This window comes from Spea bombifrons, chromosome 12, assembly GCF_027358695.1.
Source record: "Spea bombifrons isolate aSpeBom1 chromosome 12, aSpeBom1.2.pri, whole genome shotgun sequence".
NCBI lineage: Eukaryota > Metazoa > Chordata > Amphibia > Anura > Pelobatidae > Spea > Spea bombifrons.
The window spans coordinates 15,574,688-15,703,225 of NC_071098.1; the positions used below are offsets into that span (position 1 = coordinate 15,574,688).

General features: G+C 41.4%; 3 protein-coding genes across 5 annotated transcripts; 1 reads left to right on the forward strand and 2 right to left on the reverse strand.

The window, feature by feature from the left end:
• Positions 1-14,198: 14,198 nt before the first annotated feature.
• On the reverse strand, positions 14,199-26,073 carry LOC128469686 (apolipoprotein A-I-like). The gene is made up of 6 exons (XM_053451493.1): positions 25,937-26,073; positions 25,002-25,155; positions 23,968-24,552; positions 20,189-20,241; positions 17,171-17,318; positions 14,199-15,148 (listed from the first exon to the last, which is right to left on the reverse strand). The coding sequence occupies exons 1-6, from the start codon at positions 25,977-25,979 to the stop codon at positions 14,563-14,565; spliced, it is 1,569 nt and encodes a 522-aa protein (XP_053307468.1). The 5' UTR covers positions 25,980-26,073; the 3' UTR covers positions 14,199-14,562.
• A 13,029-nt stretch (positions 26,074-39,102) lies between these two features.
• SIK3 (SIK family kinase 3) lies at positions 39,103-91,769 on the reverse strand. Its single transcript, XM_053452632.1, has 25 exons — positions 91,592-91,769; positions 69,103-69,219; positions 67,708-67,771; positions 60,551-60,712; positions 58,507-58,631; positions 58,216-58,339; positions 56,165-56,283; positions 55,706-55,816; positions 53,663-53,803; positions 53,448-53,525; positions 52,408-52,517; positions 52,124-52,280; positions 50,521-50,676; positions 50,078-50,148; positions 48,581-48,727; positions 46,319-46,478; positions 45,444-45,569; positions 44,837-44,937; positions 44,145-44,254; positions 43,738-44,062; positions 42,141-42,907; positions 41,269-41,417; positions 40,948-41,080; positions 40,519-40,670; positions 39,103-40,066 (listed from the first exon to the last, which is right to left on the reverse strand). The coding sequence occupies exons 1-24, from the start codon at positions 91,742-91,744 to the stop codon at positions 40,525-40,527; spliced, it is 3,852 nt and encodes a 1,283-aa protein (XP_053308607.1). The 5' UTR covers positions 91,745-91,769; the 3' UTR covers positions 39,103-40,066; positions 40,519-40,524.
• A 25,527-nt stretch (positions 91,770-117,296) lies between these two features.
• PAFAH1B2 (platelet activating factor acetylhydrolase 1b catalytic subunit 2) lies at positions 117,297-123,014 on the forward strand. 3 transcript variants are annotated; one of them, XM_053452645.1, is made up of 6 exons: positions 117,297-117,462; positions 118,125-118,223; positions 119,832-119,921; positions 120,826-120,942; positions 121,062-121,184; positions 121,317-123,014. In XM_053452645.1, exons 2-6 carry the CDS (start codon positions 118,143-118,145, stop codon positions 121,593-121,595), a joined length of 690 nt encoding a protein of 229 aa, XP_053308620.1. In that variant the 5' UTR covers positions 117,297-117,462; positions 118,125-118,142; the 3' UTR covers positions 121,596-123,014. The 3 variants fall into 3 exon arrangements, with proteins under 3 accessions (XP_053308620.1, XP_053308621.1, XP_053308622.1); XM_053452646.1 differs by having other exon boundaries at positions 117,299-117,455; XM_053452647.1 differs by having other exon boundaries at positions 117,322-117,390.
• The last annotated feature ends 5,524 nt before the right edge of the window (positions 123,015-128,538 follow it).

The following is a 128,538-nucleotide window of genomic DNA, read 5'->3' on the forward strand; positions in this document are numbered from 1 at the left end:
ACAAGAGAGAGGGAAGGGAGAGAAGAAGAAGAGAAGAAAAGAGAAAAAGAAAGAGGGGAGAAAAAAAAAAGGGGGGGGAGAAAGGAGAATGAAAGAATGAATAGGAGAGCAGCCGAGAAGGTGAGACAGGAGAAGCAAAGGGTCTAGGAGAGCAGAGAACGAGCCAGAGAGCCAGACACAAAGTCCAACCAATAGAACCACGTTTTTTGATATCTCTCAATCGCCCCAGTCGCAGAAAGGTGGAACTCCTCCAATACCCTGACCTGTTCCACCCGGAGAATCCATTCCTTAAGAGTAGGAGGGGTGGCACTACCCCAATGCAAGGGGATCAGCGCTTTAGCCGCTGTAAGGAGATGGCGGAGAACTGACTTCCGGAACCAGGAGGCGGAATACTGCATGTGAAAAAGGAGAAAAAATTCCGGCGTAAACGGAATGGCTCTATCTGTAAAGTGAGGCAAGTGAAGATGGATGGATTTCCAAAAGGGAACGATATGTGGGCAGAGCCACCATAGATGGAGAAGAGAGCCTGGGACAGCAGCACATCTCCAGCAACTGTTCGGTACATCCGAGCGATAAGCGGAGATAACAGAGGGAGGACGATACCAATTGGCCAGCAATTTATAAGACATCTCTTGGTCTCTGTTACTCCTAGAGCAATGATGAGTAAGGACACAGATCTTCTCCCACTGTTCCGAGGAAAGGACAATCTGCAGCTCAGACTCCCAACGCCCCATAAAGGGGGGAGAGCCAGAGCTGAAGGCCTCAAGAAGTAAGCCATATAGACGTGATATACCATGGGGCGGAAGGGAGGGCGCCACACAAAGGTCCTCAAACCTGGTCAAATCCCGCAACACATTATGTTTTTGGAGTAAGGACCGAAAAAAGCTACGTAATTGAGCGTGATGAAGCACATCAGTAAGGGAGGGAGGAGAACGCGCAGCGAGCTGAGCCAGGGGTTTGACGCCAGTCGCAGTCAGGTAAAACCGGATGTCGAACCTCACCCCGGGGGAGGGGGAAGGAAAGATGGTGTTATCCATCCCAGGAGGGAAATCAGGGTTACTGCGAATGGACGTCAAAGGAGAAGGAACAGTGGACAACCTAGTCTGCCGTACAATCGAGAGCCATGTGGCCAAGGTAGCACGAATAAAAGGATGTGGCAGCGCCGCACCCCGGGCCGTCGGAATCGAAAGCCAAGGCAACACACCCACGGGAAGACCCAGTAAGGCGGACTCAAGCGCCACCCACTGCTTGTGACTAGGATTATGAGACCATTCCAGAACTCGAAGTAAGTGGCAAGCCCTGTAGTAAGACCGGGGGCAAGGTAAAGCTAACCCGCCCTGAGACTTAGGGAGGATCAAAGTAGAGAAGCGAATCCGGGGGGCCCGCGAATTCCACACAAACCGTAGAAAAGGTGTCCGAAGAGAGGCAAAAAAGGTAGGGGGAACAGCGATAGGGAGGGTCTGAAACAAGTACAGTAAACGGGGCATGACGTTCATTTTAATGGTATTAATCCTGCCAGCCCAAGAGACCGACAGGCGCCTCCAAGACTGAAAATCAGCGCCGATGGTAGCGAGAAGTGGCAAGACATTATTGGCGAAGAGTCGTGAGAAGTCAGGGGAGAGCCATACCCCTAGATACTTAAGCTTATTACCGCACCAAGCAAAGGGAAAGGAGGACCGCAAAGGGGAGGAGACATCATGGGCTAGAGTTACATTGAGGATTTCCGATTTGGAATTGTTGATTTTAAAGTTGGTAAGCGTACCATAGGCCGAAAATTCCCGGATAATATTGGGGAGGGTGATTGCAGGACAGGTAACTACAAACAAAAGATCATCAGCATAGCCTAGCACTTTGTGGTGAGTGCCCCCAACACGAAGACCGCTGATGTCCGGGTTCAGCCTAATAGCCTGAAGAAGCGGCTCCAGAGCGAGCACAAAGAGGAGGGGAGAGAGCGGGCAACCCTGCCGGGTCCCGTTACGAATACAAAAAGGATCAGAAAAGGAGCCGTTAACGCGGACACGAGCTGTGGGGGAGGTATATAAGGAGTTCACCCACGTAAGTAGCCCAGGACCAAAACCCATGTGAGCGAGGGTAGACATCAAAAAGCGCCAGTCCACCCTATCGAAGGCCTTTTCCGCATCGATGGACAGCAGCATAGCCGGGGTAGAGGTGTGTTTAGCATAGTGCATGAGGGATAAGGCCCTGATAGTACTATCCCTCGCTTCCCGACCTGGAATGAAACCGGTTTGATCAGGATGGACTAACAAAGGCATAAGAGGTGTCATTCTGTTAGCCAGGATCTTAGCAAAAAGTTTTAGGTCTGCATTCAGCAAAGAGATAGGACGATAGCTACTGCACAATTCAGGGTCCTTGCCGTCCTTAGGGATCAAGGCGACTGAGGCCGCCAAAGTGTGTGCGTGAATACGGCCACCCTCCAGAATGGAGTTAAAAGCACTCACAAAGTGGGGGCCTAAAAGCTCCTGGAATACAGCGTAGTACTTCAAAGAGAACCCGTCGGGGCCAGGGCATTTACAGGCTTGAGAAGAACGGAGGGCCAGCGTAAATTCCGACAAAGTAATAGGCAGGTCCAGAGGAGAGGCCTCCTCCGCCGACAATTTCCTACCAATCGTCTTATCTAGGTATGAGCGGATCGCGGAGTCACCGCTAGGCGAGCGTGGGGAGCAGGCGCCTGGGCGAAGGTTGTACAGGCCCTCATAATAGTCCCTAAAGCACTTGGCAATGTCCGCAGGGAGAGACCTAGTGACGCCATCAGGGGAACGGATCTTGGAGACATAGGTAGGTTTCCGACTAGCACGAAGAGCACGCGCCAAATACTTACCCGGTTTGTTGCCATGTTCGTAGAACAAGGCCCTGGATTTCAGAAAGGAACGTTGCATGTTACAATTAAGAAGAGTGGCCAGCTCACCCCGCAAAGCCAGGAGGTGTTGCAGGTCACTACCCGACAAGGAGGTTTTGTGAGCCCGCTCGGCTACAGCTATGTGCCCATATAGCTCCTCAATCCGCTCTGCCTCACGGCGGCGGCGATGAGAACAGGCGCCAATAAGGTGACCTCGAACCACACATTTGTGGGCTTCCCACACGGTCAATAAGGGGGTTCCCGGCACCAGATTGTCCGCAAAATATCTCTCAAGGACCTGAGAAGTCTCCGCACAGAACGCGGCGTCCGAGAGAACGGACTCGTTAAGACTCGTTAAGCCCCAGAGGGGCGGGCCAGGGGAGAGGACAAGGAAAGGGAAAGAGGAGCGTGGTCGGAGGCACAAAGAGGCACAAAGAAGCGGGGCAAACTGACACGGAAGGAAAAAATAATCAATGCGAGAGTAAGAGCGGTGAGGCGTAGAAAAGAAGGTGTAGTCCTTATCAGTAGGATGGAGAGCCCTCCAGCAATCAACCAATTTGCGGTCCGTGAGAAGAGAGAGAATCCTCTGTAAGACATGACGAGGGGTCCGCGTACTACCTGCGGAGGCGTCAAGCGTAGGGTGCAGAGCCACATTAAAGTCCCCCCCTAATACCAACAAACCCTCCAGGAAAAGGTCAAGTTCGCGCAGGACAGCACGAAGGGCGATATGTTGCCCCCGATTAGGTAGATAAACGTTAGCAAAAGTGTACACCTGCTGCAAAATGGTCCCCTTCACAAACAGAAATCGCCCATCTGGGTCAACACGAGTATCCATCACCGTAAAGGGTATACGGCTAGAGAAAAGCACCGCCACTCCCTTAGTTTTAGTCAAAGGGTTATTACTCGCGAAGACGGTGGGATAGAGCCGGTTATGAAGTCGGGGGGCCTTAGGCCCAAAAAAGTGAGTCTCCTGCACAAAGGCGACATCAACCCGATTCCTTTTCAGGTCTCTGAAGAGGGAGGAACGTTTCTCAGGGGTATTGAGCCCACGAGCATTGAGAGACAAGAGAGTGAGCTTGCCACAGGACTGAGGTGCCATAGCGCAGAAAAGAGGGAGGGAGAGAGATGGAGACGAGAAAGAGAAGAAAAAGAGAAAACAAAGAAAGAAGAGCAAGAAAGAGAAAAGGAAAAGGAGCAAGGACGGCGAGGGAGAGAAACGAAAGGGAGACAAACGAGAACAAGACCGGGAAGGAACTGGAGGAGAAAGTGGGAAGGAGAGGAGGGGTGCAGGGGGGAAACAAGGAATAGGGGGAAAACGGGACAGACACAAACTACGCCTGCCGGGGACTACTACCCGGCAACAGGTGGCGTCACTGTGTAGGGGAAGAACCCACCGCAAAGGCAGAACCGCAATCAAAAACTAAAGAAAGAAAAAACCGAAAAACAAACGAACAGACGCAAGCCGCCGCTCGCAACGCATGGAACACAGAAAGTGAATAAGGGAATGAGAATCAGGGCACAGAGGAAACCAAAAAGACAAAGATGGCAGGAGGAACCGTAGGACCAGAGGCAGCAGCTACCGCAGGAGGAAGGTACTGCCACATAGGCGACAGGATGCTGCAGCGCAGTCGAGACGAGGCGGGGGGGGGGAGGAACAAAGACCAGAACCAGGAAAAGTGAATAAAAGAAACAGAAAGGACAGATGTGTAGAAGTGTAAGAGTGCAGAGGCCAATGAAAACCGCCACCAGAGCGGACCCCTGCAGAAGCGGAGGGGCCGCACCGGCGGCGCGCAGACCCAGGAACATTCAGATATGGAGGCCACGTCATACAGGGGATAGAATGCCACACAGGTCACTGGGCAGCAGTAATTGGAGTGCGGAGAAAAGATCTTCGATCTCTCACAGAACCTGCCACAAATACGGGCACAGAGAGGAAAAAAAAAAAACCAACCCCCTGTATGAGTAGGACACCACAGTGGAGTACTATATACGGCATGACCGTGGCAGTAGTCTAATATCGAGTCACTGTGTACATATGAATGAGGTTGCGCCATGTAGATACAACCAGTGAGACAGGAGAATGAAAGAACTAAACAGCCACAGTCAAGTCTGGAACATGGTAACACTTCATAAGAAAACGGAAGCAGGTGTAGAAACACACAGCAGACAAATATGCTATTTTCCCATTTAGAGGGAGGAGTAACAGCACAACCCCAATGCAGACAAGACAGGCAGCGCAATATCGCGTCAAGTAGCGCGCCAAGTAGCGCACCAAGTGTAGATATGAGAAATAAAAAAAAAAAAAAAAAAAGAAAACCAGGAAAAGTAAATAAAGGAAACAGAAAGGACAGATGTGTAGAGGTGTAAGAGTACAGAGGCCAATGAAAACCCGAGCGGACCCCCGCAGAAGCAGAGGGGCCGCACCGGCGGTACGCAGACCCAGGAACATTCAGATATGGAGGCCACGTCATACAGGGGATAGAATGCCACACAGGGCACAGGGCAGCAGCCGCAGAGCCAATAAGTGGGGTGCGGAGAAAAGACCTCCGATCCCTCACAGAACCTGCCACAAATACGGGCACAGAGAAGAAGAAAAAAAAAAAAAAAACACCCCTGTATGAGGAGGACATCACAATGGAATACGGTAGACAGCATGACCGTGGCTAATCTAATATCGAGTCACGAGTATACATATGAATGAGGTTGTGCCAGGTAGAATTTGTCACAGCCAAGTCTGGAACATGGTAACACTTCATAAGAAAACGGAAGCAGGTGTAGAAACACAAATATGCTAGCTTCCCATGTAGAGGGAGGAGTAACAGCACAACCCCTATGTAGACAAGACAGGCAGCGCAATATCGCGTCAAGTAGCGCGCCAACTAGCGTACCAGGTGTATAATAAAAAAAAAAAAAAAAAAAGGGAATAAGAATAAGACACATAGATACATATGTAGATATACATAGACATAAAATAAACCTCTGTGAGAGCATACACGGCATGACCGCGGCAGCGGACCAAAAACGAATCACCGTGTGAGCAGCCCATGGATAGGGAGGGCAGTATAATAAACCCAAGCCATACAACACCGGCAGCGCAGCGTCGCGCAAAATAATAGAGATGAAAATGCCTAATACGATATGACCATACAAAAGCATCGCATGTTTTGCATGAGCTGTGAAAAATAATAAATATGATTTAAAGAGAAAAAAAAAAAAAAAAAAAAAATTATAATAAGAATTTGCAGGAGCACAACACCATACTGCATTACCATACAGAACTCCCGATCGCGGAACGCTATGCCCACAGCAATAAAAATAAATAAATAAATAAATAAAAAAAAAAATAATAATAATAATAATTTAATTAAGGCGACCCCGCAAAAAACATGAGCAGCAGCATTAACAGCGGCGATAAACAATAAACCAAGGAACTGGAACGGTAATGAGCGACAGTCCAGTGAAGACTAACGTCGCACGGAGTGGAAGCCGTGTCACAGCGCAGAAGAGGAGTAGCGCAGCCAGGCAGTCCATCCAGGCGAACATTCGCGGAAACCACAGATGACCCGTCGGGATGAGCACAGTGAAGGAACTCGGAACCGCACCAAGAAACGTATGTACTCACGACCACTCACTCCTCAATGGCACCCAGGCGACGAGAAATAGGTGTACGGGCGGGTACCCCCCGAGGAGAGCTCCGCCGCACAGGGTCAGGACGAGGAAGACGTCTCAACTGCGGCAACGGGAGCAAAGACGCACCAGAAACCACGTCCATATCGTCCCAGTCCAGGATCTGCAGGTCAGGAAGATCCAGAAGTTGAAGGATAGGTAGAACATCATGGTGGTGTCTGATGGTGAAGGATCTGTTATCATACCGGATCACCAGGGCGAAAGGATGACCCCAGTGGTACGGGATCTGCAGCCGACGAAGTTCAGTCGTCAACGGGCGAAGAGCTCGTCTAGCTTGCAGAGTGAGGTCGGACAAATCATGAAAAAAGGAAATTTGGCGACCTTGCAACGGCCAAGTGCCGAGCTCCCGAGCCTTGGCCATGATCTCTTCTTTTAAGCGGAAATCTGACAAATGACAGATTATATCTCTCGGTGGGGATCCCGGGCCACCTCTGGGACGGAGAGCCCGGTGAGCCCTGTCTATCGGCAAAGGCGAGTCAGGCGACCGGTTCAGGAGACCATTAAACATCTCGGTGAGCATAGCCAGGACGTCTTCAGAAGCGTCAGATTCCGGTACCCCACGTACACGAACGTTCTGTCGACGGCCCCTGTTATCAATGTCTTCAATCCGACGACGGAGATCTCTCAGGTAAGTCGCATGGCGGTCGCCCAACTGTTGAACTTGCGTCACGGTACGGAGTTGGCGGGAAGAGGAGTCCTCCAGGGCCTGAACCCTCTGATCCAGCGAGGACAAATCCGCGCGAAGAGCGGAAACCTCATCGCGCACCACCTGTTTAAGCTCCGTGACAAGCGTGGAAAAGTCCGACTTCCAAGGAGCGGATGAGAAAAGTTGTAACACCTCCGGAGGATGAGACGCGGAAGGTAAGCGGGCCGCCGAGGCAGCCTCCTCCATAGAGGAGGAACTGGCCGGAGATGCGGCCTCGTGGTCGTCAGCGGCCTGCGAGGCCAGGTCTGCAGGGGTCCGGAAATACTCCCGCAACGAAGCCGAGGATGACCGTGAGCGATCTCCCGGGTGAGGGGAGTCCGTGGCAACCTTCTTTGAACGGCCCATGATAGTTTGGAGTACGACAGCTTTTAAAACTTAGCGAGCGGCGGCAGAGCAGTCAGATCATGCGGCCATCTCCTTCGGCGGTCGGGCACGCCCCCCCCACACAATTTTAGCAGTGGTTCCCAGATGTTCTGGGCAACCAGGAGGGTCAAGGTGGCAGTCCTTTCCCTCATAGACCCGGAATGCATGAACATACCCACTTTCACTCTCACAGAGTTTGTAGAACTTAACTCCATACCTGGAGCGTTTTCATGGTATGTACTGTTTAAACGTGAGTCTCCCCTTGAACTTCATGAGAGACTCATCAATGGTCAAATTCTGCTGGGGGTATACAACTCAGCAAATCTGGCCTGAAAGTGGGTAAGCAGGGGCCGTACCTTATATAGCCTATCATACTGGGGGTCTTCTTTTGGGGGGCACTAGCTATTATCATTGAAATGCAGAAAACTTAACAGCATCTCATAACGTAACCTAGGCATTGTATGGGGGAATATCGGGGTAGACATAACAATGTCTTTGCTCCAGTAGGAGCGTATAGAGGGTTTTTTAATTATGCCCATGCAAAGGCTAAGGGCCCAAAATCGGCGGAGCTCCATGGCATCCGTTGGATCCCAGTTTTGCTGCTTGGAGAAGCTGCAAGTTGGGTGGGCAACAATGTAATTGATTGCATAAATATTAGTTTGGGAGGCTATCATAGTCAAAATATCCTCCCTAAGAAATAGGTCCAGATATTGGACTGGGGTAAAACCTGCCACATCCACCTTTATGCCAGGCATGGCAGTAAAAGGTGGGATGACTGGTGAGGTTTGGTTTGGGGGAACCAATACTTCACCATCACCACCAGCTGCGGCAGGTGAAGGGCGAGTAGTATGTCTCCTCTTTGCCACTGGCTCAGCAGCAAGAGGAACTGTGACACTGACATCGCTGTCAGTGTCAGAAAACTGACCTGTGTCAAAGTCTGACGCTGTGTCAGTCTCGCTACCATCAGAGGCAGATGCCATCATGGCATAAGCCTCTTCAGCTGTATACTGCTTCTTCATTATAAAAAAAAAAAAAAACTAGCACTAACTCCTAGCGCAAACAAATTCTAACTGAATATTTGAGGGAAGGGAAACTAGTACTGACAATTTTTTTTAACCAAAAAAAGCAATAAAATAAAGATCAATCAAATGATGAAATGTTCAAATAAAAAGATATGTGGAAAATAGCAATGGAATAATGAGATAACTGCTCAGTAACACACAAAGCAACCTCTCTCTGATACAAGATCAAAGTGACCGTTAGGAAGAGGTTGGGCTTTGTGGGGTCACTGAGCGGACATTTCTTGGGATGTGACCACTGTGATTGGTTTTCGCAGCAATCACATAACTGTAATAACATATTGGATGATCCTGGTCTGCCTAAACTACCAAGGCAACCAGGATCAACCCACGCCATCAACCCCCACGAATTTGTGGGGGCTGATGCCTCCGAGCATTGTCACTAACACGTTGCATCATGACCCCGTACATGTATGTGGATTGTCGTTCAGGGGTTAATGAAGGTCTTCTGCAGCATGAAGCATTTCAGCCAGCTGTTAGGATGGGTAAGGTAGGCAGGTAGTCCTTGCTAACCCTGCTTATATATTGTCTTTAACCGTGCCCCCAACACTGACATGTTGAGAATATGCATGGAATATTCTAGACATTTGTTGCATGTTACTGTATAGTATATGGTTCCATGAAATGAACTTAGTACTGGAGCACTTAAACAAGAGCACTGTTTCACATATTCCATTCCCATATGACCATGTTCCATGTAATTCCCCTTTGACCTTTGTTCAAAGGCTTTTATTAAATAACTTGGGGCCAAGCCTAAGAACATAAAAGGTTGTAATGATGGTAATTTTTTATTGTTGGCTGCTTGAATAAAGCTTAACATTACCTCAAAAACGGATTTGTGTGCCTTATTCGAGCATTGTATGGTACAACCATTTTAAAGTAGACTAGTCAACCATATAGTGATTATTGCCATTTTGCATAGTGTAAAACATCTCAGACACAAATGGCACCTGGGGCTGATCCTGTATGTGGCCCCCCCCACACACACACACACACACTTTAAAACTGCATAGCTTCTGTCATTAGGCACACATACACTTAGCCAGACATTGACAATAATGCAGCATAACCCCTATCACTATATACTAAGCCACAAATTGATGTGGTGTAGGCCTTAGTATATAGTAGGGATGCAGTGAAATGAAAATTCTGGACCAAAACCAAAAATTCAGCATTCACTTGGCCGAAATGGAATATGTGAACCAATCCCGCTTTCGCAGGAGGTCACGCAAAAGATGAATCCCTTCCATTATGAAATGTCTGTAAGTGACATGGAGATTTATAACGTGCGAATTTAGGACCGGTCGAAATTCTCCAGACCGGTCCCCCACCCCACCTCCGCTAAAAATTAAGATAACTGGGGAAAAATGGGAGGTCTGGTAGGAAAAACAGGCCTTTGGGCCTAGTGCATGGCTTACTAGGGTCTAGCGCGGTATAAAGTTAGTTCCGTCTGCAGTCCTCGCTCTTGGAGGACCAAAAAGCCAAGCGGAGGCAGGGTACAGGGCCTTGCTGGCACTCCCCGTGGTGGGAGGCCCTAAAGCCCAAACAACCGCAGGTGAGTACAGTGACGGAGAAGTACAGAAGTTTATTCTAACAAAACACATAAAATAAAAAAAGGCACATAAGTCATGGGAGATGTCCTAGAGCAACCATAGGTAGACTAAACATACACATATAAAGCAATAAACCAATACAATCAATATATTAAATATACCAGAGATACACACTTGTATGGAGGGTGCTCATCTGGAGGTTAGCGGCAAAGAAAAGAGGAAGATGGAGGGTGTGTTGTATTGTCTGCTTCTTTTGATAGTTTTTTTTTCTTTACAATGCTAACCATTTCCTTGCTGCTGGAGATTTCAGTAAAGAAAAGTTATGCATATATGAAGCCTCCTGTCTTGATATAAAATGAACATTACCAGCAGGGGCGTACCTAGAGTATTTGGCACCCGGGGCGGATCCTGTAAGTGGCACCCCCCCCCCCCAAATGTAAAGACATCTACAAAATTATGTTGGCAAGAATATTTATTGCACCAATTTGTAAACTGTATGTCAACTGTAAACAACAAGAAATCTGAAAAAATAAATTAATAACTTATAAGTAAAATAAACACGTTTAAATAACATTTACTGAACATATAATAGTGCTTTCTTTAATAACCCTCCAAAAAAAAACGGCGTCCACATTGCCCACATAGAACCCGACCAGCACCCAAATTACACACACATAGGACGTGCCATATTTGCCCCCAAACAGCCCAGCATGAGTTAGCATTGTTCCCAAACAGCCGAGTGTACGCCATCTTTGTCCCATAAACACGCTACCTCTGCCATCTTTGTCCCATAAACACCCTGCCTGTGCCATTTTTGTCCCATAAACACCCTGCTTATACCATCTTTGCCTTTTTGACAAATCAACTATACACCTATGATTAACACAAACACTTTTACAGTCACTCACTAATTCACTTTCATTCACACAATAATTTATTCTTTCACACAAATTATTTACACATATTCATTGATGCATTCTCACAAATTCATTAATTCTCTAACTCATTCACACAATTCATCCACACATTAATCCATTCATTTTCGCTCTCTCATTCTGACTCTTTATTTCAATATTCTTGCTACCCTCCTTTCTCCCTATCTACCCATTCTCACCCCCTTCTGCCCTATCTACCCCTTCTCACTCCCTTCTCCCTATCTACCCCCTATCCCCCCTGTCTCACTCCCTTCTCCCTATCTACCCCCTCCTAACTATCTACCCTCTCCCCCCTTTGAAGTTCACTTACCTTTCAGGAGTCCTGCGGTGGGGGTGCAAGGCCTCTGTCTCCCAGCTCTGCCACTGTATGGAACAGCATGGTAAGTGTGGATTGGTAAGTGTGGATTGGTAAATGTGTGAGAGTGATGGGAGTTATGATGTACTTTAGAGCATAATTATATAATGAAAAAGACATTGGAAATGGTACAGCATAACACCCATCACTCTCACACATTTACCAATCCACACTTACCATTCCAGATGCCACACATACCAATCCACAGATTCCACACATTCCACACATACCAATCCACATTTACCAATCCGCACATTCCACACATACCAATCCACACTTACCAGTCCACACATACCAATCCACAGATTCCACACATACCAATCCACACTTACCAATCCACACATACCAATCCACAGATTCCACACTTACCAATCCACAGATTCCACACATACCAATACATACCAATCCGCAGATTCCACACATACCAATCCACAGATTCCACACATACCAATCCACAGATTCCACACATACCAATCCACACTTGCCAATCCACACTTACCAATCCACACATACCAATCCAGAGGGAAACGGACGGTGGTGGGCGCGGCTTCAGTGTTGTGCGCCGGGATCTGACAACAAACCCCGGCGCACAGCAGCAGTTGCCGCGCAGATTGCGAGGGAGCTCCACCAGCTTAAAATCACTCAAGGGAGCCGGAGGTCTGTTAAAGACCTCCGATACCGCTCCTTTGCGAGCCTTCTCCTCCAGCGGCGGGCATTGCTGTCCGTCTCTGGAGGGGTGCCGGCAAGTTGGCACCCCCCTGATGAGCGGCACCCGGTGCGGACAGCCCCCCCCGCTAGATACGCTACTGATTACCAGCTGCAACACTGAGACCCTCTGGATTGTAAACTTGTTTAAGCAGGGCCCTACTCACCTGTTGTGTCTAAGTCAAATTGTTATGTTACATACTACTTATTTTGTCGCTATTTAAAACAATAAATAATAATAATACAGTAGGCAGATACTAACAGGTCCATAGATTTCTCCCTCTCAAGCATCTTTAATTTTAACTTGCATTTTCTTTGTTAGCCCTGAACTCTTTAAGGGGATGCTATAAATATGAAAACCGTTGTGGGGGACAGAACTTTGGGCTGGTGCAGCTGCCGTGGGTCAGGCCTAGAGCAGCACCAAGGGTAAATACGCCACTGTGTAGATCTGAGTGTGTATGTAGGAAAGAGTGAATGTATGCATGTATGTATGTATGTATGTATGTATGTGTTAGAGGAATTGATATGTATGTACTGTTTTATAAATATTTAGTATGTAGTATGGTACACATACACATATTTACACTTATATAAGGATGAAGGTATATACAGCTGGCTGTAAAGCAGCTGTACACAGTGTATAATATGTAGTGGACCCAAGACCGCTTTATTCAGCGGGTAAAGTGGGAATTTGCCCAGGGCCCACTAACCTTCGGGGGCCCACTGGCAGCCATGCAGCCGGCTCATCACCAACGCCAGGGCCGCGCCGAGGCAACAGGGAGAGAAAGGGGCGCCGAGTGGTCACACATGAAAAAGTTTTTAGCAAACACTCGGCCCCCTTGGTCTTCTCAGCTCCCTACCGCTGCCCTGACTGCGATGGTGGGAGCTCGAGGCCTTGGTTGCAGTGCAGCGCTTCAAGATGAGTGCCAAGAATATGACATCATATTCCAACTCTCAGCAGTGAAGCTACGGACACCGTGGCAGGACAGAGAGACTGAGGCCTTGCTCTCCCACCACAGGACTTCACCAGGGTAAGTGAACTGCAAAGGTGGGGGGGTAGTAAGAAGGGGGAGAGGGGGTAGATAGTAGAGAGGGGGTAGATAGTGAGAAGGGGATAGATAGTGAAAAGGGAGTGAGAATGAGTAATAAATTAATGTGTGGATGAATTTTGTGAATGTGTGAGAGAATAAATGAATTAATGTGTGGATGAGTTGTGTGAAAGCGTGAGATAATAAATTAATTAGTGTCTGTACGAATTGTGTGAATGAGGAAATTAATGAATTAATGTGTGGATGAATTGCGTGAATAAGTGGGGAGCAGGGGCTGTAGTGGGGGGAATAGAGGCTAGTAATGATCGGAACAGGCCTAGTGGGCCTGTCCCCCACATACAGCCCCTGTACTCCCCACTACAGCACCTGCCCCCTCCACTACAGAATGGGAGGGGGCCCACTATTATATTGTTTGCCCAGGGCCCTTGAATCGGCTCCGAGTGGACCTAAACAAATAGTTTTAGAAGCGGGTTTTTTGCCCACTCCTCTCTGTAGACATTCGTTCAACACTTTTTAATGGGAAGTCTTACATGACAACCGTGTTGCTTTGAGTTGTCAGAGATCTCTCTTGTAAGCAGTCCATAGAGTAGTGGAATGGCTGGGATTGCCCAATAGTGCACTCTGCCTCGGTGTGGAGGCAGGGGGTCTGCCAACACCTGTCTATTGGTGTTATGAAATATTTTTTAGCTCTTTCTCCTGTGCTTATATGTAAGGGTCACATACAGTGTGGTGAATTTAATACATTTTTATAAAGATTTTGAGCATTGCTTCATTGCGTTGCGATAGTGATTGTTCCATGTTCTGGTCGGACCATTTATAACAAATATTTACGTTACCTCCAACTGTTGTTAATGAGCTAAGCGCACTGACACGGCTAAAATGACCTTTACTTCAAGTGAAAAACATATCAATCTAGAAAATCATTTTATTTTGTAAGCAATATCAGAAAGATAATTTGAGCTTTTGGCACACGGCTTTGGCAAATAAGTAAGGAGAAACATAAAAAGAATATAAATTAGCAGATATCAAATTTTTATTTGATCAAGTAATAATAAGTTAAGAGGTTTAATCCTCCACATTTGTTTATAAACTAGCCAAGAATATTAGTGGAAGGGAAGACAGAGAGAGATTGAGTTGGGGGTGTGGAATAAGAGAGGTACAATTTTCTGGATCCTTATCTCGAGTGATATTTAAGCTTAATTTTCTTCAGTGATTTCATTCAGTTCATTTTCAATTCTTCAGTAAAGGGGCCCAAACACCTCTTTTATGTTTTTTAAGAATCATTTTTGTAAGATGATCTGATATCTTCAATAATTTCACTCAGTTCCTTTTTCAGTTCTTCTGCATATGGGTCAAACCGCTCCTTCAGTTTATCTATATATGGCTTAACAAGCTCTGTTATTTCAGTCAGTTCTTTCGTTATAGCCTCTCTTAGTTCTTTTCCAATTTTACCAAACTCATCCTTCAATTCTTCTCGATTCCTTTTCACCTCTTCGCGAAGATCATCTATGTAAGGAGCCAGTTTGGTGCGTAGTGCTTCAACCTCAGAGCGTAGTGTGTCACGTCCTTTCTCTGCAATAGGTTCTATGTTTTTAAAGAAGCTTTGAAATTCTGTTTTAATGCCACCAAAGAGGTTGAGCGCCACTTTTAAGAAATCTTTTGCAATACTCAGTGCATTCTCTTCCCACTTGTTTTTGAATTCTTCGAGGACAGGGACAACTTTTGTCACGAACACTGGATAGTCCTTCTTAATCTCCTGCTTCACCTCTTCCAAACTTTTATCTACATATTTATCAACATTATCCCATGCATTATTTAATTCTGTTCTCAAAAAGTCAAGGTTTTCCTTGACTTTTAGCCTGCCAAAAATAAAAAGGGAGTTAACACTTTAATGCACTGCAGCCTATTGTGTACTAAAACTTAATTTTGTGTCTTAGTGCCTGTGGGATTAAATATCAAGACACCAATTAATATTGTAAGAAATACAATTTCAAGTGCCAGATAGTTTGTGTAATTTATAAACAAAATGCATATTATGTAGTCTAAGACTTGCATATGTCCATAAACATAGGGTACTTATTCATTATGGTAAGAATCACATATGTACATATATGTGGTTCTTTCTATAGTGTATAAAGTACTCTGTATTTATAAACTGTAGAAACAAACCATGCACAATATTTTACTTTTCACCTTCCTAATTGATAAGCTTGTTATCATTGTACAATAAACTTCATGTGGAAGGTTGTCTCCTGAGCGACAAAATAACAGAATTTACAGCTGAGCACTAGAAAATGATGTTATATTCCAGGACATAAGCCTGAGGCACTGGGCAGTTGCCCCACTGCTGTCCTAAGCATAGTCAGCCTAGGACAGAATATGGCACAAAGACAGGTGTCCAGGGTGCAAGGTTCTATTACTGCAGTTGCACATACCTCCACCTCTGCACTCTTGATGGGCAAGTAGGAGGAAATATTGCATGTTTTAGTTGCTCATTCTAGCACAAATGATATGCAGCAAGGAGCAGTGATAAAAAAAACTCGGATGCACGGATAAAATAGTCTGAGAAGAGGAAAAGAGCCAGAAGTGGCAGAAAGTGGGAAAGGTCCTGAGGAAAAGGGAAGGAATTTATGGCAGATTACAGTGTGGTATATAGACAGAATAAAGGATGTGGGCATAGAGAAGTATGCGGCTTAGGAGACAGAGGGATAGCCTGGGACAAAGAAGGTTCTACAGGCCCTATGTAGCACATAGTTTATATAGGATTTTTCCTGGAAAGTCGATAACGCCATGTTTGGGTGACCACACGTCTTGGATTGCCTGGGAATAGGACTTAATGTCCTGCGTCCCAGGCAGACCTCTCCGTAGACGTGGATCTTGGGCAAGCATTTTAATAAGCTGCCCCGTCTATCTGAAAGAGAATTGAGCCAGCCAGCGTCACTCAATGATTTTTGTGGGTGGAGCCAGTTTGGCAGAGGGAACCCAGCAAGGTGTCATGGCGCGTGAAGGACTGAAGTGGTCAAGCTAAGTTGGCATACTGGGGACAGGGTTGCCAATGGGAGGCTGGGGACAAAGATAGTCATGGGAAGGTATTTAGTGACAATCATGGCTATAGGATAGCCACCTTTGTCACTAAACATGGAACTTTGAGAAGCTGTTTAGTGACAAAGATGGCTATAAGAAGCTGGGGACAAAGATGACTGGGAAGCTGTTTAGTGACAAATATGGCTATGGGAAACTAGAGAAAAAGGTGACTATGGGAAGCTGTTTTTGTGACAAATATAGCTATGGGAAACTGGGGACAAAGATGACTGGGAAGCAGTTTAGTGACAAAGGTAACATTGGGAATCTTGGGACAAACATGGCACTGTTAAACTGTTGACAAACATGACAAAGTTTAGCTATTTGTTTAGCAACATGGCACCATTTAGCTGTTTTGGTCCCGTTTGAGGACCAGGTTGGCACTGTTTAGCTGTTTTGGTCTTGTTTGGGGACCAGGTTGGCACTGATTAGCTGTTTGGCTATAAATATGGCACTGTTTAGGTCCTGTTTTGCCAGTAATTGCGTGAATACTGAAAATGCTCCAGCAAATATGTTTTCACCCATCCCAAGCATAACTTTGATGCAATGCACTCGTCAAAGTAAGTGTCCCTCAATGGCAGTTAGGAAATGTGGTCTCCCTACTCCATGTGTGTACTTTGTTAACCAATTACAAGACTTTGTTATCTCAACATTAGACTGCATTTTCTGTAGCACAGTTATAAATGTACATCTATCCTGAAGGAGACGTTGCCATCGACTTGTTTGTGGATGACAGATCTACCTCAATAGCAGTCTTGTTTTTTAGGGTGAGTTTATGCGATTTCCTGGAAATTACTTACTCTTTGGCAAAATCTGATGACTCCAAATTTTTCACAAAGTCTTTTCCAGCATTAACATAAAGTCGAAAAATATTTTCAGCATACTTTAGGACATCACTGTCAAAGGATTTTGATTCCTCATTCTGCCACAGAAAACGTCCTTGTGTTCCTGGATGAAAATAAACATAGCTTTTTTGTTACTGCTGAGTGAGAGAGACCATTAGGATATTGGTAGATGGCTGTATAGCATTGTATTTTATAGTACAAGTTATAAATGTGTATCCAATATCTATTTGACTCTGATCCATACATACTAATATATATTTGTCTCTTAGGCATACCAGGGAGCTCTTTAGGTATCACACAGGGGACTCTGGGTGAAGCCTCAGAATCTCTGGTTCTCTTGGTTTTCAGTCTCTGGGTCTTTGGAGCAGTGTTTAGGCACTCCCACTCCCCACCCTATTCCCCTCCTACTTCCATACAGATTCAAGGTATTCTGAGCTAGCCCTGCCCCTTGCAAAGCTACTCCTCCCAAAGAGGGAAGGCTCTGGGTAGCCTGAGGTATACTCAACAACAAGAGGGGATTGAGGTGGCATTCATTCACTGTAACACACTGCATATATGTCCGCTGATGTTTGGGGGCAAGATCAGTTAGTGATGCTTAGATATTGCTTTGGTAGTAGGAGGCTATTGTAAAAGTGTAGCATAAGACTGTTTACCAGCCTTATAGCCTTAAAGTACCAGACCCAATTATCAACCACAGTCTAGTCCTAGTATATGTGTGTCTTAGAACTAAATTAACTTTAGGTGTCTGTAAACAAAGTATAGCAGTTGCTAATTATAGATAATATTGCACGGGTACATAAAAAAATTGGCTTATTTGTTGGATACTGGAGGAACTGGCGTGCTCACCCATTATTATAACACACTTCTTCATGAAATGTGGTCAAGTGTGGCATATATATATATATATATATATATATATATATATATATATATAGAAAAGAAGAAATGTTGGTGCGCTAAGCTAGTCACAGGCTCAAATAATACAAATGTATAATACGAGGCCTACCAAACAGGTGTAAGCATGCTGCAAGAAACAGTGTATTGGCTGTACAATGTATACAAAAAACAAAAACTGTCTGCGCTTCTTACCCTAATAAAGTTGGCAACAAATATATAAACATAATATAAATGAGAGGTTTTGGTTATATGAATTGGCCAAAGCATAATTAAGCTCACCCGCCACGTCAAGGCACACTCTCAATAGGATGAGAACCTACTCTCACCTCCTACATAGTGGACACACAAAGCAGTTTATACTGCTACCAAAACGTTATTAATGTATTGGGGGAGGTGCAATTAAACCTCCTCCCTATTAACCCCTGGACAGCAAGCTGCAACCAGACTGATGAGGAGCCAACAACCTCAAATATGTGCAAACAGGGAAAAGAAGAAATGTCGGTGCGCTAAGCTACACAAAAAAAGAGGTTGGAATGCAGCACTCAGCAGTGAAATGGTGCACGAGCCAGGGTACCACCAAGTCCCTCAATAAATCCAAAATAAAGAAGCAGAGGCTCAGCACTTCAAATGATAAGGTGAGTTTATTTCACACAGGCAACGTTTCGACGCACAGGTCTTTCTCAAGCCTTATTAATGTGTTGGGGGAGGTGCAATTAAACCTCCTCCCCATTAACCCCTGGACAGCAAGCTGCAACCAGACTGATGAGGAGCCAACAACCTCAAATATGTGCAAACAGGGAAAAGAAAAAGTGTCAGTGCGCTAAGATAGTCTCAGGCTCAAATAATACATAATTAAGCTCATCCGCCTCCCCCTGTTGCCAACTTTATTAGGGTAAGAAGCGCAGACAGTTTTTGTTTCTTGTATACATTTGTACAGCCAATACACTGTTTCTTGCAGCATGCTTACACCTGTTTGGTAGGCCTCGTATTACACATTTGTATTATTTGAGCCTGAGACTATCTTAGCGCACCGACACTTTTTCTTTTCCCTGTAAAATAAAAAGCTGAAAAGTGTAAAAAAAAAACAAAAAAAAAAACTTTTTAGTTAGAAAAATGTTCAAAACACCTCATACGTAGAAGTTTAAATTTTTAAAACGTCTTCACTGCCCACCAACCCAAATGTATTAAACATTAATGAAAATAGTGAGTGAAACATTTTTTTATTTGCACTCCAGTTTTTTCATATATATATATATATATATATATATATATATATATATATATATATCCTAATAAATACTGTGTTTTATGTATAAATATAGTCTCAAACAAAATCCCTACTAGTCCTTAAAAGAAAATAGTAATTTGTGTGAATATACAGGAATTAAGTTGGTTCCTGTAGGTGAAAAATAACACTGGTCCTAAAGGTGTTAATAAGTCTCAACAATGATTGTTTAGGGGGCAGTGTGGGACTTTTGTTCCAGAGCCATTACTGTCTCATACAAGATCTGGGGCTTATCTATATCACGAGTTTTATCAGAATGTTAAAAAAAAAGAAAAGCAACACAGCCGTGCAAGGGCTATATACAACACATGCAGTCACACTAGCTTCTTAACTTTACTCAGAATCCGTGATTCGTTGAAACTCAAGGTTTCAGCTCCACAGCCCTACAACATCAGTTTTTTCTCACTTATTCCCCTGAATTGACTAATTTGCTTGCCTGCGTCAAATATAACGTACTTGCCAAACATATAGTTCTGAACAACTTCTCAGGTTCTGCCAGCAGATGGAGGGCAGGGAACAGTAATAGCAGGTACCCTAAGTGATTTTTAAGGTACTTCTTGTGTCTGTGTATTGGACTGTGGTCTATTCACCCTTCATGGAGTAATTGGTGATACATCCACTGTTTATGGATTAACCCCTTCCTTTGTTCACCCACATACTGTACATTGCTAAGATAAACTACAGTCAATAAACAGAACTATATATATATATTGTCTTCAGTTATGAAACATTTTTAAATATGCAATATTAGTATGATGTAACAGTTTGGATATACATAAATCTCCACATACCTGTGAGGAACAGCAGTGTGGATGTCAAAATCAGGATTTTCATGTCTGCAATGCTATCGTCAAAAAGAAAAATAGTTAAATTTGGATTGGGGTAATTGCAAAATCCAGAACGATTTCACATATATGACAAGTGGAGGTCATTACTTGAAGCACTGGATTAATGATAGAACAAAAGGGACAGATAATTTAGGGAGCTAGGTACGTTGGACACAGCAGTGGTGGCATAAATAAAAGTGGAGCTTCGTATAAGCCCTTTTGTGGTAGTTGCAGTTGGTACAGTCTCAACATTTCTCTTTTTATCTGATTTTCCCAATCCTAATTTAATATTGTTCAACAATCTCTCCATAAACTTCTGTCCAACACATAATTTCAGAGTTTTTCTCATCTGATTTCTATACTAACTGATACTAAAATGTCCGTTAATGAGGACACTATACATAAATCAGATAGCAGTCTTACCTCCACAGTAGTTACAGAAGCCCTGAGATCCACCCCAGCTTGAGCTGATATATAGTCACTCATGCCTGGGCATCTATCCAAACAGATAAGACCTGCAAGATCGAATTGGTGACACCAACAGAGTAAGGTATTACAAAACAGAAACAAAGAATTTGGCAGCAGATTTGGGTCATTTGGACCATCCTGACTTCAATTATTAATGTGCCCTTTGCTTTGTCACAAGGCATCCGAATGAGGTGTAAGAAAAATACAAACAAAATCTGGCAGAAGATAAGGGTCATTTGGCATATGTAACCTGCCAATTGTTCCAGGTTTTGTAGAACCGCAAACATTACTTTGCCCTTTGATTTGTTGCATGGCATCTGTGTGAGGGAAAGCCACATGTCAATAAAGAATTTGACAGGAGATAACATTCAATTTGGTCTTTCTGGTCTGCCAACTTTTTTCTCCCAACTGTGAGACTTCAAACATTACAACCTTAACTTAGTGGTCAGTTTGAGTCCTGTACATAACCCATGCCTGCATAAATTACCTTACTGTATTAATCTCTACTGTTTCTGCTAGAAGATTATTCCACTTATCCACCTCCCGCTCAGTGAAGAAGTACATTTTAATATTGCATCCAAATATTAAATATTGCAAATCATGACCCCACAGAACTTCACAAAATGGGTTTCTTTGGCTGAGCAGCTACCCACAAGCCAGAGACCGCTATGCACAATGTCAAGTGTTGGCTGGAGTGGTTTAAAGCACATCGTCAAAGAACTCTTGAGCAGGGGAAATGTTTTATTTCACTATCTAGATGTCTGAAGGATGAATCTGGGTTTGGTGTTTGCCAGGGTAATGCTACCTACTGGAACGAATGGTGCATGTTCTTTCAGGATGGATTTGTGGAGAAAGAGAAGCGTTCCTGCATTATTCTGGCACTTCAGCAAAAGGGCAAAGCCACTGGCACAGCCTCTCCCAATTTGTCTGCTTTTTTCTATTAGCTTATAAAATTGCAAACAGAGAATCATATGAATGCTGTGATCATATGAATCCTTTGGACTAACAAGGTCCTGGGTAGCAATGTCATATACCAGTGCTCTGTGTATTAAAGGTACAGAACACATTTTAATGCATCCTATGAAGTTTTATATAGTGTTAATGGCCTGTTGAGGAGATCAGAAATGTACCTTGTTATCAGCCAATTGAGAAGTGGCAAACATCTTGGCACTGCCACCACTTTTGGATCTGCTGCACTACAATATGTCACTGTTCTTGGGGCCTGTGTTTAAGACATTGAGAGACAGCATGAGTGTGAATGAGAGTGTGTACGAGAGTGTGAGTGAGAATATGAGACAGCATGTTTTTGGTGGACTTGGTTTTAGCGGGGGTAGCATTTCATCTTTGGACTCAGGCAGCATCATGTCTTGGGCTGGCCCTGAATACATGGCATGTGTAAATCAATAATAGCCAAAATGAAACTTTGGATCCTGCTGACAAACACTGGGAACTTTGCCAAGCTTAAAATAGTGAGTTAAACGCCATTGAGATCATTATTTCTTTTTACTCCGGTCTAGATCAGCAGATCAATGATTCCAACTAGGGGATTCACATACTAATTATCTCTAGTAATAGCCCGTTACTAACGAGTCTAGGTTAAACCTTAGAAAAAAAAGGGGGCAGTTACTAGCCAGGTTATAGTATTCTGGAATTGCATTTGAATTAGTGGAGAGTAATGCTGTCCACTCATCAGTAGATAAAGCAAAGCCAATAATCAGTAAATGATGGCCCACCTTCATGACAACTCTTGACATCATGCGACAACAAAGTGGTTACTAAGGTCAAAAAAAGAAACAGCCAACCCATCCGATGAACTGCTGAGCAACTGGAAATCTACTTTGGATCCCGCTGGGTGTTTTTGATTGGAGCCTATTGAGTTGAGTAATTAAATAATTTAATCAGTTTGAAGAAAGTTTTTTATGTCTTCCTAAATTTAAAATGAAGCTAATAGGAATGAAGTGAAAACATAGTCACATCACATTCGAAAACATCAACAATTGTTTCCAAAAGTGACAGAAACATTGAAAAAATTATATACGGTAATTGGTGGGAGAATGTTTGAAGGCAACAGTGCATAATACTGATTATAAGAACAATGACTATTCTTTGGAATAAGTGCTTCTTGATCACTCCTTGTATATAACTGATTTAAAATTGTAATCACTATCGCATTGGTTACTTAAATGTACTGGAATGAGCATTATATAATGTCACACATTTTAAATTGTAACATAGCAATGTATTGTATGATGATTTTTTTCCCGCCTTCACAGTTGTGTCAGTGATAGAATATATAGTATAATTCTTGATTTACTTGCAATTTTCCTTTGCCTACCAAGAGATTAATACTGAGATTGAATCAAAGCCAACCAAGGCTGTCTCTGCCTGCACAGGATTTTCAAACGCTGCTGCTGGTAATATTAAATTACATTTTTTTTGTTCGCTTTGGAGGGTATTTTATAGTTTTGCCTGTAATGGCTGATTCATGTGAACTGTAATGCCCCGGTATATTTATCATCAAGGTTAAATTTATTCAATGTTGTTCTTCTCAAGTGTCAAGCTTGGTTTTATAGAACTATTTGTGTTACCAGAATTGGGATAATAACTGAATACTTTATTTCCACTACTTTATTTGTGAAAAAGACATTGCATTGACCATCCACTATCAAGGGTTTAACACGGGGCCAAGTATAACACATTAATTCATTTTACACTTTACATGTAAAAGAGAAGATAGCTTGCCACTGGTTCTTTAGAAAACCCTGGATAATTCACTAGCCCAGTAGTTGTCTATAGGTCTCCTGTACATTAAGACAACCACAAACCCTATTAGGAAACTGTAGGGGAGGCTAGAGAAATAGCATGTTACTGTATTTTATACTTTACTATACTATACTTATGGTGTATTTCAGCAGATTTTGGTATGAGTATGCCACAGTTCGAGGTTCGCTAATATCATTTCAGTTAGTTATTGTATGTACAAACATTATTATACAAAAAAAATTATAATCACCAAACCAAACATATTTTACCAATGCATTTTATTTTAGAAGTGAATCCTTAGATATAACAGAAATAGGATGGAGATAACACATGCAACGTGTAAACAATACAGCAGATTGTAGTATCATATTATTATATCTAATTAATTTCTTCAACTTTGATGTGGAAAGTGTATTATCAGGTTAGCAGCATGTTAATATGTTGCCTCTCATCAGTATCACTTCATGGTAAAGGGATATCTTCAGGTAGTTTTTGAGAATGAGGAAGGTATTTATGCTTGTTGGTTAAGCTTGGCCCTCACAACTTCCACAAGCTTGGCGAGCTTGGTTTTGGCTTCCTCAGCAACAGGCAACAGGCGTTCCCTGATGTTCTGGGCAACTGGTGCAAATCTTTCCTTCAGATTCTCAATGTACTGGGAAACCTGAGCTCTGTACTCCTCTGCACGGGGACCTGCATTAGCTTTGATTTCTTCGAGTTTGTCGACCACCTTTTGTCTGATCTCATTGCTGTAGGGAGCCAAATCGGTGCGTAGGGTGTCAACTTCAGAACGGAGCTTATCTCTCACTTCTTCAGCAAGGGGCAAAACCCTCTTGGCAAAAGCTTGCAGATTCTCCTTGGTCTGTCTGTGGAGCTCAGCACTCAATGGGGCCACTTTCTCTCTGTAAGCCTTTACCTCCTCAACCCAGCGTTTCTGGAAAACTTCCAGAATGGGACGGATCTTCTCCTTGATGATGGGAATGTCTTTCTCCAACTCCTTGGAAACCTGTTCCCTGACTTGATCAACATAGGGGTTCAGCTGTTTCTTCAGGTTGAGAGCATTGCTGCTTAGAGTGTCAAACTTTTCTGTGATTTTAAGGCTGCAGGGAGCAAGCAACATAAGTTACTAAAATATCATAAACTATAAGGGGCCCATCAGACTGACCATGCGAATTCCTACCATTCTAAATGGCTGTGTCTATGAAAATATCATTGCGAAATATGTGAAATAGGTATTCACTTATGGGTAAATATTTTAAAATAAATGAATTAATGTGGCAAGTTTGCATAAAATGAGACCATGATATAAGAAACACTGGTAATATAGGTAACAACTGGTAATTTCTGATGGTGATACTGATTTTATTAGTGCCATCTTCTTGAGACTGTGTTACGTCATCCATCTAATTGAAGGAGGTCTTTACCTAATAATACTTTTGCCCACGACTATGATACTTTAATGTCTCATGGCTACATGAACATAACATATTTATTCAGCCTGTGTCACACCATTCTATTTTCCTGTCTTTTTATTTCATAAATTACTTACTCAAGTTGTTTTCCAAAGTCTGAGGACTCTATTTGGTTCACAGCTTCTCTCCCAATGTCCCTTACTTTGTTTAGGTAACTCTCAATAACCTCTCTGGCCTGCTGAATAGGTGTATGGGGTTCCTCATTCTGCCATAAAAAACGGGCTTGTGTTCCTAAAAGAAATGGTAATTGGGGATTAGCACACAAGATATGAATCTATTAGAGACATAATTATATGTCAAGATAGGATATAGTTGTATGAAAATAAATGTCCCCCAATTCCGTTTTAAGTGAATAAACCATACAAGGAGGGCAGCAGAATCTTGCAGCAAAAGCAGTAACAACCTTTCATATTGTATGAAATAGAACAATAATTTACATACAGATGAAAATTAGAAATGAAACTACATTTTAATGAAATCATGCACCATTAACATTAAGCTTTATAATCACTAATATATGCACTATATGCAAGTGTTAAAGTTAGCATTCTACATTGCTTCAAGATCTTTATGGCATCTTTTGAAATTGGATATAAGACATTTGTCTCCAATACTACTCACTTGGAGTCAATTACTCTCCTAACCCAACATGACTCTACTTTGGTTCTAAAATGATGAGCTAAAGAGCTACAGGGGTCGTCATAACGTAGACAGAAATATATGCAATAACAGATGATGACATGTCTGATAGCTCAAAGGGCACAGGGTGTATTAATCAGGGTGGAACATAAGTAATTCTTTGTCAATAACTTGAATAACTGCCATTGGAATCTTTCTACAAATATATCACTTTGCCTCAGAATAACTCGGTTTATCGAAAAGACCTGAAGATATCTTTTAGAGATTGTGTATTATTAGACAGCATAAATTGTCCTTGCAAAAAAAATGATAGTAATAAATGAGAGCTAGTTCTGGATAAAAGTTAAAATGGTCACAAGCAATGTCTACGTACCTGTAAGGAACAGGAGTGCAAGGCTAATCACCAAACCTTTCATGATTGCCAATTACTCTTACGCTAACCTGCAAATACACAAAGATTTGTAGCGTAAAAGAAGGGACAATGATATACGTATCGTATAAGTATGTGTATTGAATTTAGCCTAAGCACATGCACTTACAACATAATACAGAAAATAAAAAAACTGACACTATATATTCAGGATAGGCGCAAAAAGCAGTACATATTATATAAATAGATTAATAAAATTAACAGGTAAACATTTACATAAGGCTGGCTAAGTTAAACTTAAGAAATCTGTAACATGTAAAACAACATTGCTCATTAATGAAGATAGTTTTATATTATTATAATGTATGGGAACAAAATTCACACAAATATTTTCTCTAAAAATCATCTAGGTAGCTCATGGCATAAGCGGTTAATAACTCCATATCCTACGAACAATCAAATACCCACAGCTTTTCCATGCCAAGTAATTCCTCAGGTCACTTACACAACACAGTCTAGCTACCCGAGACCAGTTAGCAATGCGCATTTCAATGCAATAAGAGTTTTTACCTTCTTATTTCTCGTTAGCTGCTGTTGTGAACGATGTGAAGTTAGCTGTCTTGCTTTATACCCCTGCACACCCATACAGCTTGAAACTTATCAGCTGAGATAAGCAGGTTTTGTGGTCTGACATGTGGAACTTGGGGTTTAAAGTTCATGATGACGAACCAGCAAAACACGATCTTGTGCTATCTCATCCTCTTCCCGTTGAGTTTTCATGTAACCTTTATACCATCTTACATTTCGTATAGCTATTAAAATTGCTGTAGACGTGAAAACATCAAGATATAGAAGAATGGAATACATGAGTGCTTTTGTATATTTGCATATCTTCTATTTTTATAGAATTAAAATTAGGACATTCTTGGAACTTGGATTTGTTATTACAAGGTAGTTCATATGTACTGTAGATATACATTATGGCTGCCTCTACTGGAACAGGAAGTATTAGTATGGATCCTTTTTAGGATACCTGGGAACTTTCTGGCTCCGGCTACCTGGAGCCTCCCTTTGTGGGATGATGTCGATGGGCCGTCCTGCTGTGTTGCGGAGTGGTCCTGCTGTCATCAGTGGGCGATCCCACTGACGCCGCAGGACACACGGTATTGTTGGAAGGTAAGTGAGTGAGGAGTGGGGCATGCTGCAACGCAACTCTCGCATATTGATCCAGAGAAGCACAGCTCCACCTGTGCTAAAGAAGCTGAGGGTAAAGGTAATGGACTGGCCAAGCATGTCTCCAGACCCTATTGAGCATCTGTGGGGCATCCTCAAACGGAAGGTGGGGGGAGCGCAAGGTCTCTAACATCCGCCAGCTCCGTGATGTTGTCATGGAGGAGTGGAAGAGGACTCTAGTGGCAACCTGTGAAGCTCTGATGAACTCCATGCCCAAGAGGTTTAAGGCTGTGCTGGAAAATAATGGTGGCCACACAAAATATTGACACTTTGGGCCCAATTTGGACATTTCCACATAGGGGTGTACTCACTTTTGTTGCCAGGGTTTAGACATTAATGGCTGTGTGTTGAGTTATTTTGAGGGGACAGCAAGTTATACAGGCTGTACACTCACTACTTTACATTGTAAAATATTGTTTACATTTCTTCAGTGTTGTCACATTAAAAGATATAATAAAATATTTACAAAAATGTGAGGGGTGGACTCACTTTTGTGAGATACTGTACATATATAAGTTCCTATTTACAGTATTGAATGCATGTTCATAATTACCTTCCCTGAGAGCTCCAGGTTCCTGGTGGTCCTACTTCATGAAAATTTACTCTACTCTCTCCACTTCCTGTCCCTTGATATATTAGCGGGTCCCAATTAGGTCTACTGGGGAAATCCCTGATTGGACACACTAACATACACAGATACTCAACACAAACATACATGCATCAACACAAACATACCCAGATAATTAAACACAACCAGACACACACACACTAACATACCCAAAACACATGCTTACACACTAACATACACACACTTTCAATAACATACCAGAGACACACGCTAACAAAAAAGCCCATACTGACATAGACACATTTTTCCACACTAAAATACTCACATACACTAACATATCCGCATGCAAAACAGACCCATACAGACACACTCATACACAAACATACCCAGACAAAAACACATGCTCACACACTGACATACCCCCACACACATACTAACATACCCAGGCAGACACACACATGCACTCAGCTCACTCACCTCACGAAGCCTCAGCCTTTCTTTGATGCAGCTTGTCTTGCTAGCTGTTCCGCTATTACCGCATCCTTCTGATGTTAGGGAGATAAAGTCCCCCGTCCGGACTTACATTTTTATCCCTACTCCTGGATCATCCTTCTGTCTACTAATTATTCCATGAACCAATATTTTTCTTTATGTACCCATTGGGCTATAAAATATAACATAATATTTATCATTAAATAAACCAACCTTAGATACACCACAGTACCTAAAGTAAGATTTCACCATATATTTATCACAAGGCAAGGTGGTTTGTTCAACCAAGTTATTTAATTTTGTATTCTGATAGCAAGTATATAGGGTCTGTGTAATGTATGTCCCCAGCTCATATTGCTTAAGCATTACACCAACTGCATTAATAGCATTCCCCTGTCAGTTCTGGGCATTTTTGTGTTTCTCATGTATTTCTGATGTCTTTTCTTAGTCTTAAATGTAAAATAGACACCTAAAGGGTACAGATACATCAATGCTGGAATATATCCTGGAAGGCTACCCCAGGAGCCAGAATTTTTTGCGGCCTAAGTGTTGGCAAATCATAGCTTACAATTACCCACGAGAAGATCCCATTAAATGCTTAATGGCGATTCCAAAGCCAAAGACAGAGTTAGCCTAATCAATGCCAAAAGATGAAAAGACCTCATTGTGAGGTCGAAACGTTGTTGTCTGTTTCCTACAATAAATCTGTCTGATGGAACCCCTGCGTGCCTGGAGCCTTCTATTTTTGAAAAGATGAAAATAAGACCTGATCAAAGAATCTATGAGGTGATGAACTATGAACTCATGTTTCAAAACCAGAGCTGAGGGGTCCCAAGTAGAACCTTACATATACAAATAGATTTGGAAATTTAAGTTTTTCTATACATTCCACAGGGCTAGTGTTATGTGATTTACCATACCCTTTCCTAGTCAGCTTTGTTTGAAATGGCCACCGAGAAAGCAACCACATCCTTAATACAGAGTAGTAATGAGTGGTCTGCAGGCTTGTGAGTCTCTTATGTTATGCTTGTGATATGCAGATTTATAGGTTTATATAGTCTTTTATTACATCCAGACAGATATGACACTAATTTGGCCTTTTTACAGCAGCCTATAAAATCTATTTTTCTATAGTTCATTTAAGGTAGGCACAATATGACAAATACAGTTAGTTTAATATTATAGATGTTCCTGATCAGCCTCAATTTTAAAGAGTGTGTGTGTAGTCATCTAATAACTGTATATAGATGATCAGAGGACAAATACAAGTTCTACAGGTTTGATTTTACCATAATTTAACATATAAAAGAGACAAATAGTAATCTGTACATTACAACATATATATGTACATTAAAATATATATATATATATATGACCAAAAGTATGCTGACAACTGACCATCACATGTATATGAACCTGTTGGACATTAATTTGGACTCTCCCCAGCTTTGCGGCTATAACAGCCTTCGCTCTTCTGGGAAGTTTCTACATTGATGGGCATTGATGTTGGATGAGAAGGCCTAGCTCACAATCGGCATTACAATTTATCCCAAAGGTGTCCAGTAGGGTTGAGGTCATGGCTGTGTGAAGCCACTTGAGTTCCTCCACACCAAACTCATCCAACCATGTATTTATGGACCTTGTTTTGTGCACTGGGGCACAGTCATGCCGGAATAGGAATGGGCCTTCCCCAAACTGGAGCCACAAAGTATAGCAGAAGTGGAAAAATAGCATTGTGTGAAACCTCTTTGTATGTTGTAGCATTAACATTACCCTTCACTCGAACAAAGATGCCCAGACAAAAAATAGTCCCTCCTCCACCAAACTTAACAGTAGGCATAATGCATTCCAGTAGGTAACGTTCTCCTGGCATCCTCCAAAACAGATTCAGATAGTGACGTGTGATTCATCACTCCAGAGAACATGTTTCCATTTCTCCAGAGTCAAGTGGCAGCCCTGCTCTGGGAGTGTGTGTCGCCTTCTGCTTTGTGGCCGAGTAGTTTTTACTCCTAGACACTTCCGCTTCACAATAACAGCACTTATAGTGAACCAGGCAGACATTTCATAAACTGACTTGGGGCAAAGGCAGCATCCTATGAAAGCATCCTATGTTTAAGTCATTGAGCTCTTCAGCACCACCAATAGTACTGCCAATATTTGTTTATGAAGATGGCTGCATATGTGCTTGATTTTAAACACCTGTTTTCAATGGGTGCAGCTGAAACACCTAAACTCAATAACTAGCAGAGGTGTCTACATACTTTGGTCATGTAGAGAAAATATACGTGTATATATATGCATGCATGCACACACACACTAAAAGTTGAAAATTCTATTTGTGTTGAAACAAAAGCAAATGGTGTCCATTAAAGTGTCAAATGGATCAGAAAAACAGCGCAGACGTAGTTAATGTTATAAATGATTTTTGTAGCTGGACATGTCTGATTTTTAATGGAATCTCTTTAGATGTAAACATTTATCACTCCCATGACTCCTGTATTCTAATACCACATTGTGTTCGCTAATCCAAGGTTAAGTATAAAAGGCTAATGGAGCACTAGAATACCCTTTAGCAATTATTTCCTTGTGTTCCATGAAAACAAGTGACCCTAAACTTCAAAGGGTTGTGTGTGTATAATATATACAGTATATATCAGTCAAGACATCCACCTACTGAGTTAATTCAATACAGGAGGTTCATATGTGATGATTAAGATAATATACATGTACTGGAATGCCCAGTGAACATAAAAACTGCATACAGTACGTTTACCCATGGGGCTAAAGTGGCAGTGGTCACAGGGAACAATGGATCATAGTTACTGCCACCTCTGTGACAACACTGCATACCCGTCACACAGTTGTGAGGCGGGGGGGGTCTACAATACAGGGACACAAGTATCTGCACAGACCCTTCACACAGCTAGTTCACATCTTACCCACATCATTGACCCAAGGCGGGAATATTTCATTCATTTCCTTGACCCGAGAAGGGAGACCATATATAATTTACTTACGACAGGTGCATGTATCAGGCCAATAACCATAATCCTTTACTTCCAATGTAATTGAAAAAGAATATTTTAGAAGATACAAAAAGAAAAGATAAGTCAAGTCACTCTAGACATTAATGGCTACATATAGAGGTCAAATTTCAAAGATAACACAGTCTGAGGTTTTGTTTAGCAGAAGTAATATAATCAATCCAACAGTGTTTGGCCAGCAATATCTTTAATCCTTCACCTGTCAGCAATGATTAGTGTGCGCATCATAAATGTGACAAACCACATGACTTCAGTCTTCACAAACAGGACAGATTATTTTATGCATTGCCATTCCACCCCGCAGAAGTACTCGGCAATGCACTTCATTGGGTTTGAAGTGACATTCCTGCCATTGTATGCCTTATTTGTAAATTCATCAAGGGGTTCTGCGGAATATGTATTCCTTTGTTTTTTCTCACTACTCTTGTTTTAATAAAATATATCTGTTTGACCCAGTCTATTATGCCCACTTATTTTTTCTTCTTTTGCTGTAGCTGAAATGACCTAAAATACAGTTGATATTCCATTACTTTCCCTCTATTCATCATTCTTTCCCACTCTAGTCTATTACAGCATTCGCTAAGGGACAATTTGACATCATATAATGACACACACACACTCGTACCAACACCAAACACTGGGACCCATCCACAAACTTACTCCATATGACCATAAACTCATAACACAAAACAGTGATACACACCCTCGTTCACACACATTTCACATGTCACCATATGCCAACACAGAACTCTAATAGAAATGCACTCTCAAACACCATACACACGCACACGCTACTCCTTATCCCCTCTCCCATTATCCATGCAGTTTACACTGCTGTCTCTCCTTTACGCCGATCTGTTACCACTGCAGCTAGCACTCACTGTGTGAACATGTGTGATATTGGGCGCCTCTGTTAGCTGTATATCTTCTTATTTAAAGGGACACTCCAGCCAACATATGCACTTTAATCCATGCAGTAGCTGAGGCCCCTTTACATTTACATGGTGTCCCTTTTGCAAATGCAAAATTTAGGCATTTACCCCTTTCCTGCGCAGGAGATGTGTCCAGCCAAGTAAGTTCGTTTGTTCAGGAAGGTACACACGTCCCACGCAAGATTTATTGTCTATCCCATCACTCACTGAGTAGTGAGGCAGCTCAAAAAGCAACAGTATTTAAAATTAATGAGACATTTTTTAATGCAATAAACAGACATGGACAATGCACTATATCTGCATATCACAAGTTTATTTCCAGGAATTCACTTTCAAAATCATTTTCTGATGCCTCAAAGAAATATTTATCACCAAAACAACTATTGTAGTACTTTTTTTTTTTTCTTTATTTCTTTTTTTCTCTGTAGTCAAACAAAATATCAACCAAAAAAAAACAAAATAATTACTTCGGACAAATTTCAGATAGAAAGCGCAGTTTAGTTACATTCAGCGGATTCCTGCTTGTATTGGATGCAAAAGGATGGCTCATGCCAAAAATTGTTGTCATAATTTATAAATTCATCGGTCAAGGAGGGGGAACTCAAAATGAACCCTTCCATTGCCAGCTTGGTAAACGCCAATAAACACACTTTGCACAGAAAGGGTTAATGCTAACATGTCGCTATTTATAAATAAATAATATACAATCTGTAAGCTGCTACCAATTTTAACCTCTTCACACTACAATATATTGCAGAACATTATGTTAATAAACGGGTTAAGAAGCGCATTCTATTAAACATTGCATTAATTTTTGACCTTGCAATATAAACGCAGTAGGAGACATCCTAATGATTATTTGTGAATATGTTTAACCCTGATCTCCGCACCCAATGAATTAATGACCTTGATGTGAACAAATTAAGATACGGGTAGATACAATGCAATAATACGGGTTGATTTATCATAGCATTCAGAGGGAACAGGCCACAAAAAACTGTTTGAACACCATGAAGCATTTCCACCTGTTATATACTGGTCCTCCAAATCTGTGGTCAGCAAGCCCATGAGACCCGGGCTCTGCACCCAATACCCATTTATACAGGCAGCCCTGTTAAGTGTTCTTTACCCTTTCAGAGCCATTGGACATATAGCGCAGTGAACCCATCCAGCCATTAACGAGTTAACCGCGTCCTATAGTCTTTGGTTATTAGAAGTAATTTGAAAGCAGCATCTCACAACTGGGTGAAAAAAGACAACGTGTGAATCGTATATTTATTGTACAGGAATATGGTTTATATACTGGCAGTTAATATTCTGCACTGTGTAGGAAATTTGTATTTGGATTATACAAAACAAAAACTTATATTATTTCTCTGCTAAAAAATACGATTTCTATACTCTTTCATAAACTTTCAACTGTAAAGTCCTATCTTTACTCTGATAATACTCTATTCACTTTACAAAGGACATCTACATAACCTGCTCCGTGAACACGATTGCATTCCTATACGCAGATAATGAACCAGCTCTGTATCATATTAAGATTGTGAAGTTCAGGTATTCGGTATTATGATGAACGATAACATCAACTCTTTTCTGTTAAGCATGCACCTTTGTAACGCTGATTAGACGTGCTGCACGCTAGAAATCTGTTTTCTGGGTGTATAAACCTAATTTTCTCTCTTATCATTAAGATAAAAAATATCCATTTTTTCTCCACCAAGTTAAGGAACTAAACTCATTATGGGGTTATGGCAAATTATTGAGAGCACATTATGGCAGCAACAGAATCTGCATAAGCCAAGCAGTCTAGGGCATATGTAACCCTAGTGTTCTGGTAAGCATGAAATATAGATTTCAAGCTGGTGCTGCTGTGGATACACACATACGTGTAACTAATATGACAAGGTTACCTATTGCCTGCCAGAAATGTAAATTATGCTATTTGGTAGTAGAAGTATACTTTATATTATTTCTTCTTTACACCTGTTTCATCTTATGTTATATTCTACTTCTCATGTCCTGTCTACCCTGCGGACTCTGATGCCGCTGTATAAAACAATAATACACAGGTTCATGTTCTTCTTGTGATAACTCTATGACTGGCGCCTTGTCAATGCCGCTATGAAACCAATGTCCTTGATAGCATCCCCTTTGGCCGCGTTACTAGTACATGCCTGTTCAATCACTCACCTGTTCTAAAGGCATTTGCAGTGACATAAGGGCTTGTATTTCCAAAAGAGATATTCTACACAATGCTGAAGCCCATATGAGGGATATAAGCGCTCTCAATATGATTGCTGTTCACTTCTGAGCCTGTGAAGAAATTCTATAGGCTTAACTAATTTACATACACAATCATTTTTATACGAATCACTATTTCAAGTAATATAAAATGTGTACAAAAACAAATACGGTTGACCTGAACTGCTCGGAAGCCAATCAACACATTGGGTGAGCAAAACATTAGATCTAAAAGGCTTTACAAGCTGTTGTCTATCCCTTAAGTAAAATAAATGGAGAAAGATCTTTTGAGTGTAACATGAAATCCAAAAGGGAGCACAACATTTAACGAGGCCAAGTAGCCTCCTTGAAAAAGAATCAATTGAAAAGGACAACTATATGTATGTATTCATACTTTAAGCTCTTATACTGCACGGCACATTCAGAAATCGCAACGCATGTGGTTCAGACATCACAAGTTAAAGAGAACGGCAGCGCTTGTGGTTTACTAGTAATATAGTCCCAGCGTGATGCATTCTGACATACATCCAAACCTGCAGTATTTCCATAAGAAATACCGCTATTTTCCTGAAATAAAGGCTCAATAAGGCAGGCGAGGTTCACTGTTCCCCATCATTTTACATACAGGGTTTTATATGTCGTTAACTAGTGCAGATGCCATAGCAACCAAGGCAGAGTGACAGGTCCCACCTGCGAGCTAAGCTTTCCAGCGACTTATAAATATACTGTATAACGTAAATGTTACAGCAGCAATCGGTACGTTGCTTTAGAACATGTCACCTACATACATGTAACATTGGACGTTGTAAAGTTTAATCCAGAACTCGCCGGCCCTGTTGTCCTCCGTGTTCGTATTTTGAAACTAAACGGGTTTTGGTTGGAGGAAGCTAATGGCAGATGAGGGTTAAGCACACGATAGCGGACTTTGTGTTAGGATGTATTACGCTACTTTAATGGCTGTCAATCAAGTCCTAAGGAATTAGCAGGAATCATGGAGAGATGGCTGATTTGCGTTGCTCTAACTAAATCACCTGTGCTCAGACTTTAGGACGTCAAAAATTACCACGCTGATGTCTCAGAGCCCTGTTTACCACAGAATCTCTTCAGAGAGGCCAACCACACCGTAACATCTCTGAATGATAGGGGTAAGGACTGCGGGGGGGGGGGGTGTTGCAGAGAAGGTTCCAGTATATTTTCTGGTACAAAACTGAAGGGGAAAAAGTGCAGAGGGAATAGTTTTGAGAAATTATGCATATAAAAAAGCATGCAACTCAAAAATACGTAACATCCACCATTACTCCAACAAGCTATAATTAGTTACTTTAGGTCGCTGGAACGCGGCTGTTTGGCACTAGATGTACGAAACCGTGAGGCTGCATTGAGGCCTTGAGGTAACCTAATTCGTTCATGCCACAGCAACAAAATTATCAAAATAAACAGAAAATAAAAAAAATGTTCATTAAAATGTTCATTCCATCGCCATGGTGACTCTTTCTGACAGACCCAGTACTTTTTTAGGCCTTTAGCATTAAAGTGAATTTTAGTAGCATGGCAAATTGAGGACATAGTGACAGACCGTTCTAAGTAATTGGAGGGAAACAAAATCCGAACAAACGCTGGCATTTCAGATACATCCCAGGCAGTCTTGTAGAACACCGATATACAGCCAAAATAATTTCCATAGAGGCAGGGGTACCTTCCACAGCACACAAGCTTAGAGAAACAGTACATCAAAATATGTACTTGTAACATTTGGTAGCCACATTTTGATTACGAGGCATGATCGAGTTGTCCACAGTCTGGCTCTTAACAGTGTACAAGAAAAATATGGACAGGTATGGAATGTTGCTTAGACACAATCCGTGTTGGCAGAAGAATGGTCCCAATGCTTCTATATTTCTGTTATAAAAAGGAGAATACTTATATTTCCAATGGACACAGATTACAGTGGCGCAGTTTTTGTTATAAAAATAACCCTTTCCATATGTGCAGTTCAAAGCCAATTTTCCATTTTCTTTTACTAAGCAAAAAAAAGTGAACATTTGAAATTTTCTGAAATATATCCAGCAGATTTTGGAGAGCTCTGTGCACAGTCATCTATCCCAAATAACTAAAAAGTATATATATGTTAAAAAAAAAACCATTAAATGATAAACTTAAAACAACCAGATGTCCGAAAGACACAATGAGTGATATGTATTCTACTCTCTTAAAACACAAACGTCTTTTGCTTTTCTTTTTTTTTATTATCAATAACAATTATAACAACATTTATGGAAACAAAAAGAAAATGACAAAAAAAAACATAAAACATTTCTTACAATGGATGAGATAAGGGATGGGGGACCTGCTATGCAGGAGGTATTTTTTTTCCATACATATTCTTAGATATTTGTGTTTGTAAGAGATAAGAGGCATCAGTGGCCAGGTTTTGGATGAACAGATGACAAATGTAGGGACAACACATTCACACTGAGTATATAAAGACAGGCTGCTCTTTTGCCCCATTTGCAAGCTGTTCTGTGGTTGTTTGCTCAGCTCTCTGGTTGAGACAGATGCACCAGCTGACCTTGATGACACACGCTTTCAATATTTTCTTTATGGGAATTATTTCACAATAGTAAGACAATGAAGAGTCAGGGATCAAGATAAAACTGGACATGTGAGAAGAAAGAGGGTGAGCTCGTGGGATGAGAAAACCAGGGGTTGCCAAAGCAGTAAGGGTATTCTCGGGCAGCCAAAAAGCGAGCTAGCTCTAAGCAAATATGGGTATTTACAGAGTCTGGGGCATATATGGTAAAGAGTATAAGGTCACAGTTCATGGACGAAGTCCACTTTTTATTTGCAAATTATAAACAGCTCCATGGTTTGTATCAGTAGTGGAAACGTCAATAATCACTTAAGTATGAAACGTATCAAGCCACGTTTTTTCAATTACATCCTTTGTTAACTCGGTCTACAGTCTAATCCTCAAGATGAAATGGTAGAGGAGCAGGTTTAATTATCTACAAAAATCCCTTAAGCAGCTTGAATAAAACAAACTTCGGGGTGCAAGATCCCTCAATGATTCAAGTACTCAATATGTATTGTGTAGATTTGTTTCTAAGAAACAAATACACAAAATTAAACTGAACAATGCAAACTCAAGATTTATGAAACATACGTGAAATTGCTAGGATTGGACACAATTGAGACCACTAACAACCGTGTGTAAGAAGCACTGTCTTTATATACACACATCCTCACTATAGATATACACACACGTATACACACATATATCCAGCCCCCATGCTTGATATGGAACACTTGAAGATCTAACCCTTCTGGTGTACAGAAGGGTTTTTTTCGGTCATGATGAATGGCAAACAAAGAACACAAACAAAACATAATAAAATATGTAAAATAAGTAGCATATTGCACCAGGCTAAGCTCCCAAGCGCCTTGCAGGCACTGCCTGGGATATATGTCTTTGGATGGGTGGGCAGGAGAGTTGGCACCCTTTGCGTGGGTTATTTATATCTATTTCACGCATTCAAAGTCTAGGAATCACACACAGAGCATGTCTTCAGAACCTGACATTGACACAAACCATATCTTGATGCAAACCGGAGTTCATTCTACAAGAGCTCTGGAGCATTTTACTGAATGCAATTCAGCGCGGGCATTCTCTGGAGTTCGAATATGGGACTTGTATCTCACTTAAACACCCCCAGCTGTATGTATACTTCTAGCATATGCTCAGTAAACCTCCATACTGGTCAGTGGGATCTGAGCTCCCACTAAAATCAATGAGAGCAGCAGCAGCCAATCACACACAAGCTTGCTGAACACTGGCGTCTCATTTCCTTACTCCAATAACTAAAGAATGCACCAATTTGCATGCAGTGAAATGAAATTAAGTTGATGCAAAATTTAATCCAAAATGCATTAAAATACATTTTAGGTACTAGACTGCTCCAAGTTATTATTTCTTAGCTTGGATCTGCCAAGTGTGACAATGGCACGTTGCAGGCCTTCATTCCGAAGCTGCTAATGAGCAATGCTAGAATTAGATTTGACGGAATGCCAATTACTAAGCAATGTATTACTAAAATGGGTGGTATGCCTGTCAAAAATATCTCTAACAGGAATGTCATCTAGTTGAACACCGAGGAGCAGTGATCTTTAACTCACAATATAGTACAAGCACCACGTTAGCCTCCCTGAACCAGTGTCTGCTGATGCATCGAGGCAGTAGTTAGATGACATTTTTCTTTATTTTTCAGTAATCTGCTCAACATGCAAAGTACAAGATTAAATTCGAATGCGTGGACTGGTTTTCACACTGGTTTTCTATAACTACATAAAAATTGACACTGGTTTTCTATAACTACATAAAAATTGAGTGGGGGACACCAGCAAGGATGTGAAGTCTCTTCACACGGAATGCTACAAAGCTAATTCCTAAAGAAACCACCCCAGACGTGTATCAGATACCTTACTGGACCTGATCATGCATCTCGATGGTACCTCTCTGATGTTTGCTGTTCCCTTTACCAAGGAATATGATGCAGGAAGTAGAAACAATGTTTTAAAGTTTATAACTTAGAACTGTCAGAAAATAGCCATGATATATGAGTGTGTCCCTCTCTAATACAAATGTTATTTCATCTCTTTTACACACCATCATGACATCCTAATATGCCAAAAAGAGCTCCATGCTGTCCACTCCATTATATAAACCATCACATTACGGCACAAATATCCTGTAAACACAGCCTAAACTCGGAACAAAGGTTTAGGTGATCTATATGCAGAACACTCTTCCTTAACAAGTCTACTACTTTCTGTCCTTTCACGCTCACTCACATATTGGCCATTTTTAGTTCAATTACAGTTAGTGCTAACTACTTAAATTTAGAAATTTTCTGTGAAAACTAGGTCAATGTAGCTGGCAACTGCTTGATGGCCCTGACTCACTAAGAGAGAACACACATTTCTATGAAGAGTAGATTATGGCACGGATACTCTTCTCTCTGATGTCAGAAATCGACTCATGGGAGCCAACAACTCCTGCCAGCCCATCCTAGGACAAGAAAACTTCTTGCAGGTACTCTGCTCCATCCCCTGAAGGTGCCAGTCTCTCCTGAAAAAAAAAAAACCCTACAAAAGTACCATCCTCTCTCATGGTACAACTTTAAGCGGAGCAACAGCCCCTGTTAGCAGTCCTCCTCCCATTCCTCAATGGGATTATTTTGCTGATATTTCAATATTCAGGAAAGTCCCCAAATATTTCCCTGGCAGATTACTCTCTGCTCTCCTGCACACCCACCCCCTTCTGCTTCCTTTTCTGGCTGCATGAATAGGACATCAGTGTCTGACCCATGTCTCCCAGACACAGAACAGGATATCATTTCCCCTCATTCACTTCTCCCCGTTTTGTGACAACCCAGATGCTTATTTGGGGAAATTTACAAAATAGCAAAATAAGAAGCATGAGAGGGGGAGAAACTCTCGGAGTCATAAGGGTAGTTCGGCGCCGGGATCAGTCAGACGGAATACAGATGAAATTTGGTGCTAAAGCTGGAGATACTGTTGGTGTTCAGAAAACGGGACCCTTTATGTCTTGACGGAAATCCTGTGAAAGAGCAAAAAGTGATCCATTACAAAACATTTAGTTACATATTACTATTTTGTACTGGTAAATGTCAATTTATACCGCCAATATCAGTGGATATTTGACAAAAGTAAAATCATGACAATACCACATCATGTAGCAACAACAGTAGAAATAAAAATGACTTTTAGTAGCATCCCCAGCACACTGCTGTCTCTGAGGTCCAGTTTTCTCACCGTTATTAGCCGTGGGCAGGAAAACTCCATTGATTTTATACTCAGCTATAATATGCATACAAATACATAGGTTGGCTGAAGTGTCCCTTTTTAATTGACATATTACACAGGGTATAGCATTATTGGTATCAAACATTGACTGAACACTACTGAATGTTCTGAAATCTAGTGCAATTTTTTGGGGAGATTAAGGCATTTGATGCGGCACGAGGAAACCCTGCATATTATTTAGTATACCTCTGCTCACACTCCTGCTTGCTCCATGCTGAAGTTTAGGTCTGTGTGCTTGTATCCCAAAAGCAAGGTGGAGGGGTAACAGGATGCAGGGAGATGCTGCCCGCTGTCACCCATTACAGACAGGTCTGTCTCTTCAGGATTCCTTATACACACTGCAAGATCAGAAGAAAGGTTTTGAGAACTCAGACAGCAAGAAGAAAACATTCGAGAAGATATACATTATATATATATATATATATATATATATATATATATATATATATATATACACATATAAAGCTGAATAGAACAGGAGGTACAAAGGCAAGAAAATAAGAGATGAGGAGGAGAGAGAAAGATGGAGATAAATAATCTACAGGTAATGAGGACATACAAATAATATTTTTGGAGGATAAGGGAACCAACAAGCCCTTAAATGTGAATGCTCACCTTCATTTTCTTCATCTTGAAGCTGCTGGCTCCCCATTAACGAAGAGCGGCTCACAACTGCATCGGACATGCGGGCAGAACTGAGAGCTTTACCCGCCACCAGACTCATTCCTGCCAAGTTATCCAACTGTACCTGTGAGAAACAATGTGTGTCAGTACTGGGTGGACCCACTGATTGTCAGGCAAATGTCGACCCATGGTGGTGCTTTGCAGTACAGATACATGAAATGGTGTGTGTGTGTGTGTGTGATTTTGATCCCACATATATACAGATGTCTGCAGTTACATCCCCAAATACTCCTTGATAACGTGCAAACATACGTAGGCATCGTCGCTAGTCTGAATGGTATGGTGCCGCTGAAGCATCCTGGAACGTGCATGCTCCCGGGGTGGGTAGGGGACTCCATTGTGGTCTGGAACCTCCATGACATGAGTGGGAGAGACCCTATCCATGCAGTTCACTGAAGGCTCTTAATAAAGAAAGAAAATACTTGGAAATGTAGGGTAAAAACAAAAACAGCTTCTTTAGTTTCCATTACACATACTCAACTTATACCACCCTAGACAGACCAGCTTGTCACAGGACTGGCTTCTGCTGGACAAACTAGATAAGTTGTCAGTAATTTAGTGTTCTTTAGTTCTCTGTAGTTAGAAAACAATGAGGAAAAACCACAGCTTAAAGACAAGCCAGCTTTGGAAAAAATATGCAGACAATCCTTTATGACTGAAAACAGCAATAGTTCGGCAAGGCCGCGGTTATGAACCTTGATAAACGTTGTGTCCAAAGGCTATGAAATGGTAGCTTTGCTTAATGAGAGTCCAAGAGGCAGACTGATAACAAGTGGTGAAGATAATGCGAAAAAAGAATGGGGGATGGGGGAATGAATAGATTCTAGATAATTCATTCTAGCAAGGGCATCTTGATACATTCATGTTTAAGATATTATTTTACTTCACAAGCAAAATATATATATATATATATATATATATATATATATATATATATATATATATATAACAAAAAGCACCCTAGCTAGTGCTTTACTACAAACTAGAGCTGCACAGGAACTCATATCCTATACCCACCAATCAGCTTTCCTGCATGGCTTACATTTTCTCAGAATAACACAACAGAACAGCAGGAAGGACTGGTCCCAATATCATGAAGCACTGTCCTCCCATAGGCATCTTACCTCTGCTGGTAGACCTGGTCCGGCTGTAAGAAGTCTGTGGGTGGTACTGCTGTGCCCCTAGGTCCTGCTCCCTAATCGTCAGTACAGATTCTGATTCTCCTTGGCCACTCTCCTGACACGGTTTTCCCAAGGTTCTGATAGTCTCGCTCTCATCCTCCTCATGTCCATCTCCAGAGCAATCCTCTTCCATGCTCTCCGACTGCACCATGGCGGGGTGGTATCTAGCTGACTGTGGAGCTGAGTGCATACATTCCTGCCCTCGAATCTGGAGGAGGTGGTGACAGGGCTCAGGTGAACTCTGGTAGGCAATGTTTCCAGCGTCACCCTGGTTCAGCTGCTGGTTTAAGAGTTCATTCAGCTCTTCTTGCTGTTGCTGGTGCTGTTTGAAGAGCTGCATGAAATCAACAGGGGGTCGTCGTACGTCTCCGTGCCCAGTCAGGGAGTGGCGAGGGGAGAGGAGACCCTGCAACATGTGAGGCAACTGCTGGTGATGCCTGGTGTAAGTGCCAGGGGTTGGGGAGAGCAAGGCCTGTTGTAGAGCTGAGGGGTTGTAGTTCTGTTGGGGGGTTGCAGGGAAACCAGGATACTGCTCCAGCTGGGGAACCTTCATTGCCTGTGGGTACCCCGTGCCACCAGGAGTATTGTACCCTGTGCTCCCTGGGGATGTGTACCCTGCAGGGGTGGGCCGTGGCTGGTCTGTGAACACGTGAGGGTGCAGGTGGGTCTGGTCATAGTTTGTGGAGGGGGAGAAGCGGCCCACATTCACACTGAAAGACCAGTAAGAATTATAATTGGAATTAGTGAACACGCAACACAACCCTCTTTGCACTCAAGGTTAATTGAAAATACAAGCGTACATGCATGTAACTATGCATATCAGGACATAAAAACCTTTCACGGCACATCACAACAAACTTAATACATTGCATTTCTTTCTAAACCCATACCACAAATATTTACGTAGTATGTTGTCAGAATACTGCTTAGCAGAACCGAACACTTTGTAATTGCATGTAGGATTAAGAATCTCATTCTCAGTCCTATCAAATACACAAACTCTTCCAGAAATAATTCTTTACTGACACATTTTTTACAGAAACACTTAAATGTCACGTGGCACAAATGCAGGCACTCGGAGGCTGTTACCATAGAAACAGAAAGTGTTTTTATATGATTAACCTTCAAAGTAATAATAAATTGACAGATCAAATAAAGATTTGTTTCCTAGATACCAGAAAGTACAGTAAGGTTTTTGTCACACAGCACCTTTAAACTATTTATCATCATCTATTTTCCAAGTTTACAGCTTTTCATAGAAGTGAACCTGTCACCAAAAGATTTTTCCAGCAGATGTAAAGCAAATTCTACAATGCAATTTTTAGTTGATGTCACCAAAGGCTTCCTGTGGAAATGGTATAGTTAAGCTTGCTTTCCCTGCACCATCTTTAGGTAACAAGTGAAGTAAAACATGTGTATACGTGTTATATATCTTATTACAATTCTACACAGAGGCAACAATTTATATATATATATATATATATATATATATAGTATGTGTGTAGAAATGTGAAAGACCACCAAAAACCCACTCTGGTACCTGTGAACTTCAGCACTGTCTGCACTCAGCTGCTTGGACAAGGGTCGGTGGCTGTAGCTGCCCAATGAGGCCATGAACGTTGCCCGTTGTTGCATCTGTATATGGTTGGCACAAGTACTGATTGGCATGCCCCTGGAGGCTCCAGACATATCCGATGCTTCCTGAACTTGGATCGTCACTTGCTGTGCAGACTGCTGCGGACTCTGTTGCTGCTGGATGCTCATGCGCGGCAATGTTATGTTTGGGGGTGGGGAGCCACTACTAGGAGGCTGGTAAAGGACACTGTGAGGTGGCATTGTCTGATACTGACTGGAAGTTTGGGCCCCTGGTGAAAGAAAAAAATCTTAAGTATAGAGCCACAGGTTTCAATAAAATGTTGTTGCCTGAAGCATAAATCATTAACATACCATGGGTTTGGAGCATGGCACTCGAGGACGGTGGGGGACTGCTATTTGGCTGCCTAAAAAGGTGATTGCTGGCCGGATTAGGGGGAGGGCTGGAAGGCTGAATTCGCAACCTAAATCATGGTAGCAGTGGATTAAATAATCATTAAACATGTTCATTTACATTAGTACATCAGGGTGATCAACAATGTAAAGTTCAAAAAATTCAATGACACAACATTCATGGAAATGCAAAGTTGTCTAGTTACAAATATGATATGCTAAATGTTCACTGGTATAGTTCAGAGGTAACCTTCAAAAATGAAATGTCCATTAACTTATTGGGTAATACTCTTCTTTGGCTGTTTCACCCGAGGGTGCTCAATTTACCACTTTTACACCAAAAAAAAGAGCCCTAGTTTGTTGTTTTTCTACTCATATGTGTACTGGCAGACTTGGCTCAGCCAAGCTGGCTGTAAATGACAGCTGAAACATTAAACTGATCTGATAGTTCACCACCACCTATTCAGTTATCTACATAATGCTATAGAGGTAACAGCCTTACTTTTTGCTTGTACCAGAAGAACCTGCAACAAACCATTTATTTCTCGTCTGCCACATTCTGTTATTCCTTAATTTAAATGTGCTCTCCCTTTCACATTCTGCCTATGTGGGGGGCACCATTCATGTAAGCGGGCACAGCAGGTAGGAAGTACCTTTGGAGCTGGTGGGTTAGCAGAGCTGGCTGATTTTCACAGGCTGGTGCCATGGTTGAGGTCTGTAGAGGGGGTGATGGCTGTGTGGAACAGATACAGTCCTGAAGCGGGGAGGGGAGAAAAACCAAGCATAATTATCTGTAAATGCATACACACAGTCCAAGTATGTTCAATGCCATGAGTTAGATCTATTTAAGTGAGAAAAGACTCGCCAGTGACAGGCATTTCTCCAATTCCTCTGATGTTTTTACAGAATCTCCTTTCAGGATCGACCTTAGTAAAAGACTTAGAAGAATAAAGGAACTAAAGAAACTCTGATCGCTGCAATGATAACTACTCATCTATAAATTCATACAATGTATATATATATATATATATATATATATATATATATATATAATGTTCTTTCATTATGCAACATTTACTTATGTGGCTTACATACAACCATGAAATGTCATACTATGGCTGCCACCTAAATGTTCTAAAGGCACGTTAACTCAACCCAAAAGCATCTGTTGGACTAGAACAATTATTGTTCTAGAACTACCTGGGAGAATTCCAAAGTCCACAGAAATACTGCTTAACAGAGCTGGTGGGGGTGCTATACCTGGATATGCTGCTGTAGGAAGTGCTGCTGATGCTCCTGCTGGTACATTATGTGTTGTTGCTGTGTATGTTCCAGGGTCCTTTCATCCATGTGTACACCATATATTTTCTGCAGCTGCTCACACTCCTGTAAAGATTAGCTCATAATGCTACACAGGCAAAAAGTTCAACGCAACCCATTTACACAAGTTACATGGCACATGGTTAGGTATGCGATGTTTGACACGGTTCATCAACCCTACCTAGAACTACTTCATGAAGGCTCTTGATGATAAAAATGTTGATCAATGAAAACTTATATATAACCTTTTTATAAGCAGCTGTTGTTTTTGACTGTTCCCTGGCAGATGTTAAAAATAAGCATGGCGTTTAGCAATGGATCTATCCTGTGAGATCAAGGGTCTACAGGAGATTATCTATCCAAGAGTATAGTCAACCTCAATCCTTGACTTGTAACTATAGCAAACTGCTTCTGCAGCCACCAACGTACCTTTCAAGTTCTAAGACCATTAACACAGCCCAGTTTAAAACGTTGCACAAAGTTGTGCTTTTGAGAGAAAATAGTTTGTTAATGTTTCTGCATAGATATCATGTGTTATCTGTACTAAACATGCTTTTCAAAACTAAATTTCACTTAACAGCTGATTACACAATAAGCATATACCCCAGTGAGAGATCATATGCATTTGAGTATCTCCTTTAAAGAGTAGCAGATGTTAAAGGCTGAAGGTCCTGGAAACTAGGAGGTGATGTGTGTTCTTGTTTATGAATTCAACTTCTGAGGAATGTGTGTGGTGAAGTTGGTCCTTGGAATGAGTTGGGCCATTAAGTCTTTCATAGATGATGGGGATTGCAGGGTTGGGTCTAAGGCATTACCTGCTGCAACTGTTTGATGCTACTGTTCTGGTTACTCATCTTCTCCAGATGAGCTTTGAAAGCTTGAATTGTGGCAGCTCCATCTGAAAATCTTCGCACTGGGGAGAACCTCTCAGCAGGAAGATGAAGAGTATTTGAATCTTTATACATGGATCTGATACTGAAATATAAAAAAAAACAAAGAAGCAGAAATATAAATGCTGCTGCAGCCTTTTGATCAACAGAAAGAATGGATGGAAACAGACATAGAAGATAAATGAAACTAAAGAGAAAAGTAAAGGCAGAAGCCAGGAGTGGAGTAAAAGAGAATGGCAGGTTGGCGTAATGTAGTGGTAATCCACGGATCCAAAACCATGACACATCCAACCAAACCACTAGGTTAAAATCTTTCACATGTCCCCCACAGCCTGCTTTAGTTATAGCTAGGTCATAACAAGTCCAAGTGAGCAAAGTATTACTAATTGTCCTGCCCGATCCATCGTCAGCTGTGATAAATGACACAATGACACTTTTTAATTATAAGAGGCACTTGTAGCACACTTTGGCCGTAAATAATTCTTTAAGGATCCATGTTATTTTCCAGGTAATCAATACCTGATGATACCTAATGAAGCTTTTAAATATGTGGAATTGCATGACAACGGAGAATTATCTGTTCCTCTCAGGATGTAACTTTGACCATGTTTGTCCTGTGATAAGACTGTTAATATAATATCAATCTTGCTAGTCAGCAGTCTTTAGCCACTAATCGCCTCCTGTCCATATTTGTTTGCAAGGATAATAGTGTTAAGGTTTTTTTTTCCTCTTTCAGTTAAGCGTTTTTACTAGAAAACTCAATTTACATCCACCACAGTTTTTGATATTTGTCACGTTTGCCTTTTTATGTTTGTTGTAATGAGAAACACTAGTTTCACCAGCAAATTAACAAATTAATAATGTATGTATGTATGTATGTATGTATGTATCTATATATATAATATATATATATATATATATATATATATATATATATATATATATATATATATAAGAGAGAGAGCGAGTTCCAAGTAGTAATACTAGATGGAACATTGCATTATCACGCTATTGATTGCAAAGCTAAAAGGATACAGAAATTAAACCTTAAAGTAAAACATCAATTAAAAATAATAAAACAAGAAATATTGAAAAGTGAAATAGTTGATTCTTTACTTCATTATACATAAAATCATATCTAATTTTGCCTGCTTAAACTTTATATTTCCTCCCCAGTCACCCCTTTGCGGGCTCTGTCAATGCCTGGCATATCCGACTAAAGGATGGTAGCCCTTTCTGCAGACATGCGTTTCCAACATCCCAAAGTACGGTTCATTTAATTATGTTGTGCTCACAAGAAGGATTGGCGTAATTATTGAGGATCTATATTTCTTTAAGATCTCAGCGTCAGGTGTTTTTATTTTTATTACTGTCTGAGGGGAGAATTGATAGTGTGCGGGGTTGGATACTATCGTTAAATTAGCGAGATTTCTTCAAAGGGCTCGCTTTACATGGAAGAAACCTGCTTTTGTGAACCCATTAGAATGAAGAGTGAAGCACAACCCTCCTGCAAACGGTGCCCTTAGTAAATAATTCTCATTATACTCCACTCTCTTATCTGCAAATAAGGTTGTTCTCCCTTTGGTTGGATTTATTAAAAATAAATAAAAATAGAGTGATCAACTGTGATGTTACTTGTACTTTAACCTTACACTCGCACACAGTACCCTATGATGAACCTGACCAGTGAGATTTAAATCAGTCATTTTATATAACGGAAGGGTAGGCTTACTCATTTTCAATAAAAACAGGACATACTGGCCCTGATCCAGGGATGTTTTTCTGAGAAAACAGTGTGTGCCTTCCGCTTTTGCTCCAACGTGGCAATCAGTAGCTGTCATACAAAGTTTACACACCGCTGTGTGCAATTCTTGGCCAAAGGTCCACAGGGCACTTTTTGTCAGATACTCCCAGAAACATAGAACTTTTTGTTCTCTTGACGGCAAAATAAAAACATAAATGTCACAGCACTAAATGACTAAAAATCTGAGTTAAATACCTGAATATATGCATCGGATGTCTCAAGACTGATAGATTCGAGCAGCAATGCATACATTGGGGACAAAGTGTAAAATAAAAAGTCTTAAATCTAAAAATTGGTGTTTTCACCATGGCAACCGACAACCTGTTCATTAGACCATTTATTAAAAATAAATGAACACCTCAATGTCGTTTACAGCTGCTTACCTGTGTTGGTCAACCGCTAGGTGAGGTGGCCAGGCCCTGTTTCGAAATGATTGCTGCTGCCCCAGTTGACGTTGGAGATCAGTAGGAATTTCTGCAGAAGGACATGTCATTGCCAATGTGTGCCTCTTGCTGCGGTTGGTGAGATACCTGCAAATTAACCCAGGTGTGGAAAATGTTATAATATACTTTGAAAAAATTCCTACTTGTTTAATGTGTGCCTATATTTGTTTCTGGACTGCATCTCACCAAGTCCCTAACAGGTAGACCATGGCGGAGGACAGTAGGTGTCAAGTGCATATCATAATTTATCACATCTGTTAAATTGAAGGTTAATTGAAGTGGTACTTAGCAACTCAACGTGTACTGTGATCGGGAATACTTTGTAAATTCACAGAGAAAATTAACAAAACTAAAGGAAATAACACAAGAAATGCCACCACCACCATCTGCCAAGCATCGTATGGCTTCCGCTACTTCTCGTGCGTTGCCAATTGCTTTGAATAACCATTTTTTTTCTCTGGAACACTGTAGCACCCAAGTGTGTTGGAAGATCCCTTCGCACTGTTTTAAGGTTCCGAAAGATCCCTGAGAGTTTACTCCACAGGGAGGACTGACTCAGCACTTTTTCGTGACTACCCTGAAAATGATCATTTTCCAATCATATGCTGCACCACGTTCCCATGTTTTTAGGCTCTATGTAGCATTTTCTGGTTTACAATTCTTCAATGGACCCTGGTTAGTGAATACGTGTATACAGTGAAAAAGCTCTGGATAACCAGCAGATGGATCAAAATCTGTATTAATGGTTATATATAGCATCAGCATATTCCGTAGCGCTGTAGGACTATTAAGCATTTATTGCAGAAATGCCATGCTGTACTGTGGAAAATACCTAAACATCTAATTGTGATCTTCTTTCCCACTAAAATTGTATCAAGGGTGCTTGCCCTTTAAGTAGTGTAATTGTATTCAGACTATTTTTGAACAACTGTTTTTTAAAAACATTTTGAGGATATTTTTCAATTCAGTCTTAAGTTTTACATAATAAGCTGCAGCCGAATGCAAAAATGTCTTTCCTACCAAAACACCATCTGAACATTCCTAGCCGAGACCGGGTGACTCAAGGATTGTAGTTAAACGTTGTACCGCAACAGCTCAACTCCACTTTATATAGTATGGAGCCACCGTGTGGTGAATAAAGGAATTGCACTCTATATGAAGTATGTGTAAGGGAATTACAGGCATCTGTGCTGAATACAGGGATGCGTTTACCAAAGGGCAAGCTATAGTTAACTGCCCAGGGTCCAAACATCATCATATGATTTAACCAAAATTACCATTTCTCAGAGAAGGAAGTGCTGAAAACCTCACCTCCCAACCAAACCTGTTCTCAGGATCTTAACTTGCCCTAACATCTTAGACATTGTAAACAAAATCCAACCACATTTGATATTAATCAATCACATCATGTGTAAAGACAGGGACGCGGGCACTTACCGCTGCACCGCCTCCTGATCAGGCTCTCCGTCTGAACTCTCCTCGTCTACCGGGGTAACTGCAGGTACAGCCTAACGAGGAGATGTAATTGTTATGTGATCTAATTATGTGTGTATAAGCAGCAGGCAAATAATAGAAAATCACACTGAATGATATGAACAGTGTTAGGGCTGGAGAGTTCCTTAATGATCACATCAGATATTTTGCCTTTGGGTTTGAATTGTGGGGGAAAAAAGCTGGTAACATCACTGACTCAATAAAGCGATAGGTGACAGCATATGTATAATGATCGGTAACTTAATATTTAAATTTATTTATAAATTAGACAATTAAAATTTACGTGCCATTGTAATTTTTTCAGTCAGACGGTGGTGAAATTATTCTAAACGGTTACACAGAACACAGTTAAACATGTGTAAGTAGACAGTGATGACAGCACTCACAGTTGTCATGGTAACCAGAGGAGATGGTCCACGAGGCCTTTTCAAAAGCTGCTGTGCGTGTAACTGAATGTTGGCTCCTCCATCTGACGCACGGCGGCCGAGAGGGCCCATGCCATTCAAGAGCTGCAGGGTAGGGGGTTGTAAAAGGGACTGCTCCTGGGGATGGGAGAAAGGTTGGGGTCAAAAGCTTAGGGCATTTTCACTCTCCAAATGTGTAGCTCAGAACAAAAACTTTTATGGGAATTGAGAGACAGGGAGGATGAGGGCGAGAGAGAGAGAGACAGGGAGGATGAGGGCGAGAGAGAGAGAGACATGGAGGATGAGGGCGAGAGAGACGGAGGATGAGGGCGCGAGAGAGAGAGAGAGAGAGAGAGAGAGAGAGAGAGACAGGGAGGATGAGGGCGAAAGAGAGAGACAGCACAAAAAAAGGAAAAGCACGAAAGAGGGAGGGCAAGAAAATTAAAAAACTAAAGAAAAAATTTGCACATCCACTTAAATGAGAAATGGCGGAAGCCGGTTATTGTAAGAATATGACTTGGTTTTAATAGTTTTATTCATTGTTACTGCAAGGGTATTATAGGCAATGGAGAAGAAAAACTTGGTTAACTGTATATTTTACATCATTCTGCTAAAGTTGCACATCTGTAGGGTGGTTTGATTTCATTTAACCACAGAGTGGGGTTACAAAAAGTTTCCCAAACTCCATAAAACTAGCTGGAAAGGGTAATAAGACAACAAGGTAAGCAATTGATGCTTAGTGCTTTATAAACCAATTTTGTTTACAGTTAATGCTTCAAGAATATGGTTGACCTAACGTTATGTCTGACCTGAGAACGCACGCATCTTTAACTGACGTAATGCAATAATTGTAATTTAAAATTAGTCAAAGGAACAAAATAGACACTGAAAAGGTGACTCTGATACTGGCATTGTTACCTAGAAGGGTGTGAAAGGAATGTGTGAGGGATAAAGCCTTCCTCAGACTGTTAGAAGTTATAAAAGCAACGGGGTCTGTAAGCCAGAACTTGAAAATAAAACCAGGTATCCATCAACTTTACGATATACAACACACAGTTCCACCATGGGTAAGTTAACAACTTTCAACCTACTAATGGACTACTGTCTACAAGTCTAGCAACATGGAAATACTCCTTTTACTTGTGTTCTCCTAAAATATGTTTGCCAATCTCAAGGAAAACTTCCCTAACCAAAAATCATCTTCTTGCATCACTTCTGGAAACCACACTTCGAGTTATGACAGCTCGTCGTGCTATGAAATGAACACCAGACACCTTAAACAGCTGAATAATATACTTGGATCTTATTTCTTAAAGAGTTAGCTGAGAAATTATCACCTGGTCTAGAAAGACAGAAATAAGGAAGATAAAGGGACCAGCCTTTCATCACAAGTGGTAGAGGCCAGTACAGAGAGGGAACATGCACGGGATGGCATTAAGCCATCTTGAATCTAACACAAGACCAAGGACTGATTAAGGTCCGAGTCTTTACATCATGGGTAAAAAAAAAAAAAAAGGTTGTTATCGGCCATCAAATTCTAAGACTGTGCCTGAGCAATCTTAAATCAGAAATAATGTATGCATACCTTGTACTCCAGGTGGCCACTTGGTTGCATGTTCTGCATGGGCAATAGATTGTGGAGGACATTGGCATTCTGTGCCACTGGGGGGAATGGAGTCTGTGGCATGACCCTTGGGAACCCAGGAATCATCTTCTGTAAATCTTCCGTCCCACCCTCAGTACTGGAAAATACGTACAGCGTCACCAGTGCATTCACACGTTTGAATAATTAGGCTTCAGACCAGTCTTGTACTTCAACAGAAAATGCTTGAAAATGACATGTATTTTGTTTTTCAAAGGGTAACTCACTGTGTGTCTGGAACTCCCACTGTGTGCCTCCTCATGGAGAGATACCGGGCCAAAGCCTCCGGTGACGGTTCTTCGCCTTCATCACTGTCAAGATTCATTGTACCGTTCGTCTGCAAGCCAACACAGAAAAGGATAGTATAATAAGATAGGTTAATGAAAGCAAGTGTACGGATCTAATTGAATTAGGTTTTATACAGTATAATTTTACTGCTCAGATATCCCCATTTTGACACTTTTACGCTGTTACTAGTCCTCTATTCTCAAGCCACAAACTGTCTCATTGATGACCTAGTTCCAGGTATTTCCAAAATTGGCATTGTGACCCAGCACTGGGATGCAAAATGCCTATTACTGTGTCATACCAGGTCTCTGATGTCACTTCCTGGTGTGCAGCACATAATTGTGTGAGGGAGCTGAAGAGTGAGGGAACCGAAAAAAAATATCTTCGTTACAATAAAGGTTGTGAAACCAAACCACAGAGATCCATTAAGTCCCGAGATACGCCTTGCAGTTTAGTTTGATTTGCAATGTATATTTCTTATATTTCAATAAACTGAAATTGCTTATATAAAGAATTGTTTGGGGTAATAAAATATAAATAGGGATAGGATTTTAGGGGTTAACTACCATCTCCCAAATGGGTTTCAGCCCCCATTTTATTACTGGCCACTTACAAATAGGTTCATAAATGTATGCGATACTACTGCACTGGGTCACAAGAAAATACTTGAGAACAGTGACCTGGTTGACCAAGCATTCGTTATTCTAAAGGTAAACTTGATCTCACAATGCTAAATACAAACACCATTAACAGATGGCAAACAGCCTCTAAGATTTGTCATCTCAAAAGAACACATGGCACAGTCAGATAAGGTGAGCATCAGTTTGAAGCGCCTGTTTTATCACTTACTTTTAAATGGCACCAGTCTAATAATCAAACCGCAAATCAATATCCACAAAGTCGCTCAGTGCTACTTTACATGCAAAGCATTGCTACTGGGGAGAGAATTGTCTAACACACAGTGCATCACAACCCTCACCTCAACAATCTGGTTCTCAGGGTTGATGAGCTGAACCTGGGGAACATTCATGCCGACTGCACTGCCAGTGCCATCCGCCTGTAGGGGGAACAGAGATGCATGGTCTCTACATTAGATAAAAGGTCCAATAAGAGCAGATTAAATAAAGGTTTTGAAATAGATTTTGGGATACTTAGTACAAGTAAAGAGGCGAGTTGTAAAGACTCAAAGCTCACCTGGATGGGAGGAACTGGGTAGGCCACTTGGCGAGGGACACTAGGCGGTGTTGGGAGGCGAAGTGTCTTATGGCGTTTCAAACGGTCGCAAAGTAAACTGTAGATAGCACTGTAGTGATCGTACGCATCTGTCCTTAGCGACTGAATACAAGGGATAAGAGCGCAAGGATTACAACGGGAGAAAAGGGAGAGGAGGTACAGAGTAAACTATCATCAATACAATACCACATCACAAAAATCTGATGTAAGAAAGACGAAAAACATACATAATGATGGAGATGTAATGTCCTGTGCAAATGTTTTAGGTAGTTGTGAAAAAATCTTATAAAGCAACAATGCTTTCAAAAATAGATGTGAATAGTTTATTTTTTTTATCATTTAACAAAAATCAGAATGAAGAGATGAAAAAGCTAAATCAAATCAATTTCTGGTGTGACCACCTTTTGCCTTTAAAACAGCATCGATTCTTCTAGGTACGCTTGAACATAGTTTAAGGAACTCGGCAGGTAGATTGTTCCAAACATCTTGTAGAACTAATCACAGTTCTTCTGTGGACGTAGGCAGCCTCATTTACTTCTCTCCCTCTTCATTCAATCACAGAAAGATTTGATAAGATCAGAGCATTGCAGACTCGTTGTTTCTCTTTATGCTGAATATATTTCTTAACCCCTTCCATACCGGTGTTCACGTACTGCGTCTTCCCTTGAAGACCGCACTATTACTTAAATATTTTATTCCGTGCTCGTGATTCGCTTCAAAGCGATCACGTGCACGGACTTGAGGGGGAGTGGCTGCTACGGATCGCTGGGGACCGCCCCGCATCATCGATGACATACCTGGTACGTCCCGGTCTGTGGGTGACACCCAACCAGGAAGTACCAGGTACGTCATCGGTATGGAAGGGGTTAATTACTTTGTATGTTTGGGGTCATTGCCAAGCTGCAGAAGAAATTGGAGTGCAATCAGATGCCTCTCTGATATTGCACGGTGGATAACTATCTACCTGTACTTCACAGCATCGAGGAGACAATTCATTGGGATCAAACCTCCGACTCCATTTGCAGAAATGCAGCCCAGAGCATCTGCTGCCATTTTTCTGCAGTTCTTGTGGTTCTGTGAATAGTTGTTTCCATGAAGACAACTGCTGACCAGACTTCTCCGGATAGTAGATGGACAGTAGATGGGTGCACCAGGGTTCCACTGTTTTCTTCCGATGCTGAGTTGATGGAACTTAATTAACGGAAATAAGCATGATGTGTCTTTCATCTGCTGCAATAAGTGTCTATGGCCGACCACTGAAGTTTCCTTGTGCTTCTTTAAAAGAGCTTGGACAGAACATCTGGAAACCCGTCTGCATTACTGATGCAGTATTACTGCCTTGCGTCTTGCTGCTGTGCTCAGATTTGACATGGTGTACCACTTTTGACATTAACCTTAAAAGAACTGATATTTGAAGCCAAAGGGTGGTCACACCAAATATTGTTCTGATTTAGATTTTTTTCTTCTGTTCACTAACTTTAAATGATAAAAAAATAATCTATTACCATGTCTATTATTGAAAGCATTCTTACTTAAGAGCATTTTTTCACACCTGCCTAAAATGTTCACACAGTGATCCGGGGCCCAGTTCTTAAGCTCACATGCCCATTGCAGGCACTTTTGGCAGTGGACAGTGGTCAGCAAGGGCACCCTGACTGGTCTGTGGCTACTGTCTGTTCTGACACCTTTCTATGTGAATCAGCATTAACTTTTTTTTTTACGCAATTTAAGCTACACTAGCGCGTCTGTTGGATTTGACCGCACAGGCCAGTCTTCGCCGCCCATGTGAATCAACGAGCCTTGGCCGCCCATGACCCTGTCGCCAGTTCACCGATTTTCCTTCCTTGGACTACTTTTGAAAATCCCACAAGAGCTGTAGTTTTGGAGAGGCTCTGACCAAGTCGTCTAGCCATCACAATTTGGCCCTTGTCAAAGTCACTCAGATCCATATATATATATATAAAGAATGGGAACAAGGAAACTGAACACAATTTCAGTACTCACCTGCAGAGTACGTTCTTTGTCCAAACCCATATCTGCCATTGTAAGCAGGACTTGCTCATTCAAGGGTTCTCTTTGTCTTTCAAGTTTTACATGCTGGCACTCCGCAATTAACTAAAGAAAGATTACCAGAGAATTACAAGGGGAAATGTTTGCAAAACAAAGGAATAGAAGGGTAAGGACAGCAGCGGATGCTTAACATCAAACGGTAAGAACAATGAATCAAAACATAACGGCACCATGACTGAGGTTTATGTGAAGTAATGGCGGAAGATAGTATGGAAAAAAATACATGGGTATGCAAACGAGACACAGGTGTTGATGAAAACTAACGGTGAATGGTTTGATCGAGAACCGAGTAAAAAATAAAGTGACAAAAATGCTGGGAAATGAAGTTACAAAGGTTGCAGGAGTACTTGGTTATGGGTATGAAATAGAGAAAGGGAAGGGTATCAGACTCACCCTTTCAAATTCAAGATCCTGTTCACCCGTACACATCCACTTGTGTTTGCAGATCTGCTCCATTGAAAGACGTTTGCTAGGTTCTAAAACCAGCATGTGTCGGATCAGGTGCTCACATTCTGAGGGTCAGAGGTCAACAAGGGTCACATACAAAGCCTGGGTGGTATGTCTCTACTTGGCTGCTAAAGGTATTGGGGATACTGTCACCTCAATCATTATCAAGGCACGTTCTTCTTTAACACATCCCAAATGTGTCCTCCACTAATATTGGCACCCTTGTTAAAGAGCAAAGAAGGCTGTGAAAAAAATTGTGTTGTTTAACCTTTTGATCTTTTCTTCAAAATTTTTTTAAAAAAATACTCTGCTCTCATGGATATGCAAATACAACAGGTTTATTCAACAACAAAAAAAGAAATAATAAAAAATGTGTGGCACAATTATTGGCACTCCTATGAAATCATACGAGAAAAATATATATTACCGTATTTGCTTGATTATAAGACAACCCTGATTATAAGACGACCCCCCATCTGAATATTAATTTAGGAAAAAGGAACAGGCCCAAATATAAGATGACCCTATAGGAAAAAAAGTTTTACTAGTAAATATTAAGTCATGTAAACTATTTTTTTCATATTTAATAAAAGCTATGAGAAAAATACATTTGATAATATGATTGAGAAAAATATATTTTTTTGTTTTTATTTGCCACTCCCCAGTTATGCTCATCTGCCCCCAGGCTTGCCACTCTGCCCCAAGAAATGCCTTATACCCTACTATATGCCACTCTGCCCCATGATATGCCTTTTAACCCCCTATATGCCAGAAATGCCTTAAAACCCCTTATATGCCACTCTGCCTCCAGAAATGCCTTATGAACATGTGTCTATATTGTCTCAACGTACTGTGAACAGGATAGTTCGAGTAGCCAAAAAATCTTCAAGGATCACAGCCAAAGAATTACAGAAGTTAGTTGCGCCTTGGGGTCAGAAAGTCTCCAAAACCACAATCCAATGTCACCTACATTACCACCAAGTTGTTTGGAAGGGTTTCAGGAAAAAAAAATGCACTCGACCATCTTCAGGTTGCCAGACACTACTTGAACTTCAAATGGGATCGAGTTCTATGGTAAGATGAATCCAAAATAGAGCTTTTTGGCAATAAACACCAGAGGTGGGTTTGGCACACACAAAGAAGTAACCATATGGAAAATATAACTGGTTGTGACTCTGTTTGTGGGCTATTTTTCTGCCAGTGGATCTGGACATTTTGTTAGGATACTTGGCATCATGGACTCTACCAAATATCAACAGATGTTAAATGAACACCTGACTGTCTCTGCCAACAAGCTTAGAAAGGGTTATGGCTGGATCTTCCAGCAGGACGATGATCTAAAACATACATCAAAATCAACACAAAAATGGTTTACTGACCATAAAAGCAAGGTCCTACCATGGCCATCCCAATCCCCTGACTTGAACCCCTTAGAAAACCTGTGGGGTGAAGTGAAGAGTCCACCAGCGTCAAACTCTAAATTTGACGGATCTGGGGAGATTCTGTATGGAGGGCTGGTCTCAGATCCCTTGTCATATTTTCTCCAACCTTATCAGGCATTATAGAAGAAGACTCAGAGCTGTTACCTTGGCAAGGGGAGGTAGCACAAAGTATTGACTAAAAGCGTGCCAATAACTGTGCCACAAAGAGTAGCTTTTTTAAATGTGTTTTTGTGTTTTTTTTTTTTTTCACAGCCTTCTTTGCTCATATTTACCAAGGATGCCAATTTTAGTGGAGGACACTGTACGACTCAAACACAATAATTATTGCTCCCATAAAGTAATATAAAGCTATAAAACATACCATCACTGCAAAATGTTAAAAAGGGTTAACAAAGAGAGCATATTTAACATCTCCATGTGAACTTACACTGGAGGGTTATCCTGCATACGCTGCACATTCTCAATAACAACTCTAACCTGGACCTTCATCTTTATTACTAAAATACTTAAGGTTTTTAGAATTAGATGTTAGTGCTAGGGAAATAAAACTCTTACCTGTGGACATGAAGAAAGGGATACGAAACTTTCCACTCAGGACCCGGGCCCGCAGGTTCTGTAAAGTGCTTCCATCAAAAGGAAGAGCACCGCAGACCAGGACATATAGAACGACTCCAAGACTCTGCCCAGAGAAAAAGCAGCCTAAGACATGATGCAGCTTCAGAGGGATCTACAGTATTATCTACAGGATCATGACTGTGCTAAAAAGGCATGGCCATGGCCATCATGACTACAGCATCTCTACGAGTGAATGTATAGGAAGCTCATTAGCCTGCACTTATCACCTACCCATATGTCAACTTTGGGTCCATCATACTCCTTCCCTTCAAACAACTCAGGGGCGGCATATGGAGGACTCCCACACCAAGTCTTTAATAGCTGCCCAGGAGTGAAACGGTTACTGAACCCAAAATCTGGGGGAGAAAATAATGGATCAAAACACTCCAAAAATATACATTAAAGTAGATACTGCTGCATCACAAAGGAAGCGTCAACAACACATCTGGGAAAATAAATAGTTATAAGTTATTCCTGCTTGATGATAGTTGCGTATAGTTTGCAGGAGAGTTGGCCATATAGGGACACTCCAGCCATACTGCGCTCTTTAATGTACATGTAACATTTGCAAAACACATGGGTAGATTCTGGGTAGAATCCCTCTTTGCCTGCCCTGTTCGGGGTGATGTGCTCAAAATACCCTTACTGCCAGTCAGCCCCAGAGCTGGCTCAGTGGATGCTGTGGCTGGGGTCTATTCAGATGCTTTGTGCATATGTGTAAGGAACTCGTTTAAATGGGAGCGCTTTCCTGCCATTGACTGGCTGCTTGAAGCATCGTTGGACCACGGAAAAAGGCAGGTGAAGCTTATGCTGCTTTATTTTTTTTATATTTTAAAAATGAAATACCCACAGAGGATTTAAATACGCATTCATCTAAAGGGCAGTAAAGTATATTTTATAGTACTATGTATTATAAAGGATCAACCCAAGAGAGCTTCTCTTGCAATAGGAGCTTGCTCTTCCCTGTATAATGTGCGACGTCTCAAAATTCACTTCACTGGCCAAACAATGCGTTACGCAGGGCCAGGAGAAATTTGCACTACTCTTCACAATGAAACTGCAAATCTCCTATAAACTTCTTCTTTACTAAATAAACTCCATATTATCAATTATAATATATATTTTTTATAGCTCTAAAGCACGATAATCTGTTCAATTATCAATTATGGTTCAAATTATTTATACTTTTACTTTTGAGATCATGACCTGATCGAAGTTCAGAACTTCAGACCTAATCTTGCCTGTGTGTTTTATCTTCTTGATATACACCTCTTTCTATGGAGAACACAATTTAAACCTTCACACATCAATCTCTAACAATACCCTGTGCTTTTGTCAAAAGTATCCTATTGTAACTCTCTCTAATCCGGTAATATTGCATTCCCCATCCGAACGAGGGTAAGGAATCTCCCTTCAGCGCGGAGGACAGATCAAATGAATAACTGGAAACAGGCCTTCAGATTCTGTGGCCAAGTTCTCTTCTGTTCCCGTAAGTCATTTGCGGGTTTAGCTATTCTGATATTGAGAAAACAGAGCTGTAGGTTAAAGGCTTCCACCCATACGGCTCATGCCCCTTCCTGTTGGGATGTCATCATCCCCCACCTTCCGAGACACAAGACCGTGCAAGGAAGCGGTGAACAAAGTGACAGGCGATCAAGGGCAGTAGAACAAACTGGACACAAAAATCACAGAAAAAAAAAAAAAAAGGAAAAACAAAAGCAGTCTCTCTTCCTATCCATCTTGTGAAAACTCAACCTTGACTGTGCTGAGCTTGTATAACAAAGCCTGGACTTTTTAAAAGGACCAACTTCTTTCACACTGGAAAATGAAAGAATGAAATCAAACAAAGCAGACCAGTTAATGTAAACAAAACATGTGCTAAGCAGGTCTGCTTAATTATTTAACCTGTCGGGCAGGCCCATCATAGTGTGTAAGAAACCATAATTGGAAAAGGTTACCTATAACAAACTGCAACAAAGACAGAGCTGTCCTTACAAACACTTGATTACATCCACTTTACTCTAGACACTGATTGTACAACAAAGTCGAATGATTAGAATGAAGGGTCTGAACAATACATATATTTAGAAGAACCTTGTACATTGACAAAAAGATTTAAAAATCACTGTGTAGCTTACATCCCACACAAGTAAATTCCATCCTTAACCCACATCTTACAGTAAACTATAATAACAGGTTCTGCTGTTGGTCAAACGTTCAATTCATTAAAATGACCGATCCTATTAATCAGCTTATCAAGTCCTGGGTCCCTCACCTGCAATCTTGATGTTGAGGTTTGCATCCAGCAGCAGGTTCTCAGCCTTCAGATCTCTATGAACGATGTTCCTACAGTGGCAGAAATGGACAGCGGCTACAATCTGTTTAAACTTCTTACGGGCTTCCTTCTCTGCCATGCGTCCGTGAGCCACCAGGTGATCTGGGAAAGAATTATGAAATATAAAAGGTAATGCCAGGCAAGTAAGTTCTCACCATCCTTGTTATAGGATGAAGAAACGCTGGGCACGTAGAGTAACAGTGGGTTTTGTATAAATGTACCAAGCAAAGTAAAATAAAATAATAAGGGCACTCAAAATAGTAATGATGGATATCAGAAGCTTTGCAATAAACATAGCGGGGGGGGGGGCGCACAATAAAGACCTTAATGGAGAGTATAAAAGTTAAAGATCCCTTAGGAATATCAGTGATAAATATTAAAGAAGGTTTGCAATTCACACATAAATGTAAGGTTCCCTATGAGGCTCATTTACACATACATCCAGATAAATCATAGTACACAATGCACTGCTTACCAATTTTATATTCCAAGAGAATAATTTTTATGAGCACTATGTAACAGTCAATATACCGGTAAGTTTAAGTGCAGAATTAAGAGGGGTTTCACAGGGTAAATGAAATATATATATTATATATATATATATATATATATATATATATATATATATATATATATATATATAATCACAAAATGGGTAAACAAAAAGAAAATTCCTTTGTTGGGAAGAATAAAGTGCGGGTGTAGTAGATGACAGTGAAGCTCTCCCAAGTGGGTGTTAAGATCAGGTGCTGTATCAAGAGAATGAGCTTGTTACAAATCCCGAGGCTCATCAGTCACACACTACACACTGAGAAGGTGTGCACAAAGGAACCAGGGCACATAGCAATGAGCCCAAATTTAGAATCGTTTTTCATTCTCCTTAAACTGTAATAAATAGGTTTGTAATATGATTGTTTTGGCAACATAACACACATCATCAAATGTAAGAATACATACCGTAATACAAGATTGCATTCCAAGGGAAGTACAAAACAGAGTTGTTACACATACTGCCTGTACATATATCACAAAGTGGTTACACACTATAAGTTTGTAAGTTTATAAGTAATACAATTGTCACTTAACAGAGAGCCTGAACATCCTCAGTTCCACAGCTCAATGGTCCAGTTAAAAAGGGAGATCACAGATCACCCAACAAGCCCATCAACACTAGGGAAGACTGTACCAAGCAGGCAAGGATCTTCCATAGGACTTGTGTAAAATGGTATATGCTGCTGGCTCAGGACGACGACGATGTGGCCCAGTGCCCAGTGCCCTGACATAGGCCTAGAACAGCGCCGAAGGTGATTACACCAATGTTAGAGTAGGCGCATACAGACAGGGGTTAAAGTCTGTAATTGCGCATTAAAGAATACATGCAAAAGAAATGTATGTCAAACCTTTTTCACCTTTGGCGGACACACTTTTGAGGCAGGCAACTTATCGCTATTCTAGCTGAGAGTGATGAGTACTAAAGTCAGAGAAAGCAGAAGAAAAATCTAAATCAAAATCAATATTTTGCGTGACCACCCCTTCACCTTCAAAACAGCATTAATTCTTCTAGGTACAGTTGCACATAGTTCTTTTTTGGCAAGTAATTTGTTCCAATAATATGTTCTTCATATAATCCCAGACAGACTCAACGCTGATATCAGGGCTCTGTGGGGGCCATACCATCACTTCCACAACTCCTTGCTCTTCTTTATGCTGAAGAGAGTTCTTAATGACTTTGTATGTTTCGGGTCATTGTCATGCTGCAGAATAAATTGTGGGCCAATCAGATGCCTCCCTGTGGTGGCTAAGTATTTGCATGTATTTCTGAGCTATGGGGAGACCATTACGTCTGACCAAATTCCCAACTCCGTCTGCAGAAATGCAGCCTCATACTTGCAAGGATCCTTCACCACGTCTCAAAGTTGCCTGCAAAAAATCATTCTTTGGAGAACCAACTGCCTTCCCCTAAAGCCACATATTTCAAATTTTGACTCATCAGTCCAGTGCACCTGCTGCCATTTTTTTGCACCTCAGCTCCTGTGTTTTCGTGAATAGTTGAGTTGCTTGACCTTGTTTCCAAGTTGGAGGTATGACTTTTGGCCACAAGTCTTCATAAAGAGCACTTCTGACCAGACCTCTCCGGACAGTAGATTGGCGTATAAGGGTCCAAGTACTGAGCTGATTTTACTGCTGGACATCTTCCAATTGCGTAGATAAGCAAGCATAATGTGTCTGTCATGTGCTGCAATAAGTTTCACTGGCCAACCACTGTGCCTACAGTCCTCAACATTGCCCGTTTCTTTGTGTTTCTTCAAAAGGGCTTGGGCAGAACTTGGATTGCACTCTAGCCATCCAGTTTTATTCCTCCTACTCCTGTTTGTGTCAGTTAATGCTCAATGTCAATGAAAACAGGTTAAAAATGTGGAAGCTGTAACAGCTTTAAATGATATGTGCAATGGAAACTAAGACTAAACATTTCTCAGAAAATATGTGGTAGAGGACTGCATTGGGAGGCGGATCCCGCCAAAAAACTTGCGGGCACGGGAAGTCAGGCACTGTACCTGCGGGTCCTGGTAATCCCGCAAGGCTGCCTTCGCACTGCTCCGTTACAGTGTGTCTTCTCTTGCTCCGCCCAGGAACAAAGCGGAGTCACGTGATGTGATGTCACTTCCCGTCATGCCGCCTTTTTCCCGTAGCAAGAAAAGAGACGCTGTGAGGGAGCAACTCATGGGCAGCCTTGCGGGACTGCGCGGGAAATCTGAGGTTCAGGTAAGGGGGTGGGCTTGATTGGCCATAAATGTGGCGGGAGCGGGCCGGATTGGGCACACATTTTGCGGGAGCGGAACACCCACATTGTGGGAGCGGGCAGGATTACACAATCAAAAAGAAAATCAGCTTTATTGAGGAAAAAATACGCTTTATTGAGGAAAAAATTTACATTTCTTAATCTAAATGCTATGTTGTTAAAATCAACATATGTCATTAAACACTTAGAGAGGGAGAATCTTGGCAGGATTTGGAAACTATGGAAAGTATATATTTGTTTTCACACATGGTCTTTAAGTCACTTTCTATTTGCTTTTCCATGTGATCCCGCATCAGAGAGGATTGTCAGCATCCTGCTCTGTAAGCATAGGTTGTTTAAGAAAGTACTCTATGACTTGAAAAAGTCATTTAGCCTTTTTAATATTTCCTGAAACATATTAGAAACCATGCATATAATACAGTATCCTAGATTGCAATGTGTTCATTACATATTAAAGTTAATACCCAGGGAGTTCAATATTTTATGAATATTCTAGATCAGACTTTTTTAAGTCTTTATTTCAGAAGAAAACATATGTCACTCGCCATGTTGTTCTACATTAGCCCAATAAAAGGTTATAAATATTATGTAGTATACTTAATTTTTCTTTTCGTTATCAAATTACGTTTATGAATTTCAATACTTATATTTTGCATTGATTAAGCTCTTTAATATAATGGTTGGGACTTATCATGAAATGAGCCTTTTTTTTTTTTTTGAGTCTTAATGAAAATCTTGTTACTTGAGAAAAAAAATAATTGTCCATATTTTCAGAACCCTTTCTATCAGGGCTGATACTTCCCAGCTTGGGACATGCAGTATTCGGGAGCCAGAAAGGGTACATACTACAGAGTTCAATGTAAAATAGTGGAGCTGTTGGCACTGCAGAAGCCTTGGTTTCTCCTTTCTGGTGATGTTCATTTAGCTTTTACTCCACATGGTTTGAATTCATTATTAAGAATCACTTAGTACACAGAGGAGGCCTTTTAATCACATTTGGTTTTGTAGGTCACAATACCCGCATGTCTAATCACCTTAAATTACAGGACTTGGGGTCCAGTACAGCCCCATACATAGGAGCATGTTTAAATTCAAGGTTTGGGTAAAACCTTCTAAACAGGTAGAAAAGAAAACATTACTGCTTACAGGGAACAGTCAAGTAAATTGAAAATAGTAAATAATTTCCTACATTCCAGGGATTTCTCATACCCCTGGTTCTTCACATTAAAAATTCAAGGCATATTCTTCAACCAACTGCCCCTGGCAACTGCTTCATCATCCTACTGTCCCTGTTATTGTACACTGTCTTACAGAGATCCTTCTAAAACTAGGGCATTTCATAAACATCAAGCAATGATGCGCTCGACAAAGGAGCAAACACATCTTTCTTTATCCAAGCGTGTAACATAATGTCACACATGAAACAAGCACCTAATTCATCTTTCAATGTTTTAACAGGGCAAGAGGCTGAAAAATCCAAATTAGTTCTAATTAAGCGTGGCTAAGAATTTAATTTAGAAAAGATCAACGTGACACACATTAGACTTTCATAAATACGTAACTAAAGCACCAAGACTGCAAAGCAAGGCTGAAAATCCCATCATCCAGCTATCCACAGTTATTGGACACTACAGTCACCATATGCTCTTTAATGCATGTAGCAGCTGACAGATAGCTCTAATGTGCGTCCAAATACATTGCAGAATCGTCCCTTACACCAGCCGGACAGGTCTCCCTACACTATATACTTATCGCCCGCCAGCTCCAGCTCGATGAATGCGGCTGTCTAGGATCTATTCAGTCCCCAGACGCATGCTGAAACTGCGCCTAACTTCAATGAGAGGTTTGTCCAGCCCTAGATCCACGTGCAAAGAACCACAATGAACAGGAAGTGTACCTGCACAGTGCATACACTGGGGGCAGTAATGAGTTCATAGATTAATTTCAAATCTTTAGTTTTCTGATCCTAACAGATTGTTAGCTGTAAATGGGACACAGTATTTTCTCTATATGTTGTGCCACTTAAACAACAATAATCACATTATCTTTTTTTCTTAAGCAAATAAATCAAAAGGCAGATCTGCCATTTATTCCATCTTGTAAATGAGACAAGTGTTTTAAGTTATTTAAATTTCCAATCACTGGTAAAAATAGGAATAAGGCAGCCGTTCACTCAATTAAAGATTTCTGGGAAGAACTTGGGTACTAGAAATTTCTAAAGCTGCACTTAGTTATGGAAACGATACATTCAGTAGGTGGATCTTTCGTGAAACAGTATTTTAGATTGGGAAGCATCTCTAAATGCTAAAGAGTATTTCTTAATATTTTACAAATAGGTATAAAAATTAGGCTTGAGGAAGTGCAAAAGAATGTTCTTGTAGTCAATTAACATAAATGAATAACAATGGAGCAGAGAAATAACAGGAAAAAGAATGCAGTTGGAAATTTACAGTTGTGGGAGGGCGGTCGGTCACAAAGAATGAAAAAAAATATTAAACATTAAATGTCGACGGTAAAGGGTCAACTAAGGACTCAGCACTGGGAAAACTCTGTTTAGTGAATCATCCCCAGTGTGATAGCAACATGGCGAGGGATTAAGGATTCTTCAGAAATTAGCCCTGTGTACGGACACTAATTTTGGAAACCCGCTTGGCCTTTAGTTTCCAGTACATATTACATAACACATTATGTCATCATATAGGATCTAAGGAGGGGGTTTTTGGGACTAAGCCAAAGTAATGCCACATTCAGGATACGCAGACAGGAGACACCCTGAAAAAAATCAGGACAATCAGACAAATTGATTCATCACTCTGTATAAACATGGCAAAGAATGCAAAAGACTGAAGATTCACAGCATTAGGGGCCTCAACCTGAGCGGCAGATAAAGTTTCCAACATTTTCACAACTTCAACTTTTTATAAACGCTTTTTAATGCAAAACAGGGAGCCTCCAGTCTCTGTCCCCTTTCTCGGGCGCTGTCCTCAATCCCTGCTCATTAGAAGCACCACTGCTCACTTCACTTTGAGAAGGAATGTCTGTCTACCACTTGATTGAAGACTCTGCTCCTATTTATAGGGGTGGTTGTCAGAAGAATGTACAAGAACCAAAGTGTTTCTCTACAAAAGCAAGATTCGGAGGGCTGGGGCAGAGGGTTTCCAAACAGAGAAAAGGGGTTTGTATTCGTGAGAGAGCTCAGAACAGAATGTGCAGCCAAAGAAAGGGGCACAATGAGGTCCCCTAACACCTCAAGAAATTAGGACGTGCTGTTAGGCCTTCTTAATCCTTCCATTTTCTAATCTCCTGTAACAGCAGCAACTGGATTGAATATCTCATTTCTGCTGTATAGCAGAAGACAAAGTGATCTGAATAACATCTTATTCAAGCTGTATAGGCATACCATTTCTTCAAGGCACTGGCCTTTCCATGTCTTCCATTCCATTAAAGTCAACTTGGCAGCAGAGGGGTTAAGTAATGCTAAAACTCCTACACACACACATCCTGTTTACACAGTCTCTACACTGCATAATTAACCATTACTACTCAGAGGGAAAAAAACAGTGCCGCCTTCATGGAAAAATACAGGTTTCAGACAACAAAGGGTTACTTTGAGAAGTAGGGGGTAAATACCATTTACCTGGCAGAAAGGTAAAAAAAGACAAAACAAAAAGCAGCACCTGATGCCCCTCGCTTTCCAGTTACTGTCACAGCCTCGGAGGGGGAGCCCCGCGCTGGGAATGCCATAATCTGTCATGTTTGGACTAACTTCAAAGACAGACGACGCAACACAACTAGGGTTTTAAAATCAAGAAGGAAAATGAGCCTGCAACTGGGGAAAAGGGATTGTCTTGGATTTGAGCTGCTTCTTCAGTGGAAGAACTGATGCATTTCCAAGGAAGACACAAGAGAGAGTAGCCTTGAGTGTTAGAAAAGCTGTCTCCCCAACCATGATGTGAAGGACGGGGGTAGACTCCTCTATCCTTCCTCCGATAGCTTCTTATTGCTAAACGTTTGACTCCACTATATCTTGTGTAAGTTACAGGCAGACTCAGTTGCCACAATTTGTGGGATCTCTCAAACAGATTTCCACATAAGGCCAGTAGCCGGTCCGCTCACCACTGTGGACATGACACAAGGTAAACAGTTTTGACAGATTTCTGCAATGGGAGAACATTATCATTACATAAAATAAATTATGCATTCCAAAAGCAGCCTGAACTGTAGTCCTTGGTTTAGGTTAAAATAATATTTATAACACTTGATTTTATCGGTTGCAGCTAAAAGGCCTGAGACTTACCAAATATTTCCCCTCCGCTGGCGTACTCTGTCACTAAATAGATCATTCTTTCTGTCTCCATCACCTGTGAAGAAATGGATGGACAGGAGAGATAGGAAACGATGAGAATGAAAATACCAGGAGAGCCATCAAACAAACTTCATTGCCAGAAGAATGCATTACTATTTCCTTTCTGAATGTACATTACGAACATCAAATTTGGTCCTTACCTGTCATTCAGCTCACCTAGTCTACTCATACATCGTCACTGTAAAGACTCAAATCTTATATGGTCCTTGGTACTGTCTTAAGAGTCGAGACAGACATATGCCTATCCAAAGTGTTGAGTCCTTTACTGTATTAACTGCTACCACTTCTGCTGGGGGATAGCTCAACTTATTTAGCAAGCTCTCGGTAAAGTAAAACTTCCTTACATTCTATCTATGATCCCATGTTTAACATTTCTCCTCTTGAAATAAACGTCCCTCCTGTACTTTGTTAAATGGCTTTAAGTATTTAATTACCACACTTTTTCTCTCTTCTCCAAGCTACAAATATAAATTTACCTACTTACCTTCAAGCAGATATTCCTCAGAAATGATAACTTCTAATACCTGCCTTTTCATTTTTGCATCCCAAGTATGTATTATGTGCAAACCGGCATAGCTTACCTTTGACACCCTTTCATTAAGGAAAAATACTTAGCACTGATAAATCTAAGTGCTTGTTCTCACACTTAGTTTTTATGAGTAGCAATTGTTAACATGCTTTAATGATGATGGCAATGTTTGCTGCTAATAAGACCACGTAGTCACTGTGGAATGTAAAGGAGACAGCCACACTGGTATTTATTCAGTAGAAAGCATACTTTCCATGTGTCCCTCTTCAGAAGGGACAGTGCGAACACATATCGCTCTGTCCCTCTTTACTCCAATGATGTCACCATTTACCAGACGCTCAGAACGTTTACTGGGTAAAAAGTGCTCTACAGACCTTAACATCAAAACAACATGCTTACAAAGGGCAGAAGTTAAACTGTGTAAATTAAATACACCGATGACAAGGTAGGAAAGTATATATATATATATATATATATAAGTATACTGTACATAAGGGCAAGTTACATGCATGGTTCAGAATACGGTGGATAATCCAAACAGATGCTTCTAGCATCGGATGTCAGTCTAGTGAAATAAAATAAAATGCATCACAGATGATGTGGGATAAGCATCTGGTACACACGGAAAATATTTATGGATATATCCTTTCTTTACCGTGATGGTCTTTGGGTGACGTGAATCTCCTACATCTGATTTTCAATAGACTTTAAGGTGTAATGTAGAAAGCACAGAAATGCGACCTAGCGTATCATAAACTAAGTACTGGGTGTACTGGGTAAAGGCAGGGGTGACTGACCTGGTACAGACGGATGATGTGGGGGTGGCAAAGCATTTTCATTATCTGAACTTCCCGGAATATCTTCTTTAGGTTCTCCTCATCCAGCTTAGTCTTGTCAATGATCTTAATTGCAACCTGGTAAGAAAAAACAATGTAATTAGAATAAAGAATCCGACTTAAAACAAGCAAATATTAAAACAATACTTATTTACGCAAACTGTCCCTTCGCTGCTAAAGAGGCCCTCCAAAACATATGAGGGCTGCCTAGGTTTTGTCCAAGGACTCCGATATGACCGTAAAAATTCAAGGAATGCGAGAACTAATAAAATCCTCATTTATTCACACAATGCCGGATACTGGGTATTCAAAAGCTTGTAAGAATCATTGCAATATGTATTATTTAAAACCAAGCTTACTTTAAAATGATTCAGAAGGTATTATTCAAAAGGGATCATTGATTATTAGTATCAGATTAATAAAAACTTGAAAAATACTGTCCGGTTTTATTTTTTTTATGTTTTTAGACAGCTGTACTTCAGCTATTTGTAAATATTCCAGATCGCAACCTACTCAAACACCTTGAACTACCATATTAGCTCGATTATAGGACGACCTTGATTATAAGACGACCCCCCAAAATCTGAATATTAATTAATGGAAAAAAAGAAAAAGCCGGAATATAAGACGACCCTATAGGAAAAAAGTTTTACCAGTAAATGTTAATTCATGTAAACTATGTGAAAAAATGTTTGTTAATAAAAGCTATGATTGAGAAAAATGTTGTTTTTGTTTTTATTTCCTTTTTTTCAACCTGCCCCCCCAGTTATTCACATCTGCCCCCAGGCTTGCCACTCTGCCCCAGAAATGCCTTATACCCTCAAAATGCCACTGTGCCCCATGATACGCCTTTTAACCCTCTATATGCCACTGTGCCCCATGATATGCCTTTTGACCCCCTATATGCCACTCTGCCTCCAGAATTCCCTTATACCCCTATATGCCACTCTGGCATTTAGGGGGTTAAAAGGCATATTATGGGGCAGAGTGGCATATAGGGAGGTATAAGGCGTATAAGGCATTTCAGGAGGCAGAGTGGTGCATAGAGGGTTAAAAGGCATTTCTGGAGGCAGAGTGGCATTAAGGGGGTTAAAAGGCATTTCACAGAGGACTCTGCCTCCAGAAATGCCTTATGCCCCCATTTAACACTCCCTCCTCCTCCCTCCTCCAAACTTACCGGTGTTTCTGGGTCCCCGGTGCTTAGTCCGGGCAGCATGTAGAGCTCTACGCGCTTGAGCAGAAGTTGTCTACGTGAATCGCGTAGAGCTCTATGCGCTGCCCAGACTAAGCACCGGTAAGTTGGAGGATCCAGGTCCCCTGCATCTGAGTCCCCGGTGCTTAGTCCGGGCAGCGGGACAAGCTGCCCGGAATAAGCACCGGGGACTCAGAAGCACCGGTAAGTTGGGGGGAGGGGGGCACAACACAGGAGGAAGATCCAGATCCCCTGCATCACTGCGGGGGATCTGGATCTTAGTCTCATAGGTCAGACCTATTTGAGGTCTGATTATAAGACGACCCCGATTATAAGACGAGGGCAAATACAGTACTTATTATACTGCCTGTGCTAAACAACAGTTTTAATCGCCCGACTGTCCACTCCGACTGATGGAAGTCTATGGAGGAATGGACTTTGTTAGCACTGTCATGAAGAATCGCATGAATGTCTACAATGGTGGCCTCCATGTAATACACAAGTTTATTCAGATACCTTCACAAGATCCCCAAACAAGCTTCATGGGGCAATAATGAATGCCAATTAAAACTTGGACACATAGGATAAACGCACCCGCTGAATTATGCCAAAGAACAGATTCTGCATGCTACATTCTGCCCGTGCAGAATTCATAGGTGCTAGTTTTAAATAGCCGATCTGGCGATGTAATTCAGCAGCTGATTTCCACATAAGCTTGAATGGTGAGGTCATCAATCAACCACACATAATAAAGATCATTCATCTCAGAGTCTGGAGATCTGTGCTTCTACCGTATTTCTAATGTTTGTAATTACTCAAGGGCATCTTTGGTTATGAATAGATAAAGTCCAGCTTTATCTCAGACAGTTTCTGGCTGCTTCTCTACAAAAACAAGTTGGAGTTTGACACTTAAATGTGGAGGATTGCAACCAAGAATGAAAACACTGTGTAGGTGGTTATCTTATGTATGATCCAGAAAACAAAAATTCTTAGCCCCTTTCCATCTGCCACTTTCCGCATGTGGGCACGGAATCCTTCTGTGCTGGACGCATTTACAATCCACTGTGCCTTTCAGCCGATAAATGAATATCTTTACAGGATCTTAACATGGTTAACTCACGCCCGTATTCCTACATCAGCTTCTCATCACACTTCATGTTTACAACTGGGATGAATCGAATGCTTGTCTGCATGGGGAACGGCCCCTGAATGAACTAGAAGGGAAGGAGGTCTCTGACGTTCTGCACACACCCCACACATGTTCTTAGACATAGGACTCAAGTTCTGAATGAAAAACACTGCTACATTCTAGAATAAGCCACGCAAACAATTAACAATTTACTTCTACTTTAAAGGGTAAAACAGTCATATTTTACTTAAATTCTGTATTTGTTTAAATAAAAAAAATGTTTTTAGACCGTAATACTTATTATTCATTTAGTATTCTCTCTCATTGTAAAAGTGCTTTGCAAATCTGCTGGCGCTCTGCAAATTGTACTAATAATGAACATATCGTAATAACCATGTCCCTCCATTACCCTGCCAGCAGTGCAGCCATAGTTTGTATGAGGCGCATGTGACTTTGCTCCATTATAACAATTACATCCAAAGTCATCCCTCAACACGGAGAGGGTTTTGAGTTTGCTTTTAGATAAGACTGCCTTCAGCAACTAGTGGCACAAATTAGGTTTGCCTCATTAAATCCTGTTTCCCGGCAATCCATGCAACGTCTCATTCAATAGAGATACTGGGTTATTTGATTGGCTCACACAGTGGTCGATGGAACGAGGTAGCATAATGTTGGTTATTTGATTGGGAAGGGTAGGGGTTAACGGTATTGTTCCTTTAAGAAAAGGCTGCAACAGTTTCAGAATGTGTTCAGGGCTCCATGGCCGTCAGCAAGCATCCTGATTTCTAACATTAGCCTGCGTCTGATGAATCACTGCAGTATTTTTTACTCAAAAAAATAACCAAAAACTGGGTTTAATAGAAGTTAACAAAGGCATGACTGCCCTTTGCACTTGCCCCTTTCCCCACATCCAGCTAAATGCCCTGCAGGAGATACATACAGCCAGACAGCAGGGGTCTGTTTATTTTATGATTCGCACAGGCTCAGCAAAATTGGACGGTGGAAGATTGGACGAACGCTGCCTGTTCTGATGAGTCTTGATTCCAGCTGCGACATTCAGATGGCAGGGTCAGACTTTGGTGTAAACAACATGAAAGCATGGATCCATCCTGCCCTGTATCAACGGTTCAGGCTGGTGGTGTAATGTTGTGGGGGGACATTTTCTTGGCACACTTTGGGCCTCTTAGTACCAATTGAGCATCATTTATATGTGACAGCCTCCCTGAATATTGTTGCTGACCATGTCCATCCCTTTATGACTACAGTGTACTCATCTTTTGATGGCTACATCTAGCAGGATAATGCACCATGTCACAAATCTCACATCACCTCAAACTGTTTTTTTTTTTTTTTAACATGACAATGAGTTCACTGCACTCCAATGGCCTCCACAGTCACCAGATCTCAACAGAGCACCTACGGGATGTGGTGGAACGGGAGATTCGTATCATAGATGTGCAGCCGACAAATCTGCAGCAACTGCGTGATGCCATCATGTCCATATGGACCAAAATCTCTGAGGAATGTTTCCAGCACCATGTAGAAAGTATGACACAAAGAATGAAGGGAGTTCTGTAGGCAAAAAGGGGGTCCAACCCGGTACTGGCAAGGTGTACCTAATAAAGTGTCCAGTGATTGTGTGAGTGTGTGTGTGTGTGTGTGTATATATATATATATATATATATATATATATATATATATATATATATATATATATATATATATATATGGCTAAGGATATCACTGCCACAGAACAGGTTAAAGACCTCTTGTATATGTTCACTACTAGATGGTGCTGCAGCAGCAATCCTGTCTATAAAATACAAAATGGATAACTCAAAAGTGTCCACTGAGATTGAGAGACAAACACAGGTCGCAGAATTAGTGGGAACACAACTCTCCTGTCACTGCTAAGACATACAAATACTTTATTTGAACCCTTGCCTGCTCTGTAACTACCGATGACAAACAAAACTTGGGGGGGGGGGAACTACATAGATCTCCTGCAAAAAAAAAACTGTTAAAGGTGGTTGTCTGTCAAAATAAGTGACAGAATTAAGGGACAAAAATGTCATTGGGATGTGTCCCTAAGGTAAAGTCTACTACAAAGATTCCAACAGAGAATGAGGAAGCCAAAAGACTGAAAAGCCCCATCAGCTCCCTATTACAACTCACTGACTGGTAGCATTTAGCATGTGCCTATCCCTGCGGGAAATGTTGTGGTTTACCTTTATCTCTTCATATCCTCACCAAGTCAAAGAGAATTTCAAGTGACACGTTTTTCTATACATTAGGTAGATTTAACAAATTTAAGAGAAACTTAAGCACCAGCACCATTTTAACAGCCTTGGAAACTGGCTGTAGGAGCCTATATAATTCCTCAACATAAAGTCAGTGCTAGTTTTCATTAAACACGGAGCGTTGTGTGCTCATTTTGAGTATAAAATGTTCACTTTTTAACAGCCTGAAAGGTGCAACTACCATGTTTACCAGCCTTCTGGTAAATAGCAGAATGCCTGTGTCTAAATTGGTTTTAAAGATCACCAAGAATAAATGCATTTAGTACTTTAATATGCACTCTGTTACGTTGAAGAAAACCCTTTACACATTTGCAAAACTATGTAAGTTACTATATAAGTTACCACTCAGCTATCATGCGCATAAAAGTGCATTGATGACTGAGCGCACCTCTAAGGGTTTAAATTCTAAAGTGTACTTTTATAACTTATACAATGCTACTGAACGGACAGCCCACACAGAACAACAGTAATAATAATAATCTGCTACTCCGAGGGATGAGAATACTGAGGGAGTGAATGACTACCTATAGATCCCAGACAAATTCAGAGAGATAGCAGAGGCAACAACCAGGAGCAAACAAGTGTTAACCCTTCCCCAGTCAGGATAAGAATCCTGCACCCAGCTTTGAGAACAGATGGCACTGGTGGGAGTGAGAGCTGCACCTCTACTGATCAGCCATGATGAACGTGTCCATTTCATGGCACATTTTGCACTGAAGAGAAGGTCACTGGTCCCTCTTCTATGTCCTGGTTGTTCAATTTGCATCACCCTATACACATACTCCTGCAACATTTTCTAGTGTACCTTGTGACAACATTCTCAGGCATTTAACATATGACTACGAGCTGTTTATTCTAACAAAATAAACCAAGAGATACAGCTTGAGACATGTGAGCGGTCTCCAGACACGTCCTGGGAAGATGAACATAAACATACAGAACACAATCTGCACACACAAAAAAATCGAAACAACCTTGCTAGCCTATTGCTTCTCAATAACAGAACCCAAATGATCAATGCAAAGCATCACTATAGCAATAACACATCTCAAATAACAAGCATACAGATAAGATCAATGCAAGACTAAGGCCATAGTTCCTGCGGATTGGATCTTGAACTTTTGAGGTTCTGTATAGTACCTTAATCTCACTTACTATCACTACACAGACACCCACATACATACATATATATATACAAACACACACACATCTATTTACGTTTTGAGGTCACACAATCTCCCTAGAACTAAATGCGAAAATAAGTTGGACAGCATTAAAATCAACAGAAAGGATGTGTATAATTACCCACATGTTATGGTATTTGCCTTCATAGCAGTGACCCCACTGTCTTCTATATGCTTCTATTGCTCAATAACTCTTTCATCACTAGTGATGCAGATTGTCATGATATGACATCATACCCAGGTGCTTCCTAGTAAGAGATGCACAGAAGCACAAAGGAGCAGGGAGAGTAGTCTGCACATTTCAGGTCAGCGCTAGCTGAAAACCCTTTGTTTAACCAGTCAACAGAACATGTCTTTCCCAGTAGCTCCTTAAGGAACCAGCGTACTTAATGTTTAACAATTAAGAAAACCTTACATATATAAAAATCATAGTTTGAACAATCTTTATCTTTACTCCTCCTCTTGGAATCAGTAAAGGTCATAACTGGCATTGTCGAGAGTTTTAGGAGGCAGTATCTAAGGAGACCTCGGAATCAGTGGCATGAAATGTTGGCCTGCGTACGAGGGGTTCTGCAGCAGCTTCTCCTACAAGTAACTACTTTATTTTTTCGAGCTTTGTTGAAGAGGCTGCCTGGGACACTAGATACTCCAGCCCTTGTATCTGCTGTAATAGAGAACATACCTGAGTGTTGCCTTATAATGTAAGGGTGTTTTCATCTAAATGCATAGAGAGATTCAGAAACTCATTTGCTTTACAGGAGATAATCCTGATCTCATGCGAGTTACTCACTTCTCACACAAGATTTCCAGCATGTCAAAAGAGTCCCGCAATGCATGCTACTGAAATCAGTCAAAACTAGCTGCGATTGCTGTGACCGGCAAGGCATTCTTCTACAGCTCTGTAGTTAGGTAGGTTTTCACAAGGTATTTTTAACAAAGTAACAAGATGCAGTTTAAATTACTTGTTGGGTACAATGAGGCTGTTAAGGGTCATGCTTAAGTCATTCTTTGAAAAAGACCACGCGATGAAACACACTTCTGCACCATTAATCTATACAGATGCTTTTAGTATCCAAACAAAAAGAACCACTGCTTATGGCATAACAGCTTGCATCATATCAGATCATGAAAAACTGGCTGTATCCTATTAATATTTGAAACACCACACGTATCAATATAAGTGCAAGAGTTGCACTTATATACCTTTTTTACCACTGAGATGATGGATCCAACATGCCACTTCTACACCTTGGGTGTACATTTATTAATTTTTCAATTTGTGGAGAAAACAAAGTAAGAAGAAAATTTTTATAGGATTGTCCAAAATCACAAAAACATTATGTCACAACAAGCAGGCAGACAGAAAAAGATTCCATAAACTTTCCAGCCCATGGAGGTCTCCCAATAAAAGGTTATTAACTGACTAAAGACTATTTTCTATTGTGCTACTACAGCTATACGCATTTTCTTCTTGGCCTACTATGGCTATACATCTTTTTAGCGACAATGTTAACACGCTGGAAGCTTCTGTTTGATTTATTAACATCAAGTTTACTCTTGGCGTCAGGTTCCCTTTAAGTAGACAGGAGCAGTAATGACTTGTGATTATGGCAGTAGGAGTAGCAATTACTTTGCCTGGCTACAAGGGACAGCCAACAGTCAGCATGTGACCAGTGCTAACAGTCACAGGTCCCTGCCTTAAAGTCTCCACTTCACAACAGTAGTCTCTTTAAACCTTTAAGAGCTTGCAGGATGAGCGACTCATTGCTCTGCAATTCATTAATCACCATTCTGGCACGGAAAGGAACGTCAGTGTGAGTTCAGATGGGTTTATCATTAGCTCAGTAATTTCATTGACCCATCTGTCAATGAAATTCTGGAAACCTGCTCAAGTGGGATCCAACATATCTTTATGAGACAGAAATAAAATGAATTCAAGACTTATTCAGAGAGGCTGGGCCTACAGGAAAAATCCCAGCACAAGAACAGAGCAGATAAAGAATACAGCAAACCTCGTGTTGTGTCCATATGTAAATTATTACCGGTAGGGGTGATTCCAGTAGCATTTAAAAAGTTCTCCTATGGGTACAGAGAATGAATCCTTTACATAACACTCTAAACAAAAAAGGTTCAGCTTTACTTGGCTTTTAAGAATAGATTAAGAATGTTGCCTTTATATGGCAATACTGCGTTAAACATTTATCTTTATAACTACACATTCTCTGACCTACTGACACTTTAAAGAACCCCATATTTGTAAAACAGTGCTATGAAAACACAGCTTCCACTGATACCATGAGACAACGGTGAATATACAAGTGTGAAAAAGAAAGGACGCTCTCTGAATTCTATGGTTTTTACATTTCGGGACATAATCACAATCATCTGTTAGCAGCTTAGCAGGTCTAAAAATTAAGTAAATGCAACCTTAGATGAACAACAACACATGACAAATTATAACATGTCATGATTTATTCAACAAAAAAAAGCCATGTGTGAAAAACTAAGTAGACCTTACGATTCAGTAGGTTGTAGAACCGCCTTAAGCAGCAATAACTTCAAGTAATTGTTTTCTGTATGGCGTTATCAGTCTCTCACATCATGGTGGAAGAATTTGGGCTCACTGATCTTTACAATGTTGCTTCAGTTCCTTGAGGTTTGCGGGCATTTGTTTATAAACATCTCTCTTTAACGTCCCGCCACAGCATTTCAATCGAGTTGAGGTCTGGACTTTGACTGGGCCATTGCAACACCTAGATTCTTTTCTTTTTCAGCCATTCTGTTGTAGACTTGCTGGAATCATTGCCCTGTTGCATGACCCAACATGATTTCCGCCAAGCTTCAGATGGCCTCACATTTACTCCATAAAGACAAGGTTGGACAAGTTTAGTGTGGAAAAACTTGACTGGCCGTTGCACGGAGCCCTGACCTCAACCCCACCGAACACCCCTGAACTGGAAAAGCAGATTGCGAGCCGGGCCTTCTCGTCCAACATCAGTGCCTGACCTCATAAATGCTCTAATGGATGAGTGGGCAAGAATTCCCACAGAAACACTCCAAAATATTGTGGAAAGCCTTCTCAGAAGAGGGGAAGCTGTTATAGTTGCAAAGAGGGACCAACTACATGTTAATATCTATGTATTTAGAATGTAATGTCTCAATACTTTTGTCCAAATAGTGTACCTGTAAAGCTGTGCTTATTATACACATGTACATTTTTTTCGCATTATACAGACGTGAGATTTTATGGTACAGGTTCAAATCTGCTCATACATTTTGTTTTTATTCCAGTGAATACTCAGCACTCACAGAAGCTGCCCAGAAGCCGTGAACCACCAGACTCCCCTTCGAATTACAGATCACACAGTGCTCCCACATGACACCCTCACGTCAATGCAAAGAAGCAATTCCTCCTACACGTTTTCTTTATATTGATAAGAGCTAATGGAGTAAAAGATTGGGGGGATGGGGATCCTGCAACAAGCAGTCAGACATTGACAGAAAAAAACAAAAAGGACAGCAACAAACTCATGTTTTTCAGACAGCTACGTTCCTGCCCAACTATCATCATGAATGAGGCTGCTTCCAACCATTGGTCATTAATCACACTCAACAGTGCATGTTTTCAGACTAAATCAAATGAAAATGCTGAAAATGTCTTTATGACATGTATTAATTAAGGAATCATGAGTGCTCGATAAAACAAAGAAAACATAAAACGTGCATTCTTTGGGGTGATCCGATGTTTTATGATGTGTGGTGGGCAGTCTTCTTACAGCTTTAAGATCCTTAATACCTCCAACCATATAGACCATCACCTCTTCATTCAATTACAGAAAAATTGTCATTGTCTTCTGCAATACACCATTCAAAGGACCAGATCCTTGTATCCGAGGTTAAATAAAGGCTTTGCTTGGGATATCATAGTGTTTTTCTAACAATCCTGGCTTAAGAAGGGTTAACAAGAAACGTGTAGCCATTCAATGCCCCGGCTAAGCAGAAGCTACACTGGGTTTGCTTACATGTTTACATTTTTCTTTTTCCCCATACCCCTTCTTCTATCAGGGAATTTACATGCTCTGTAACATCTTTGCTTCATGAATAAAAACACAACCAGCAGGTAGTCAAAGAAACGCCTGCAAACAATTGAGAGAAGGGTAGGAAAGTAATGACAAAACACAATCCTCAATATGACTACAATTTATACAAAATGGCATTAAATGGATGTGATTTTGTGTAAAGGCCAATGGTGTCTGCTTTAACTGCATCAGTAAAGACAGATGGCTGTGGTCCTTATAGGGCCACAGAGGAATGGGTCCACAGTCATCTTCTTCTGAGGTTACCATCCCTGAAGGCATATGGTGTTGCTTTCCTTGCTTCTCTGGTAAAGTAAAGTGAAGGCTGGAATGTCTTTGTCCCCCACCACCAAAGAGGGGCACCACTGACAAAAAGGTCAACTCATATACCCCACCTAAAAGCTAAATCTTAATTTCCCTACCTAGTGAACATACTTGATCAAGTGGCATACGTGGACAAAAAAAAGGTACAGTACGCAAAAAGACAAAATGAAAAAGTGCCAATTAAGGCCCCAGCCTGTGGTGGACCTATCCTGGGGGCTCCATAGAGGCACCTGGGGCTTCCCTGTACCCTCAAGCTTTCCCTCTCACAGCAACTCACTTGATCTTAGGCTGATGGCACTGAACGGATGCAGCCTTTACTTATATGTTTAAGAATCACGCGTCTACAATAGGAGGAAGGTCCAGATAGGGGAGCAAGTACACTATAAAACGGGACAATGAAAGTGTATTATTTAAAGAAAGGTAATAAAGAATATGTACATTTGGTGCCACTGAGAGGAAAGGGAGTCGTAACAAAAAGCTAATCAAATGCTGGCATGGGGAATGTAAAGAGTCAGCTGCTTAGATGTCACGGTCAAAGAATGACATGCTGGGGTGACATGCTGCATATCATGTGCGGGGAGTGGGTAGTGACTGCTTAGTATCCCAGTCTCTCACAGCAACTATGTCCCAGCATCTGATCTACTCGTTGCCTGGAGACCAAATACACAATAAATGCAGCAATTGGCTGACAAGGAATCTCACACTAACATACACAGCCAAACATAGCCCCGCCGCACACCATCATATGGGAACACACAGCAATATATGTATTATACATAACGAAATCTGGACCAAACGGGGTCACTTCCAAAACAGAATCCAGCCTATAATAATATAGGCACCATATTAAGACGTCTGTGTTTGGAACTGTTTGGCTTACTTTGTTCCATTCTATAAGAGGAATCTGAGCATAGATCAAGTATTTATCCAAACCAAAAACAGTTCAATCACATTTAAGATTTCAGATGTCCCAACATCTCAGCACCACCACCTGAGAGACACTACACAGATGTGCAGATGCTCCCCATCGTTAACAAAATACACAAAATTATAGTAAAAGTATATTTGTTCTTATAACAGTTGGGATATGACATTTGGTCTTTATTTCTACGTTTTAATAGTTTTTAGTTATACATAATTACTCTTATTGAAAGGAATAGGATCTCCCTGCATTAAAGCATAGTAGGATAATAACGTGTCCATAAATTGTACTCTACAAACAGCACACAAACATTTTGCCATCAACAACAAAGCAAGGGCTAAACAAATCATGTCTGGCAGCCAAGTAGCCACAAGTACTCAAAAATGTATCACTAGAACCAGATACTGCCAATACCTATGGAAGCATTCTGGCTCATTTGATTTTAGATCACAAAACTCTACAGAGATTTATTTAGAACTCTCAATGCGGGCCATCATTTCCTAAGGATAAGTAAACATGGCAGCCCAAACAACTCACCTAATGTTTTAATATCCGCAACATTTAAACACTTATGAAAAGGACAACGGATACGTAGACCTGATGGACCATTGGCTACTTTGAACAGTCATTATTTCCTTACTGTATTTAAAATCGCAATGTTGCTATGACATTGTGAGAGCCCCACTGATCATCTTTAACAGCCATGTGGTCAGTTGATGCATGGCTGCATGAAGTGTTACATGAGAAATGTCAACATACAACTGTTATGTATGCCTATGGTGGCCCACAAGCAAAATAAAGCACATTTACGCCAATATGGGCATGTTGAAGACTGTACAGCCTGAACAACTAGATGCTACCCATCCATATAGCAAAGGATTCTATTTCTACGTGAAATAAAAAAGGATATGTATAAAAATTGATTCTGCTTGACAAGCTAAGAGGTCTTACTGCCACAGCAAATGATCTTATGGTTCAACGAGCAGGACTGGTTCCTATGGAAATAAGTCCACTTTTAAACCTTTCCGTTTCTTGAGATGATAACCTATTCACGCCTATGACGACACTGGGTTTAACGCAGAACCCGACTACATGTTAGCAATTCATTTAGCACAATACCAGATGCTGCTGACTTCATGGGGCAAAACGCCAAGCAGAGGTCCTCTGTTGCCTTCTGCACGGACTGAAGGTGAGACAGAAAGTATAACAGGTATAACATGCATCCATGTATAACATCCATGATACAAGTAACGTTGAAGGAAAACATACAATCTACCCGATTTTTTAACATCAACACACAAGTTGTGTGGAACTTAACATACTGAAATAGGTGATTCAAATATGTTATTTTTAAAGAGGCCACAATGGGTATTCTTTCTTTCTCGGTTATAAAGTACAACTGTGTTTTAAGTGAAGTGTAAGATTTCCCTTGCCATGTAATTAAATTAACACACTAAATTTAGACACTTACAGTTGAGAAGAATATGCACCTACCCCTTTTGCACATTAATATTCTACAGGTTGTGCTCTACAGAAGGCAGCGAGACCCAACACTTGCTACAACACTGGACAAAAAAAGCCTTCCCTGTTTATTAGTAGTTGGGATAACCAGGGTAACAGGTCTTATGATACTGTATTCCAGTGTGCAATCCCAACATATATACAGACTTAGACAAACATCTCCTGTGTTTACCAGCCATTATGCAAATTTGTGCACGGAAAATAGTTTTCTATGTATGCCTAAGAATTCTTTAATCTCCCAAGACTAGTGGAAATGTCTAGCTTCGAAGATTTTTTTCATACATTTTGTTGATGGCTAAATGCTCTACAAGCCCAAAACAACATGGACGGGCACTCTAATTAAGGGATTTGCTCACATCCATCGCTCACAGGTTCATTAAATCAAGCACACAGCCATGTAGTAGCAATATACACACAATGGCAAAACAAGGCCTGTACTGCAGCTGTGTCATCCTCAGTCGAATTTCTGCTCTGCTAGAGCTGTCCCATTTTGTTAAGTGCTGTTATTATGAAATGGAAGACTGCGCAAGAAGGAACAGAGTGCTGAAGGGCATATAATCGGCAGTCTTCTGTGGGAACTTCACAAAATAAGTTTCCACGGCTGAAAACACGAGCCTAGTGGTGTAAAGCTTGGCGTCGCTGGGTTATGGGGCGCAGAGTACATTCTTTGGTGAGATGAATCACATTTCTCCACCTTTGGGTTTGGCAGATGCCAAGTGGCTGCATACTGTCAACTATAACATGTGGTAGATAAGGAATTATGGTCTGGGACTGATTTTCATGGTTCAGACAAGAGCCATCACTTCAAACAAAGTTTCAACGTTACAACGGCATTCTAGACCATCTTCTATGCAGCAACAGTTTGGAGAAGTGAGGTCATACAGAAATTGTCTTTTGCATCTCAAGCGCAAAGCTTGCAAAGACCCAAGGCTTTCAAATACTGCTGTTTTAAATTTAAATTCTGATTTAAAACTAAGCAAAATGGTTTGTTGAGTTAGTGGTGATTACTTTTACAAGGTCTTTGCTCACATTTTCATGCCATTTAGATATGTACAAACAAGGGATCACACTTCAGTTACCAGGATACCATGTCAGTCTAGTTAAGATAACCTTTTACCCTTGAATCTCCATCCTAGACCATACTGACAACTTTTTTGCTATTGATGTGACTCCTCAAAGGGAGTTTGCGACTGTATTTTGTGCGTTTTGTTTTACATTAAGTGTGAATGTTCATTTTAAGTAGTTTGTCAACCGTTTTGGAGTTTTGTTTTAAACCTACTGCCCAGCAGAAGTCACATGTCAGAGGTATAAACAATGGTCAAGGATAACTCATGGGTGAGATGATTTGGCTATGCTAAGCACAAGAAAAGCCATTCAGGTTGCAAAAGACAGGGCTATCTGTTTTGTTGGGAGGGGTTGTTGCAATTCACTCATTTCTGTCACATTCTGAATCATACATTATGCTGTAATTAATGTCATCTTCCACACTAGTTACTTTGGCACAGCAGTAACTATAGTTAGAAAGACATATTGGATGGAGATGGAAAATAGCAGTCCATACTCGACTGTAAGCTCTATGGGCAGGGACCTCCTTTCATAATGTATCGTAATGTACCCTGATTGCACTTATTGTAAACTGCAGGACACTAAGTATTTCTGTTAGCACTCAAATAAAAATATACATAAACTGCTTTCAATGTGGCTTTAATAGAGCCTCAGAAGAAGTACTACAATAGACTGGCAGTCAAAGTTTGTTCCTTGCCTGGCTCTTTGTTGTTCATAACCAAATCTATTGAAGGCAGTCACCAGTTGATGAATAACTCTGCCTTGTCTGCACAGATGTCAGCATTTCCTACAAAGTGCTTCACTGGGTCAAGGACAACCCATGCAAAGACCCAAAAAGCAGGATGACTCTGCTCCAGCTCAAGCACCTACGAGCAAACTACGCTCAGCCATGACATGTTATGTTTTGGTTAAAGTCCACATTCAAACTTTGTCGGATACTCACATCAGCATTATTATTATTATTTTACTATGAGAAGTGTATTACTCACTAGTTTCAAACCTTGCCCTTCTCATTATAAAGCAGAAAAAGGGTATGAAAACGCCTACCCCTTCTTTTTTACATTGGATGATTCACATCACAACTGGATTCCCACTTATTATTTCCAACTGCTAAATTATTCCCAAGAGAAAAGCAGCTCCAGTGCTTTATTCTTGGTTTCACGTGGTTAGTAAACCAGTGGACATGTATGCATGTGCACCTCCTGCGTAAATTTGTCTACGCAGCCTTGCTTGAGAGCCGTACCTGCACCAAGTTTCCAGTTCATTTTAGATATTGAATCTTGATACACAGTAAACCATACACAACCTAAAACCCTTATCAGATTTGCAGTCTTTGAAAACTAAAATGCATCTGCCCCACAGTCTGTGTAGAGCACAAACTTCTAATAGCATGGACCATCTCCAGGCATTAACGGCACTACCCGCTTCTTCCAATGTCACCATTCCACTACCGTCCCCTACGCTCAAGATACCGAGGCTGGAAATAGTGTGCTGTAAGTGGCTCTTTTGGAAGCCATGGACTTTAAAGTGCTATGTGCTTAATCATACAGAATATAATCAATAAAGCCAATGGGATGGCACTTAAATATTTCAATATGCAATAAATATGTATCGGAAACTAAGATTATGTGTATGCCTCGGAAGCAGCCATTTTAACTTCCCATTTGCTCATTATTCCTCCTTACTTTATAAAATAATATAGTTATGTTACATTAGACATTTTCCCTATAGAATAAACTATGACTGTCAAATAACAGATTATTCCAAATACTAGTTCTTAGATCTGCACACAAAATATAAATCATATTTTCTTTTATTTTCACATAATTAATAATGGGTATTATAGTAAAACAATCTTTTATTTTCTTTTGTACTCCAAGAGGTGACACCTTGCCGTCACATCACATAACTGCTTTATACTGGAGGCACATGTGCATGAAATGCACTGGATATGGCTGGATATGATGTCAGCGCTGGAAAATCAAAACTTAAATAACTTAAAAACAGATAATTAAAAAACAACATTAGTGATAAAGGGCTTTGAGTAGTGGATTCAATAATGGTTTTCTCTCTGACTGGAAACCTGCAGCTGATTGAGACAAGAGATATTGACAAATTATTTTAATTGTGAAATAAAAACAGGGACAAAATATTTCAAGTAATTCAATCTCTTATTTGTCCAATGTTATTTACTTCTGGAGTTGTGCCCCTCGGACAACCAAGCTTTTGCCAAAAGAATCGACTCATCACTTCCCACCAAGTCAAGGTTCTCTCAATACATTTTAAATGTTCTCCCTGTATTCACTAGATCGCTTGTGTTCAAATTATACCTCTTAAAAGGAATATATGTTCCCAATATGTTTTCTAAAGCATAAAGTAATACATCCTTAATGCTTTATCTTAAGCCACTTTAAATATATAATTTTACTTACCTTTATGTTTAACATGAGTACTCGCCTACACATAACCCGCTTCCAATGCGGCACGTAACCTCATTGAGTAAACATGGAGACCACAATTGGCATCAGGCATTCTAACAGGAGATACCCATTAAATGCCTTCATGAGATACTGTATTGTTTGCCTCCCCAACCCCCCTGTTTCATCTTGGTAATTTATGAATGAACTGCACTGGTGAACACTAATACTACAATTTAAGGAATTCACCCGTCACACACAGGGCTCAGGGATAATTTCATCCTGGGCTACTCAAACCTGAAGATTCTAGGGCCGCCAACAAAGATTTACTTCTAACTCCATGTTTAGTTAGTTCAATGTTTAGATCCTTGCTGTGGTCATCGTTGCAGCCTTCTATAGAGTGTCTTGTGGTGAAGGTTTTAGAGAGGAATTCACAGTGCAAAGAGCCAAGATACTAAAACAAAGACCAGCACAATGTTCTAAAGCAATCATAATTAGAAAACAGTGGAGTGAAAAATTTTGTTTTTCTCCATGTCATTTTGTGCATTCATGTTCTAGGTAGTGATGGTTATTAGATCTTCAACCTAAATCTATTAGATGAAACATAACCTGAGTTGCTAAATTTAAATTAATTTAAGAGACACTCACTGCTCCATGTCAAAAAGTAATCTACCAGTTACTCACATCTAGTTATGAGACCTTTAGCACCAATAATTGCAATCACCTTCCTGTACTTATTGATCAGTCTCTCATTCCATGGGAGAATTTTGGCCAACTCCATGCAGAATTGCTTTTTAGGCATTTGTGGGTTTTCCAGAGTATGAACGGCTTGTTTCAGGCCTTAACACATCTCAATTATTATGTATGGACTAGGCCATTCCAAAATTTGACATTTCTTTTTTCAACTGTTTTGTGCGTTTCTGTTATTGTCTTGCTGCATAACCCGGTTGCACAGCCCGACATTCTCCTGTAGAATTTCAGATGCAAGGCATAATTCATGGCTCCTTCAATGACGAGAAGCTGTCTGTGTTCTAACGCAGCAAAGCATGCCTACAGAGTGGCACTGCAACCACAACGCTTGACCACTGGTATGAGGTTATTAATGGAGAATGCAGTATTTGCTTTTCGCCAGACATAATGTGACCCATTTTGCCTAAAAAGTTTGACTTATCTGACAATAAGATGTCATTCAAGAACTCTTGGGGAATGTTCAAGTGCTTTTTGACAAACTGGACAATCACGTTCTTATTACACAGCAGATGTCACCCCCTTACTATTCTACCATTAACCCTGTGTTTGCCAAGCGTGATTGAGGCATCATGAACACTGAGCTTCGCAGGGGCAAGAGAAACCTGCAGATGTTTTTGTGATTACATATTCACCCTTTGCTATGAAGTCCCTTAATAAGGTGCCACCAATTACCTTCAGAAGTCACATAATTAAAGTCAATCTGTGTGCAATCTAAGTGTCACATGACTTCAGTATACATACACCTGAAAGGCCCCAGAGTCAGGTGCTCCACCACTGAGCAAGTTGCACCATGAAGGCAAAGTTGTGGAAAAATGCAAGGAGGGCATTAGAGAGGCAACAAAGAGACCAAAGATAACGCTGAAGGAGCTGCAAAGCTCCACAGCAGACATTGGAGTATCTATCCATGGGACCACTTTAAGCTGTCCAGAGAACTGGGCTTTACACAAGAGTAGCCACAAAAAAAGCCATTGCTTAATGGGGGGGGGAGCAAACAGGTTTGCTGTTCACTAAAAGGCATGTGGGAGATTCCCCAAACATATGGAAGAAGGTATTTTGGTCAGATGAGACTAAAATTTTGCTTTTTGGCCATCAAGGAAAACACTGTCTGGCGCAGTGGAGGTGGCAGCACCATGCTCGGGGGATGTTTTCTGGGAAACTGGTCAGGATTTAAGGAATGATGGATGGCATTAAATACAGGGAAATTCTTTTGAGAAACCTGTTTCAGGCTTCCAGGGATTTGAGACTGGGACGGAGGTTCAATGACGCCAAGCATGCTGCTAAAGTGGTTTAAGGAGAAACATTTAAATGTCTTGAAATGAGGGGGGATAACTTAAGAAAGCATGATCTAGCAAATTAACAACTACTATACGTGAGTCCACAAAATCTGACCATACTCAATGTGAAACATAACCTAAAATGCTTAACATCAGATAGAACATGGTAAATACTTTCTCACACAACTTTTTTGTTTGCTTTCCAATTAAAACTGCAATTATTTGGTACAGGTGGAAAGTTTATATTGAACAAAATTAGTACATAGAGTAGTTAAGATATACCCCACAATATACCACCATACTCCAAACTAAACCAAAATCACAACTTGAGTAGACATTCAGTTGCTTGAGGGAAATGCACAATTTGCCATTTAATGTCAGTGTCCAATGTGCCAAAAAACATCAAAGCTCAACTGATAAACCAGTCAAAAGAATGAATAAAATATAAAACCGTTATCTACATAGTGCTTAGTTTCTGCTGCTACTTTTCATTAAAAGTGCACGTTTGTACCAATATAAATTAGCAAACCCACAAACATAATGCCGCAGAGAGCAATCAAGCTTGTGTTTCTAGTAGACCCCAAGAGAAAGATTGTGATAATTTCACTTGCAAAGTAATAGGAGATTAATTAATAACACTTGGGTCCCATTTATACATTTTACAACTAATGGTATCTTGAAAATGAACCAATAGGTTATTTTGTATTTACAATAAAGTGCTTTACCTTACTATAGTGTGGTTAGAAAAGCTCCTTCCAACAATTTTCAGGTTTTTTTTCACATAATTACATATCCATAAAAGTTGAAATGGTCTAAAGGTCTTAAACATAACTCTACAAGAACTACAACTCCCATTACTCCAGCTACCATGTTTGATCTCAGAACACTTTCTGTTTTAAGATTTACAAGGCTGGTCACAAAGGAGTAGTGGACACAGAGCATCTTCTTTTTAGGTGTGCTTGCCCTGGCTTGGCGAATGCAGTGACAAATACCCAAAATGTGCTCAAACGTGCCTGTTCTTGGAGATCTGAGATTCTATAACTCCTCAAGTTCAAGAGTGAAATAAACTGAATACCTATATTAAATGTGCAGGTTTTTTTTCATATACTAAAACTACTGTTTCTCTGCACACCAAGATTAGAGAGCATGGAAGTGCAGCGCAGACCCAGAGCTTGTGCCAACAACATTAAGAAGTACTGTACTTACATGTAGTTAGTGTGCCTGCCAAAAGCAGGATATCATCTCCCTCTCTTTTTATAAACCCACCGGCATATACAAGAATTCATTAATGCAGCTGTGAGATATCAGAGGCATAAAACAATAAAAGGGAGGAATAGTACATATGACGAATGGTGTATTCTGCTACACATTTTAACAACATCTGGAATCATTATATTCAACAAAGTCCTTTGGAGACTTGAACTGATATACTTTACCAACCGTGTAACAAATTGTAGCCCAGTTATAATCAGAGGTAGAGGTGGGAGAAGAAAGCTTAACAGTTTTGTTCGTATATGAACTTTGACCCAGCTCCCCCACCCCAGACAAAAATCTCAGAAGGACCAACAATATGGTATTTTCTTTCCAACCAATTAACAGGGTAATGCCGCGTTGTTAAGTGCCCCTGGACAACACTTGCTTTTGCATTAATTACTGTCAAATTTCTGGAACAACATACAACACAATTTGTAGCTTCCTGGAGACCAGATATGCCTCGGAGAACATAGACCCATTTGTCCTTCTACTAAAAAAATGATTCAGAAGAAAATGCTTTATTTTTCCTAAAACTATGGGATCTCGGTCTAGTGCCCTAAATATAAATGCAGTGCAATGAAGACCAACTCGATCTATTAACTCATGTGTCCAACGCTAACGCTCATTGGCTGCTAAACATCACTCAAAAAGTGATCCCAAGCTGCCTAGAAACTGACCAGCTTGTAAAGTAGTTACTAAATCACCGCAGATGTAAATAATACGACCCTACAACTCAGACAGCAACTATGTGCTCAGATCTCAAACAAACGCTTTATACCGACCAAACACTATACTTAACAAAGCAGCTGTGTTGTGTGTATAACCCAACAAACAAGGCACTCCACACTTTATGTCGGTTTATTTTAGTGTAGAGTCTTTAAGTTAATACCATCTATGGGACCAACACAGAAAACAATGTAAAGTTACATAAGCTTTTGAGATCTCTAAGGTCTCTTCATCAGATGGAATGTATTCCAGGTCTCCATGGCGACTAGAAATAACCTACTGGCACCTGGGAAGTATACCTGGTACCAGTTATCAGGGCTGGTCTCCCTGGGCTATAAGGGGCTGATGAGGTAGGTGCCACGGGTGCACTGCACACAGGCGACCACATTCTATGAACCTTAGAGACAGCAACGGATAGCTTCTAAGAAGTAAGAGGGAGAGGGTTAGTGTGTGTGTGCTATAGCGTTGAGTCAGTGTGTGTGTATGTGTGTAAAATGTCTGTATGTACATAATGTATATATGAGTTGGTGTGTTTGTGTGTTAGTGCATGTGGTTAATGTGTATGAAGGTGTGGTGTGTGTGTGTCAGCATAAAGTGTATGTGTATTAGTCTATGGTGTTAGCATGCGTGTCCATTAGTGTCTGCCACTCTTTGGTGTTAGTGAGCTGTATTTGGGAACTAATATTTATCAATTAATTAACTTGATTTACTAATAACTTAATGTATTTATTTATTGGCTTATAAAATGGATATTTTCAGCAATTTAAAAATTCTTTATTACATGGAATATCATTAATATATATTTGCCAACTATTTACTGTATTGATCAATACTTTATTAAAACTATTTTTCTATTACATATCTTTTATCTTTTTTTGAGCTGGCTCCTAGATCCAAACTAAAATTTTTTGACGACCCCTGCCACTAAAGACCCAATTTCTGCTCTGGCTAATATTGCAATATGCAGTTTTTAGTTAAAGAGGTAGAAATAATTTTTATGGATTACATAAAAAATGACAGTATGGATTAGTACTATACAAATTATATATATATTTAAAAAATCAGAATATAGATTTTCAGGAACATATCACTCGAGCACAAGATGTTCTTTAAATGGCACCAGAGGATCTGTCACAAAGACTAAGCTGTCAGCTGGTGACTGAGATGAAAACATTTCTCCTCACCAAATTTGCTATACATAATGCAGCACAAACTTGGGCTAACATGCAAGAGACCTTCTGGGGATGACTGTTCAAAATGTATAGGTCAATGTGATGAAATGCTACATCTTAACTCACTATATATTGATACATCTCATTGAGTCTTCAATTGATCTACCTGCATTTACGGGAAGAGATCCTAAAACCAGTGCAACCAGCAATCCCTGAACACTGGCTTTCAAAACCAGCTCACCACAAAGACCCACGTCTTCCCTATACACTACAGCGCATGAGAATGAAAAATACACCCTGGATGTGCCTACATCCAGTGCCGGACACAAGTAAACAAAAGCTGTTATCCGTGTGACTGCACCACAGTCAGAATGTGTCTCCTTCGAGTGGTACGTGCATCGCAAACCATTCCATTTACCAAGAACAAAATACTGGAAGTCCAGTGTGAAAGGGGCCTAACAAAATTCAAGGAATAAGCAGCCATAGTAATGCATGGGTACCATCAGCGCCAACAGGGGAGGAAACAATTTTCTCTCATCTCAACAACTAAAGGACCAAGAGTCAAGGCTGCCACCATGTACAGGGACCACAACATGTATAAGGTGATGTGTTGGTGAGTCAGATGACACTTCACACCTCCCTGTGTGAGGGACCCCAGGTGATGCCCCAGGTCACCTTGTCACTGTGCCCCCTTTCCACTCTGCACCTCAGTGACCATACCCTTCCCACTATTACTGGACCCGGTGCCCTGGTTAGCTGCCTTTTTTGCCCCAGCTTTAATTGGTCCACTTTACTGAGGGTTCCTCTCATGGGTTTCCCATTGGATCATTTCCTCTCGCCCCCAAAACAGTCTGGACTGCGCCCCTGTGGCGCTCCAGCTTCCCTTTTACCTCGGCGAGTGCGTGCATTCCTCCTCCTCCCCATTCTGTTATTTTGGTCTCCAGCACTAGGTTCCCCTGTCTCTAACGTACCCCCTGTTTCCTGGCTCCCTTGGCCCATGGTCACTGTTTCCAGCCGGTTCTCAGTATAAAATCAAGTGACCCAGGAACAGACACCGAGCCAATATGATATCTGTGCCGGTTAAGCACCCAGCCCCGGTAATATCTGCCCGAGTAAGAGTCTCCCCCCCCGTTGCCTCGGTTACCTTTGCCCGGGTCACAATGTGCGTGGCCAGTTTCACCACCGCGAAGTTGCCCTTGCCGATAGTCCTTTCTATCTCATAGTATCCGATCCTGGCAGGGGCCGCACGATGCGGCGGGAGTTGGGTCCCGGGACCCCCGGGCACTGTGGCCGCCATCTTGCGCGAGAGAGTCCCGGTCTGACCGGCGGACACCGCGGCCTGACGTCAGGGGGCAGGACTTGCTGACGGGTGCACGGGGGGTTGGCCGTGACGACATGGCTGTGTAGAGGAACGGCTTGGGGGGGTTATTGAATATTTCATTTCTGTATCATATATAGTAGTCCTGTATGTAGCTATAGTTTTATTATACATATAATATGCACGGGTACAATAAATGTAGTACTTTTATTACTTTTATATAGCAAGTACAGCTTGTCGCATCCCCTCGTACAGCACTGCAGTGTGGGTTGGTGCTTTTTAACCAGTGAGATGGAAATGTTTGCGAAGTGTCAGTTTTTGTTTATATAATAGCTAAACCACCATGTTTAAGTGAATTTACACATAGCTTAAATTTCTCAAATTTGTTCGAATTGCTGTGTTAATTAGTGGCTGAATTCTATAAAGCAAGCTTTACAGTAAGTACCGGAGTGGTAACTAGAAAGCTTGGCGCTTGGGCAAGGTCAGAGGTCATATCCCAGGCTGGGGCCACATCTGCCCCAGAAGAGGCGAGGAGCCGTTGCGTGGGCAGCTGGCCTTCGTGCCCCCCGAGAAATACCTCGCCAGAGACACAATGATTGGGAGCATAATGGGGAAAACAACAAGCACTTGATGAAACTCAATTAGCAGAACTTTTCTATCTGGGAGCCATGCAAGACTCTACCTGTCCCATCGTTTGGACTGGAAGGATCTCTGGAGCAATGTCCGCCTGCTCCCCGGGATCACGTGGCATTTTACTTCAGTTTATTAGAAGCCTTCTCTCTGGCTTGGCTGTCAGGTCGTGGGCCTCTGTTTCTTTCTATAATGCGCATTAGATCCTACAAATTTGAGGAGGGGGCAGATTCCTGCTTCAAATAGTTTTTGATATGAATTTGGCACGTAAAAGTCTTGTTACAAACATCCGCGCACCAGTGGACATTTTCATCTACGTTTAATATTATTGTGTTTCAGGGGCTGAGTCTTCGCAGGTTTTACCATATGAGCCAGTTATGGGACTGTTCCTTCTATTTGGTAACATCTGGTTTATCCAACCATAAATATGTATCGTTGTTGCCAAATACTGAATTAGGTGTGTCAGTTTCAGCTATTTTACTAGCAAATTCAATACGTGTCATTCCATCTAAAATATTTAGTATCAGCAAATTCATTATTCATGTCAAAAAAATGATTCAGCCTTATAAAAACGCGCACAAACCACATAGCATTGTATACGGCATGCTCGTTGTGTATGCACACCACCTCACCGAGGCCATGTCGAAGTATACTACCTACCTACTGTGTTGCCCTACGTAGGGTGAGCATTGACATTGTCAGAAAAAGGGAAACATATATATATAGGGAAGAACAATCCCCTTGGTCCCAATCTATTCTACCCAAGGAGTTGGGTTCTATATAAACCCAGCAACACCTCACTGCCTTCAGCTCACAAGCCTGCTAGACAGTCAGGAGAGCCTGAAGCAAAGAGGAAGAGCTCAAGAGAATTTCTTTTAATTCACATGATTGACATGATTTGCTCTGGGCTTAATTGCTCTGGGCTTAATTGGCTAACGTTCTACAACTTGGATGCCCAGGTATATGGATATGAAATTGGAAGTTCATTGATATCTGCATCCTAAAACAAAGTAAACTGCTTATTTAACCCCCTGCTAAAAGCCTGACCCAACCAACATGACGAAACTCCCATTACTTTTTCTTCTAATCTCTTAAAAACTAGAAAACCTTCTGCAAACCTTTCTTTAATATACGTAAGATTTGCCGAATATTTTTTAAAAAATCTAGGTGAGCCAAAATTATCATATGGCAATCCCACCAGGAGCTCTATCCACATTTCCTCACAATGCACTATCCAAATGACAGACCAAGTTCGCTGCTCTCTCCTTCATCCCTCACCCTCAGTCCCTCACCAAATCCTGCCGCCTTCACCTGAAAAACAACTCCCAAATCTGCCCATTCCTCACATAAGAAACAACCAAAATACTAATCCACTCTCTTGTGATATCCCGTCTGGATTATTGCAACTCCCTACCAACTGATCTCCCCTCTCCTGCCTTTCACCTCTCCTATCCATCCTCAACACAGCAACTAGACTAATCTTTCTCCATCACTGTTCCTCATCTGCTGCTCATCTTTGACAATCGCTCCACTGGCTCCCCATACCCTCCAGAATCAAATTCAAACTCCTGACCTGCAGAGCACTTAAGAATTCTGCCCCCCCATGTATCTCTACCCTCCTATCCAAATACACCTCTAAACGCCCTCTTCGTTCCTCTCATGACCTCTTCTGGCTCCCGTATTCAGGATTTCACCTGTTCTGTCTGACCTTCTCCCTCATCCATGACTTTCAAAAGCTCTTTGAAAACCCACCTCTTTTGAGAAGGATACAAACCTCCCTCATAACGCTCTTAGCCATCATCCTAATCAAGCCACCTGAACAACCAACAACCACTACAGCTCATCCACCAAAATTGTACAATGGAAGACTGGAAGAACGTTGCCTGGTCTGATGAGTCTTGATTCCAGCTGTGACATTCAGATGGCAGGGTCAGACTTTGATGTAAACAACATGAAAGCATGGATCCATCCGGCCTTGTATCAACGATTCAAGCTGGTGGTGGTGGTGTAATGGTGTGGGGGACATTTTCTTGGCACACTTTGGGCCCCTTAGTACCAATTGAGCATTGTTTAAATGCGACAGCCTACCATATGTCCATATGGACCAAAATCTCTGAGGAATGTTTCCAGCACCTTGTAGAAAGTATGACACAAAGAATGGAGGCAGTTCTGGAGGCAAAGGGGGTCCAACCCAGTATTAGCACGGTGTACCTAATAAAGTGGCCAGTGAGTGTACATTATTAAACATAGCAACCAAAAGAAACTGGACAGACATTAAGTGTGCACTGTCCAATATACATTGACCAAAAGATGCAGTAAGAAAAACCATAAACACAAAGAAAGGATCCAGTCCTGATGTAAATGATGTATCAGCCCAAATAGTTGTTTATTACTTTTTATAGTAATATAATCCATTGTGTGTAATAATATTGAAAATACAGTATAATTGATTTGCAACACAAAACCTTCCAGCCCTAGAAGAGATTGAAATGTGGAATGTTCTGCAAAGTTTATTTTTCATCTATAAATAACTCTGTTACATAAATAGCAATGAAACTAACCAGGATTTCCCACGAAATAATACAGCCTTTTTGGTATCCAGAACAGAACTGAACAGGTGATTCTCTTCAAGTATATACATCCTGCACAAAATTAATTATACAGTAAAAACAGTTATTTTCCTAAAAGATATACTCTTCTGCAATACAGGGGTCTAAAAGTAGACTGCCAGAATTGTATTTTTGATTTATATAGCACCATCATATTCCACAGTGCTACACAACAGAAATTAGACTTGGGCGCCGGCCAACTCTTCATGTTCGTCTTCGAGGGGGAAAAAATCTTCATATTCCACCTGTTCCTGTTTTCGGTTCGGGCGAATATTCGTGTACATTCTTCGTTTCGCTTTTTTTTTCTGTTTTTTGCCGTTTTTGTATAAGGGGTTAATACGGGGTTAACCGCACTTACCGCATTTACCGCACTACGCAGCAGCTTTGGTGCCATGATTTTAAATGTCCGTACGAGCAACTCTATTGGTCACCTGCAGGGGGCTTTCTCTGCCATCAACCAATGAATTACACTTGTACTTCATTGGTTGATGGCAGATGAGCCCCCTGCTGGCGACCAATCGAGTCGCTCATATAGACCTTTAAAATCCTGGTGCCGCAACTTGGCCGGGAGAGACCACTGGTCTCCCCGCTCCAAGAGCTAAAGGTCCGTACGAATGACCAATAGAGTCGTTTTAATAATTAGTGAAAGATTGACTGCCAGGTAAGATATTTTTCCTGCAAGTGCAAAGGCAGTAACTCACCAGTCCTGTATTATAATAAAAGCATGGCAATATATAATGTAAGGGTGATCACATGTTCCAGATAAAACAGGGCTATATACTTAAAATGGGCCCTTCTAAATCTATTTACTTAGGACCCTTAAAAACCTAAAGCCACTCCTTCTTGGATACACTGTTTTTATAATGATGCCATTTTGGAATTATCTATTGGCATTGCAGCATAAACACCAACATCAGATCAGGAACGGCAACGGCCTGGGAAATGGGAAGGACATGAACTCAACTGCATTCCTGTGCAGAGAAATCTGATGCATGTGCTGCCTCTCACTGTGTGTACCTTTTGTAATTACCAGCATTTATATAGAGATTTGTCTTAAAATATAATATGATCTTCATCTAAGTTACAATAATGAACAAACACAATGTTTCTATACGAATAATACAACAATTATTGTATTGTTCTTGCCCATATTGAATACATCAAACATTCATGGTGGGTTAGAAAGGTATGTGAACCCCCTAGACTAATCACTTCAACAAAAGCTAACTGGAGTCACGAGTTGGCAAACCTTGAGTCAAATCAATAAAACGGGATTGGGGTGTATTTTAGAGATACTTTGACATACAAAAAAACACTCAAATATTTTAAGTTTGCTATTCCAAGGAATCGCCTGCTGATTTGAATCATGCCTCACAAAAAATATCAGACCTACAATCAAGAATTGTTGATTTGCATTGAAAGGGTTACAACGTAGTCTTGACAAGTTCACATATTCGGCAGTCCACAGTTACACAAATTGTTTATAAATGGAGACAATTTAGTAATGTGGCTCCTCTTTCTAGAAGTGATGACCCCAAGGGCACCATACAGAATGCTCAATGAGGTAAAAAAAGAACCTTAGAGTAACAACTAAAAGCTTGAAGCGATCATTGGAACTGGTTGACATCTCTGTTCGTGAGTCTACATACACAAAACATGGACATGTAGTGCATGGCAGGACACAAAGGAAGTCACTGCACTCCATTTCAACATAGCTGTTAGCCTGAAGTTTGCCAAAAAAACACCTTGACACTCCACAACGCTACTGGGAAAATGTTTTGTGGACTGATGAAACTAAGGTTGAATTGTTCAGGAAGAACAAGCAGCACTACTTACAACACTAAAGGGCAATGTGTACCAACATGAAAAAATCATCCCAAAGGTGAAGCACGGTGGAGGAGGCATCATGCTTGCCGTCATCAGGGGGACAATGAATTCCCAAGTTTATCAAAGTTATCATGTGGGTTAATGTCAGGGTGGCAGTCCGCCAGCTGAACCTCAGTAGAAGTTGGGAGATGCAGCAGGACAATTACCCTAAACATCAAAGTAAATCTATTAAAAAAATACCAGTGGCTCAGTCAGAACACAGACCCATTAGAGATGATGTGGAGTGACCATTCATACCAGACCTTTTAGGAATATGGATTACCTTAAGCAGTTCTGTAAGGAAGAATGATCTAAATCGCCTCCTGAACATTGTGCAGGTCTGATCCACAGCTACCGGAAGCGATTGTTTGAGGTAAATGCTGCCAAAAGTGGTCCAATCAATTATTAAATCCAAGGGTTCACTTACTTTTTCCACCAGTGCTGTGAATGTTTAATGGGTGCATACAATAAAGGCATGACAGATTATCATTATCTGTGTGTTATTAGCTTCAGCACATTGTGTTTGTATATACCTGATCTCCTTAAACAGCTCAGCTCCATGCCGGCACCTAGCTGCTTGACTCCTTCGGAAATGGTCTAGTTTGCTGACACAGTGGGATCAGTCCTGCGTAGAGGTGAATAGTTGCTTGGGTGATCCCCATACCTGGGTTTGACCCGGAGATTGCCGGGTGAAGCACCGCTTCTCCGGGTCAAGACCAAAATCCTCCGGGTCGTGGGGTATTGACACGCCCTACTCCCCGCCCATTTTTCCTTTAAAAGGAGGTGCTTCCCACTGCCGTCAGTAGGAACGCCCCCGATGCCAGCGGGAACTCCGACTGACGTCACGGGACTGCCAGTGGGCAGTCCTGGCCGCGTCCCGCAAGGGAAGTCTCTGGGTAGCTCTGCAAAGAAATACCCTGCAGATTGCAGATAGTTAGAATGGCAGCGTCACGTCAAAAAGAAACACACAAAAAAGCAGTTTACAATACATCGTGTTATACAGCCTTTTTCCCAGGACACACATACAGTTTACAGACACTGTGAAGAATTGGCTTATTATGAATTGTATCCCTGGCTGATGTGTCATCCTATCAAAAGGGACCCAGTGATCTTACTCCACACTTATCCACACCAGAGAGCCAGAAATCTAAAGAGGGTGCAGCGCATTATATTTTTGTTCAGGTCACACTGAATATTTTGGTTGTGAATTGAAGTGAGTGAAAACACCTCATCAAGAAGGGTTTCATTCCAGCTCCTGAGTGGAAGCAGATATTATCTCTACCACATCATCAATCGTGTGCTGCACTGACACGTACACACTGCCAACCTACACCATGGCGCCTGATAACACAAACAAAGCAGCCATTAAATGCAAAATAGCATCATTACATCACGGCAGCTACAACCTGGGATTCTATGATTTGTGTTTCCACTCATAATGCTTCACACACATACAAAAACTCGTGAGACAGACTGGCGCTTACGTCATTTGCGTGGTCGGGATAATATAGTGAAGCAAAAGGGGCGGGGCTCCTGTTAAGCGCGCCCACTATGTTTGTAACCATGCCAACATTAAATGATGCAGAATGCGTGGCAACATCGGCGCGGTGACACAACGAAGAAAGACCAAAACTGGCAATGCTCAGCTGTGAGCCGAGATAAACATGAATGCGGGTCAGACAAATGTGAAACAGCGTGTATTTACTCTCAGGTCAATATTCATTGAAACTAATCGGCCGTCTGTTTAATGACGGCAAAGGGAAAATCGTTTTTGTTTCTAGTGTTTAGAACTCTTTGGAAACATGCGTGGGGGTGACGCACTGCTGCGGTAGCGAACGCTACTCGCTAGGTAGAATTGTGCGAGGAACGAAGTGGTACCCATAGCAACAGTGACGTCAGAGGCGCTGCGGCAGTTTTAGGGTGACACCGTGCGTCGAAATAAGAGATGATAGCAGCCAAACTGTGCACGGATTTATATGTAACGTTTGCTGAGCCTGCGACATACGCATGTAAAAAAAGCTCCTGATAAAATATTGTTTTATTTAGTAGCATATAATTTGATGGGAAATAAAAATCTATCTGACAGGAGAAGTTCCCGCCGTTAATGGGCACAACTCTGGGGCCCAAACCACCCACCCTGTGATTCCCCTTTTTGTAGGAGTACAGGAGAGTGTGAGGTGTATGTGTGTGCAGGGCTCAGTTGGTAGCATTTCCTAGTATAATACCTTATGAGTAATGGCTGTTTTCAGCACTTATCTTTTTTCATCCTGAGTTTCCTTTTCTCATATTTTCATACAGCGCCAGCAATTCACACAGCGCTTGTTACAGTCCATACATTCAAAGTACGACAGCTACAACAGACAGACTGAGGCAAAACGATTTGTTGGGTAAAGAAGGCCTAGCTTGCAAGTTTACAATCTAGTATGAAAATAATCTAAATAATGAGGAAAATACAAAAAAATCCTTGTATTTATAATAATTACAGCCACTGCGAAAGGAGAAAAAAAAAATTTAAGTATTTGTCAACACCTCATATGGCTAGGATTTTTCAATTTTGATACTTTCAAAGAAAATCTCTAAACCATGTGCGTTGCTAATTTCAAACTCCATGTTTCCTATGCAGGGACTATCTTTTTAATGTGACTGCAGATAAAAAATGTTGGCTCATCTAGTCTGCCCATTTTTCCTGATGTAAATACTCGGACCTTAATCAGTCATTACTCTTGTTTAGTTTAGGATAGGTTTATGCAGTAGCGTACCTAGGGGGGGGCGGTCCGCACCGGGTGCCGCTCATCAGGGGGGTGCCAACTTGCCGGCACCCGGCACCCCTCCAGAGACGGACAGTAATGTCCGCCGCTGGAGGAGCAGGCTCGCAAGAGAGCGGTATCGGAGGTCTTTAACAGACCTCCGGCTCCCTTGAGTGATTTTAAGCCGGTTCCCCTGAACCGGCTTAAAATCACTCAAGGGAGCCGGAGGTCTGTTAAAGACCTCCGATACTGCTCCCTTGCGATCCGCGCGGCAACTGCTGCTGTGCAGAGGGCACTGTGGGCGCGGCTTCAGTGCCGCCGGGATCTGACAACAAACCCCGGCGGCACTGAAGCCGCACCCACAGTGCCCTCTGACCCGGAAGAAGACAGAAGAAGAGGAGCGAAGAGGAAGACTGCTGTACGAAGATAATAGGTAGAAAAGAAGGTAGGAAATCATTCATTAAGACTGAGTGACAGTGAGAGTGGATTGGTATGTGTGGAATCTGTGGATTGATATGTGTGGAATCTGTGGATTGATATGTGTGGATTGGTATATGTGTGGAATGTGTGGATTGGTATGTGTGGAATCTGTGGATTGGTATGTGTGGTATGTGTGGAATCTGTGGATTGGTATGTGTGGAATCTGTGGATTGGTATATGTGTTGATTGGTAAATGTGTGAGAGTGATGGGTGTTATGATGTACCATTTCCAATGTCTTTTTCATTATAATTATGCTCTAAAGTACATCATAACTCCCATCACTCTATACTGTTCCGTACAGTGGCAGAGCTGGGAGACAGAGGCCTTGCACCCCCACCGCAGGGTGCTGGTCAGGTTCTATGTGGGCAATGTGGACGCTGGCTTTGGGGTGTGCAATCTGTGATCTATGCCTGTAATTTAGGGTGTTTTATCTATAACTTTAATGCTGAGTTTTTATGTGAATTCCAATTGATATATACCTGCAAAGCTGGGTTTGTGTGTTAATGTGTTGGTCTGTATCTGCTATGCTATGTTTCTATACATTATTTATGTTTACCAGCAAATACAGGATTTGTATGTCTTATTCAGTTGATCAATACCTGGGGTGCTGTTTCCATGTGTTGTTTATTTGATCTATACCTTCAGTGCTGAGTGATTTCCAGTTGATCTATACCTGCAATGCTGGGTTTGTGTGTTCTGTTGATTTATACCTGCAATGCTATGTTTCCATACATTATTTATGTATACCTGTAAATACAGGATATTTATGTCTTATTCAGTTACACGTGCTGTTTCCATGTGTTGTTTATTTGATCTACACCTGAACTACAGGGAGTAATTAAAAGAGAGTTGTGGTTTAGTGACGTAGGGGACAAATGGACTTTGGGGATGATTACGGGGAGAGGACCTCCCAATGTCACGGTGCAGTCAGAAGAAGGGAAGGCTGTACTGACTCTCACAGTCTTCCCCTGATCTGCAGTTGAGGGCAGTACAGCATAATCCCTATCACTATACATCGATCTAGACATTTACAATAATGCAGCATAACCCCTACCACTATATACTAAGCCAGACACTGAAGTGGTAGGCCTACACCACATCAATGGCTTTGTATATAGTGATATGGGTTATGCTGCATTATTGTAAATGTCAGGCTCAATGTATAGTGATATGGATTACGCTGCCCCACCGTCAATGTGTGCTCAGTATAAAGTGATAGGTGTTATCCTGTATCACCGGCAATGTGGGCCTCAGTATATAATAACAGTTATGTTGTACCACCGTCAGCGCGTGCCTCAGTATATAATGAAAACAGTTATGTTGTACTACTGTCAGCGCGTGTTTCAGTATATAATGATAGCAGTTGTGCCGCACAACTGTCAATGTCTGCCTCAGTGTATGATGATAGTTATGTTGTACTACTATAAGTGTCTAGCTCAGTATATAAAGATAGCGGTTATGCTGTACCACCATCAATATCTGGCTCAGTTATAGTGATAGGTGTTATGCTGTTCCACTGTAGTATCTGGCTCAGTGTATAGTGATAGGAGTTATGCTGTTTCACTGTAATGTTTGCCTCAATATATAATGAAATTACTTAAGCTGCACCACCGTCAATGTCTGTCTCAGTATAGAGTGATAGGTGTCATGCTATACCACAGTCAGTGTCTGGTTCATATGGTATATATAATCATGAGTCGACATGGCAACACCACTATATATGCAAATGCTTAAATGAAAAGAGAACAATGTTATGGTGACTCCTGATTATAATATCAGAATTTTTTTTAGTTTATAGTGTCTTTAGCTGCTTAGCCAGTACTTAATTTATAATGTTTGTCACTCATTTGTTAGGTCTTCTTAGAAACTTGTTGTGTTTGTTGTTTTTTTGGGGGGGGGGGTTATTAAAGAAAGCACTATTATATGTTCAGTAAATGTTATTTAAACCTATTTATTTTACTTATAAGTTATTAATTTATTTTTTCAGATTTCTTGTTGTTTACAGTTGACATACAGTTTACAAATTGGTGCAATAAATATTCTTGCCAACATAATTTTGTAGATGTCTTTACATTTGGGGGGGGGGTGCCACTTACAGGATCCGCCCCAGGTGCCAAATACTCTAGGTACGCCCCTGGGTTTATGCCTATTCCATGTATGTTAAATTTCCCTCTATCGCTTCTGATGGGAGGCTGTTCTATTTATTTACCACCCTCCTAGTAAAGTAAGCTAACTTATCACACTTACCCCCTTCAAAATATTTTCCTAAAAAGCAGGCAACCTAATGCATTTCACAAGCGTGATTCTACCATTTTTCACACAGCCACTTTTACACCGTCTTCTATAGAACTATGTGATAAAATAAAAATGCAAGTGACAAAGTAAATGAAACTAAAAGCATATAGGTTTGTTTCATGAGATATTAAAGGGCCAAAACACTTCATTACACACTACACATTTTATTGATTTTTGGCAATGTTTTTGGGTTGTGGACACAAAAGAATTACTTTCAATTTTATTTGTCTGTTGGGAAGGCACGGGGTCACTGGGATCTGTTTAGGCACTGGGTTATTGCATCACATTTGTATTTTTTTAAATCAGTTTTTTTTGTTCTTTTCCACTGCTGTGTTAAAGATAGCCCTGATCAAAATATGTAGTTTAGCTGTGTCTCCAACTAAAAGTAGTATTTTTGTCAGGGACATCAAAACAAAACGTCGACACATTCAAGAGAAAAATTGTACCTGGTGATGACAAGCTCCACCAATATAATAAGAGTTTCTGGTACTGATAAGGCTCGTAATGAGTACATGTTAATGTACACACAAATGGTTTGAATTCCAGTCAATGTAGGGACATATTTTAGGTATGCCAAGCTGGTATAGTTAAAAGGTATCCCAGCACACATGTACTTGGGATGCTGTTTTTTGGGGGGGGGGTCAACATGGGCTATGTACCCCAACCTATCCTGCCTAGGCTTACTTTCTACCTATTATTTTTTCGATTTTTAATCAGTCCCTAGTCTAGGCTTATATTCAAGTTAACTTTATGTCTATCCCATGCATGAATTTAAATTCTCTCGAAGTAAAAACCTCTACCACTTCTAATGGGAGGCTTCTTTACCCACTTACTACCTTCTCAGTACAGCTGTGCTTAAATTAGTTTAAAGTGGTATGTACATGAAAGATTCTACCAGTATTTAGCCACATCCACAAATCGCCTACACACTGCCTACTTCCATCCCATTCCACCACACACTAAAGGCTGCCCGGGGACCCAAATGTGACTAGTCCATGCCTGGGAACTCTCTAGCTCCTGCTACCCAGAGCCCCCCTTGCAGGATGCAGGTAGGAAGTCCTCCTGACCTTCGGTGGGCAGTCATTTTTGGAGGGGAAGTGGGTGGAGAGTGAGACCGGTCACAACACCGCTCCCATTACCTGGCGTTACCCTGCATTGAACCCCAAGACGGGATGCTTCACCCGGAGTCTCTGGGTGAAATGCAGAAAGTTCTCAAAGCCACTGCCCCAGCTATTATGATGGGAATTTCTGGAGTTCATTCTCAAGTGGGGCCCTTAAATGTTGATCCCACATCCTTTGTGCCCTGGTCATAAAATGCAACAAGGAAGACAAAGTTCAAAAATTAACAAACAAGTTCAAAAGTGATCTTATCATAGCAAATATAAATGTGTTAATGTTAAGTTAAGGGTTTCCCTGATATCCCAACTTCCAATGTGCTTCATTTAACAGCCATAGCGTTAAGGTTTGGATAATAAAGCATCTAACCTGGCGTATTACTAATGTAGTCCATCTTATGTGTAAACATGGGGGTTGCTGCGGCTTCTAGGTGTATAAGTGTACAGCCCTGTCAGACACAAAATACTCTGATATTTTTCTTTACAAGAACAGCAATCTGCCAATGTAATGAAAGTATTACTTGCAAAATGACCTTTTGGGTAGATTGTATACTTTTTAAAATATAATATTGAGTGTTACCCTGTCCACAAAAAGATTGTTTATTTGCCAGCCTTACTCCTGTCGGAAGCTCTTCACTTTTTGTTAACAATTTGTACTTTTAATGTCAGGTGCCTCTAGAATTGTCTCCCCCATCATCCGTGTTCTGCAGCTCTTTGACTTGACCAACTGATTGTATAGTTTTGAAGCAGACCAAATAATCCAGAGGTGACCATTGCTTGAAAAGATAAAGCAGGTTCTGTAAATTATACAATAAAGACATCACTGCCTCCTAGTGGAAGGAAATGAATAACCCAGATACATTTTTGATGAATAAAATGTCAATGCATATCCTTCTTACTATCAAATATTGCAATTCGATCACATGCCCACTCTATATTTGATGGCCCCGTAGAGCAAAACAGCAGTAAAGTAACAGCACCCCCCCCCAAGTCTAAGAACAATGATGCATTTGTTAGGCACATAGTTGGACTCTTTGTGATTGCATTTTGTTATTACACTGTGACAAACTCTGTAGTAGAGCCCTGCGCGGGACAGCTTTTTTAATCCTGCTCCCGCTGATTTTTTGCCCACTCCCGCAATGTGGGTGTTCCACTCCCGCCACATTTGTGGCCAATCACGCCCACCTCCTTACCTGAACTGCAGAGTTCCCGCGCAGTCCCACAAGGCAGCCTTGCGGGACTGGGCGGGATTACCGGGACCCGCAGGTACAGTGCCTGACTGCCAGCAGCACCAGCAAGACCGCCCGAGCCCGCAAGTTTTTTGCGGGACCCACCTCCCAATGCAGCCCTCTACTCTGTAGCACAAGGGCCATAAATGCCACAGTTTGGGGTCTTAAGCACAGTCCTCTAGGGCAATCAGAGTCAGGAACACCAGCTTGTAGCAAAACAATGCTTTATTTTTAACTGCTCAAAACCAAATCATAAAAAGAAAAAAATTGCTCCCAATTGGCGCCTTCTCTAACTAAACTATGCTGGCCCAGACTGACCAGCTTAATCACCCACTAACTTGACCTCCCAGCCAGACCCAGCTAAGCCAGGCTCTAGAAAACCTCCCCCAGACAGCACACTAAAGGTCCAGGTAGGCAATGCCTCACTTGGCTCATCTTCAGTGCCTCTCCTTGCCCTGGGAGCATAAGGAAACTTCCTCCCACAACAGTCTCCCTCAGCTCAGGCTCCAGGAGGTTTTAATGCCCAGCACCTGGGCCTGATGCAGGTCCCATAGTAATCCCGGACCGGATCCTGCAGACCTCTAACCTTGGCTCAGACTTTCCACTGAACGGGGGGATGGGGCATTGGCCTACCCTGCTCTCCAATTGCTCCACCCATATGTATGATCTTCGTAGCACCTGTGCCCAAATGCCATGCTAATCATCTCCCTGGGGTTAACACCCTCACACACACACACACACTATTGTCTTCCTGGGACTGTGTCTATGCAGTTACCACCTGTATCGCTTTTCAAGCTAAATACTGTAAATAATGTGATTTATAAACCTACATTTAGAAAGGTGTATTTCTGTGCATGCATTCTGTGTAATGATGTGTATATGTTACTCGTCTCCTTGTACATGTACTGCAAGATAATTACCGTATTGGCTCGGATATAGGCCGCCCCGTATATAGGCCGCACCCTAAAAGTTTGGTGCTTTTTTAAAGAAAAAGTTTTTTTCTTTAAAAAAGCACCAAAAAACATGCTGCCACTCTGCCCCCCCCGAGATATGCTGCCACTGTCCTCCCTCCCCGAGATATGCTGCCACTGTCCTCCCTCCCCGAGATATGCTACCACTGTCCTCCCTCCCCGAGATATGCTACCACTGTCCTCCCTCCCCGAGATATGCTACCACTGTCCTCCCTCCCCGAGATATGCTACCACTGTCTCTCCCCGCCCCGACTTACCGGAGCAGACTCCCGGGTGTCTTGCGGGGCCGGCGGGGGACATCTACGCAATACAACTTCCGGTGCCGGAACTGGATGTGCCGGCACCGGAAGTTGTATACGCGTATTGCTATAGGCGCTAGACCCCGAATATAGGCCGCACCCCCACTTTAAAGACTTAAAGTGGGGTAAAAAAGTCCGGCCTATATTCGAGCCAAAACGGTATATGTACGCTTGATTTTGAAACACTGTTGATTCTACGAACAGAAAGCTGTTTAAGTGTATGTTTAAGTGCAGCAGTGAAGACACTGACAAAAACAGACCTGGATTCTTTATTCAATGGTATATATATTTTTATTAATAATAGAGCTGATCTGAGTTTTGATTAGATGTGTTATCGGGTTCCAGATTATAATACCCTGTGTGTAGCGTGTTATAAATTATAGATCAAAATATCCAGAGATCAGTAACACCATCAAACAAATGTGACAATCCCAAACATGGTTGTAGAAGTATTTTTGTAAAAGTACCTTGTAAAAGTGCCGCATGAAAAATATCTGCTTCAACTGGGGTCAGGTATCCTCCAAATAAGCCATTAGAGTGGTTGCTATACTTCCACACAATAGAAACCACTTATATTTTGGAAGATACTGAACACCCTGTACCTGTACTTTGGATCAGCGAGGTTCCAACAGGTTGTAAGATGCAAAGATGCATCAGTAGTATCACAATGAAAACCAGACTCTCCTTTTCCTCTGTCTCCAAAATACCATCCGTCTGTGGATTGTGTACTCATATATTCTAGAACTGCTGGGATTACCAGTGCAGGCGATTAGGGTACTCTGAGTTACCCTTTCCAGAATTACCACAATACATTACAGAGTTCTCCATGCCCTTCTGGGGGAAGAGACCACTAACGATATTTGCTTACGATAACGATAGACTAATGATAGAATGCATCGCATCCCGCGACCCAAAGGCCTAGATCTCAACCAACCTCGAGATGTCATTGCTTGCATACACTTATACAAAGTTAAAAAAGGGATGCAGGCAGCAAGAAATACCAAAAGATTTTACTCTTCCTTTCTATGCACATGTTATAAAAAAAAGAAAAGCCTTCGCAAGCATCACCCATGCATTGTGCACAAATAACATTAAATATAGATGGGGTCACTATAGTAGTCTGTGGGGAGGATGGTAAACACGGGCAGTTCCCTGACTTCTGGCCAAAACCCGTCTGGATATCAGATCCTGGTGCAAATACTGGTCATAGAGGTCTCTGTCCTGTAAGTCCTGAACCGATGAAGAGTAAAACACCACACATAAATCCCCTCCCAAAATGCAAGTGCCCCAAATCTACATCCAAGCTCCACAGTCTTTAGAGTCTCTGGTACTTGGGGAATAGTGATGTCCGGATCATGAACGTATCGTTCATTTGATCCGGTTCTTTTTAGTGATCCGGATGAATCGGTTCAGTTGACTGAACGATTCATTTGTAGCGGTTCAGTCTGTGAATCATTCAGCTGTAACCTGATCCTAGAGCGTTGACTCAGACACAGACTCTGGGGTCAGGTTACAGCTCATTAATTCACAGAGGAACGATGACTCATAGAGTCAGAGACTCGTTCAATGATTCGAATGATCCGAAGAGTCGAATGATTCAATGATTCAAATGATTCGAATCTTACAGGGATCCGGATCTTACAAGGATCCGAATCTTACAGAGATTCGAATCTTACAGAGAATATTACTGATACCATACTTTTATAAATAAATACATTAATAATGTTCACACTGCCCCCAGGATTTAGATTCCCCTGAGTTTGCCCCCCTTTACCTCTAACTGCACCTACAGTTAACTTTATTAAATTAATTAAATTAACCCTCATCAGCATAAAATTAACCCTTATACCCCATCAACCATAACTGCCCCTGAAATTAACCGTAAAGATCCCATTAACCATAACAGCCCCTGAAATTAACCCTAAAGACCCCATTAACCATAACGGCCCCTGAAATTAACCCTAAATACTCCATTAACCATAACTGCCCCTAAATTAATTGCATGTACTCCAGATAAATTACCTAATAAATTGGTATGGTTGATGGGGTCTTTAGTGTTAATTTAGGGGCAGTTATGCTCAATGGGGTGTTTAGGGTTAATTTAGGGGCAGTTATGCTTAATAGGGTCTTTAGTGTTAATTTAGGGGCAGTTATGCTTAATGAGGTGTTTAGGGTTAATTTGGGGGCAGTTATGCTTAATGGGAATCCCAATGAAGGCAGAGAGTCGTTCAAAGATCCGGATCTTACAATGATCAGGATCTTACAGTGATCCGGATCTTACAGTGATCCGGATCACTGTAAGATTCGGATCCCTGTAAGATCTGAATCTTTGAACGACTCTCTGCCTTCATTGACATCACTGGAGGCAGGGGGGAGGATTCATAATGAAAGGGGCGGGGCCAATCGTTAGTGTGCCTGCACGGAGTTACTGGAAAACAGTAACTCCTGTGAGTCACACTGAGTGATCCGAAGATTCGGATCATGAATCGGATCATTTCAGTGAACGAATCGAAATGATCCGATTCACTTTAATGATCCGAACTTCCCATCACTATTGGGGAAATGTGGCACTCCGTACCAGGAGGAGGAAGTAGTCCTAATGGACCCCCTGTACCCACCTCTCCAAAAGCAGAACCCCTTACAAGGACAGGGCCCATAGTCTCTAGGAGGAGGCTGGCCAGTGTCCAGTTTGGTATCATCTCATCACTTACCTGAGTCTAGAAGGTAATATATTTTGATGTCATATTTTGACACTGTGTACATTATGATTATTTTCTGGTTCCCCTCCTCCTCCTTTCAGGGCTAAAATACAACTTCTAACAGTGAAAAGAAATACAGTAAGACCTTGCAAAACCTGAAAGGATAGGAAATATTATGTAGTATTTAAACTAGACAATAGCAGAGTTTCAGTGATTGATTAAATAAGGAGGGGCCCTCTGGTAGGCCATTCTTGGGAGTGTATGGCTTTCAGAAAGATATGTCTCACACAGGGGCATAACTAGAAACCATGGGCCCTGGTGCGTAAATTGCTGGGGGGGCCCCAACTTCAACAGGTAGTCTGTGCATTCTTTGCCCCTTGCCTCTCTTCCAACATACAACATATGTAATCACACACAAATTACACACACTTACTCACAAGTACACATGCATGCTCATACACAAGTACATATACATACTTACATACATACATACATATATATATACAAACACATATACAAATATCCGATCTCCTGCCCCCGCTTACCTCTCACCAGTCCTGCTGCTTTCTCACAGTGTGTGAGCAGCCTCGGCTTCGCTGCGGGGTCACGTGACGTATTGTGACCGTGATAAGACCTGTCTCCCTGTGCCGGTTCAATATAGTTTAGAAAAGGCTTCCGACTTGGATCGGTGCGGTCCTGGTCGGAAGGGCCCTTTCTAAACAATTTTGAACGGAAGGGAGGGGCCGCACCGGACACCTAAAGAGGCACGGCCGGCTGCAACCCCTGTAGTAACGCCAGTGGTCTCACATAAGAATAGTCTATCTGAAACTGAGATTTACCAGGTCTTTTTTTACTTACCCATTTAGAGTTACTCACCATTTTACAGCTTGAGTACTCATATATTCTTCCCAAACTCAATGTGCTTTGTAGTCTCCTCATATTGGCTAACCTCAACAACTGTTTACTTACCTCAACTCACTTTAGTTACTTCAGTACCGTGGCTTTTCCCCATCACCCATAAAATATCCGTCCACTGGATATTTTAATGAAGCTACTAATTCCATGCTAATAAAATCAGAAAATTTCAAATTCACAATTTTCTGAAATTGGTGGTCTTGGCCTGTATCCCATTTGGGACAGTTTAGCAGTTCCCAATTCAACCCAAAGCCATCAGGCAGCCATTTCATCACTACATGTAGTGAAGAGAAATTCCTGAAAGGAAAATCTCAGGGGGTGAGGAGTAGGGGATTGAAAGATCACTCAGATACTGGTTCAGTTGATGAGGTAACCACAATACCTCCAAATGAAAAAACTAAGGAATGTGTATTTGAAAACAAATACTGCAGAACCAGGAGCGATGGTATTTAAAAACGTGAGAAAAAAAAAAAAAGTTCAGACAGAAGTAATCAAACTCACTTCACAAAAAAAGTACAAAAATGAAAAAATAACCTTCTACGCATACCTGGGAACTCTCCGAGTTTGACCCGAATCCTCCAGGCCCCGCTCTCTGCCCATTTTGTCCTTTAAATGGGTGTGTTTCCCACTGCCGTCAGCGGGAACTCCCCCGACGTCAGAACGTGTGCAGTCCTGGCCGTGCCCCGCAAGGGTAGCCGGAGCCAAGAAGTTCCCAGGTATGCTTCCACATCTATTATTTCACAGATATAGTGAGAAAAACGATAAAACCAAATTCAAATTACTAACTAGTGTAAGCAGGCAGAAGCAATCAAACAGTGCTTTAGCATATAGAAGATTGATATGATGTGAGATAACAAAAAGAACAACAAAGCAAATCAGGCAGAAGCAATGAAACAGTGTTTTTAGCATGTAGGAAATTAATATAGTCAAATATAAAAAGCCATTGATATAAATGTTTATGCAAGTAACATCAAGTGTTACACTGAGTCCAGAGCTGTTTCCGGATACTATAAAGAGTGTTAGGAAATGTGCGGCAACATAGTTTGTGGCAAACTAATTGTGTATACAAATGCTATGCAATATTGCCTGCTGAAATAGAACTGACTCTTAGTAAAACTAAGAGAAAGTCTTTAGAAATTCAGACCAGAGGTGTCACTAGAAAAAACCTAGATTAATATTGATTACTATCTAGGAACAGGAGGTAACCTGAAATCAAAAACAAAAGTGCATAGTGCTCTATGTAAAAAAAAAAACGATTTATTATTTAATATATGACCCCTGGGAAGGAGGGTCCAGTGCCATCCAGAAACTAGAAGCCCATCCAGGGACCCCTATCCTTGTAATATCATAGCCAGGCAGTCCTCCCAGATCTTATGTTTTTTTGGAGATATTGTATTGTTTCTGCTGACCACCAGTTCCATTCAAAGTTGGTACCTTAATTGGGTTTCAAATTTATACCACTCAAAATCCTTATTTTGCTTCCCCTCTCTGGCTATAATTTCTTTAGTCGCTAAACACCTGTGAATTGCAAACACCATCTGAGACATAGGACGCCAAGTTATATTCAGAAGAACTTAAGCTGGGGTTCTGGGGATGATACTATTGCCGTCCCTCTTTAGGAAATCTAATACCCTATTCAACATTTTGGCGACTTTTCTGCAATTCCACCAAATGTGGAGATATGACCCATCCATTTCCTCACAGCGCCAACAAGTCCCTGCCAATCTTGTGGGTACATAATACCATCTATTTATGACTTTGCATTGTGTTTCTAACAAAAATAGGGCATGAACCCATTTTATGACAGGCAAAGTGGGCATACCATTCTTCTGAACGTTTTGCTCTTTCTCCCGTTTCGGGATTCTTGAGATTATTGCTGATGGGTGGTCTTTTAGGCCTATACATGTAACACATTTAGCTAGTATTTTTTATCATTATGATTTTGAAATATTCTGGAAATCTCGTCTATCATTTCTCCCCCAGAGGAATCCTGATGGTTTTTAGACAATTTTTTTATCCTGAAGTATTTAAAAATATTGGAATGAGACAGATTATATTGTTGGTTCAATATGGCCAAGGGTCTAATCCTGCCGTCTATTAATAGGTCCTCAAGAACATTGATCCCTGCTTGCTTCCAATCTGTAAGTGAAAGATCATCAATTATACACTCCAGTGTTTGTCACTTCAAAGACTTGATTCGTTTACCTTTAAGACCTAATTTGTTTTTAAATGCGTACCATACTGGAATAATTTTCCCCAGAATCATATTATTTCTCCTCTATGAGTATTTAATTGACCATATAATGGATTTTAGGTCCTTCACCCCACATGCCTCAGATTCGATCTTGTACCATCCTTCTTCTACGTAGGCCTCTGATTGGGTCTTAACTATATTGTTTTACCAACGGGAAGCCTGTCCCTCCTTTGGAGATCCTAGAGTTTAAAGTATATTTACTGATCCTCGGTCTACTGCCCTTCTATACAAAATGTTGAACTAGTTCAAGCCAGCTAGGGGAAATAGGCATTGGGACCATACGAAAGCGGTATGTCCACCTGGGCATAGCATAAGATCTTAAAGTGTTAATGCATCCCCACCATGACAATTTAAGGTGTTTCTGTTCCATCAGTAGTTTATTGGTTACTTTTAATAAATGTAGAAAATTGATCTCCATAATTTTGTTAATATTTCTGGGAATTTCCTTTGTATTTGGTCAACACTCCCTTTGTCGATATTTTTTAAAAATGGGCTACGGTCTTATTCAAATTCAGTTTGTAACAAGGGGTTCTGTCTGTACCCCAAAATGCATGATGACTTGGGGGTTGTTACAGACAGGCGCAAGAAACAAACCACAGGCAGAATACAGTGATATGATCTGTATTGCAGATGATGATGATATAAACAACAAATACAGGTGTTAAGTCTCTGAGTGGGGTGCACGGCAGGTAGCCCTCTGAGTGGGGCGCATGACAGGTAGCCCTCTGAGTGGGGCGCAAAGCAGGAACAAGTCAGGATCAGGTACTCAGGAAGCCAAATAGCAAGTCAGGAATCAGGTACACAGGGCCAGAGCAAAACGGTCCACCAACTTCAATGCAAAGGCCCTGACTGAAGGGCTGAGCAGGTTTATATAGGCAGGCTGATCAGGTAACAGGGTGCAGCTGAACATGGTAATCATGTCCGGGTGCTTCAGAGTGGGAAGGGCGGCCACTAGTGGTTGCTGAAGGAAAAAGGAAGCACAGAGGCTACAGTATTCCAGGCTGCTAAGGGTGGAACATGACACGGGTCTATTGCTTTTATGATAGAATCAAATTCTCATTTTTTCCATGTTTTTTAATGTTTGTTCTAATTCTATTTGATTAATAGAGTTCTGAGTATTGTCTATTTCCTTCATGCCTTTGGCGGATGGATTTAATTTATTTACAGAAGATAGGTTGTAGAGGGAAATGTATAGAGCTGACCTTGATTTACCTGACTTTGCCTTAGTCATCTTTTTAATCTTCATAAGGTGGCCTCTTATAAGCGCTTTGTATGCAGTCCACCTATTGGAAAAAGTTGTGTCTTCTGGTCTATTTTCTAAGAGGAAAGTCCTTGTTGTTTTTGGGGTAAAGAAGAAAATCATCTAAACGCTAAGTTGTTTTATGTGGCCTATCCAATTTGTCCAAACTGTGATCTGACCATAGATTATCTTTGAGGGTAATTTGTTTGATTGATTTTATCAGAATTTGTTATCCAAAGATCATATCAATTCTAGGTTTAATGCACTCTTGAGAAGTGAGAGTAGTCCTTCTTCTTCGGGTGAAGGACCCTCCAAATATCATATAGGTTAGCTCTTTGGGTGATATTTCCAAATGCTCTTGATTTTTTTTATTAGATTCTTTGGGGCATCTTTATGATGGCCCACGTTCTTATCTAGCTTGATATCTTGGATACGGTTGAAATCTCCTGCGATCAGCAGGACACCTTTGACCTTCTCCACTTTATGCAGGATTTTGGAGAGACACCTCAGAGGTTCTGTATTGGGCAGGTAAATATTGACCAGCATAAATCACTTTCACATAACTTGTAGAATTTGACTCCATACCTGGAGTGCTTGGAGGGGGATAAACTGTTTAAACACCAATTTCCTTCAAGTAGGGTATATAACTCTGCAAAAGTTCTCCGGAAGTGACTTATTAGGAGCCAAATTTTAAATAGCATATTGGGGGTCAGAATTGATTATTATTATTAAAATGTAAGACATGCAATAGCATTCCATATTTGGATCTTGGCATAGTTTGTGGGAAAATAAGAGTTGAGCAAATAGTGTCAGTGCTCCAGTATGACGGTATAATCAAAAAAAATTTTCTAGGTTTTTTTTTTAGCCCCACCTACCCCAAAATCTAACTCTAGTCCTAACTATGAATTCCCTACTAACTAGCCACCCAACCACAATAACTCATATAAAAAACAAAAGTATATGGAAAAATTAACCCCTTAGGGTACAGTGCAAGTACACGGAATATGTACTATAAAAGCCCCAAAAATTATTTTACATGTATTAGTGATTTTAACGCGCTGCTGAACACACTGAGATATACTCACCTGTCTCTCTCCAACTCGAGTGAGAAGGAGAGGGGTAGAGAGCAGTGACAAAGGCAACGTTTCTAAACATTGCCTTTGTCATTTAACATTACTTGTGCATGTGATTCTCTGTAAAAGCGATCACGTGCACTGAATTGCACCCGATTGGCTGTAGACTGGCAAGCTCTGGTCATGGTGTGGTCAGCCACAGCCTTCCTCCTGCGATCCAAACCTGCACAGCGCTTCTCTACAGGTTTGAATGCATGAAGTAGGTCATACATCCCTGTTCCTCAAGGATCAGTTTTTTGGTGACCTGCATTGCAGTAAACAAACAGTAAACAAACGGATACTTTGCACAATGAATAATGCAGTAATCACAGCGATAGTGAAAATTAATTGTGCAATAATCACAGCGCTAGTGAAATGAAAGTGCCATTGAGGCAAAAACACAATAAATAAATAAACATATGAGGTAGAACTAATGGGGAAAACTGGGGATGCTTTTTGCTTTTGAGGAGTGTCTCAAAGTCTGGGGTGATGGTAGACAAAGCAACTCTGAGGTCATGTTCAAAGTCCATTCTGTTTCTATGCTTTGTCTTTAACTAAACCAGAGTTGAGAAGCCACTCTCACAAAGATAAGTTGTGCTGAATGGTAGTAAAACTTTGATAGTATGGGTTGAGATGAAAGGATATTCAGCCATAACATTACACCAAAAACTGGGAGATGGTTAGCTCAGTAAAAAAAATTGTGCTACTATAGTGTTCTTCAGTTCATTTCTGCCTGTGGAGTCCAGGTGTGTAAGCTCATGACTAGCATTGGGGAACATATCAAATCTCTCTTTGGAAACATGAATTGTCCACAATGCCATTTTCTTTTTGTCACCACTTTGACAGCATCTTTCAAAGTTTCGTGAAGCACTGGTACCATACCCTTGGCTGCTAATGCCTCCCTGTGCAAAAAACAATGGTCTCAAACCGCATTTGGTGACTTTTCAAGAATTATCTTCACCACCCCTGAGTGTTTTGGATGGTGGATAGGGGCTGTGGTGGGGGTAACTGGGGCTGTAGTGGGGGTAATAAGGGATTTGGTTGGGTAACAGGGGCTGTGTCCTAGTGGGGGAAAGAGGCAATAGGGACAGCAGAGCAGAATATATATATATATATATATATATATATATATATTTATACATAATTAGTACACTAAAAAATATATACTTACCTCAGAAAAGATGAGGGAGTGGAAAGGCTGTCCGCGGGCTGCAGCAGGAAGAGGGGAGGAGCAATTATAGAAAAACTTTATTCAGCTCCCACTAGGAGCAGACAGCGACCGCAAACCAATCAAGCAACTTGCTTTGCGGTCGGGGAGTAATACTAAAGTACATGCCGGACCGGAGGCTGCCTGATGGCCCTGATTGTTGCGGCCGCGGTCCTGACAGCCTGCGGCTCGTGGATTGCCGCTAGAAAGTGTAAGGCAGCCCCAGGAAAGTGAAATTTTCCCGGTATGTCTCCATTCCAGCCCTGACCCTCCGTGACCCACTGAAGACAGGGTCGCGACCCATGAGTTGAGAGCCACTGATTCAGATAGACATTTACTTGGGGGCTGCACTAGGCCTAGAGCAGGGGTAGGCAATCTTCGGCTCTCCTGATGTTGTGGACTACATCTCCCATAATGCTCTTACAGTCATAATGCTGGCAAAGCATCAAGGGAAATGTAGTTCACAACATCTGGAGAGCCGAAGATTGCCTACCCCTGGCCTAGAGTGATTTGTAATGCATCCTATGGAGGCTATGTAAGCGTGGCATAGCCTCCATAGTGTAAATGGCCTGTTTACCAGCCTGTTGAGCAATGGCACAGTGGTGGGGCAGAGTGCCCAGGAGGGCGACCCGTTCCCTGGTATTGCAGAAGAGGGACTGCTGAGCCCCTGAGCCTAAGCTAGGATTTGTTGATTTATATTTTACAGTAGTTGGGACAGACTAAGATATTTAGTTACGATTACATATTATTCAAGACACTGCATTCTAGATGAACTTTTTTATATTTGCATTTGAATAATTATTCTTCTGTTCACGGTACACACCAACTATTCAAGTGGTCGAAGACAGACACTTGTGTTCAGTAGGGATGATTAGAGATGTGTTAAGGGGGAAAGCTTTTATCAAGACGTTTTGAGCTGCTGTTGTGACCTATTGATGGCTGTTTATACTGTGTTTTATCCCAATTAGGGACAAGGTGTTTTGTAATTTTTATCATATTATTGTTTAAACCATGATTCTCATTTTCCATATTTGAGGTACCCACACACATTATATATTGTTTTGTTTAATACAAGTAGGGCCTTCTTTTAATATCATAGAAACACATACTACTACTGGCATAATGGGTTTGGGACTAGAGATGCATTTGGGGATCTCTCTCATGCTAGTATACAAGGTGGTGCCCTTATACCTTACAGATGTCAATGATGTCACATTGACATCACTGGGCTCTCTAGAAAGGCTTTTTTATTATATATTTTTCATTTAGATTTCAATTTTTAAAATATATTTTTGGAAGGGGAAACTTTGTTTCTCCCTCTCTTCCCTCTGGGAGCCAGCAGGATGTATTCAGATATCCCAGCATGATCCTTTCCTCCAAACACCTTCCTGCTGTGTAAGCATTGACACCTGCTGGAAGGGAAGGCTAAATTCATATTATAACGACTACCGGCACCATTACACCGATCTGTCTGCCTTTCAACAGCTGGATTTTCAGCGCAGTGGCAAAAAAAAGTCAGGACGTGCAGGCACGTCCTAAGGGGCATCCTGCCACCTATTTTATGTCTATATAGGCATTACAGACTTATAATGACTAAAAGTTTACTCACACAATTTAAAACATGAACAACCAGCAAACATCCTTAGCTTCTACAAAAAAAACGGACACGGGAGGAAAGAGGTTCGAAAGAAAGATATTTGGGAGCTAAGATTGCAAAACAAGACACCTTGTAAAAATATAATTGATGTTATCTGCAGCAAGAAATACTTAAATACACATATGAAGATTTATATCCAGAAATCACTTCCATTAACCGTGCACATATTATGTGGCACTGTGTGAATCGTCACTTCCGCTGCCTGTCACTGCCCCACTTCCTGTCTGCTAGTGGGAAGTGACGGAGCGGGTGGCGATTGTGCTAGGAATAGCAGAACCGGGACCCAGGGACCGGAATAGGTGGAGTTACCGAAATAACGAGCGCGTGACGTCACGTTAACGGGGACCCTTTGTCACCGTGTGCGGTAAAAGGTGGGAGGTTGTAGAGTTAATTGTGGACTGTAATAATGTGTACATCCCCGGGTTAAAGGGGTGGAATATTCTGTTTCCGCGATGTGGTTTAAATATGCATATTAAACGGTAATATTTCTTACGGGGGTTGGTGTGTTTAGTGGCTGCGATGTCGTGGTAATTTCCCGGCTGGTTAGTGAATCGCTTCGGTTAGCGATCTGCTCCTCTGGGTCCTGTGAGGGAGGGTTTTGTTGGAGGTGAGTAAGTGCAGCGTCCGCATCCTTGAGTGATGTCTCAGATTTCCACCTGTCAGTCCCAGCGCTTCACACACGCAGCGGGTGGGAGCCTTTGTTGGTGATGTGATTAGGGCTGCATTTACATCTCTGAATTAGAGGAGACGCCATGTTATTGAGGCTTTTAAATGCGATCTGGTCGCCAAACCATCATATTGTAGCATAAAGAGCCTGCAGGAACGGCTAGTGATTGTGCTGTGGGCCTGTGGATCTGTGACACGGTTGGGCTGTGAATGTCTCGCTGCAGCCCCACGTCTGCCCGTTCATACATCACTATTTGTAACTTGCTGTATAACCCACTATTAACAGCAAGAGATGTGCAGCAGCGGCGGCATTTCTAACACCTTTACCTGTGTGTTGTTACAAAACCTGCTCTTGTCCTCTCCCCAGAGACAGACTTGTATCAGAATGAGTCAAGGAGACACCAACTTAGCTGCTATCCCTCATGCTGCTGAGGATGTCCAGGGTGACGATCGATGGCTGTCTCAGGTGAGTCTCTTTCAAACACTTAATTAACACGTCCCTGAACTTTGTTGTGCGGTAATTTTAAGGCTGTACAATTTGGAGCCATAAATCCACGGTATTTTTAACACAGACAAAGCCACATTAGCACATTCTTTCTTCTCCTATCTGATCTGTCGGAAAAGATTATTTAAGACGTCACAATCCTGGCTCCACTCTAAAGCATGGACCCGACTGCTCCCGTAACATTGTTAAGTCTAATGACCGGAGCCCTCCTTGTCTTCCGTGTCTTCTGTGTGTTTACATGTTCATCACCCATTGTACGGCACTGCAGTCTCTGCTTCTATGTCCGTTAACTATATGTGTGTTTATCTTTTAATGTAACCAGGATTAATGGCAGACATTATACTATACTGTAGTTTATTATTTAACATATAGCGGGAGAATAGTTATTAGTCTATTCAATGTGACAAATAGGGAGTTTCTTCTGATGTTTCTTCTAGATTTATTTACCTGCCACAGGTAAGTGGACAGGTAGTGTTTCAGTCCCATGTATTCTTTATAAGGCTGTGCAGTCGTTAACCTGTAAATGTATTTCAAGCATTTAAATTCATGAGTATATACTATATGCTGTTCGCTCTCGATCATGCCTTCTGAATTTTCCAGTCAAATCATCTGAACTGTGTGCAGATAATTGGGTTTATTCATTAAAGCAGTAGTTTCCAGTCCGAATTCACTGACCGCCTGTGTATTATGAACTTGTACTGCAGGCAGGATTGTCTGTTGCTGCATAAACGCTTGGTTATTGTGCTGAGGTTTGTGGAAAGCCATCTCACAGATTAAACTGCATTACGTTGGGGCGAGCTCAACTCTTCTTGTCGGAGACATTCTCTGGCGTCGACTCTTTCACATATTTTTTACTTTTACCTTCGTGCGGTTAGATGCTATGCAGAAAATCTGCCTTTTGTTGGAAGTGAAGCAGACTGGAAAGCAACCGTGATTATTTTGTTTTTGTGCTCATCCCCTAGTGAATGTAATCCAACCGCTGGCTTCATAGCTTCATGGGGTTTAAAGAGTCACTGATTGTAATGTGTTCAGTCAGTTCTATAGACTCTGATCCTATGATCTATTTTGAAAGTACATTATTATGGGAGCGAGGTACCAGTTTCATTCCCCTTGTCCCATGACAGATCTTCATTAAGTCGGAATTAAAAAGATAAGTATATGGATGTAAGCAATGCATTCATTATACATATTCAGTGTTTAATAAGATTTCTGCAGTTAAATCCGTGTGTTTGCACCTGATATATATTGGTTCTCCATTGTCCTGGCACTTCCCATAGTTCTTGAGCGTTAGTTTTGTCGTCTCCAGTTGACATATTAGTTCAGATAAAAGTACACTGGTTTGTGCCAGCTTAGTAAAACTGTCAGTCGCCATTAAGCACAAAGTTGTATAATATTTATACAACATATTTGTGTGTGTATATACTGTTTGTAGATAAATACTATATAAAATACACATAATGTAGAGTGATATGTTGCGTTTTATAGCACATCAGTTTTTCTGGGATGACCAATACTGTATTTTTCTGTATTATTCGGTAAGTCTAATACTGATCTCATTTTCTTGTACAGCATAACAGGTTTGTTTTGGACTGCAAGGATAAGGAGCCGGATGTCTTGTTCGTAGGGGATTCAATGGTGCAGCTACTGCAGCAATATGAGGTGAGCAGGTACAAGAAAAGTAAGATGTAATGGTAGGTTAAGGTGTGTGTAATTACGCTGTTACGAACGTGACACTTCAATGACTATAGAATTGTTTATGGGAAGTGCTATTTATTTGTTATAGTAGATTTCTGTTAATTCCCTTTACTAAACAAATCACAGAGGCACGTCTTTTGACGGCGTCAGCTGTGGAGACGTAATTACAATTTAAGAACCGAGGGAGTAGTTCCTAGACTCATACGTTTTTCTGTAGAACCGTCGTACAAAACACCCTTTCTCGGCCTAATCCAATATGTTGTGTATTGATATAACTACGAACGTTATTGTTCCCTTTGGACACATTTTATTATTTTGCCTGGAAAACTTGCATGGTGGCAACAAATACAGGGCAACTTTTGAGAATATAATACAAAAGTATAGGAACTTTAGTATAAATGGACATTCACTTGGAGGAAGAACACAAAACCTTTCCAACTTGTATGTTTTCCTTTATTTGAAGTCCTAAGGATTTTTTCTGGTTACAATTATCTTGTAAAACGACTTGGCTCTGGCTCCAGATTCCTGGTGGGATCAAATAGAGGTCTGTCTGATGGATGCAGAACTTTCAAATGTAAAGAGCAGACAATCGAGACTGGTTTCTCTAGCTGGTAACAGTCTTGATTCTGAAATATCAGACAAGCCATGTTGTCTGCAGTGAAATAAGTCCTCATCTCAGGAGATCTTGTGAAGTTATGATCTCTTTTTGCAGGAGCAGTGAGGGACCTACGTCACTTAAGCATCAATGTACATATTAGCTTATTCCCCATGAGATATGTGTTTGATTTTACCCTTATAATCCATTATGACAAGCTGTTCTTGTTCAGTTTGGGTTTGTTGTAATCTCCATTCTCTTATCACCTTGAAGGTTTGGCGGGATCTCTTCTCTCCTCTCCATGCACTCAATTTTGGCATTGGAGGGGACACTACACGACATGTCCTATGGAGACTTCAAAATGGGGAGCTGGAAAATATTAAACCTAAGGTAGGAAAATTTGAGTCACATACACCCAGAAGTATGGGAAGATTGAGAGAGAATAATTGTGTTTCAGTAGGCTTCTGTCTTGCATAATTATAGCATTGACATTCCCAACATGTTTACAGGTAATCGTACTGTGGATCGGGACCAATAACCATGAGAACACGGCAGAGGAAGTAGCTGGAGGTGTTGAAGCCATCATAAAACTTATCAACACTTTGCAGCCGCAAGCAAAGATCATAGTCATGGTATAAAGACTAATTTATTTGTGATAGCTAAATGTTTGCATCCTGTTTATGGCAACATTGACCAAACGCTTTCAAGAATTCACGATAGTGAATTTATGTTCATACTTGTGTTCCTTGTCACTCGTGTTGTAGGGCCTGCTGCCACGTGGTGAGAAGCCCAACCCTTTGCGGGAGAAAAATGGCCGTGTCAACCAAATCCTGCGTTCATGGCTGCCACGTCTCCCGGGAGTACAGCTGCTGGATATGGATTTTGGATTTGTCCACTCGGATGGCACCGTCTCCCGACATGACATGTTTGATTTCCTTCATCTTACAGCTGCTGGCTATGCCAAGGTGTGCCGACCTCTCCATGAACTGATCATGCAGCTGCTAGAGGAAACGCCAGAAGAGAAACAGGTCACCCTAGCCTGAGTCCTACCTCTCTCCACTTTCTGTTGTCAGTGTTATATCATTGGCTGCCCCCTGTGCTCACTACAAACGCCTCAGCTGTATATCTACATGCTCAGTGTATATACGCAGAACTCATATACACCTGCTAAGCTCCAGACCCTCCTGCAAATTCCTCCTACTGCACCTGATAATACTGGGCAGTAATAATACTATTGACGCCTCCCTGTGGAGTCTGAGGTGCAGACTGGCATCCGGATCCCACCAAGAGGCAACAGCATGGTATCTTGAATTGACCGATACTATATATATGTCCAGAATGCTAAGGAGAGATCCATCAGAGGTGGTCATTCAGCAAGATGCCATTGGAATGAAATGTGGTGGTGTAGCTGTTGGTATGAAGCAGACCGTTTACAGCTGTACAGTCAATGCATCTTATAAAGGTCATCTGTTTATAAAGCTTTGTGCTGCTCGGCACCATTACCCATCATCTTTATGTGATTTGGCGGTGGATACTGTTCCAGTGTGTCAGATAGAATTGTGGAAAAGTTGTGAATATGGCTGCTGTACATCTTGGGTATGTCTGGCATACAAAGGGTTGATGCACACATGTGAACTACATGTAAGCAGAAAACAATGGCGTGCTAATCCTTACTAACATGAAGGCATTGAAATACCATTTGTGTTCACCCATTTTATGTCAGCACAACCTGCGCCAAATTGCAAATTCTAAATTGTTTTATTACCTGGTATGTTTGTTGTGTATCTGTCTTCCCAAGGCACAGGGATAGAATATACTGAAAGTGACTGTGAATATATATAGATATATATGAATTGCTTGTATGAAGTTGGTGTTTGAGAAATGTCTGGCCCGTACCCGGGACCACTACAGCGGAGAATGCCTGTTAACCCTACCCAGCATTCCAAGATAAGCCTAACCCTCCGCATTAAGGGCAAGCGTACAGGACTTATGCTTTTAGACCTAAAAGAAATGGAAATCTGTGCTTTCCAGCTGTGGGAATTATGTTGATTATGAAATATTTAGTCCTACAACACCAGCATGGCATGTTTTAGGGGCCAGTAAAAAAAAAAAGTGTAAAGAAGTCATCGACTGATAAAAATGTGGCTGTAGCTGGATCCTTAGTTTATGTACCAAAACAGTTTTTTTAATATTTATGTGAAGACATTTACACTCTAGAGTAACATCTAATGTATGTATCTTTAACTTACAAAGGGATAAGGTTTGCAACAGAGTTTGGAGATGGTTTATTTCCTATACTATTCATAGTTCATCTGTCCTGCCTCTTAGACCTGTACAGCTTCAAATCCCTTCTGTACAATCTGCACCCTCAGTGCTTGTGCTTCTGTGTATGGCGTAACAAACTGTCCCTTCTTGTTGTTACACGTGTGTATGGAGCGGAGTTATAAAAATTCTAATGTGAACTATGCCTCTGTCTCTCATTGATGCAAGAACATTCTGTGCCTTCATGCATTTCCAAAATGTCTTAAAAAAAACATTTGTGTAAACATAAAACCGGTTTGCTCCACATATCACAAATGACATGGCACTTAACCTAAAACTGACCTAACGCGTAACTTATTTCAACTGCTTTGTGTCCAGCTATATGCTGACCAAGGATAAGAGTTTATCGGCACCTGGGGAGACAGCTTGGTTATCCTTCTTCTAGGAGAATCCTATGGGGATGTATATAATGATATCACTTCATAAGGTATACCTGCTAAAAACTTTTTGCTGGGTGTCTGGTCCAGGGGTGCACTTCTCCTTCTTGATGGTCATTATGCTGGGTTAATTAAATATTCAGGATCTACTTGGTTTTAGCTAAGGACACACAGATTTTCTGGATTGTTTGTGGTCCTGAAGGACTGCAGGTGTGCACACCTGGTCCAAAATATACGGAGGTGAGTCTAATTTAATAATTGTTATCTCTCCTAATCGTTACTTTGGTACTTAACTCTGCTGTTTAGTCTACTCTGCTGTTTAGTCTACTCTGCTGAATGTAAGGCAACACAGCATTAGAAACGCCATTCCTAATTCCATTAGATACTAAAGCTTTTCTCAGAAATAATGCTTTAATCATACTTCTTTTTCCAAACATACGTTTTCCAAGGGTACTTGTCAGTTGTAAATCTGTTTTACAAAAGCAAATTCACAAGCGTACTGCAGAAACTCCTATTTCCCTTTCCCCTGACTCCTTCACTTATAGGAGATGTGTTCAGTACCCAAATGGTGTATTCCCCTCCAGTCCTGGCTCGTTGACAGTGGGATGTGGGAAACTTTCCTATGTGTCCAGTGACTGTGGCTGAGGGTCCTGCAGAGCTAGGGGCCCCCTAGACATGTACCTAGTGTACCAATTGGATATAAATGGCAATAAAACTACCTATTGTACTAACATTTAAATACATTATTTTAATGTTTGAGAAAGTGGCTGTCTGTGGTGCAGTGCTGGTGGGAGCATGACCACGTGTGTCTCTCCTATGTGAGCGACCAAATGCATGCAGAAGTCAGGCATCTTCTATTGTGGCCATTGCTGGTTATAGGTGTCGGAATACTTCAGCCTATCCATTGTGAAATGTATTCTGGACAGCAATGTTATAAATCCCATCATCCTATTTACTTTTCTAGCATCTGATAACAAATAAGAGAGAGGAATGCTGAAAAAAGCTAGAAATGAGCAGTGAATCATTAAAAGGTGGTCCATTGAGGCTGTGGGACACATCACACTCTCAAATCATCTAATTAGAAATAACTTTAGAACTGCTATCACGTTTAATCATTACTAATTAAGTGGGGGGGTTTTAGTAGTCCACTTTAAATAAATAGTCTTTTTCTTTCTAACAAGGTATGAGAATCAGGAATACATCCCTGGTCGATTGAGAAAACGAAGGAATCCAAACGCAAACAGGATAATGTGCATTTGTGAGACATTCATCTAGTTACTGCATAGTGAGCAAGATCAGCAGAAGTTTTGGGGCTACACACATTGAAAAAGGTTGCTTTCCCCAAAAATGTCTGTCTGTAGATCTGTAACATCATGACCTCCTGCCTAATATTGTGTAGGTCCTCCTTGACTTGTCGAGGCATGGATTCCACTAGACCTCTGAAGGCTGTGGTATCTGGCACCAAGATGTTAGCAGCAGATCCTTTAAGTTCTGTAAGTTGCGAGGTACGGCCTCCATGGATCGGACTTGTTTGTCCAGCACATCACACAGATGCTCGATTGGATTGAGATCTGGGAAATTTGGAGGCCAAGTCAAAACCTTAAACTCGTGTTCCATAACCATTCCTGAACCATTTTATCTTGTGGCCAATGCCATCAGGGAATACCATGTCCATGACAGGGTGTACATGGTCTGCAACAATGCCTAGGTAAGTGGTACGTATCAAAGTAACATCCAAATGAATGGCAGGACTCAAGGCTTCCCAGCAAAACCTTGCCCAAAGATTTTCCTCCACCGGCTTGCCTTCCTACCATAGTGCATCTGGTGCCATGTGTTCTCCAGTTAAGCGACTGTCAAGGTTCCACCCTGCCAGCCTGGACTGTGTGATAATTATTCATTGTCATGTCTACCTGCTGCCACTAGTGGCCACCCTTCCCTCTCAGGAGCACCCCATTCTCATTACTTCGGACAGCTGAGCCACGTTACCTGAGTTTAGCCCGCTGTGACATGGCTTGCTTTTGACTTTGTTCCTTGAATTACGATTTGGCAATGATACTGTCCTTCTGGTTCTGACGTAGCCTGCCTATGTCTGCTCTGCCTGAGGGCTTCCAAGCCGTGTGCCCTTCCTATGTTCTCTACTGCTTTTCCACTGCTGGCCTAATACAAATGCCAACCTATGTCTTCAACCTCTTCCCTACCAAAGCTGTATTCCCATTGCCCCTCACAGAGGCAGCACACCGCCTCTGCTGGAGAATATAGAACGTTTATTTGGGTTTCAATCTTACTGTCGTGCCAATCACACCAGGGAGACAAAATGCACAATATATTCAGTAGTCTAGATCTAAAAGGGGTAGTCAACAGGTGGTCCTGAACGCCATTGTACATGTTTCCTACCCACGATTTGGATGGTTGTACCGGAAAATCATGGAAGATATAGTTTTCTAGCAGATAGAATGCTATTTGTTTTCTCTGATTTAAGTGTCTGATTTAAATTTAAACCTTTTATATTGCTATTCTGCATAAAGTAAAGATACCATAATGAAATATCGAAACAAAATCTATATCCTGGCTGAATAAATGTATGATCTTCCTAAACAATCTAGAAACAAAATCACTGTTGAGCCTAATAATTTTGCAATCAAATGTCTTTGCAAAATGAATCATTTTATTTACATACAGACTTTGTTGCACATCAGAGAAGTTTCTGGGCTAAGATTTTGTTGGGGGGGTTCTATTTTTTTGATGGGCAGTAGATGATCATTTGAGGGAATTTGTTTACATCGATAAACATGAAGGGACTGGGATTACAGCAGCATACACAGTGCTTGTCAGGGATTAAACAGATCATGAGCAGGAGTAGATGGGACCAGAGGTTTAAACAGCTGGGTGAGGGAATGCGGGGAGCTTCTGTAAAACAGAGACGGACTCATTTTTACCATAAGTCAAAGTGAGTCTGTGCAGCTGCAATCATTGTTGTCCTTGTGATCAATAAGGTGCATATCTGACTTTTCATCACGTAGCCAACGACCCAGCAAGTTAATAATAATAAGTAAGTAACCCCTCCATACCAGGAATCTGTCTCCACTTCTCCACCTTAGTTGCGGCTAGATGAAATTTTATGTGCATCATATGACCAAACCTATGTGGACATCACTCCTAATTAATTAGTTTAGATTTTTCAGCTACACCCATTATTAACAGATTGTGAAATCACGCACATAGACAGCCGTCTCCATAGACAAACATGGCAGTAGAATGGGTCGCACCTTCAATGTGCCACCCAGGGCCGGCCTTTGGGGTGTGCGACCTGTGCGAGCGCACAGGGCGCCACACTCCAGGGGGCGCCGCCGCGGGGTCCGACGCCACCGTAGTGTACCGCTGCCGCCAGCAGCGTACCTAGCGGGGGGGGGGCGGTCCGCACCGGGTGCCGCTCATCAGGGGGCACCCGGCACCCCTCCAGAGACGGACAGTAATGTCCGCCACTGGAGGAGCAGGCTCGCAAGGGAGCGGTTTTTTAAGCCGGTTCAAGGATCTCCCTTGAACCCGGCTTAAAATCACTCAAGGGAGCCGGAGGTCTGTTAAAGACCTCCGATACCGCTCCCTTGTGATCCGCGCGGCAACAGCTGCTGTGCGCCGGGGCTTGTTGTCAGATCCCGGCGCACAACACTGAAGCCGCGCCCACTGCTATCTGTGCCCTCTGACCCGGAAGAAGACAGAAAAACTGAAGCAGAGGAGCGAAGAGAAGGAAAAGGAGCTGTAAGGAGAAAAGAGGAAAGGTAGGAAAGTGAGAGTGGATTGGTATGTGTGTGGATTGGTAAGTGTGGATTGGTATATATGCGTGGATTAGTGTATATGTGTGGATTAGTGTATATGTGTGGATTAATGTATATGTGTGGATTGGTATGTGTGTGGATTGGTATATATGTGTGGATTAGTGTATATGTGTGGATTGGTATATGTGTGGATTGGTATATGTGTGGATTAGTATATGTCTGGATTGGTAAGTGTGTGAAAGTGATGGGTGTTATGCTGTACCATTTCCAATGTCTTTTTCATGATCTAATTATGCTCTAAAAGTACATCATAACTCCCATCATTCTATACTGTTCCATACAGTGGCAGAGCTGGGAGGCAGAGGCCTTGCACCCCCACCGCAGGACTCCTGAAAGGTAAGTGAACTTCAAAGAGGGAGAGGGTAGATAGTTATAGATATATTATTGTTATTTAATTGTTTTGTCCTATTTTGGTGTGTTACTTACTTTAAATAAAAGTGTTAGATTTTTTAATGGTGTGGGGGGGTCATATTCGGTTTTGGCCAGGTAAATGCTGCACTTTCGGTTTCAGTCCAGAATTCGTTTCGGTGCATCCCTACTACTTAGCCAGACAATGAAGTGGTAGGCCTACACCACATCAATGTTTGGCGTAGTATATAGTGATTGGGGTTTTGTTACAAGTTTTGTTACAAGTTTTTATTCCTTTCTTTTTTTGGGATGGGAGGGCACCAGAGGAGTAGTCCGCACAGGGCGCCAGAACACCTAAGGCCGGCTCTGGTGCCACCTTTCCAGTTTATGAAATTTCTGCCCTGTAGATCTGCCCGGGTACATTATAAATGCTACTACTGCAAAGTGGAAGTGTTTAGGAGTAACAGCAGCGCAGCCACAAAGTGATAGACCCCACACCCATACAGGAGGCTGCCAAGTGCTAAAGAGCATAAATATCTTCTGCCCTCTGTAGCATCATCACTCTCGGACGAGGAAGTAACATCAGCACAAGTGCCGTGCATCAGGAGCTTCATGAAATTGGTTTACGTGGCTGGGCTGCTGCATACAACCCAATGACCATTATATGCAATGCCAAGTGTCAGATGGAGTGGTGTAAAGCACATCAGCACAGGACTCTGAAGCAAATTGAGTTGCCTGGAGTGATAAATCACACCTCACCATCTAGAAGTCTGATGGATGAATCTGGGATTGGCGAATACCAGAATAACGTTTCCTACTGTAAAGTTTGGTGGAGGAGGAATAATGGTCTGGGGTCGTTTTTCAGGGGTTGGGCCCTTTACTTCCAGTAAAGCAAAATCTTAATGCTTCAGCATCACAAGACATTTTGGACAATGCTATGGTTCCAACTTTGTGGGAACAGTTTGTGGAAGGCCCTTTTCTATCCCAGCATGACTGTGCCCCAGTACACAAAGAAAGGTCCATAAAGACATGGTTGGATGGGTTTGGTGTGGAAGAACTTCACCGGCCGCACAGAGCCCTGACCTCAACCCCATCGAGCACCTTTG

What these genes read in the sequence shown, in the direction of transcription:
- PAFAH1B2 (XM_053452645.1), top strand. Translation starts at nt 118,143, where the DNA reads ATGAGTCAAGGAGACACCAACTTAGCTGCTATCCCTCATGCTGCTGAG. An exon ending in ACGATCGATGGCTGTCTCAG is followed by an intron (nt 118,224 to 119,831) that starts GTGAGTCTCTTT and finishes TTTCTTGTACAG; the next exon opens with CATAACAGGTTTGTTTTGGA. An exon ending in TGGAAAATATTAAACCTAAG is followed by an intron (nt 120,943 to 121,061) that starts GTAGGAAAATTT and finishes ACATGTTTACAG; the next exon opens with GTAATCGTACTGTGGATCGG.
- SIK3 (XM_053452632.1), bottom strand. Translation starts at nt 91,744, where the DNA reads ATGGCGGCCACAGTGCCCGGGGGTCCCGGGACCCAACTCCCGCCGCAT. An exon ending in ACATCATCCGTCTGTACCAG is followed by an intron (nt 67,772 to 69,102) that starts GTCAGTCACCCC and finishes ATTTCTTCACAG; the next exon opens with GTGATGGAGACAGAAAGAAT. An exon ending in CAGCGGAGGGGAAATATTTG is followed by an intron (nt 60,713 to 67,707) that starts GTAAGTCTCAGG and finishes ATTCTTTCCCAG; the next exon opens with ATCACCTGGTGGCTCACGGA.
- LOC128469686 (XM_053451493.1), bottom strand. Translation starts at nt 25,979, where the DNA reads ATGAAAGGTTTGGTGATTAGCCTTGCACTCCTGTTCCTTACAG. An exon ending in GACTTTGGAAAACAACTTGA is followed by an intron (nt 24,553 to 25,001) that starts GTAAGTAATTTA and finishes TGCTCCCTGCAG; the next exon opens with CCTTAAAATCACAGAAAAGT. An exon ending in TCATCAGATTTTGCCAAAGA is followed by an intron (nt 15,149 to 17,170) that starts GTAAGTAATTTC and finishes TATTTTTGGCAG; the next exon opens with GCTAAAAGTCAAGGAAAACC.